The sequence below is a fragment of the Peromyscus eremicus genome, chromosome 9 (assembly GCF_949786415.1).
Source record: "Peromyscus eremicus chromosome 9, PerEre_H2_v1, whole genome shotgun sequence".
Taxonomy (NCBI): domain Eukaryota; kingdom Metazoa; phylum Chordata; class Mammalia; order Rodentia; family Cricetidae; genus Peromyscus; species Peromyscus eremicus.
The window spans coordinates 67892645-68036823 of NC_081425.1; the positions used below are offsets into that span (position 1 = coordinate 67892645).

Below are 144179 nucleotides of genomic sequence, written 5' to 3' on the forward strand. Positions count from 1 at the left end.
ATTCATTCTTATACACGTAGATAAATGTAGTCCTCACCAAAGAAACTTCTCTTTGCAGCTGTTGGAGACCACCACAAAAAAACACAACCAATCAAAAGGCAGAGTTATGGAGCCCAGTGCCAGTGGCTATATCTACAAAACAAACTCCCACATGTAAGACTCAGAGAACATTCTGGAGGGGGGTGAGTGGTGGAAGGAGTATGAAAGCCAGAGGGAGCAGGGATTTTGCTGTGAGACCGTGTCTCCTAGTAACACCAGAGGCTACACCCATAAATTCTCACCAACATGGCTGCCTAAGCATGAGCTGAACAGGGACAATAACAACAGATATGCTAAAGTGGACGGGGGGTGGGGGTGGGGTGGGGGTGGGGGGGTGGTGGTGAAGCCCACAAGGCCCCAAACCTACACAAGGAATTACAGGCAACTAAGAAATGCTGAGAGCGGGAGAAAAAGTCTTCCCCAGGGAAGAGGGCACCAGTGGGTTATAGAATACCAAGCGGCCAGCCCAGAAAACATACATACAAGTAACCTTATACAGACCGAGCAGGTTATATTTACATATGTACATACACATTTGCATGTAACAACAATTCACGAAAAAAGAGGCCATGAATTTGAAAGAGTACAAGGAGAGGCACATGGGAGGGTTTGGAGGGAGGAAAGAGAAAGGGGGAAATAATGGAGTTATATTATAATTTCAGAAATAAAAGACATAACAAAATAAATGTGCAACTATTAAAAAAATAAACTTCTCCCATCTCAAAAAAAAAAAAAAAAAAAGAAAGAAAGAAATGAGTAGGGCATACCCTGATCTAGCAGACGCCAAAAATATTACATTGGAGAAAAAATAGGCTCGTCCACAAATGGTGCTGGAAAAACCGGATGTGCAGATAGGGTTATCTCTCAGATGTAGATCTTCCTCTCAATCTGCACAAAAAAATCATCTCCAATGTATCTAAAACTGTTGGAAGCAAAAATAGGGTAAGTACTTCAATATACAACCATGGACAAAGACTTTTTTTCTGAGTAAGACTCTAGTCACTCAGAAATACGTCAATCACTGCCAAACGGAACCTCATGAAAGTAAAAAGCCCCACAGCAAAGGAAACAGTTGAGGGAAAAGACAGTCTTCAGATGGAAGAAAATATCTGATGGCTGTACATCTGACAGCTGATTAATAGCTAACACACACACACACACAAATTCAAAACTAATCTATAGGAAATCAAACAACCCAATCAATAAATGGACAACAGTTCTCAAAAGGTGAAACACAGACAATAAACTTATAAAAAGTGCTCAACTCACTAGCTATCAGACAAATGAAAATCAGAACCATATTGAGATTTCAGCTCCCGCCAGTCAGAACTGCAGTCATTAAGAAACAGATAAACGCTGGCAGGATGAAGGAAAAAGGAACCATTATACACGGCTGGTGGGAACGTGAACTATTGCACCACCAGGGACTGTGCTGAGAAGTTTCTCAGAAACTAAAAGCAAAGCTACATATGACCTTTGTGGGTATGTGGGGGCCACAGGGACTCTATGGTGTGGCCTTCTTCCATCTTGGCTCAAGGTCAGAGAGTCTGAGCTTGCTTTGCCCTTCAAGGACGAATAACAGGATGTTTTTGCCAAAGACGTGGTTATCAGAATGTCTTGAGAATTAAGGAGGTGTTTGCACTTGTTTGTACTTTGAACCACGATGTCATTGAGAGAGGGAGGTTTTTTGCCCCCCTTGCTTTGGGTATAAAAAAGTCCTGAGAAATAAACTCAGGGTGACTCTGGTATTGACTCAGAGCTCTCCTACTGCTATTTTGTGTCTCTGCCTTTTTCTTTTATGTCTATGTCTCCATTTTCCATATCTATTATTTCTTAATCCTCACTCCTCCATTCAAGACTGTTCGATAGTCAGACAGGACCTGACATAGGTATTTACCTAAAGCACTCCAAGTCAACACATTATAGAGATACTTGCACTTCAATGTTTATTCCAGTACTATCCACAACAGTTAAGTTATGGAACCATCCTAGGTGTCTAACAACAGAGGAGTAAAAAAATACATATATATTTAAAATTTTTTATTTTATTATATATATCTTCATATTTATTTTATATATTTATACTTACATATTTTATATACTATATAAAATACATATACTTATAGATAAATATATATCAAATATACTCATATATAAATATCTATAATATAAATATATTATATACTTACATATAATGTATACTGTAATATAAATATATATTATACTTATATATATTTATATATTTTCAGTCATAAAGAAGAATGAAATTATATCATTTGCAGGAAAATGGATAAAACTAAAGATTATCAGATTAAATTAATTAAGCCACTCTCAAACAAAGATATGTATTCTCTTATTTGTGTTTCTAGATGTTATACATATACAGAAAATCATGTACATATACATGACATGGATGTAGAAGCAAAAATGTGTAGAGAAACATAGGGAATAGGAGGAGAAGAGGAGAAAAGAGGATAGAAAGGTAGTATAGAGAACACACTTAATATACAACATATACTTAGATGAAATGTCCTTCTGTAATATAACACCATGTACATTGAATATACATAATGACCACCTACATGCCACTGTATGTGTGCACACATAAATAAATAGATATAATCTTAAAACTTTGGGAACATTTTTACAAAGATGGAAAAAGAAAGAAAAGAAAGGAAAATGCTAAATCTCCCTGTCCCCGGATCTCACTGTGGAGCCCTGGGCTTTATGAACTCTGTTGAAAGAATTCAGATAAACACATAAAGCATAGCATAGAAGATCATTTGAGTTCATTACAAAGTAAAGTGAGGCACTCTCGAGGACTGAGAATGGAGCAATAGCCGAGGTGACCATTGCCGTTGGGCACACTCAAAGGGTAAGAGCAGAAACTGGCCTAAGGGGCCACTGTGCCGACCTATATTTCATGTAGGCTTTGTAATATTTCTAAAGCTTCTAGAACAGACAGCTTTTCCTCAGAGGCGTTTTTCTTGTACAGATGATTGACAGCTCATTTGGATTGACTCTCAGGGAGGGGAGGGGACAGTGCTATGTCCTTGTTCTTTAGCAGAAAGCTTCATGCTAGATAATTGCATTATGACCTCATAGGCAGTTCAGACTGTCTTGTTCCACCCAGGGCCAGAGATAAGACCTAAACCTTATCCCTTTTGACCAGTGACCAGAGTCCTGCAGTGGCAGTCTCTGATACACAACTAGCTACCACATCAACCCCTTCAAGAGCTAAGACTCTGAAATCACTCAAGAAATGGCCACTTCTGGATGAAACGGGGCATAGAGGGACTTAGGGTGACCACTCTCATTGACTTTCAAGGACAATCAAGGACTCAGGGATATGGGTCAAGTTTCCATAAGGCCATCTGAAGGCAGATCAACTGTAAGCAGAGGACAAAAGGTCTAAAGACCAACAGGACTGAGGCAAGATGAAAAGATAGGAAAGTTATGGTGACATGGGAAGGAAGGCATGGGGGAAAATAGGCCCTTTGTCCCAGGTCTGGTCTACCTTAACTGCTGAGAAACTTCAAATGCTCCTCATAGTCTAGACTGCACACAGGAATGGGCTATGTTTTCCAAAGACATCTTTTGAAAACATAAACTGTGCTTACTTAGGGCCAAAATGATGCATAACGTTACGGTTCTGGCATTCTTGCTCATTCCTCAATCTAAATCACACTCTCCATAAATCTACCTTACCACTCCGTTTACAGAAGAACATTCTTTAACCTTTAACCTTGCTGTAAGTGTCACTCTTTGGGCAATGTGGAAAGTGGGAGGAATTCTCAGCAACCTTTACAGATGTAACTTGAACGTCCCCCAAATCTGTAAATACTCATTGAAAAGACACCTAAGTACAATTCTGCCTTGAGAGGTCCATCCTCTTGTTGGACATGACTTGTTCTTTCCCTGAACATCTCTCTGAGCCTAAGATCTGCGTTTAAAGTGTCTGTTAAAGGCTGGGGAGATGGCTCCGTGAGTAAGAGCACTCACTCATTGTGAAAGCATACCTGAAGAAGAAGCCCACCTGGCTGCATGTGAGCCTGGAACCTCACACTGGAGATGCAGAGGTAGGGGGATCGCTGGGGTGTGAACTACTATCCTAGTTCCAGGGTTAGTGAGAGCTTGTCTCAAGGGAATAAGGTAATTTACCATGGAGCTGGGAAAGCTGGGGTTTGGCTCTTCTGCTTATCCAAGCTTTCTTGAAGGCCAAAGGATGGATCTTGTGGTGTAGCGTTTGTAAATTTGTATGTTTTTCCCTTGGTAGACCTCCTAAATGTTACAAAGTTCAAGACCAACAAAGCCTGGGTTCATCCTTAGCTAGATCTAACTGTCCGGATGATGTTCGTCAAGCAACAAAGTATAAATGAAGTGAATTATATTTGTTTCCCAAGTTCCAATAAAATTACAGTAATATTTACTCAATGATAGGATAAATTATATACTGATTTTTTTTTCTACTTCTTCATTAACCTGTAGCCAAGATACAAAGATTTAGTTGAAGTCATGGAACATCACAAGGATGTTATAAATCTTGGCAATATAAAATACTAATACAACTAAAAATACTAATGAATTGGAAGGCCAGCTAATTAATTAGTCTTTGATAGCGGGCTAGCTAGGAATAGTACCTAAAGGTGACAATAAGAATAGAGAGTCTAGCATGCTGTTTCATGTATTACATTAACAAAGCATAGCCACCGTGTGACATTGGAGGGGTCAAGGAAAGTTCAATCAATTTCCCATATTTCAAAATATACCCATATTATTTCTCAAGATGACAGATCAAGGAACCATCAGGTACATTACTAACAGTAGAAACAATATTTAAAGACAAAATAGTAATCGTAAGAACAGCCCAGTCACAAAGCGTCCCTGGTGATGCTTGTGGGAAATTGAACTAGGAGCAGAGGAGAGCAAAGTTTTGACTTTATCTATATCTATATCTATATTATATCTTCAATAGTGTTTGAATTTTCATTTGTTCAAACACTTAACATTGTTTCAAGCATTAAAAATGTTTATAATGATATAATTGATGGTGTTCTATCATCAGAGAGATCAATAGGAGAGTGATTCAAATAATTTACATTGATTTTATATATTTACTAACATGAAAATATCTCTATAGTATATTTTATTTTAAAAATCCAGATTGAGGCTGAAGAACGGCTCAGTGATTAAGAGCATTTTCTGCTCGTGCATGTAACACATGTGGGTTCAGTTCCCAGCACCCGTATGATGGCTCACAACCACTATAGTTTCTGGCAATCGGACTTCCTCTTCTGACCTCTAGGAAGCACCAGGAATGCGCATGGCCCATATATATGTATATGCAGGTAAAACACTCATATATTTAACACAAGATAAATAAATGTAAAAAAAAAAATTGAAACCCAGAAACATACAAGGCAGAGGTGAAACTATGACAAAAATTCCAGATGTGAGGCTGCAGTTAAGAGCACTAGCTGCTCTTCCAGAGGACCCAGGTTTGATTCCTAGCCGATCTGTTGCCGCCTTCCCTGGCCCGTCACAACGTCCCCACCCCAGCCAGCCTTGGTGTCCAAGCCAGGAGGAGGCGGCAGGAGCAAGCGGCCCCGCTGGCCGTCTGTCCCTTGCTCCTCTTTCGCACCATGCTGGCACTGACGGCCAAAGCTAGAAAAAAGGAGCTCAACTCCAACCACAACGGGGTCGACGAGTCTTCAGAAAAAGAACGGCAAGAAGCAATTGAACACATCAATGAAGTACAAAATGAAATACACAGACTTAATGAACTAGCCAGTGAGGAAATTTTGAAAGCAGAACAAAAATATAACAAACTCCGGCAACTTTTTTTTTTTTTTTTCCAGAAAAGGTCAGAATTGATCTACAAATTTTGGGTAACAACATTTGTCAACCATCCACAAGTGTTCTACACTGCTTGGGGGGGATCGACATTACTTGGCCAGAGTTGAAGTGACAGAATTTTGAAGACATTAAATCAGGTTACAGAATAGATTTTTATTTTGATGAAAATCCTTACTTGGAAAATAAAGTTCTCTCCAAAGAGTTTCATCTGAATGAGAGTGGCGACCCACCTTCAAAGGCCACTGAAATCAAACGGAAATCTGGAAGGATTTGACAAAATGCTCAAGTAGAACGTAGAATAAGGCCAGCAGGTAGAGGCAGCATGAAGAGCCGGAGAGCTGCTTTACCTGGTTCACTGACCATTCTGCAGGTGAGTTAGGAGAGGTCATCAAAGATGGCATTTGGTCAAACGCCTTGCAGTGCTATTTGGTCCCTGATATGGATAACGAAGAAGGAGAGGTGAAAGATGATGATGATGATGATGATGATGATGATGATGATAAAGAGGAAAACTTGGAAGATATTGAGGAAGAAGGGGATGAAGATGGTGAAGAAGATGAAGATGATGATGAAAGGGAGGAAGGGGAGGAGGATGAAGGTGAGGATGACTAACACAGAAGACTGGTGGATTCCAGCCCTCTTTTTTATTTCCTTTTTCTTTTTTAATTTTCTCCAGTCCCTGGGACCAAGTAGCAGTCATCCCCTGCCCCCCAATCCCTCTTGTGCTCAGTCACCCCAGTTTTGTGGTTTCTCTTCTCAACACCATGGTTCTCAACCTGTTTTGGGGGAAACACCTTGAGCAAAATACAACAGGAAAAAAATCTCCACTATTCTGTCCTAAATTCCTTTTTATCCTTTCTTGTCTCAAACTGTGGAGTCAACACTACCATTGTGCTCTGTGGGAAAGAAGAGAAGCCCTCCGGCCCCCTTGGCTCTGCTGGAGGCTGGGGGGTGCCAGGCCCCTGTGTGATAGAATTCTAGCTTTTTTCCTTTCTCTGTATATTGGGCTCAGAGATTATACTGTGTCTCTATGTGAATACAGACAGTTAGCATTTACTAACATGTATCTGCCTACTTTCTCTTGTTTAATTAAAAAAAAAAAAGGAAAAAAGAAAAAAAAAAGGGCCATAGAAGGTCAGCAAGGGTGGGTTTGAGGTGTCTGGTGGGGGTAAGTGGGATGTTCTGTATGCTCTGAATGTGTTGCTCTGATTGGTTAATAAATAAAGTGCTGATTGGCCAATAGTCAGGCAGGAAGTATAGGCGGGACAGAGAGAGAGGAGAATGCTGGGAAGTGGAAAGCTGAGTGAGGGAGATGCTGCCAGCCGCCACCATGAGAAGATGTTAAGATACCAGTAAGCCATGAGCCACGTGGCAACTTATTGATGAATAGAAATGGGTTAATTTAAGATATAAGAACTAGATAGCAAGAAGCCTGAGCCATTAGGCCAAACAGTTTAAATAATATAAGTGTCTGTATGTTTGTTTGAGTCTGAGTGGCTGTGGGACTGGTGGGTGAGAAAGATTTGTCCTGATCGTGGGCCAGGTGGGACCAGGAAAACTTCAGCTACAGGTAGGGGTAAGTGGGCATTGTGACAACACGTCTTCTCCTTTGGCATGTTTAATTGTGATGTTTAACGGACAGCCTTGCAGTTTAAGATGACACTTTTAAGATAAAATTCTCTCCTAATGGGAAAAAAAAATCCAGATGCTTTGGTCAGAGAAATGGCCCAGCAAATACAGGTGCCTGCTGCCAAGGCCAGCGGCCTGAGTTCAAGTCCTGGTACCCACAGGGTGGAAGGAGAGAACCAATTTCTACGTGTAGTTCTCTGATCTCTACACATGCACCATGGCACACTGGCACTCTCTCTCACACATACACCAATACATAAATGTAATTAAAAATACTTTAAAAGATTTTTAAAAATTTTATGCTTATAATTGTTTTGTCTGCATGTATGAGCACCACATGTATGCAGTGCCTTTGGAGGCCAGAAAAGGGCATCAGATCCCCAGGTACTGGAGTTATAGGCAGTTGTAAGCTGTCATGTGGATGCTGGAAACTGAGCCCAGGTCCTCTGCAGGAGCACCAAGTGCTCATAACCACTGAGCAGCCTCTCCAGCATTATTTTTAAAAGTATTTAAAATTCAAACATTTAATAATATTATCCATTTTAAACATCTAGTGGTATACATGCATATGTCCAAGATACATATTCCAAAATATTAGTGATCGTTGCATGTAGGTGGAAAAAAATGCAAGTGGTTTTTAGAATTCTCTTTTACCTTGCCTGGATTTCCTAAAAAAATTTTTTTTTATGAGGAACATAAATTATTTTGTAGTACATAGAAAACAGAAATGTTATTTTAATTTGTTTCCTTATTTAGTTCATTTTACAGCTCTCCCGATTGAACAAGGTCAAAAAGATTCTGTTTGTCATTTTCCAACACCTGAGTCAAATGTGTTTGGTATCAGCCTGGAAAGGGTCGGGTACAGAGATGTTCTTCAGCTCACAGTGATAAGAAGAGCACCGCTTCAGAGCTAAAGGGAGATAAGGAGAACATTGCCCATTTCCTAGTACTGGTGCCATCCATTTCTGAAGACAATGGCAGGTGACTCCCAATCATCAGCTAAATCACACAGCTGGACAACAGAGCTGCAGCCGAGTTTGTCAGCTGGAGGTCGCCTTGTCTGGGACCCTCATGTCAAATCGCTGGGGGAAAGCAAACCCGCTCTTGTTAAATTTCATAACGTCTGAAAGTCAGGGACGTCTCACGCTTGCAAACTTCGATAAGAAAGTTTACATAGACTTCATCACTGCGGCAGATTTAAAAGGTGAGAAAATAAAGGCAACAAAACAGAACGTCCAAAGGTACTGATGCTGCTCTTGGGAAAGTTCCATCCAAGGCAAGCCAGGAAGCCACAGAGAATGTCTCCATTTGAAACATTTTACTTTCATGGAAAAGCTGCTGAAAAAGGCTGAAGTGAATGGGAGGGGGCATTTGGTTTGAGTATGACCAAGATACATTGTATGCATGTATGAGATTGTCAAAGGCTGAAGTGAATGGGAGGGGGCATTTGGTTTGGGTATGACCAAGATACATTGTATGCATGTATGAAATTGTCAAAGAATAAATAGAAATATTCAAAAATAATTTCTTAATTATTCTTAAAACTAAGAATAAACTACAACTATCAAGACAACGTGGTATTAGCACAAAGCAGACTTGGGTCTGTTGAGATGGCTCGGCAGGTAAGGGGTAAACACTGCCTGACTACCTGAGTTCAAATCCCCGCTGCACACGTGGTGGAAAGAGAGAACTCTGACGTCCATACACAAGGCACACGCACAATAAATAACTAAATATAATTTTAAAAATTAAAAAAAGAGACTCTAATGAAATAAAATGAGATTGAAGAGATTTACAACTTCGGATGTCTAGTCAATCAGTTTGATAACGGTGCCAAAGCCATTGAACGGGATGACAGACTGTTATTTAAAGTCTTTTAGACCGGGCTAAGCTAAACGCTTAACACAAATGTCAGTGATCCCAGCATTCAGATATGGTGAGATGCGAGGCAGAGACAGGAGCATTCTGGGATGCTTGAAGGCCAACTTCCAAACAGAGTGGATGGCAAGGACCAACACCCAGGCTTGTCCTCTGACCTCCACATGTGTGCCTCTACTGACATCCACACACTAATGCACACATGCACATGCCTCTACCGACATCCACACACTACTGCACACGTGCACATGCCTCTACTGACATCCACACACTACTGCACACATGCACATGCCTCTACTGACATCCACACACTAATGCACACATGCACATGCCTCTACTGACATCCACACACTAATGCACACATGCACATGCCTCTACTGACATCCACACACTAATGCACACATGCACATGCCTCTACTGACATCCACACACTAATGCACACATGCACATGCCTCTACTGACATCCACACACTAATGCACACATGCACATGCCTCTACTGACATCCACACACTAATGCACACATGCACATGCCTCTACTGACATCCACACACTAATGCACACATGCACATGCCTCTACTGACATCCACACACTAATGCACACATGCACTTGGCAGCAACACTAGTGACAGCAAAGTCTTTAAAACAGTGATGCAAAACAGGATATTCATTCTTTTTAAAAACTGAACTTAGACTCTTTAATTCATACTATCCACCAAAAAAAATAAATAAATAAAAATGCACCAGAGATTTAAAGGTAAGTTCTAAGTTGGCAAATTTTCTAGAATAAAATAGATAAAACCAAAGATTTCTTAGAAATGATACCAAATGTATGATTGGTTGATGTCCCTGGAAGACCTTCTCTTTTCTGAGGGGAGACAGAGGTGGGGTGGATCTGGAGGAAAGGGGTGGTGAGGGGGAGAGACTGGGGGGAGGAGAGAGGCAAAACTGCTGTTGGGATGTAATATATGAGAAAAATAAAAATAAAAAAATGAACAAATTGGATTTTAAAAGAAAAAACATTTTTAAAATTTCAAAATACTACATTAATAATATGAAAATATAAGCCATAGACTAAGGGGAAATATCTGAAACTCACCTACACAGTAAAGAGCTTGTATCTACAAAATATACAGAAAACATTCACGCCAGGCATGCTGGCTCAAATCTGCAATTCCAGCAGTTGGAAGATTGAGGCAGGAGGATTTCTGTGAGTTCTAAACAGCCTGGCTTACATTGTGGGACACTGTCTCAAACACACACACACACACACACACACACACACACACACACACACACTATGATTCAATACAAAGACAACCCAATTTTAATATGACAAAGTATTGACATTTATTTTTGATATATCCAAGCCAACAATAACTTTTAAAGGTGATCACTATCATTAATTATGAGATCCAAATTAAAACAACAGTGAGACACTACTACATGTCCACTAAAAAGGCTATTATCAAGAATACAGATGATACTATTGAAATACTTTGAATATAAAATGAATTGTGTGTGTGTGTGTGTGTGTGTGTGTGTGGTCTATGCACACATATGTGTGCAGGTTTGTATATCTGTCATATTCACAGAACAGAGTCTTGTTCCACCACTTTTGACCTTATCCTTTTGAGACAGGGTCTCTTACTGAACCTAGAGTTAGGCTGGTGGTGAACAAGCCCCAGTAACCTTCCTATCTCTACCCCTCCACAACATAGGTGTTACAGGGAAGTGTAAGCACACCAAGCTTCTTACATGGGTTCTGGGGACTCGAACTCAAGTCTTCATGCTCGTGCAGTCAGTGTTATTACCCACTGAGATATCTCCCCAGCCTGCTAAAATAAATACTTTAAAAACTATTGAAGAGATAGAAGAAATGGAAATCAAAAGACACTAAGAAAGATTAGGCAGTTTTTGAAAGGAGCCAAATAGAACATCTAAAATGGCTAATATTGAAATTAAAGTTTAATGGGGGTAAACAACAGAACGAGCATGGCTCAAAACATAAATTGGTGCCAGGAGGGGTGCAGCTCAGCAGCAGATTGCTTGCTTAGCATCTTTAAAGCCCTGGCTTCACTGCCCAGCAAAACACACACACACACACACACACACACACACACACACACACACATACACACACACACATGGAGAAGAGGGTGGCAGGAGAGGGCTTTAACCCAGATTGTAAGTTAAATACACAAATGTATAAGCAATGAAAAAGAACAAATAACACATACATAGTACATAGTTGGGAATAAGGAAGTCAAATCTATTCTAATAGAAATTTGAAGGTTGGCTGATGATGTGGGTAGCATAGTGGAAGCGGGGAGATCAAGTCATATGGGCATTCTGACACTAAATTCTCTCAGAGCTTGTATTTCACAATACAAGGCATAAAATATTTGTTCTTCAGGTAGAATCTTTTTGGGGAACCTGACTAATTTGAGAGAAATGGCCTGACTATATGGAAAGCAGATAACCCTCAAAGAAAACACAGCCTCTACACGGTCTCTAGAAGAGTTCACAGCCAACAACAGCTGTATGATTTGCCTCCTCATGGCATTTGCAGTTTGCTTTCACACTGAATGGAGCTAACAAGGATGAACAAACAGGACACTGACAGAGGGTGGAGCATGAGTTTGAGAGCTGAACTATGAAAGCCACTGAAACTTCCAACTCATCCTGGATCACTCACTAAGAAGGAATTGGCATGTCCTGACAACACCCATGTAGCCCTAGGGGAGACATGAACATATTCCCTTAGGTTTTATGTAGAAAATACATAGATGTTGATTAAAATAGATAAGAAACAATACTATAAATACATTCATCAAGTACAATGTATGAGGGGGCTGGAAAGATGGCTCTGCAGTTAAGAACATCCTCTTGCAGAGGACTCAGGTTCACACTGTGGGATGTTCTGTATGCTGTGAATGTGTTGCTCTGATTGGTTGATAAATAAAACGCTGATTGGCCAGTAGACAGGCAGGAAGTATAGGCGGGATAAACAGACAATGAGAATTCTGGGAAGGGGAAGGCTGAGTGAGTAGATGCCAGCCTGCCCTTTAGGGAACAGCATGTAACGACACATAGGTAAAGAACACGTGGCAACATATAGATGAACAGAAGTGGGTTGAGTTTAAATGTAAGAGCTAGTCAGTGGTAGGCCTGAGCTAATGGCTGAGCAGTTTTAATTAATATAAGCCTCTGTGTGTTTACTTGGGTCTGAGTGGCTGCGGACCAGGTGGGACACAGGAAAACATTCAGCTACAGGTTCACTTCCCAGAACCCACACGATAACGCACAACTATCTGCAGCGCCAGTGCTGGGGGATCTGACACACTCTTCTGGCCTCTGTGGGCACCAGGCATGCAAGTGATGCACATGCATGCATGTAGGTGAAACATACATACTCATAAAATAAGAAATAATAAATCTTTAAAAAAAAGAATATTAGATATAACCTTGGGATGGTGATGAATGACTACAATCCTAGCACAAGGAAAACAGAGGGTTGCTAGCTGGAAGCCAGCCTGGACTACACAGGAAGTTCAAGGTCAGCTACCTGAAGCCCTGAAATAAGGGCTGATTATGTAGCTCAGTATTAGTATACGCTGAGTTCAATATCTGCCCCTGAAAGAAAAGCATAATCCATATATAAATCCAACAGATAAATAGAAAACATGCACACACCCTAAATGTAACAACAGAAAAATAAACTACCTTGCATGGAGCATGGAACATTCATTAGGTATAAGAATAACGACACTCAGAGAAAAAAGGTCACCAGCTGGGAGACTTTTGGCTTTAACATCAACAAATTTCCCACTATATCACATAGTTTATAGAGCAAGACACCGGTCCTCAGAGCAGTTAAACATTTCCACATGTTTATTGAGAAAAGATCACTGAATTAAATTATGTTTGCATGGCAAAGTTCATGCCAGTCTGATATGTATACTTGTACTCTTTGTGAATTTAATGTAAATATTTAAATGACACTATCTGATGCCAAGTAAGCACTAATCTCAATTTGCAAACTCATGTGTGCGCAAAATTTAATTTCCTAGGTACTTAAAAATCCAGCTTAATTTCCCTAGACACCCTATTAACCTGATAGTAGAAATTAAATTGCAATCAATTTTAAGTTCTCTCCCAGGACACGTTTCATCAGAGTTGTGTTGACATTAGAGCTGTGTTGATGTTCTGAGGGGGTGGGAGAGGCAAAAGAGGCTCCACGCTCCCCGCTCCTGCCCTCTCGCAGCCTTCCAGCCTACCCTAAGTCATCATCAGTTCACAGAGAGAGGGTGCTGGTGTGTCATCCTTGGTCTCAGCAGCGAGGCCCTCAGGGGCTGGAAAGGCTTTCCTCCCTGCTGCTTTCACACCCCTCTGGGGCTGTCTGGCTTCACTGCTTTTTCTCTGTCCTTTTCTGAGCTGCAGAAAGCGCTGACGCTTTTGAAGTTCCCACCGGCCTAGAAACTCAGTACAGCTTTCCTTCTCCATCGATGGCCACTGCCTCCAAGCCTTCTGGACAGCGAACCAAGGGTGTTCCCTGTTCTTAGACCCACAGTGCTGTGTGGGATTCTGTCGCTTCCCCTTCGGACTCAGCCTGGATGTGAGAACCTGCAGAATAAATGCCCCTTCCCTGGGGTTCACCAGCTCCGAAATATCCTCCTTGTCAGTATTCCTTTCCATGCAAAATCTGGGGAATAAATAAACCTTGCCATAGCTCCTCACCACCACCACCCCACCAGCAGCACCAGCACCACCAGCACCACCAGCATCAGCACCGCCACCACTGGATTATAGACCCTATAGCCTAAATAGGTCTAACAGACATTTGTAGAACATTCCACCCATCCAATGCTGAATGTGCATTCTTCTCCATAGCGTTGGATACAGGATAAATCATAATGACAGACTATAGAAGGGCTGGCTCAACAGGTAAGGGTGCTGGTTGTGCTTCCAAGAGAACCAGGATCAATTTCCAGCACCATGGGCACCAACACACATGTGCTGTGCAGACATACATGCAGACTAAACATCCACACACATAAATAATTAAAAGGGGGGGGGCGGGTGGTGGTGGCCCATGCTTTTAATCCCAGCACTTGGGAGGCAGAACAAGGTGGATCTCTGTGAGTTCGAGGCGAGCCTGGGCTACAGAGCGAGATCCAGGACAGCACCAAAGCTTGACAAGCACAGAGAAACCTTGTCTTGGGGAGGAGGATGGAGGGTCAGAGCAACAAGTGAAATAGGAACTTTAAAAAACACAAGATGGCAAAAAAAAAAAAAAAAAAAATGCCGGGCGGTGGTGGCGCACGCCTTTAATCCCAGCACTTGGGAGTTCTGTGAGTTCGAGGCCAGCCTGGGCTACCAAGTGAGTTCCAGGAAAAGGCACAAAGCTACACAGAGAAACCCTGTCTCGAAAAAAACAAAAACAAAAACAAAAACAAAAACAAAAACAAAAAACAAGATGTGGCTGGAGAGATGGTTCAGTGGATGAACACTGGCTGCTATTCCAGAAGCCCTGGGTTCAATTCCTGGCACCCACATGGTGGTTCACATCTGTGACTCCAGGTCCAATGCCTTCTTCTGGCTTTCTTTGACACTTGCCACTGATGTGGTGCACTTACATACATGCAGGCAAAATGTCCACACACATAAAAAAATAAAACAGCACACACAAGATTAATAAAACAATGAGTTGATCCTTTGAAAAGATAAAGTTGCTAACACTTCAGCCAGATTAATGAAGAAAAAGGAGTTTTGAAAGACTCAGATAAAATAACAGATGAAAAAGAAATACAACTAATATGACCCAGGTCCACTAGGGATTTCTCTTTTTTTTTTTCTTTTTAAACTTTATTTGTTTATTTAGTGGGGGGGGGCAGACAATGGCTATTCCACTGAACACAGGTGGAGGCCAGAGGACACTTAGAAGGAAATTTTCTCTTCTTTAGATTGCATCAATACAGACAGCAAATACTTTACCCACTCAGCCAACTTCCAGGCCCCATTTCTGTGAAGAAGTATATGTCAATAACTTGGAATTTAGAAGAGCTGGAAAAAATTGCTGAAACCAGACAGCCTACAATACCCACATCAGGAAGGAACAGAAATCCTAGGTGGACTGATAAGGAATATTGAGACATTCAGTAATAAAAGTCTGTCATCAAAGAAAAGCCAAGGACTATCCAAGAGGTCTACAGAGTCCAGGCACTGTGCTCAGAGTATCAGTGAGAACAATATTCTTCACAGAAACAGAAATAAATATAAAAATTCATATGGAACTGATGCCATCAGGGTGAGGTCATCCAGGGTTGCAGAAACAGCTTTTCATCTGTCGACTTAAAAGTAAAAAGGCAGGAAAAGCAAGGTCTTAGCACTCAGCCATATGTTATTTAAAGCAAATGCACACACACACCACACACAGACACACACACACAGACACACACACATACACACACACACACACACACACACACACACACACACGGTATTTGAAAGTCTCCAGGAACAGTTCCTCCTGGCAGGAAAAAGCCTACCATGTCTTTGCTTTGAGAATGAGAAGAATCAAGATGTTAGCCACCTCAAATGTTTGAGTGAAAAGTCCACTAATCCTCCTAGAGCCTCTTTTCCATAGTAGGGAAAAGTCTGTCTGATGCCTAGTCCTTCAGATCCACAAAAGACCTGAACAGCCTCAGGATGTTTTGAGAACAAATAAGCAAAATGGGAGGAGGGTTCATACCACCTGACTTCAAAATATACCACAAAGCTATAGTAACCAAAACATCATGGTAGTCATAAGAATAAACGTATGGATCAATAAAGCAGGATGGAAAACTCACCAATATGCCAACACACTTATAGCCAATCACATTTTGATGGATGCGCCAAGAACACACTCTGGGGGAAAGAAAAACTCTCCAATAAATGGTGCCAGAAAAATCTCAATATTCCACAGCCAGAATTGGAACTAGACCCTATTGCTCATCACCTTCAAAAATCAAGTAAAAATGAGACTATACATGAGGCTAAAACTATTAAACTATTAGAAGAAAACACAGGGAGGGGAACTTCATGCCATTGATCTGGGTAAAAACTTTTGGGTCAAGACCTCAAAAGAACAGACAACAAAAGCAAAATGATAAGTGGTAATCTCTCTTTGAGGCTGGGCCTCATATGGCCTAAGCTGGCCTTGAACTCATGTGTAGTGGAAGATGACCCTTTCCCTGAATTCCTGTTCCTTCTGTTTCCACCTCTCAGGTTCTGAGAATACAGGTATGCGCCATCATACCTGGTAACAAATCAAACAACAACAACAACAAAAATGCTGCTATATAGCAAAGTAAACTACAGAATGAAGAGATAACCTATGGAAGGAGTTGGAGGTATTTTAAAATTATGCATCTGACAGAGAGTTAACATCCAGAATATAAAAGGCACTAAAATTTCTCAATGGCCAAAAGGAAACAAAAATAAGTATTTCAATTTATAAATGGGCAAAAGACAGGAACAGGCATTTTCCTAAAGAAGATAAGCAAATGACAATAGGTATGAATAAAAATGTTCAACATCACTGTTAACCAGGGAGATGACATCAAAACCAAAGTGAGAAATTATCGAAAAAACAAATCAAAAGCACAGATTTGAAGGGGCCAGAGCAATGGCTCAGCAGTTTAGAGCATGTGTTGCTCTTGCAGAAGACCTGGATTCAACTCTCAGCACCGACATGATGGTTTACAAGCTTTCATAATACCAGTTCCAAAGGACCCAGTACCATTTTCTGGCCTCCTTGGGCACCAAGTACACATCTAGTACACCTACATACATGTAGGCAAAACACTCATACATATAAAATAAAATAAGTAAATTTAAAAAATTTATAAATTGAAAAGAGAGAATGCAACTAAGGGCTGTGAGTAAAGGGGGCTCCCCTACACCACTAATGAGGGTGATAATCAGCTCATCCATTATGGAACACGGTAGAGAGATTCCTCAGAAACCCAAATGAGAATTACTTTATGGTTCTCTAATCTCACTTCTGTGTATATTTTTGTCTTAGTGTTTCCATTGCTGTGACCAAAAGTCACTTGTGGAGGAAAGGATTGACTTCATCTTACAGGTCCAGGGAAGTCAAGGCAGGAACTCAAAGCAGGAACCTGGAGGCAGACACTAACGCAGAGGCCACAGAGGGGTGCTGCTTACTGGTTTGCTCAGCCCGCTTTCTTATAGAACCCAGGGCTCCCAGCCCAGGGGTGGCCCCACCCACAATGGGCTGGGCCCTCTCACATCAATCACTAATTAGGAAAATACCCTACATGAAAATCTTACGGAGGCATTTTCTTAATTTAGAGTCCCTCTTCCCAAATGACTCTAGCTTGTCAAGTTAACATAAAACTAGCCAGCACAATATCCAAAAGAAATGAAATCAGTATAATGAAGAGATAGCTAGACTCCTATGTTTATCACAACTATTCACAGTAGGCAAAAATGTGGAATCAATTTAAATGTCATCAGGGAGTAAGATGTGGTGCGTTCACAGAGTGGAAGATGGCCCGTCTTGTCATTTACAACAACATACATGAGTCTGGAGGATGTTGTCTTTAAAACTAGATCGTACATGTAGGAAATGTTCACTATGAAACCAGTGGTTGAGTATAATTAATTATGCCAATAAAATCCCTGATCTTATGGAAATGGAATGCACATAGAATACTAGTTATCAGTAGCTGCAAAAGCTGGGGGCAGGGAGACTGTACAGCAGGTATGAAGTTGAGACAATGAGTTTTAATGTTCTATTGGACATAGTGTGACTATAACATAGACTTCATAACAATAACATAGGTTTCAAAACAGTAGCGTGACTATAATATAGATACAGTGTAACAACAATACAGATTCCAAAACAGTCAGGAAACAGAATTTCATGTTCTCAGTACACAAAGTTATACATGTTGGACGTGCAAATCACTTGATCATTGCATACTGAATAAGCATATTAAAAAGTAACATCAGGCCGCCCGGCGGTTGCACACATTTTTAATCCCAGCACTCAGGAGGCAGAGGCAGAGGCAGGCAGATCTCTGTGAGTTCGAGGTCAGTCTGGTCTACAAAGCAAGTTCAGATCAGCCAGGACTGTTACACAGAGAAACCCTATCTCAAAAAACAGTAATAACAACAACAACAACAACAAGTAATATCCGGGTCAGTAAGGTGGCACACATTTTGTTCCCTAAAGACTCCCCGAAGCCACCCAGACTGCCATACCATCTGAGATTTCAGTCTAGTAAACTAAGAGTACATACCGAAGGACAACCAACAACTTGGCACACTGACATACATGCAAGCAAAACAAACCATACAGTAAGGTGGCTCAGTGAGTAAGGGCAATTGCCACCAATGTTGATTACATGAACTTGATCCCCCAAACCCACTCAGTGAAAGGAAAGACCTGACTCCCACAAGTTGTCCTCTGACTTCCATGTGCTTACTGTGGTACTCACACATCCACACTCAGATATAGAAAATAAATAAATATGTAAATGTAATAAAAAATTTAAGATCATATCAACTTTTTCATTTCCTTTTTTGTCCCTATCCCTTTGGAGAGAGACTATCTTTTCCCCAGTGGGGTGGGGTTAGGTCAGGACAGGACTGACCAAAACTCTGTTTCCTGTGATGCTTTCTTACATCTCCATAACAAGATGACTACTTAATATTATACAGTTAATTATTTTGGAGGTATGATAGAATTTATTGCCTAAAAAGTTATTCTTTTTGACATTTATGTATATAATCTACTTTGATATTAACTGTTATTCTTCCCTTTTTTTAAAACCCTGGCATGATTGGATAACTAGGTGGCCTGGGAATTGAACCCTAGTCCTCTAGAACATCTGTCAGTGCTCTTAACTGCTGAACCATCTCTCTCTTCTCTAACTATTATTCTTAATCTGAACAAACAACAAAAACTTTTGTTTGAAAACTTGTAAGTAACAGCCAAGAGATGTGAGAGGCAGGTGAGGCTTGTTAGACTAAGTCTCTGAGGATCCCAGGCTCCTTTCCTCCCCCAGACTAGGGAGATAATTAGATCCCATAAGAAAACAAAGCCATCCTGCTTGCCTCCAGCCCCAGATCCAACTCAGGCTAGTTCCATCTCCAATCATGTGCTCCACAGCTAGTCCTTCCAGCCTTACCATGTATGTGACCACATCCCATAATGGCTCCACCCCACAGTGATCCTGGCCTACTCTATCTTTGATCCCATATGCTATAGTCCCACTCCACCTGAGGACCAGTACACCATAAATGTTCCACTTAGTTCCTTCAGCATTGGCTCCTAACCATCACCTCATACCTGTCAGCACACACTTTGTTCCCTAAAGACTCCCCGAAGCCACCCAGACTGCCATACCATCTGAGATTTCAGTCTAGTAAACTAAGAGTACATACCGAAGGACAACCAACAACTTGGCACACTGACATACATGCAAGCAAACCAAACCATACATATAAAAAACAATTAAAAAAACCTTCTGAATGAATGTGAAGAGGGTAGTAATAAAATGACTCAAGTCTAAGAAAACACAAATGGCTGAATGAAATAATGAAGAGAATTTAGGATGGAACTGAATTCAATAAAGAGATAGAAACACTGATGAAACCTAGAACTTAGGTGAAATAATGCTCAGTAAGATTAACTAAAAATATTAGTGGAAAGCTTCATTAGCAGAGAATCACATAGAAGACAGAATGTCTGAGCTTGAAGACAAAAGAGAGGAACCGGATCATTCAATCAAAGAAAATGACACATTTTTAAAAGCACATGAACAGAATGTGCAGGAACTTTGAGGCATCATGAAAAGACCAAATCTGTGAATTATGGGCATTGAAGAAAGAAAATAACCCCAAGTCAAGACATAGTTAATATTCTCAGTATAATTAAAAAACAACATTTCTCAAATCTAGAGAAAGTGCAAAGGTTCACAGAACATCAAATAGACAGAAGCAGAAGAGAAGCTGCTCATGAAATATTACAGTTCAGACACTGGAAGCACAGTCCAAAGAAGGGGGTGGTCACTTTTGACCCAGTACTCAAGGGAAAGATACAAAAAAAGAACTGAGTCATCTACAAAAGCAAGCCAACCAGAATAATGGCTGATTATTTGATGGAAAATTTGAAACTAGAAGAGCTTGAAAAGATTTAGTCCAAGTTCTGAAAGGCCACAACTGCTAGCCCAGGCTATTATACCCAGAAAAACTATCCATTGAGATCAAGGGAGAAATAAAAACTTTCCATGATAAAAATAGATTGAACGAATAGGTGGCCACTAGGCTAGCTCTACAGAGGATAGTAGGAGAAATATTTTGGACTGAAGAAAAATGTGTGCACTCAAGAAGTCACAGGGGAAAAGAAACAGGATCAGGACAATTAATCAAAAGAGATTAAAAAACCACCACAAAAGTTAACAAAATTACAGGAATACACATATTTTCAATAATAACTTTGACTATTAATGGCCTCAATTTACTAATAAAAAGACACAGACTAACAGATTGGATTAGAAAATGGGAACCATCCTCTTGCTGCCTCCAAGATACATACCTCACCACCAAATAGAAATCACCTCAAGGTTGGGAAAAGATATTACAAGTAGATGGAACTAAGAAACAAGCAGGCATGGCTATTCAATTGCCAGACGAAACAGGCTTCAAACTAAAACTAGTCAGAAGGAATAAGGTCACTTCATAGTCATTAAGGGAACAATTCATGGAGAGGATACTACAGTTCCAAACATCCATGCTCCAAACACAGATGCACTCAGTTTAATCTCAACACAGTAATAGTGAGAGATTTCAATACCTTATTTTTAGCAAGTACAGGTCATCCAGACAAAAACCAGATAGAGAAACATTAGTTAGATCACAAATCAAAGGAACATAATAGACATGTCTAAAACATTCCACCAAAACACTAAGGAATACACATTCTCTCAGCAGCTCACAGAACAATAGAACAATCATTATGATACAAAGCAAACCTCAACAAATATAGGGATAGGGAAAAATCAAAGTGACATTCTGTATTCTATCTGAGCATAACTGAACAAAGCTACATATCGATGACAATACAAACTACAGAAAGTACATAAACTCATGAAGACTAAACAGCACACTACTGAATGAAGTGGATCACTGAAGGAATTAAAGAAATAAAAAATTCCTAGGAATGAATGAAAATGAAAACACAACATACCAAGATCTATAGAAGACTATGAAGGTAGCCCTAAGAGGAGAGTTTATAGTCCTAAGGACCTACATTTTTAAAAAAAAGGGGGAGATTTTTATTTGGACCTGCAGGTCATTCTTCAGTGGCAGGTTCCTGAGAACCTTGGAGGCCAGGGAATCAGAAATTAAAAAAGTTGGGGTCAGGAAGTCTTGCATAAGTTCTGTCTTATGTCAGGCAAGTTTATTAAGAAATATAGCATCTTATATACTATTTGCAGCGATAGGATGGGACAGAGTCAGCAGAAAGCTAAGAAATGTTGGTAAAGAGAAAGCAGGATAATTCAGACACAGCTACCTTAGGACGGATAACCATAGCCCAGGGGGAAGAGCTGAGACCTTCAAGGCCCTGGCCTCAGCTCCTGACTGGACCTTGCCAAGTCTGCCCCTGGACAAGGACACAGAACTAGCATTCTCTTTACCATTTCATCAGGGCCTCTGAGAAAGCCTTGGCTTGGCCGTGTTTCTAACAGAGATCTCAACTGGGTATAGTGGAACATAGTTTTAATTTTACTGCTAAGGAGTCAGAGGCGGGCAGATCTCTGTGAATTCAAGGCCAGTTTGGTTTACATAGTATCAGGCCAGCCAGGGATACATAGTAAAAGTCTGTCTCAATAGATAAATAAATAAAAATTGAGATATCAAATAGCTTAATGGTGTGCCCTAAGGCTTTGACAAAACAAGAATAAATCAAACTTCAAGGCTGTAGAAGGAGGGAACTAATTAAGATCAGGATAGAAATCAATGCTATGAGAATTTAAAAGAGAAACAGTAAAAGAATCGATGAGGGCTGGTGAGATGACTGGGTGGGTAAAGGTGTTTGCTGTCAAGCCTGCCAACGTGAGTTAGTCCCTGAGTCCTACATGGTGGATGGAGAGAAACGACTCTTGAAAGTTGGCCTCTGGCCTTTACACATGTGCCATGGCACGTGATTCATAGATACACAAATGAATATAAATACAATAAAAATAGAAAAGAATCAATGAAGTCAATAGTTGGTTTTGTGAGAAGATAAATAGTTATTGATGAAACCTTAGCCAAACTAAACAAAAGAAAGACAGAGAAGACCAGATTAATAAAATTAGAGAAGAAAAGGGAAACAATACAACAAATATCAATGGAATTCGGGAAATCCTAAGAACATACCTTAAAAGCCTTACCCCATCATTAAAATGGAAAATATATTTTAAAAATCTAAGGGATGAGTTTCTAGATAAAACGATCTATCAAAAATTAAACCAAGATGAAATAAACAGGTATATAACCTGCGACATGATTGAAGCAGTAATCAAAACTCTCCCAACTAAAAATACCCAGAACCAGGTGGATTCAATGCAGAATTCTAACAGAATTCCCAGAAAGAACTGATAGCAATATGGCTCAACTTATTACAAAAAATAGGAAAGGAAGAAAGGCTTCCAAACTCTTTTAATGAGACCAGTATTATTCTGATACCAAAACCAGATAAAGACACAACAAAGAAAGAAAATTACAGACAGATGTCCCTGATGAACATAGATATAAAAATTCTCAATAAAACATTTGCAAAAAAATTCAAAATCATTTAAAAAAGTTATTCATCATTATCAAATTGTTTGCATCTCAGAGACACAAGGATGGCTCAATATACATAAATCAATGTAATTCATCACATTTTTCTAAAAGAAGAAAAGCTTAAAGCATGTTCACTCAGATCAGGATCAAAACAAGGATGTCCATTCCTATTTAGTGTTTCCCTTGAAGTCATAGCTAGAGCAATTAAACAATGAAATAAAAGGAATAAAAATAAGAAAATTAATCAAGAATATTTCCATTTGCAGATTTTACACACACACACACACACACACACACACACACACACACACACACCTAAAGATTCCGCAAAAACAAATGCTCAGAGCTGATAAACACCTCTGGCAAAGTGCCAGAATTCAAAACTAACATAAGAATCTGCAGCCTTTTTATGTACCAATGACCAACACACTGACAAAGAAATTATGTAACTAGTCCCATTCACAACAGCTATGTGCACAAAATAAAGAGCTTAGGAGTAAACCTAACCAGGGGATCAGAATTCTTCTACAACGAGAATCTTTATGACACTGAAGAAGGAAATTGAAGAAGACATTGGAAGACGGAAAGACGTCCCCATGCTCGTGAACTGTAAGAATGAGCATTGTGAAAATGGCCACCCCAGCAGAAGTAATCTACAGACTCAAGGCAATCCCCATCAAAATCCTTAGGTCACTCTTCACTAATATTTAAAAAAAACAAAAACCTCAAAATTTATATGGAGATACAAAAGACCAAGGATATTCAAATCAATCTTTTTATTTATTTATTTTTATTAATAAAATTTATTTATTCTATGTATTTTTTACACCATGTATCTTGATTCCATTCACTCCCCATCCCTTTGCATCTGCCCTCCACCCCTCATCATGGAAGCTGCAATGCCACCCAGCAAGTCACACCGAGTACATCTCTACTTGCACGTGTTCATTGCAAAGAATCATTGCTCTGGTTCGAGGCCCCTGGCCTCCACAACATGCTCAGTGCTGGGCCCCCACTAGGACTCTCCCTGGACATCCCACTGGCGTCCTGTGTTGTAGAGATCCTTCGGCTTTGGGTCTCCTGGTCAGGCCCCTTCACATGCTCCAGCAGATCATAGATGGGGTGGATGTTGGGGCAGGCTAAGTCATAACCCTGGATCTGGGCAGGGGCAGCTGTAGGGTTGGTCCAAATCAATTTTGAACAAAAAGAATACTAATGGAGACTTCAACACATCTGATTTCAAGTTGTATTAAAGAGCCATTTTAATAAAAACCTCATGGTACTGGCAGAAAAACAGACACATAGATCAATGGAATAGAAGACCCAGCTGTAAGTCCATACAACTAAAGCTACCACATATTTGACAAAGATGTCAAAAAATAGACATTGGAGAAAGGATAGCATCTTCAACAGGTGGTGCTGGGAAATCTGAATACCAACATGTAGAGCTAGGTCCTTAACTCTCACCTTGCTCAAAATGCAACTCCAAATGAATCTCAACATAAAACCTGATACTTTGAAAATGCTGAGGAAAAAGTAGGGAACATTTTTATACACACAGGTGGAAACTTTCTGAATAGGTCTCTGGTAGCTCAGAAATAAGACCAAGAATCGACAATCAGGGTCATGAAACTAAAAAAAACCTGGACAGCAAAGGAAACTATTAAGAGAGAAGAGAGGCAGCCCACAGAAATGGAGAAGAATTCTGATACCTGTACATCTGATAGGGAATTAATGTCTAGAATATACGAAGAAATCAAGAAATTAAACACCAAGAAAATGAACAATGATTAAAAATGGGACACAGAATTAAACAAAAAGTTATCAAAAGGATAAAAAGAAATGGCTAGGAAATGCCACAAAGTGTTCAACATCCTTATCCGCCAGGGAAATGCAGATGAAAACTATTTTAAGATTCCATCTCAGTCCAGTCAAAGTGGCTGCCATAAGGAATACACATGACAACAATGTTGGTGTGGATGTGAGGAAAGGGAATCCTCATACCCTATTGCCTTTCTCCTTTGGTAGCATGAAGAATACCTTCTAACACCATGAACACTAGTCAGTAGGGGTGAAGTCTCTAGTCAGGCACTAGCGCAACTTCTCTGTATTTGATGAATAAGTATTGTCTTTAGACATAGGGCTTTACTATCAGTTTATGGACAACAACCAAAGCCTTGGCAATAGCCTGAGACATTTGCAGGTTTCCATGGGGCTCCTTTGGTCAATGACTCAACTAAATGAAACCCATTCCTGGCATGGGAGGTTTCACTTCATTGGCATAAGAGGTCTAGTTGGGACATTGTCTCCCCCATTATTTGGTGACTCCATTTAGATTCCTTTCATATGTGTATATATTTTAGGAAGCTTCTTCAGTAGTGGGTTTCCATATGGGCTCTCAAACAGCCTTTAGTGTTAGTTGTCTTTCCCAATATTTCCTCCCTTACCCCTCTCTTCCATGCCCCTATTTAATTCTCCCACTCCTGTCTCCCCCATCTCTCCATAATCATATATTCTATTTCCCCTTTGTTGTAGAATATTATTCTAAGGTGTGTTACTTTTGTTTATGTTGCATTTGTTTATCTCTGTGAAGCTGTATTACCATACCTGTCTAAAACACTTGATGGTCTAATAAAGGACTGAATGGCCAATAGCAAGGCAGAAGAAAGGATAGGCAGGGCTGGCAGGCAGAGATAATATATAGAAGGAGAAATCTGGGAGGAAAAAGAAGTAGCCAGAGAAAGAGGAGGGCTCCAGGGGCCAGCCACCCAGCTACACATCCAGACACGGAGTAAGAAAAAAAAGAAAGGTATACAGGAATAGAAAAGGAAAAGCCCAGAGGCAAAAGATAGACAGGATAATTTAAGTTAAGGAAAGCTGGAAAGAAACAAGCCAAGCTAAGGCCGGGCATTTACAATTAAGAATAAGCCTCTGTGTGATTTATTTGGGATCTGGGTGGCGGGCCCCCCAAAACAGCAAAGAGCAAAAACAACAACACCCCCTTTGTCTTAGTCAGTGTTCTATTGCTGTGAAGAGATATCATGACTTTTATAAAGGAAGACATTTAATTAGGGTATGCTTACAGTTTGAGAGGTTTAGTCCATTTTCATCACGGAGAGAAGCATGGTAGCAAGCATGCAGTCATCATGGTGCAGAGAAGTTGAGAGTTCTACATACAGAGCTGCAGGCAGCAGAAAAGGAGAGAGCCATTGGGTCTGGCTTGGATTTCTGAAATGCCAAAGCCTACCTCCAGTGAGACACTTCCTCCAGCAAGGCTACATCTCCTAATCTCTCTTAAGTAGAACCACTCCCTAATGACCAAGCATTCGAATATTTGAGCCTATGGGGGCCATTCCTATTTAAACCACCACACCTTCTTTAGGGAGATCCTCTCCTCCCCTTTAGTTCTTTACTAAGTACCTAGTCTCTATGGTTATACAGATTGTAGCATGCCTAGTGAAGGCTTAAAAGCTAACATGCATGTACAAGAGAAAACATACAATAATTGTCCAGTCTTTTTGAGTCTGGACTGCCTCACTCAGGATGACTTTTTTTCTAGCTCTATCCATTTATCTGTAAATTTCATATTTTTTAAAATAGGTGAATAATATTCCATTGTATAAATATACTACAATTTCATTATCTTTTCATCATCGATGGACATCTAGGCTGTTTCTGACTTCTGGTTTTTGGCAGGTGGTGATGTCTATGTGCTGAGTTTTAGGGCCTGAATGGAACCACCATCATTGAGTCAATTGTGCTAAGGTCTGAGTGCCTATTACAGTGTAGAAACACAAAAACCCAGGATAGCTAAAAACAACCCTGAATAATAAAAGAACTGCTGGAGATATCACCAACCCCAATTTCAAGTTGTACTACAGAGTTATAGCAATGAAAACAGCATTGTATTGGCATAAAACAGACACGTTGACCAACTGAATCAAACTAAAGACCCAGACATAAGCCCACACACCTGTAGACACCTGATTTTTTTTTTTTTTTTTTTTTTTTTTTTTTACAAATAAGTAAAAAAAAAAATACACACTGGAGAAAAGACATCTTTAACAAGTGGTCCTGGTCAAACTGTATGACTGCCTATAGAAGACCACAGATAGATCCATACTTATCACCCTGTACAAAAATCAACTCCAAATGGATCAAGGACTTCATCATAATCAAATACCTTGACTGGGATAAAAGAGAAAGTGGGGAATAGTCTGGAACTCAATGGCACAGGAAAAGACTTTCTGAACAAGACACCAATAGCACAGGCACTAAGACCAACAATTAATAGGTGGGACCTCATGAAACTGGAAAGCTCCTTTTTTTTCTTATTTGTATCCCCTTGATCCCCAATAGCTGACTTATTGTTCTACTTAAGATTTCAAGTACTCTATTGAATGGGTATGGAGGGAGTGAACATCCTTATCTAGTGCCTGATTTTAGTGGAAAAGCTTTGAGCTTATCTCTGTTTAGACTGATGTTGGCTGTGGGCTTGCTGTAAACTGCTTTTATTATGCTGTGGTTGGTATATCTCTTGTATTCCTAGTCTTTCCAGGGCTTTTATCATGAAAGGATATTAGATTTTTGTAAAAGGTCTTTTCTGCATATAAGGAGATGATTGTATGTTTTTCGTCTTTCATTCTGTTTATGTGGTAGATACATAGGTTGAAACATTCCTGAATCTCAGGGAAGAAGCCAACTTGATCATGATGGATAATTTTTCTAATGTGTTCTTGGATTTAGTTTGCAAGTACTTTATTGAGAAATTTTGCATCTATGTTCATAAAGGATATTGGTCAGTAATTATATTAGTTAAGGTTCACTAGAGAAGTGGTTCTCAGTTGAAGCCTGATCCTAATTAGTCTTAAAGATAAAAACCCGGAGTCAGATATCGAGGGTGAAAGCTGGAAGATCAGAGAAGCAAAGCAGCAAGAGTAAGTCAGGTAAGAGACTTCTTACCTCTAGGAAATCTCAGACCAAATGGACAAGATCCTGTCTCTACGAATTCTCAGACTGAGTGGGGGCAGAGGTCCCATCTCCATCTGCGTTATATTCTTGTCTCCACCTCCCTAGTTCTGGGATTAAAGGCATGACCACCACTGTCTGGCTCTGTTTCTCTTTTAGAGTGGATCAATCTCATGTAGCTCAGGGTGGCCTTGAACTCCTAATCTTCCTGCTTCCTCCTCCCAAGTGCTGGGATTAAAAGTGTGTGCCACCACTGCCTGGCCTCAATGGTTAACTAGTGGCTAGCTCTGCCCTCTGATCTCCAGGCAAGCTTTATTTGTCAGAATACAAACATACACCCAATCTTCTTAACGCTGTTTTTATGCGGTTACTCATGTTGTGGTGACCCCCCCCCCAACCAAAAAAAAATATTTTCTTGCTATTTCATAATTGCAATTTTGCTACCATTATGAATCATAATATAAATGTCTGATATGCAGGATATCTGATGTGACCCTGTGAAAGGGTCATTTGACCCTCAAAGGGGTCATGACACAGAAATTGAGAATCACTGCTCTAGAGGAATAAAGCTGACAGAATGAATATATATGTATATGTATATGTGTATGTATATGTATATATTCATAATCAAGAGCAAGAGCAAGCAGGCAAAGAGCAAATGCTTCCTTCTCCCATGTCCTTTATATAGGCTACCATGAGAGGTTATGGCCCAGATTTAAGGTGGGTCTTCCAACCTTAAAATATCTGGATTTAGGGTGGATCTTCCCACTTTAAATAATTCAATCAAGAAAAATCCCTCACAGGTGTATCTAGCTGCTTGGGATTTATTTAACTGCAGATGTAGTCAAGTTGACAACCAAGACTACCTATCACAAGCCCACTCCTTTTCAACTTGACACCCAATCATGTATCCTTATGTCATGTTTAATTTCTAAATGAAACAATAACCAGGTCGTAATTATGCCTAACTGATATAACTATGCCATGTACAACCACAAACACATGATATATTTTAGAATAGGTGGCAATGTCTATTGAGAGGCATTCTTTTAGTATCTCAAAACTTCAATTGATGTTACATTAAATGACTAAAAATAGAGGAAACACAAGTATTTGCACAAACACATTTTTTTAATTTAAACATTTTTTATTTTACATACCAACCATTGTTCCTCCTCCCTCCCCTTCTCCCATCCCCCTTCCATCCTCCCATCCCACCCCCATTCACTCCTCGTAGGGGGTAAGGCCTCCTTTGGGGAGTCAACAAAGTCTGGCATACCAAGTTGGAGAAGGACCAAGCCCCTCCCTGCTGCATCAAGGCTGAGCAAGGTATCCCACCACAGGGAATGGGCTCCAAAAGGCCAGTTCATGCACCCAGCATAGGTTCTGGTCCCACTGCCAGGGGTTTCACAAACAGATCAAGCCTCACAACTCTCGTCCACGTTCAGAGGGCCTAATTAGATCCGATGCAGGTTCCCCAGCTGTCAGTTTAGAGTCCGTGAGCTCCCACTAGCTCGGATCAGCTGTCTCTGTGGGTTTCCCCATCATGATCTTGACCCTTTGCTCCTATAGTCCCTTCTCCCTCTCTTCAACTGAACTCCAGGAGCTCAGCCCAGTGCTGCACAAACACATTCTTAACAAAATATGTCAGAAACACTCATGTCAATTATAACCCTCATTTCTGCAACTGGTCACATGGCCTTAGCTGGTATTTATAACTACTTTATTCTAATACCCATTATTTATTTCCTCCACCCTCACCAAGCACCTTAGCAGGCTTTGCTTATTTTCCTGGGGGAGTGACCCACACCTTCATTCTTGAAGGGTCTGTGCCCTCTGTCATCCTGCCTGGGTTGGGTTGTTGTAGTTTCCCAATCATAGGACCTGGTAGCACCAAGAGATGCCCCAATGATCTCCTGCACTTTAGACGTAATCTTTCTTACCTCTATTGTAGAGAAGCAATCCAATTTCTCCAACTTCCGTCTGAGTTACTATCCTGTTTTGGTGGACCAACAAAACTCATTAAATAAAGCATTTAATTGGTGCCTTGTTCACATCTTTAGAAGGTTAGTCTATTATTATTATCGTGGGGAACATGGCATCAGTTAGGCATGCATAGTGTTGGAGAAGCCAACTCCTAGTGATAAAACCTCCTTCAACAAGGCCACACCTCTGATCCTTCCCAAAACAGTTCATCCACTAAGCCTGCAAATATATGAGCCTATGGGGGCCATTCTTATTCAAACCACCACATTCTACTTCCTAGCCCCTATAGTCTAGTTCCCATATTATGATGGCTAAGAAAAACTCCATTTTAGATCTGAGGCCAGCCCTGTGAGCAACCTGAGGTTGTTAAGACAATATCAGGAATTCTAGAAATGAAAAAGACCCTGAATGTTCTCTCACGCCTGTGGAAGCCCATGCTCACAAGAATGGTGGCCTTTGCCTTTAAAATCAGCCCTCTTCCTTGAGCTGGGCCTCAATTCCTGTCCACAGGAACTGAGGACAGCTGCAGCACAAAATACAAATTCAGCTGATTATAATTTAAATTGAGTCTGTGGTCTCTTGGTGTTTTTCTCACTCTGTAACAATATCATAATGCAAAATGAATTTAGTCTAACTTGCAAAGTCCCCATAGTCTTTTACAGTCTCTACACCGTTTAAAAATCTAAAGTTCTATGACTCTTCTGAGACTCAAGGTGATATCTCAACTGTAACACCTTGTAAAATAAAAAAGCAGATCACATACTTCCAACATACAATCGCATTACCATTCCAAAGGGGAGGAAAGGGAGCATAGTGAGAAAATACTGGACTAAAGCAAGACTGAAACCCAGCACAACAAAGTCCAAATTCTGCATCACTGTGTCCAATGTCAAAGCCCTCTTCAGATTTCCAACTCCTTTCAGCTTTGTTAACTGTAACACACTTCTCTCTCTCTTGGGACTATTCTACACCTAGTCTGCAGTTCTCCTTGGCAGGTATCCCATGACTCTGGCATCTTAGGGCCTCCAACATAATCCAGAATTTACCTTCATAGCTTCATGCACTGGCCTCTTTCAGTCTCTACGCAGGGACTCCCTACTGCATACCTGGCCTCAGTGGCTTTCCTTAACTATGGAACCCTTCCCTCTATCCTTCTTGACTTTAAACCATGTGTTCAAATCTAACAAGTTATACTGCCTTCTTTGGCTGAAACTTGGTCCCCTCAAAGACTTGCATTTGTAAAGGCTTTGACACCACTTCCTTTATTCCTTTACTGTTAGGCCTTCCTTTAAACTTTTTATCTCCTTGTACACAGGACATGGCCCCAACATTATATTTCCTGGTGCTCCGTTCCTCCTCAAACTGTACATTTCGTATCTCATTTGCCCCACTTGCTCTTTTTCATTATAGATTCGCGTGAGAGTGATCACTAGTAAACACATGACATAGTCAGTACTAGGCTATCTTGAAATCTCCTCAGCCAATGATATTAATCCAAAATTCTTCAATTTAGTCTCAGGTAGATTTTTAGGGTAAGGGTAAAAGCAGTCACTTTCTTTGCCAAAGTCTTAGAAGAATGGTCTCCAATATTCTTCCCCTCTGAAATCTTGAGCTAAGTCACCCTAGTCCACATTTCTCTCCACCCTACTGTCTCCCATGTTCCTACTAGGACAGTCCATTAAGCCTCATTTAAAGAGTTCAACCACTTTTTTAGTTCAAAGTCCCAAATTATTCCATATTCTTCCTCCAAACAAGAACAGCAATACGCTATTCCCTGGTGTCAACTTCTGTCTTAGTTACTGTTATATTACTGTGAAGAGACACCATAACCAAGGCAACTCTATAAAAGAAAATATCTAATTGAGGCCTTGCTTATAGCTTCAGAAGGTTAGTCCATTATCATCATGATGGGGAGTGCAGTGGGATGCAGGCTAGCATGGTGCTGGAAAAGTAGCTGAGAGCTAAATCCTGATCTGCAGGCAGCAGGCAGAGAGAGACAGAGAGAGAGACAGAGAGACAGAGAGACAGAGAGAGACAGAGACAGAGAGACAGAGAGACAGAGAGAGAGACAGAGAGACAGAGAGAGACAGAGAGAGACAGAGACAGAGAGACAGAGAGAGACAGAGAGAGAGACAGAGAGAGAGAGACAGAGAGAGACAGAGAGACACAGAGAGAGAGACAGAGAGAGATGGCATGGGCTTTTGAAACCTCAAAGCTCACCCGTAGAGCAAGTTCTAATTGGTCTTAATAATAAAAACCCGGAGTCAGATATCAGGGTAAATGCTGAAAGATCAGAGAAGTAAAGGAGCAGCCACTAGAGAGACTTCTTACCTCTACTGAATCCTCAGATGGGAAAGGGGTGAGCTCCTGTCTCCTCCTGCCTTATATTACTGTCTCCACCTTCCTAGTTCTGGGATTAAAGGCATGAGCTTCCACCACCTGGCTCTGTTTCTCTTTTAGAGTGGATCAATTTTGTGTAGCTCAGGGTGGCCTTCAACTCATCTTCCTTCTTCCTCCTCCCAAGTCCTGGGATTAAAGGTGTGTGCCACCACTGCCTGGCCTCAGTGGTTAACTAGTGGCTAGCTCTGCCCTCTGATCTCCAGGAGAGCTTTATTTGTTAGAGCACAAACAAAATATCACCACATTCACCCCCCATGATACACCTACTCCAACTATGCCACACCTCCTAATCCTTCCCAAACAGTTCATCAACTGCGGACTAAGCATGCAAATACATGAGCCCATGGGGGCCATTCTTATTGAAATCATCACAGTAATTTTATTTTATTTATTGTTGGATCTTTGTGTGGTTTAGGCATCAGGGTAATAGTGGCCTTGTAAAAAGAATTAGACAATGTTCCTTTAGTTTTTATTTTGTAATAATTTGAGGAGTATTGGTGTTAATAATTCTTTGAAGGTCAGGTAGAATTCTGTGCTGAATCCATCTAGCCCTGGGCTTTTTTTGATTGGGAGACTTTTAGTTACTGCTTATGTTTCACCAGGGGCTATGGGTCTGTTTAAATTGCTTATGTGATCTTGATTTAATTTTGGTGGGTTGTGATTCCACCCATAACTTGTATTCTACAGGCCTGAAAAACCAGGACCAAGGCTTGCTGTTAGCTAAACAATAGCCAGGTCCACTTGGACCACAGTTGTAGAGGCCTCTGAATTGCCCGAGGGCTAAATTCAGGGAACACTTTCTTAGGCAGCCTTGTGTAATCGAGGAGCTCCAGGGCTATCTTCTCAAAGTCATGCCTTCAATAAGTTAAAACTTTTAGAACTGAGGAGATGGATCACTGAGTACAGACACTAACCATGCAAGTCAGGTGATCTGAGTTTGATCCCCAGAAGCCAGCTGGGTGTGGCCACACACATTTGTAATCCCAGCACTCCTATAATGACATAGGAGGCAGAGATGAGAAAATTGTGCAGAAGCTGCAGGAGCAGCTAGACTGGAGTGTTCAGAACAGAAACAGAAACAAGAGACCTTGCCTCAGTGAGGTGGAAAGTGAAAACCAATGCCAAAAGTTGTCCTCTGACCTTCACACACATACATACACATGCATGTCTACTGCTGGGGATGTCTTTCTGTATGCTGTGAATGTGTTGCTCTGATTGATTGATAAATAAAATGCTGATTGGCCAGTAGCCAGGCAGGAAGTATAGTATAGGTGGGATAAGCAGAGAGGAGAATTCTGGGAAGTGGAAGACTGAGTCAGAGATGCTGCCGCCACCACCATGAGAAGTAAGGTGTAAAGATACCGGTAAGCCATGAGCCACATGGCAAGGTATAGATTTATAGAAATGGGTTAATTTAAGATGTAAGATCTAGCTAGGAAGAAGCCTGAGCCATTAGGCCATACAGTTTTAATTAATATAAGCCTCTGTGTGTTTACTTGGGTCCAGGTGGTTGCAGGACTGGCAGGTGAGAGAGATTTGTCCTGACCATGGGCCAGGTGGGACACAGGAAAACCCCAGCTACAGTCTACTCTCTTTCTGTGTACATGCGCATGTACACACACACACACACACACACACACACACACACACACACACACATACACACACACACCACTCTAAAATGGGTAAAACAACCAACCAACAAAAAATTTTAGAACAGAGCTGGGAGATTCTCAAAAGAGTGGCTGTTGCTATTGTTCCTGGCTGCCCACCAGGACTTAATGGTAAGACCTTATTGCTGAAGACAACACACACTTTGTTCATAGCACGTGGAGAAATCAAGTGGATACTGACCAGGAAGCTTCCTCCCTGCTGCTAGCTTTCATAATACTGGAAGGTGCCAGGTAGCCTGCTGGGGGAAAAGTACCCAACAGTCTTACTTAGCTGCTAGTCTTGTGAGCAGAAATGATGGCAAACATGGCAGATATGTTCACGTGTGCAGTAGTGGCCTGAATGTTATGGGGATAACCAACTGCCTTCTGGTTGGATTTAGGTTCCACTCCACAGGAAGAAGCCCAGGCCTGTTAACTGTAAGTCTGGCCAATAGCCCAGCCCATAGTTGGAAAGCTCATAGACCCCAGAGGTGAACCTCCTATTATTATGCTCAATGAATATAGTATCAAACTGTTGTTTTATTTATATATAAATATATATATATCCCCAGACACACAAATTAGTGTGGTTCTCAGACCTCATCAGGGAAGTTTCTTGGTGCAGTGGACTCACTGGGGTGGCCAGGAGAGGACACAAAGGTGGAAGGGGGTACGGGTGGATCTAGGAAGAGTTAAGAGGAGAAATGGGGTGGATATGATGTATATATGAAATTCTCAAAGAAGTAATAAGTTGTTGGTTTTTTTGTTTGTTTCTTTGTCCCAATTAAAACTTCATTGGAAGTTTCTGGGCTTCTTGATCGGAACAAAGTAAACTTTAAGAGTTGAATGAAGTAGGAGGAAAGGGACCTTCCTAGGTCCCTGTTATCACCGATGGTAATGAATCTCAAGGGAAGTATAGCACCATCCAGCAAGAACAGAGAATCTCAGATGAGTTAAGTCTGAGCTATGCATCTTTGCGCATCTCTGAATTTCCATGGAGACCAAAGAGAACTTCTAATACCCGAGGCCTCTTCCCAGTCCTCAGAGACAAAGGGTCTACCATAATTGCTCTACCCCCAAATCTTCTGTGGGCATGATGGGCCTGGAAGATCAAGTCCGGCATGCAAGAGCCAGTCACATGAGTCATCAATTGAGTCATCAAATAGAATCTCTCTAATATAGGAACTGTAGATGGATATTTAACTTTCTTATGAAAATGGTCCAGGAATGACACTTGGGGTCAGGAGCACTAGCAGCCACCTAAGGAGTTTGTAAATCCAGTTGTGGTGAGTTTCCAGAGATAGCTCATTTTGGGGAGGACTGAGGGAGAGAGTATTGCAAAGGAGATGGGAAAACATGAAGGTCTGGTGGTGTGTAAAGTGCAATGGGACAAGACCTGCCTGTGTTTGTGAGTTGCGGAACATCTGGCAGCCCTGGAGCCTCCATCTTATGAAACTCTGGTGATTCCCTGAAGAAGCGTAGTCCTTCAAGCAACATTGCAGACCCAGAGGCTTCCATGAAAAACAGTTAGTCAAGTACTACAGCCATCAGGGAGTGGGGTTACATGCCTGGTGCAATTTTTGGAATGGGGAAAAGTGTCCTTCAGGACTCTGCCTAAACACCTGTTATTGTTTCCAGGTGTCCACTGGCTGACTACAGCACAGCTGCTTCTCTGGTTCTTTCTCACTTCTCAAGTATCTCGACTGGAGTGCAGCCCTGTGACTCACAGTATCTCCAAGGTTTTTCTTATACTTTTCTTTTTAAAATACCTTTTAGATTAAAACAGAAGTATCTCACTCTCCCCCTTTCCTTTCCTCTCTCCAGCTCTTCTCAGTGTCTGTCTTCCAACCTTCACAACCCTCTTCTCAAACTGATAGCTTCCTTCTCTTTGAGTATTATTATTCATACATTTCTAGAATATGTATGTATTTGTATGCACATACATATAAGTACGTGGAAAGGAGATATTTTCACAAGGTTCCACCCCTAGACAAAGAACTGTAGTTAACCATGACTGCTGCAAGGGGGAGAATTAGCATCTCCCAGGAATGACCCCTTATTGGTTTTTCCTATATTTTAAACCATTTGTTTCCTCTTTGTTGGCAAAATGTTCTACCCAACTCTAAACCCAAATAAGCTTACTGTGCCCATTTCTTTTATTTTTGGATTTAGAATATTACACAAACAATTATATAAAAGAAAAGCCACTCATAACCCTCCATTTTTGCACGTCCATTTTCTCTTCTAGTGTCTGGTACTTCTCCATAAAAACACCTATTTTACTCATGTATAGTGTAGTATGTTGTCGTTTCTCAGAGTTAACCTTATCACATCAGTTCCTCCTCTTGTCTGTGACAGAGTTCATTTCCCACACAGAAAGAAGCTTGCCTTGAGCCAGGTGTGAGGGCACACATCTGTATTCCCAGCATTTTAGAGGGTGAGGCAAGAGGACTGCAAAGTTGAGGACAGTCTAAGGACAATATTAACTTATATACGCTAGAAAGAATAATCACTTAAGGTGAAAGATATATTCTCTAAAATTGAGATTGAATTCATGAATAACTCTGGATGGCCATTTATATTACTATTATTTGATTTGATTATTCTGGATGTTATACAAAAGCACTAAACATGATAGAAATGCATCTTCTCCCCTCTACATATCAGTTTCATGTACATGTATTCCTCAAAAAAATAGTAGCCAAATAACTACAAAATGTTTATAATAATGACATTTCATTTTATTAATATATGAGAAGCAAAGGGGTGAAATGCTTAATCTATGAGTGTAGCTATATAAGCCAATCCATAGATGACAAGTAACAATATAGAAAATGCAAGAGTCCATACAAAACAGAGCTGTGGTGCTTGAAACCAGCCTCTAACATATCAGATAAGGGCTGTGCCACAGAGCTCCCCTCCCAGCCCTGCACATCAAAGTCTTCCTAGATTGGGAAAAGTAATCAGTAATTGAGAGCACATCCTGCTCTTGCAGAGGACCTGAGTTCAACTCCCATGTTGAGCAGCTCCAGCTCCAGGGGTTCCAACATCTCTGATTCTGAGGGCACCTGTACTCACATGCACATACATACTCACACACAGACTCAAACATTTATATACAGTTAAAAATATAAAAATAAATCTTCAAATTAAAAAAAATCATCGTGGATGCTGTCTCTGTGGGGATACAGATGAGTCTTTATTTCTCTTACTCTACACTCCTAAACTTTCTATAATGAGCTGTTATTATTATTATTATTATTATTATTATTATTATTGTGTGCCATAGAGCAAGTGTGGCGGTCAGAGGACCACTTTGTGGACGTGGGGCTGTCCTTCCACCTCTGCAGGGGTTCTAGGGATTGAATTATGGTTGTCAGGCTCACATAGCAAGTGCTCTACCCACTGAGTCCTCTCACCAGCCCACAGACAATATCTTTTTATGATTTTTGACATATTTGAAAACAATGTTTCCCCTAAATCCACTATATTTCCTATTACACTACCCTTACATTATTATCCTACTAATTTTGGTCATAAAGGAAGAAATGAAGATAAGCAGCACTATGTAGCTGCTTGCTCTGTGTTCAGCCCAGGACTGTGTATTGGCTATGAATTATCTGCTTAAATCTTAGAAGAAGTTTCCATAGGTACTGTTTTGGTTTTGTTTCTGTTTTTCATATGGATGAAATGAGATTCTTAAGTTGAGGTAACTGGAATTCAAGCGCAGTCACCATCTTTTCTAAAATGCCTTCCGTAGCAAGCTTGGTAAGCTTCCAATCAACGATGGTGATAAGGGTCTTTGATTCACATTTGCAAAGGGAAATGTTTTCGTGGATTTAGGAGGCCTCTTACAACATTTAAGTGAATATGGAAAAAGATACCATCCAATCTAAAATAATGAAAAAATTTCCTAGCAGAAAGAAGATAGGTTACATAAAAAAGATGTTTAAATTTTTTTCTCTAAGTAACTACCCCAAATTTCATAAAATGATGTCAAAGTTTATGATCTGCTCTTGACTCAGTGAGAGATCTTAATCACCAGCCTGAGGAGTGAGAAGGCGAGGAGCCGAAAACACTAAAGGAGCCCTCCAGCTCAAAGTGCAATACTCATTCCTCCCTATTTTCAGCCCTGTATTGTCCCCAGGTGCTCAGAAGTCAGGTCCTGATGCTGAGCGTCATCCATGAGCATCCTCAGCAGAGGTGGGAGGAGCCATGGAGAACAGTACCACTGTCACTGAGTTCATTTTGCTGGGGCTGTCTGATGCCTGTGAGCTGCAGGTGCTCATTTTCCTGGGCTTCCTCTTGACCTACCTCCTCACACTGCTGGGAAACTTCCTCATCATCTTCATCACTCTTGCGGACAGGCGCCTTTACACCCCCATGTACTACTTCCTCCGCAACTTCGCCGTCCTAGAGATCTGGTTCACCTCTGTCATCTTCCCCAAGATGCTAACCAACATCATCACAGGACACAAGACCATCTCCCTACTAGGCTGTTTCCTCCAGGCATTCCTCTATTTCTTCCTGGGCACCACGGAGTTCTTTCTACTGGCAGTGATGTCCTTTGACAGGTACGTGGCCATCTGTAACCCTCTGCGTTATGCCACCATCATGAGCAAAAGAGTCTGTGTCCAGCTTGTGTTTTGCTCATGGATGTCAGGATTACTTCTCATCACGGTTCCCAGTTCCATTTTATTTCAGCAGCCATTCTGCGGCTCCAACATCATTAATCATTTCTTCTGTGACAATTTTCCACTCTTGGAACTAGTATGTGCAGATACAAGCCTGATGGAGTTCCTGGGTTTTGTTATTGCCAACTTCAGCCTCCTGGGCACTCTGGCTGTGACTGCCACATGCTATGGCCACATCCTCTACACCATCCTGCACATCCCCTCAGCCAAGGAGAGGAAGAAAGCCTTCTCAACTTGCTCCTCTCACATCATTGTGGTGTCTCTCTTCTATGGCAGCTGTATCTTTATGTATGTCCGGTCCGGCAAGAGTGGACAGGGGGAGGATCACAACAAGGTGGTGGCATTGCTCAACACTGTAGTGACACCAACACTCAACCCCTTCATCTACACCCTGAGGAACAAGCAGGTGAAGCAGGTGTTTAGGGAGCATGTGAGTAAGCTCCAAAAGCTGAGCCAGACTTGAAGAAAAAACACATTGCCAACTTGCCTGAATCTTTGCTAATGAAACCTGCCCTGGTAGCCGCTGATTTTCTCCATGAGGGCAGTTTTGTGTGATGTGCTCTGATGTACTGCACTTTCTTACTTGTATCATGGCCGTCCATTCTGTCTCATTCAGAGATGACAGAAATTCCAACATACCAGTGCTATGTGTTATGTTTTGATATTTCGGATCCTAGCCTGTATCTGAATTTTATAAATTTCCCTTTCTTAAATGCTGAGAATAAACTTGGTATTTCTTTGCTAGTACTTTTCAAATTTGATAAAAAGTATGCCTGAAGGCTATATTCTTGGATAGACTTCAAAAGTATTATATACGGGAGAATTGACAGAATGGTATAAGTAAATGTGAACTAACTAACTAAATATAATATAGGAAATACTAAGTCGAGGGCTAACAAGTAGATACATGCAACTGGGAAGATGTTGCAGTACATAAAAGGGCCCAGTAGACAATAAAAGTCAACTTTCCCAGCAGGCAAGGTGATGCATGCCTTTGATTCCAGCACTCTGAAGGCAGAGGCAGGCAGATCTCTGTTAATCGGAGGCCAGTTTGGTCTACGTAGTGAGTTTCAGGGCAGCCAGAGCTTCACAGTGAGATCCTGTCTCAATAAAAAAAAAAAAAAAGAAAAAAGAAAAAAAAAGAAAAAAAAAACCAACTTTCTGACAAGAATACACGAAGTAGTTCCAAAGGCTGTGTGAGGTCGAAGGGGGAGAGAGTGCATATGAAAATGCCACAGTGAAACCCATCACTTTGTACACTAACTTAAAAATTAATATAAAAAGAAAATATTTAACTGTGTAATGATATAGTTTTTCAATTGCATCATAAATTATCAAATACTTGGACTAAACCTAACAGACAATGTATAAACGCTTTGCTCAAGAGCTATAACCTGGAGCCTGGAGAGATGACTCAGTGGTTAAGTGTTGGCAGCTCCTCCAGAGCGCTGGACTTCCATTCCTGGCACGATGTTAGGAGGCTCACAACGGCCTGTAAGTCCAGCTCGGGCAAATCTGAGGATTCGGGCCTCTGCAGGTACCACTTAATATTTTCTTCCCCTTTTACATACCAGAAACTGTCAGATCCGGGAACTTTGACTGCCTGATTGACAGCTGTTAAACCCTTCCACCCCAGGTCCCCGGGAAGAGCAACCAATAAGCTCATGTCTCTAGTATTTACCTTTTTTTTTTTAATGTAAGAGATTCATTTATTTTTATTTTATGTGTATGTGTGCTTGCCAGCAAGTATGTATGAGCACCACGTGTGTCCTGTGCCCCTAGAGGCCGGAAGAGGAACCACAACCACAACCCACTAAGCTGTGTTCCCCCCACCCCCACCCCACTAAGCTGCCCCTCAGCCCAAGGGTATATATATTTTTGTCTTATTTGACTGTTTTTCTTTAACATTGGGAATCTGAGAAATAGTGAGCTGCCATATGGGTTCTGGGAACTGAACCTAGGTCTTCTGCAAAAGGGTAAGAGCTTTTAATGACCGAATCATCTCTTCAGGTTCCTATTCCTTTTTAAACTTTTATTTCATTAAATTATTTCTTGTATTTTTTGAGATTATAATATAGTGACATAATTTCCCCTTTCCCTTTCCTTCCTCCAAATTCTCCCATATACCCTTCTCTCTCTCCTTCAAATTCATGACTTCTTTCTGCCGATTGTTATTGCATGCATATATGTATTTTTATATACATATATAGACCCCTTGCCCAATTACATCAGCAGCTTCCCCATGTGGAACCCAACAAGTACCCAGGCCAGGCAGGGAAGGAAGGCAGCTTGGTGACAGTTTGAATGATGGTCCAGAGTTTGTACATTGAAAACATAATCCAATACAAGTATTGAGGTCATGAGGAGCTCCGCACTCAAGGATGGATTCATGCCATTGTTTCAGGAGTCCATTCTTGTAAGAGTTCCTGATAAACAGTAAGTTTTACCAAGTTCCTCTTCCTCTTGCCTGCTGATGCCTCCTGCCGTGTGATAATGCAGCAAGAAGGCGCTCACCAGATGCAGCCTTTTGAACTTGCAGAACTATGAGCTTAATAAATGTCTGTTGACTATATAACACATCTAGCTTGCAGTATTTTGTTATAGTAGCACAAAACAAACCAACACATGATAGCTCATAATTTTACAGAGATTTTCAGCAATATTGTAAGAGCTTCCTTCTTCTCAGAGTCCCAATATGAAAGAAAAACAACCTAACAAGACGAAATTATACATTCTCTTGGGCTGAGGAGACGGCTCAGTTGGTGACATGCTTGCTGTATGAACATGAGGGCCTGAATTTGGATCCCCGGCATCCGCACAAAACATCGTGCTAATACGTGAACCCGTTGGGGGGAGTTTGTTGTATGGACACAGGCGGGTCCTAGCCCAGCCATTCTGTGAACCAATGAGCACCAGGTTCAGTGAAAGAAAAAATGAAGTGGGGAATGGTAGAGGAAGACGCTGACAACTTGCCCCCACACCTACACACATGTGCACACATAGGCACACACATATGCACACACACAACTCAAATAAAAATAAACAGGGCTGTCAAAATGACTCAAGAGGTAAAGGCGATTGCCTCCTCTCACCCGAAGAACTCTGGGACACACGAGGAAGAAGGAGAAAGCTGACGTCCTCTGACCTCTACACGTGCAGTATGGTTCTCTCTCTCTCTCCCTTCTCTCTAAATGAATACATGTAATAAAACTTAATTTAGAATAAATAAATACTGTTGTGTGCCCTATGAAGAAGATTTAAAAGATTAAGTCTGGGCTCAATCTTCAGTACCAGAAAAAAAAAAGTGGCTTAAATATGTCTCCTAAGTAAAACAGTAAGAAATAAATCACGGACAAATCAAACACTGGAAGCCAGAAAAAAATGTCCTTTTAAAAAAGATTATTTATTTATTTATTCATTCATTCATTCATTCATTCATTCATTCATTTATTTATTATACAGCGTTCTGCCTGCATATATCCCTACAGGCCAGAAGAGGGCACCAGATCTCACTACAGATGGTTGTGAACCACCATGTGGTTGCTGGGAATTGAACTTAGGACCCCTGGAAGAGCAGCCGGTGCTCTTAACCTCTGAGTCATCTTTCCAGCCCCCAGAAAAAAAATTTTCTAAACAATCCAAAGAAGAAATTAGAAGGAAAATGGAAAGTACTTACAATTTTGAAAACACTTACTTTGAAGGAAAGCTAAAATATAAGAAACTTGTGAATTGTAACTCAATGAGCAGTTATAAAGAATTCATAGTATTAAATGTTTACATTAGAAACAGGAGAAAGGGGCTGGAGAGATGGCTCAGAGGGTAAGAGTACTGGCTGTTCTTCCAGAGGTCCTGAGTTCAATTCCCAGCATCCACATGGTGGCTCAGAACCATCTGTAATGAGATCTGGTGCCCCCTTCTGGCCTTCAGGGATACACATAGACAGAACACTGTATACACAATAAATAAATAAATCTTAAAAAAAAAAAAAACACAACAGGAGAAAGGTATAAAGTAAGTTATCTAAGTTTTCACTTTAATAAACTAGAATAGGATGAGTAAATTAAGCTCAAAGTGATCAGAAGAAAGGGTATGATGAAGATAAAAACAGAAATTGATAAATAGAAAACACAAAAACAAGAAAAAATTCAATTAGCTTTTAAGTAGTTAAAATTGTCAGGAAAAAAATTAACTATATAAAGTAATCATAAAAAAGGAAAAGAAAACACATCTCCAAGGATTAGCTTCTATGGTACAAGAAGGTGTCCTCTAAAGTAGGGAAGCAACCAGTTGCCCTACCAGCTGTGATGTCTATGGACCACAATGACAACCAGCAGGACATTTATCCCTAAGGGTGTATTAGTGGCGTGTGTACCTTGGCAGTAACCAACAGTTGTCCACTTGGACTACTTTCCTGCTCTCAGCATTCCTTGGTTGACTCTAGTTCTTTGTCTAGGGTTGAGGTCCCATGAGACTCTCCCCTTCCATGTTAGCATGTCTTTTGGTGTCGTCCTTGTTCAGGTCTTTTTTTAGGCAGCCATATTAGTGAGGCTACATCGGAATAGCAAGTTTGAGGCTATGTAATAAGCTGAGGCTAGCCTAGAGCACAGAGTGAGATTCTGTCTCAAAAAACCAAACCAAAGAACAAAAAACAGTATTCAGAAAATCTCTGTTGATTCCTTAATCTTGGTGTTTACTTTCCTGGCTGGTTTGATGCATGCTTATTCCTTATTTTTCCCCTCTCTTGAGACTCGTATTTGGTGGTTTATTGGGTTAGACATGATGGATTCTTTCCTAATTTCATTTTGTTCATCTATTTCCTTTGTTCTGTGCTCTCTGGAGACGGCCTTTCTTTCTCTGAGTGTAGTGTCTTTGGCTATAGCACTGGTTGGTGGTCATGTATCACCTTAATTTGTGCTTGTCTTGAAATTTATTTTTTCCTTTATTGATTGGAAAAGATAACTTTGATGGCCATAGTAAATTTTGGTTGATGGCTATCTATTTTCAGGGCTTTAAACCATAATGTTATGCTTTTGTGGCTTTGGAGGTTTCTGCTCAGAGGTATAATGTTATTCTGGTGGATTTGCTTTGTGAGTTGGCATTTTTCTCTTGCAGCTTTTAATATTGTTTCTCTGCTTTGGGCATCCTTAATATAATGTGTCATGATCAAGCTCTTATTTGGTCAAAACTATTTGAGATTGTAAATGTATACATTATTTTATATACATTTATATATATTATATAATTATAAATGTATCCACCATTCCCATCCCCCAGATTTAGGGAATTTTCTGCTATAATTTTATCTCTTGGGTTTTCTATGAGTTTAGTTTTTTTTTTTTTAATCTCAGATCCTTCTGCCACATGGGTTTGGGGGTTTGGTGTGTTGATTATGTCCCCTAGCTCTTGGATGATGTGGTGCTGCTTGCTGATGTTTTATCGAAATGTAGCTCTTTCTCAGCCTTGTCTTCCATCCCTGACATTACTTCTTCTGATTGTTTTACCTATTGACTTCCAAGGTGACTTAATTTAACTCACAGAGTTTTTCATTTCCAACCTTTCTGTCTGATTTTTCCAAGATCTCCACTCCATGTTGACTCTCTCACCTGTGTGCTGAGTTGGTCTCTTTTCTCTGTTAACCTGCTTGCTTCTTCCCTTTATGGCAGCAGCACTGATCGTTTTAAAGCAAACTTGTGGGCTTAGTTTTCTTGAAACACGGCAGTGCTCTTCCTTTCCAGGTACCTGAGATTACTAAGCTCGTGGTTGTTGTTTTTAGTTGCAATTTATGTTCAATAGCAAATGAATGCAGGTGCCGTGTTTTCTCTGATGTCATAGCTGGGATTATCTTACTATTTCAATGTTGAGTATACTAAATCGGCATACTTGTTAATATTTTACTCTTCATACAATCCTTGCTTCATCAAGAACTTTTAGTTAGTACTATGTGATAGGTCTTGTGGGTGTTCATCCCATTATTATTGAAGCTTTTTTTGGACATCTGACCATTCTATAATAAAAATGGAAAAAAGTTAAATCTACTTTTGTAATTCCAAAGAAGATCTAGGAAAACAACAGAAGTGATGTAAAGAGTTGGTCACGAGAAAGGCACAAGGCCGCTGGAGTCACAGGTAGACAGCCACACACTGCTGTTTCCCTCATGAGCTGCAGATATGCTCAGATATATGGCAGGCATATTTAGCTTAGATAGAACAAGCAGTGTCCTTCTGTAAGAGACAGGAAGCTCTTGATCACCTTAGATCTCTTCTGTCTAGTGTGATGGGAACCAGCTGAGAATGGTGGGTATCCCTTTGATGGAGAGAAGAAATAAGATGTTTCCACAGACGACCCAGGATCCGCTGGACCTCACCAAGTGCGCATCATTAGCTGAGTGGTGCTAGGTCGGGATGCAGATTAATTCTGTCAGCCACGGGTCCACTGGCCTCCACAGGCTTCCTCTAATAGTCTTTGCCTTCCTTCTCAACAAGAGCAGTTCCCTCAGAACTAAGAGCGCAAGGCAGAAAGGGACCCCTTAATTCACACAGCCCAGGTCTTTTTCTTTTGGGGGGAACGAAGAATTCACACCAAGCTGGCACTTAGAAAAGCAGGGGATTTTCTAAGAGAAACCGTCTTTATGCCATTGGTCAGACAAATTTCTGTGATAGTGCAAAGTATCTCATATCCAGAGTCAAACTGAGAATTTTGAGCTAGTGGACAGTTTCCAGAGTGTCAAACATGTAATGCCTAGCAACACAGGCTCTGGATTCCAATCTTAACAGCAACATTCTTTGTGGCTTTGGGATTCAGTGCCTAATGTCTCCATGGCCTGTTTTCCTCATTGGTGGATTGGGGATTTTAAGGATACCTTTCATAGAGTTTCCTTAGATGATAAAATAACATATGTAAAATACCGGAGTGGCACATAGTAAGTGTTCAGTAAATTTTGACATATTATTTAACACAGTTGCATTATGTCTTCTTTGATAAGCCCAATGCCTCTTTTCTTCCAGCAAGCAGCTCAGCTTCCTTATACAAATCACGTGTGATCTCAGGGCTGAAAAGAAGCTCTTTATTCTTGAATTTCTTTAAGTCACCCCCACAAGGGAATTTCTAAGTACTGAGGAGTTCCTGCTTCCATGGACTTATCAAAATATTAAATTGTTACATGAGAGAACTCTGATTTTGATTTTAGGTTCGGTTGGTAGGAGCAGTTGAGGCCTTCAGATCTCTCTTGTGCCTTTGTCTTTTCCCTTGTGACTTTGGGTATATTAGTACTTTTCTGTTGCTGTGATAAAACATGGTGAGACCAAGACAACTTACAGAAGAAAGAGTTTATTTGGGCATATGGCTCCAGAGGAATAAGAGTAGGCGTGGCAGCAAGAACAGGATACTGAGAGCTCACATCCTTTACTGTAAGCACAAAGCAGAGAGAGTAAACCAAGAGTACTTGGAGGCCTTAAGCTCTCAAGGCGACATACTTCCTCCAGCAAGGCCACATCTCCTAATCCTCTCCAAATAGCACTGGCAACCGGGAATCAAATGTTCAAATACATGAGCCTATGAGGGTACAGAGGCTCACTGAGTTCAATACCAGGTAGTCCAGGGAACACTGAAAGATCACAACAGTAATATCTTGGGGGCTAGCGGATGACTCAATGATTAAGAGCACTTGCTGCTCTTATAGATGACCTGAGTTCAGTTCCCAGCACCCACTTGATGGCTCACAACTATCTATAACTCCATTTCTAGGTGGTCTGATGTACTTGTCTAGTCTCCATGGTCACTGTATGCACATGGTACACATACATATATGCAGACAGACAGACAGACATACTGACACAGACACAGGGACAGATTCATAAGACAACCTTCAGGCAGGCACAGATTCAGACCAATTTAGACAGACAGAGGATGGAAACATAGGGACAAAGTAGAGAATTCAAATCTTGACTCACTCTTGGCCAAACAACTCCAAGGGAAGTGTTTTGATTTCTTTCCTTAATGTGACACTGATACATTATTGGTGACTCAGAGTCAATCACTAATGTGTTTAATCCATACAGTGGACAAGCAGCTACATATGGTAGTGGAGAGGGCTTTAAAGAAAGAGTAAGGAAGCCAAAGTATCAGAAGAAGTATACTTAGGTTCTGGCTAGCACCTGAACAAAAGAGACCAAAAAAAAAAAAAAAAAAAAAAAAAAAAAGAAAAGTTGCATCTTTCAGAGAGATGGACAGACCCAGCTGAACCCTGTGGCTTCTCAGTGTGGAGACTGCTCTGGTAGGGCAGGAAATCTGGGAAGGAAAAGTACAGCACCTCATTAAAGGAATAATTATTCTGCCCATCTCTTCGGCATGGCTCAAGGGGAATGTACCTTCTTAGGATGGGCCTGCCTTTCTGAGAGGTAGTCTCTTAGCTAAGTGGTTGACCCTGTCTGTCCTGAATGTTAGCTTTCTACCCAGGCCAGAGTTTCTAGTCTCTTGACCAGAAACTTTCCGTTAATGGGCCTTTATTGCTACTTTAACAAAAACTCTCCCCTCTCTAGAGAGAAGCTGTGTGTGCTCTCTTGTGGCTCATAACCACATTGTGATAACAAGGCCCCAGCCATTTCCAAATCCCTTGGCTGCTAAATGCTTTTGAATTGGAAGTTACTAATCCCTTGGTTATTGGAGACTCTAAGTTTAGCATGGGAAGTTTGCCCTTTTCTCCCAATTGTAGAACAGTAGTAACTTTGGATGAAGTTTAATGAACCTCATTGAATGAGAGAAAGAAAAATGTCAGATGAGACCCTTCTCAGGGCTGAGGGGTTACAGACAAGGCAGAACCATGTGGCTATAATAGACCAAGTGCAGACCATGCTCCAGGAGCTGAAGGGTGATTCCTCCTTTTTTTGGGGGGGAGGGGGAGGGGGAGGTGTCTCTGCCTGCCCTGAACCAGCTCACCCTTCATGCTACTAAAATTTCTCTGTTCTCCTTCATCTCTGGTCACACTAACATACCTCCATCTCAGGGCTTAGGCCCCCTCTCTTTAGATGGAGTTTCTTGTTTCTCTTACCCAGCAAGATGCTCCCTCCTTGTAAATCCTTCTCTTACTGTTGCTTTCTTTTCTCCATAGCAGCACCTGATCTGATTTGCATGTTACTATTTGTTTGTCTTCCTTACCAGAGGGAACATTTGAAGGCAGGGACGTTGACCTATTCGTTTTTCAAAGAATGTGGGAACGATTTCTCCCCCCACCAACTTTGCATGGCAATGCCTACTTTCTATGCTACTACTATTTCCAATAACTGTAAATTTCTATTGACCTGCTTATGAAAAAAAGGGCCTCAGTGATTTGAATTGTTTGTTGACTACCCCTGAGGGGGAACGCTTTTTCATGTGCTCACTTATTGGTCGTTTGTGTATCTTCTTGGATGAGTTACTCATTCATATGCCCTTTACACGATGACAAATACTTATTTTCCTGCCTTCCTCCTTTCTCACTTCTTTCTCATTTGTTCCTTCTTTCTCTCCCATCTCCCTCTCCTCCTTCTTCTCCCCATTCTCTATTCTTTCTTTTTGTCTCTCTCACCCCTCTCTTCCCTCCCCTCTCTGCCTCCTCTCTTTTCTAAGACCTTGCCATGTTGTCCAACATGACCTTTATACATGTCAGTATTGTACCCAGGCCCCATGAATGCTAGGTGAACTAACTGCCACTGAATTCCAACCTTGGCATTTTCTTATTTTTTTTTCCTAGTGGAAACTTTTTTTTTTTACATGAAACAAACAAAACTGCTATGTAAATGTTTATTCTTTTGACCCCAACATTTAGATTAAGGTACAGTGGAGTCCTTGGGTCCCCTGGTGAATTCAGGGAGCAAGACCTAACATTACATCAGTATCTGGAGCAGTTTAATTCCCTTATACCATAAACTGAACCTCCAGCCTACTCAAACCTTTGCTTTGGTTTAACTTTTACACATGAGCTGTCTTTGCTTTTTGCCAGTTTCATTTATTTTTTAATGTGAGAGATTTGATGTTCATTTCTGCCCATAACTGGATCACATCAGACAATAATCTATGCAGCTTTTTTCCTCATGAGTGAAGACTCTTACATTTCCTCTGCAGATCTTTTGAGAGAAAATCTTTTGGGATTGCATGTTTAAGGATACCCTGGGTGGCACACACCTTTAATTCCAGCACTTGAGAGGCAGAGGCAGGAGATCTCTGTGAAGCCAGTTCATTCTACATAGTGAGTTCTAGGGCAGCCAGGGCAATGTAGAGAGACCCTGTCTCAAAAACTAAAACAAAGACAAAAACAAAACAAAACAAAACACTACAGCCCACCTCCAAGACAAAAACCAAAAACAAAGAAAAGAATGCCCTAGGCAAGATGGCTCATAGGTGAGTGTACTTACCACGCAAACTGACAACTTGAGTTGGATCCCTGGAGCACAAGTGAACGCAGAAGGAGAGAACCAACTCCATGGGTGTCCCCGATCGCCACATGCACAACATAGCATGCACACATGCACACACACAATACACACACTGTGTGTGCATACATACACAATGTGCATACACACACACACAATAACAAATACAATTAAAAATAATAACGCTCAGACCACTTGGAGACTCTTAGGTGATTTTTCGTGGAAAATGTTGAAATCTGACTTTCTGAAATCTGCAAAAGCTATGCCTGACATTTTTTTAACACAGTAGTAAGAGAAAGTATCCACAAGTCAAGAATTGACTGGGTGACCTGCTTCTAGCAAGAGACAGTTTGGTGTCTTGGTGTTTTGAGACCTAAGACTCTGCTGTGACTTGCCTTTGATCAGACAGCCATGTGAATTATGAAAGACGCCTCCATGTTCTCTGGTCAGCTTAGTTCTGTGCTCCAACCTAGTTTTACTTTCTTTTTAGAAATGTTTTCACGATGCGTATTATTTAGTGGTAACCATGGGTTTCATTATACATTCCCATACATGTCCACAATGCGTTTTCATCTTGTCCCTCTTCCTGCTGACCCCTCTTGTCCTTCTCCTCCTCCCATTGGCCCCCTTCCTCATTCTACCTGGTCCCCTTCTACTTCCAAGTTTGGTTTTCTTTTCTGTGTGCGACCCACTGAGTTTCATTAGGGATGCTTACAGGAGCACGTGTGTCTTACCAATGGTCACACCACTAGGTTTTAGACCTGAAAAGTATTGTAGTAAAAAAATTATTTACTACAGAGCCATGGGGCAGCTGCCAGCCACAGTCCATTTAAGAAACCACTGATATTACATGCCATTTGTAGTTTTATGTGGAAGAGTTTTCTCCTTCTCTGAAAAGTTTAAGAAGCACATGATACCTAACTAACTTTTGTTTCAAATTCATCAGAGGCCGATAAATCTCCTCATGAGTTGTGAGCCCTGACAAAAACCCTGTTCCTAAGTTGGGCATGGTGGCACACACCTGGAGTGAGTCCTAGCTACTTGGGAGGTTGTGGTATGAGGACAGCTTCAGCTCAGAAGCCTAAGGTCACCCTGGGCCACACAGTGAGGCCACTGGACACTTGATGTTGTCAGCTGTCAGCTGCATATGCTTCTTCTTTTTTTCTTCTCCAAAGTCAGGCTCTTCAAACTGAGAAAATAAAAACATCAATGCAAGCAGCAACCCTGTCCTTGAGTCGTCTCCAGCTGCTGCCTTGTACATTTTGTTCTCACATGTGCTAGCAAGAATGTGGGGCTGCAGAATTACAATGAGTTAGGTCTTGGGACACTCTAAGGTGAAGGGACACCAATCACTAGCAAGACGAAGTCTGTAGACTTTAATCCTTTAGCAAAGCCACCAACCAGGGGTATAGAGTTTTCCTGGGTTGGAGAAAAAACCTCTGTGCACCCAGAACCATGAATGAATCACTAGTGTTGTCTAGGAATGGGTTATTCTCACCAAGGTGCCAGGCAGGCAGACACTGGCTTTTCTCCTCAACCTCAATCAAGAATGACCTTTGGTAGGATAGTGACAGAGACTTAGTTTTGGAGCCTGTCCTGGATCTCACTCTGTAGACCAGGCTGGCCTCGAACTCACAGAGATCCTCCTGGCTCTGCCTCACGAGTGCTAAGATCAAAGGCTTGTGCCGCCACCACCGGGCCTGTGACAAAGACTCTTATGGCATAATAGTACTGAACTTACACTATGAGAAACAGTTGGACATGGTGGAGCACATCTGTATCCCAGCACTTGGGAGGACAAAACAGGAGGATTTAAACTCTAGTCTAGACTGGGCCACACAGCAAGTTAGGCCAGCCTGGGCCATACTGTGAGACCCTGACGCAAAAAGCAAAAACTAGACAAACAAAACCTGACGATAGAGAAGAGGTGGTTTGTACTCAGATAGTTCTCCAGACCTGGATTACAGCTCACCTTCAAACTCTCAGGCGTCCTGCAAGGTAGATCAGGTTCTTGTAGGAGGACAGAGAGGGAAGCGGAAAGACGAGGGGCCTTTCGACCATATCTGCGATGGTGGGATTTAGAACCACCTAGGAGACAAGCATCTGGGCCAGTCTGTGAGGTCATTTCCAAAGAGTTTTAACTCAGGTGGGAGACCCGCGCCCGAATGTGAGTGGTTTCATTTCATGAATTGGGGTCCCAGGCTGAGTAAAAAGGAGAAAATGAGAGGAACAACAGTTTCATCTGCTTCCCCCGACTGTGGATGCAATGACGAACGGCTTCAGATGCCACTGCTGTGTCTTCCCATCATAACGGTCTGTCCCCCCAACCCTCCCCTCCCAACCCCATGAGCCAAACAATCCCTGCTCTCCTCGAACTCCAGTGAGAAGAGTAATTAATATCCCATCCGAGGGAGACTCTGTGTGAACCCAAAGGTCACATGATGTCTGAAGTGACATCACACCGCCCATTGCACACGATTTGGGACACTACATTGGCCACTAGCCATAGAGGGTCCTTTTCTTGGCCTGTGTGCCACACCTGCAGTTTTGCTCTTGAAGCGTAGTGATGTATCAGGGAGCACACACACACACACACACACACACACACACACACACACACACACACACGGATGCATCCACAGAGGCTGGGGCACACACTGGATGCCTTAGAACTGGCATTACAAGTGTTTGTGAGCTTTCTGAGAACTGAACTTGTTCTCTGCAAGATCAGCAAGTGCTGTTAATTATTAAGCCATTTCTCCATCCCATTTATTTTATTTTTATGTGTGTGTGTGTGTGTGTGTGTGTGTGTGTGTGTGTGTGTGTGCACATCCATGTGGGTACACCCGTACAAATGACTGCAGAAGCCAGAGGTGTCATGTCAGATCCACCTGGGAATGGAGTTTCAGGTAGTTGCTGGACATGGGACATGGGTGCTGGGAACTCAACTCAGGTCTCTGGAAGAGCAGCAAGGGCTCTTTAGCCACTAAGCACCTCTCTTCAGTCCCAAGTTTACAATTTCAAAGAGGGGCAGTTGAGTCTCAATGGAGACATACCATAGGAACTTCTAGGTTGGGGAGGTGGAAGGGGCAGGTTTCCGTGTAAGGAACATCTGAGCTGAGACTCAGAGAATGGATGGAAATTGGGGAGCAGGGTTGTGAAGGCCTAGACCTAGGCTGACAGGTACTGACTGGGCAGAGCATAGCACCCAACACCTCATAATTCTCCTGTCGACTGAGGTTTAAACCATCTGTGCTCTGGACTGACTCCTCTTCCATCGTGAGGAGGCTGAGATAGTCTGTGAGAGGCAGTGGTGCATAAGTGGTACCTCTTTGGTTCCGTTCTCTTGTTTGGGGATTGCATGGACTGTTGTGAGGCAGTGGTGTTGTTGGATCAATATTAAACATCGTCATAACCAACAGTTTTTACTCTTCTTTATTAATATAGAAAAGGAGGCCGAGGCAGCTGGACTGGTAGTACAAAGCACCAGGAGTTAATACTATTCTGGTGAAGGGTTGGCTTTATAAAAGAGAAGGAGCAGGAAGGAACTGCCCTGCTTCTGGGGCCAGGCCCAGCCTAGTACCCCAAGCCTTAGAGCAGGACCTGGAATGAGATCCATGGGAGAGGGCTGATGGGTAATTCTGAAGCAGAGTGAGTTGGAGACCATGGTGACAGATGGTAGGCATAGAGGTTCAGGCAGCGAGAAGCACTTTGTGACTGATGAGGACAGAGAACGGCCGGCCGGCTTTAAGCTCCTCAGTGAGCCATGGGCAGGAGCTCTCAGGGGACCTCAGCTCTGGTAGAAAATGCTGCAGATGCTTGTGGACTTCGTGAATGCAGACATGACTCTAAGGTAGAAGGGACTTTCCCCTTCCCCACCAGGAGCCATCTTCGCTCTATACTACACAGGGGGCTTTAGGGCCCAAGGCACAGAAGAGGCTTAGAGCCTCACAGTGGGAGGAAGAACGGGGAGGGTCTCGAGTGTCCCAACTTAGGCAACCAGGATTGAGACACAGGGCAAGGTAATCGTGTGCCCGTATAACAGGTTAGAATATGGAGCAAGGTTAGCTTTAAACCAGCCCCACAGCAGTGGTGTCTGTGTGGAACCTTAGTGAATGAAGCTGGCAATATGTGCGGGAAGGCAGCAGACCTGGGCTGTAGACTCAGTTCTGCTGGAACCCATCACGCAGAGCTGTGTCCCATCCTGCCCTGATCTCTTCCCTCATCGGCCAATAAGGGCTTGGGCTATGACCTCCAACGTCATGGAAGGGACTGTGCAGGTGAACAGGGCTGCTCTTGGTGGGTTAAGTGGGAACGGGGTTTGGATGGCGGCGTGGAGTAATGGAGAAGGAATGTGTTCCTGTATGGAACCTACTCTCAGACACATTCCCAAACTAGAAAGGCTGCTGGGAGCCCTCCTCTGTCAGAGGAAGGGAAGGCCATGCAGGGAGACGGCATGGCTTGTGCAATCTCATAATCAACACCTGGTCACACTTGGCGTGGAGAGAATGGGCGGCACTAGGCAACCCTTTATGCTCTTCCCCAGAGTGGGGAGTTCAAGGCCTCTTGTGGATTCTGCCTCTTGCCCTCAGCATGGGATCAGAAGTGCTCTTTTTCACTGTGGTCTTAGCTTGGGAGCCCGACTCTGCCTGGCTGGCATGTGTTAGTTAGTTGGTGAGGAAAGGACAGAGGTTCTGACTAAGACAGGGAGGTGACGGCAACTCTGGCTTCCTTCCTCCTCTTCCTCTCAGAGCAGCTCAGTCAACCGAGTTACAGATCTCTTCTACCACAGAATTGAAGATGTGCGGCTGGTCGGCATAGACGTGGTGCGATGCACCCTCGATCTCCTGTGGACAGACGACAGTGGTGGCTCAGCTCTGGAGTCGCAGCATTGGGAAGTGGTCTCACCATTTCTTCTCCCTCCCCTAGGGCTTGCTGGCCTGTTCCCTGAGCTCTTCTCAGAAGCAAGACCCTACCTTTTCTCTGGAGGCTGCACATTCCTTAGGGAAGCAATGAATGTCAAAAGGCCATTTTGTTTTAAGGGGACACCCACTGTGCCTTTCCTGCTCCTAAGCCTCGCCCTTGGTCAGCTTGTTTTGTGCAGGACACAGGACCATAGGTGACTCAGTGGGAGCAGGAGGTAGGGGAGACAGAAGTGCGGTAGGAAGTCTTTCACTACAGCCTCTGCAGCTCAGCCTACTACTCATAGCCCTGGTTTAGTAGGGATGATGGGGAGGCTGGAGGTCTGGAACAGACGCATGTGTCTGGCTGCTCTCCGGGAACCTGCCTTTCAGCTGAACTGGACTGCACAGAAGAAGGAAATTGCTAACTATCTTGCAGGAGTTTGGGTGGTGGTGGTGGGGACCCTCCAAGGCCACTGCTCAGTCTCATCTATATATTTCCGTCCTGATTTTGATCACCCTTTGTCACCCAAGACTTTCCCACCCACTGTCCACTGCAACTCCCACTCCTTGGCAAGTCAACCTACCATGTCCCGGACATAGGAATCTGGCCTTTGCATCTTCACTTTTTTCCCCGTGCTGGTATCTATCCAGGTGTTAGCCCCATAGATCATGGTGATGGGCACGTCTTTTCGAATTAAGTGAATTCGCTCCAACATGGGGCGCCGGGCCCAGCCGAAGGACTCCATCATGGCTTTGAATGCCGTTTCCCCACTGACAGAACAAAACAGTGAGGCGATTGACAGCAAGACAAACCCGAAGCAGAAAATGTCAACTTGTTGCATTTCAGAGGCTGGGCTGGACCTTCTGTCTTTACATTCTCCTCATAGCCAGCGCTGGCTCATTAAATATTGACGAGATCAGGAGATGAGTGCCATGCCTCAGGGCATGCTTGTGAAAACCCCCACGACATAGGGAGCTGCCCAGGACACAGTGAGTTTTAATGCAATATATATTTACACATGGACTGGGTGAAGGGACACAGGAACGGGACAGATGCGGCACCTGCCCTGCTTGGAGCTGGCATTGCTGCTTATAGCTTTGGAAGGTGGTGGCTACATAAATAATCCGATGACTATGCTTTAATGAAAATTATGCTTTAACTAAAAATTCCTAAGGATTATGAAAAGGGATTAGAGCTATAGAACATGGGTAAGGGGCTTAGCTGAGGGGATGGAGGGAGAATTCGCTAGAGTGAGCCCTGAAGGGTGAGTGTTACACCAAGAGGGCTGTGCTGAGGACACTCTGGGACCAAGAATGACAGCGCATCAGGCTTTTGAGACTGGGGCTCAGCAGCTGCTGCCAGGGGGCGCACCGCAAATGTGAATTCAATCTCCCTATCGGGTTTGTGTGAGGCTGGGCCGGGAGCTGGCTTTCTGATTAGCTTGCAGCTTTTGTGGGAGGTAGGGAGGTTGAGGACAATGTTCCCTCCTGGGCTCTGCGTGTTCGGAGTAGTTACATTTCTGGTTTCCTTTGCACCCTGGGATGAATTCTGTCTATGTCAGCAGGAGCAGAGGACACCTCCAGGAGACACTGGACCACAGACTCTACAGTCTGTCCGACATGAATTTAAATCGTGTCTCCTTGGAAAGTCGAGTAACCAGGATACACCTTGATTTTCTCATATACGAACCGGCGGGAACTATGTCCACTTTCTTAGGTCAAGATAGACGAAAAGAATGAAGATATGTACAGGGCTCCAAGGTGTAGGTGGAGTGAGGGAGGTACCACTCAAACATTTTCCCTTTGGCCAGAGTTCATGTTTTCCAAAGGACTGATGGGAATTACTGAAAATTTGTCAGCTCCAGTAAAAGAGCTTGGTGTTATAAAACCGAGTGATGTCTGGAGGGAGGAAATGAGAACTGGCCACCTGATGGGCTGATAATGAGCCCATGGGGGTTGGGGGGAGTCAAAGAGCAGGAAGCTGGGGGTGCCCGCTTTGACTGCTGAGGTTCCTATGGCACACTGTTGACCCGGGACCCTGCCAAATGTCAGCTGTAATCCCGTGCAATACTGGCTCGAGACTAATGCTCACTGTTCTGCCGAAAGGACAAGCCTCCCCTTCCTTCCAGCCTTGGGCTCACAGTGACTTGGACAGGCTTGGAAAGAGGTGGCTAGTGTCTATGGCTCCTGCAGGGTCAGGGTGAGGTCTCCACAGGGTGGTGCTACCAATGTGCCCTGCTGGTATCAGTCTCTCACAGGGCCTGACTGTGGGAGAAGATTACTTTCCTGGCTCTGTCCTGGCTGTCAATGCAGCCCAAACTGCCGGTCAGCAAGCTTTCGGAGCTTGCCTCTCAATAGCTAGCGGGGAGGACTTCTCACAGTTCTCAGGACACTTCTATACCTCCAAAAGAGGGGAAGGTTTTTCACACCAAGTCTAAGCCATTTCAAAGTGTATATAATTGAAATAAATACATATTCTTTCTTTGAATGTATTCCAGACATGTATTCTATAGATATATCACGTGGGTGTATACAAGAGGACACATTCTAGGAGTCTCTCTGAAGCAATATTATACGACATACTAAACTGAAAATGAGGAAATTTAGAAATTGAAGATTGTGGATGGGCAAAGGCTTCTCTTTCTCTATTTGCTTTAAAAACAAACAAGCAAACAAAAAAACCACATTTGCCTATAAAATCAAACCAAAAACCAACAACCAATTTTTTTTTTTTAAATCAGTTTTTCAGTTTAAAAAATGCCTTTGAAATGTTTCCCACACTGCTGCTCATCAGGCCAGTTGCTGATCCCTAGGGAAGCCCGGAGGTCTTCCTCTAGAGAGGACAGCTTGTTTAATTAAATCTAGTATCTTCTATACCTGTCCTGACCACCCCCAGGGAGCTCTCTGGAAATGATCAAGCCTGCTGGTGCTTGTGTTCCCCTGCGTCAGGGTTTTGTGGAAGAGGAATAAAGCATCAGATGGTGCAGCTCTTTAAGCCATCCCACGGGGCTGGTCCCGGAGCCGTACTCACCTGGGATTCTGCGCATTGCAGTGGTAGATGTATTCTGAGATGGTATCGTCCTCGAAGAAGTCTGCAAACTTGCGCTTGAAGTCCGGACGGAACCTCTGCACCAGCCCAGGCCCTGGGAGAGGATTGAAGAAACAACAGCGTGATGCTGGGTGTGCCTGCAATTACAATGCTCTGCAGGCAGAGGCAGGAGGATTGTTTCAAGTTCAAGGTCAGCCAGGGGACACAGTAAGACCCTATTTTAAGCCCCTACCAAGGAAAAACAATAACCACTCAAACCCAACCCACAAAAAACCACGGAGCTGCCAGTGTGGGTGTTGGTGGTGGGGAGAGAGAATAAACTCCTGCCTGCTTATGTTTAAACAAACTTAACCAAATTTATCTCTCTAAGGATTTATTTCCTTTATGCATTTAACACGCAATGGCAAAAAGAGCGTAGAAGCCTGCTGGGAAGCAGCAGATGACTTCAAATGTCAGAGTCTGATGGTTGGTCACCAGTGAGTTTAGCGACAGCCTAACATCCCCAAGGAACCAGGTAATTTTCACTTCAGTAAGTCCCAAGACTTTTCCTCTAGGTTCACAAGTTCTGTGAGGGTCTGCAGTTGAGAGAATTTTCATTTATAGTCTGAGTTGTGTTTCCCCATGCCCCCCCTGTATGGGAACCTTGACGGCTTTTTACTCTTCTGAAGGTAGCTGATGAAAGTAGACGAAACTACCATTTTCCAAGCACTCTCTCATTTTCAGGCTGTAACGGAATACATGGAGAGGGGACCTTGACAGCACTGCTGGCCCAGGCTCGGGGCCCTGTGCCTTTCATCGCAGCGCACGTGTAGGCGCTACCCATGCAGGCACACTGTGAGGACTGGGCCTACTGGCCACTTTCTCTGTCCTGGCAGGGGTTTTGCCCGTGAGAGGTGTCTGGGGAGGTAGGTAGTCACAGGCCCTGCCCTCTTCTGACACAATCCTCCATGGCTGTCACGCAGCCACCCAACACAGCGGCTGAAGCCCCGGATGAACCTGGCCAGATCCAAGGCCAGGAAAGGAGAGACTGGTTAGAGGAGGAAGGATGGTAGGGGTCTGCTGGAGCCACCTGGACTCTGAGGTCAGCCCTCTGCCCACCTGCTCCCTCTGGCCCCCGTGTCCCTTGCTTGCTCCCCTTCTTCTAGGACTCCTGGGCTACCTTCTACATCAATGCTCACTTTCCACTCTTTCTGTTTCAGCCACTGTAACAAGCGGCCACTGAATATTTCTATACAAACGTAAGCTATCAGTACAAAACAGGGGCTACCCATCTTTCCAATAAAAGGAATCTGCTTTTTACTTCACCGGTGTAAAAGCTCCTCAAAGGGAAGCATGTGGACAGCGTGAGGTGAGGATGCAGAGCCTCTAACACTGTGGACAGTGTGAGGTGAGGATGCAGAGCCTCTAACACTGTGGACAGCGTGAGGTGAGGATGCAGAGCCTCTAACACTGTGGACAGCGTGAGGTGAGGATGCAGAGCCTCTAACACTACACACTACAGTGTGACCTGCCACTTTCTGTCTCTGTCTCTTTCCTGACAGCTACCCAGTGCTAAGAAATCCAGAACAGAGGGAGATGTGGGGGTTCTCTAGAGCAGCGCCTGGTTCAGAGGGACTTGTCTGTCACTGTGCTGTGTGAGAACCTGAGGTTCAGAGCTCTCCTTGCTATAGGAATGGGACCCAGTGGTGGTTACTGCGCCCGAGTCACTGACAGGTTGTCATACAAGCTCACAGCGGAGAAGCAGAGAAGCCACACATCAAAGCCCCTTCCTTTCTCTGGGATCTGCCAACGCATAAGGCAGCCATTCTGTTCTATCTGCTGATGCTGATGGGGGGAAAACATATCAATCATCTGAAACCTCCACTAACGAGATGCTGTCCTGATTATCAGGTTTAATGCCAGGCTGGGCCTCTGTTTTATGAACAAGTGAGGATGGTAGGACCCCAGGTGCACCAAGGCAAGCTGTGGTGAATGGGGTGGCCTCAGTTTAAAGACAGAGTTCTCCTCCTGAAGGTGACTCACCCCAAGGCCCAGCCACTCGAAGAACAGCCAGTGGATTGGAACGCCCCAGGACAGATGCCACAGCCTTGACCCAGGTTGGAGGTGTACGGATCTCACTGGGGTCAGTTGGTCGTAAGGGAAAGCCCCATGGGTCCACCAGGATAAGGTGTTTAACTCTACATTAACAGAAAAAATAAAGAGAGGATACACTGTATTTGCTTGGAAGTATCAGAGCTCTTAAGTTGCTGGGAAATGAGAGTATTACTGGAAATAAATATTGGAACATGCCTAGTAAGGCATGGAGTCAGCTCATGAGGGAGAAGGGTAGCTTCACATTACCTTTCAGGGTACTTGATAGAGTAAGAAGTGGCCAGGAATCCCCCCAAACTGTGCCCCAGGAGGATCATGGTGGGGATTCCCATGGTCTCCCGCCATGTCTCTATTGAGGTCACAAACTCATCTTCAGCTCCTTCTGGGTCCCTTGGGAAGGTTGGCCTTGAGCTCCGCCCGAAGCCAAGCAGATCAAAGGTATGGAGTGTGCGGCGGGCACTCAGTGAATCCATGTTGAGGATCCAGAGGCCCACACCGCCCCCAAAGCCATGTACCATCACCAGAGGGGTGCGGTCCTTTTGCTCTGGGCTCACAGTCACCGTCCAGATCTTGTTCTGGTTTGGGAGGGAAACATAGCGGGCCAGGAACTTGTTCTGGAGACCTGGGAAGGGAAGAATTCCAGGGTAAACCAACAAGAATGCTTCCTGAGAGCATAGCCATTTTGCCTGGACTACACTCTTCATTTTCTCTCTTCCTAAAGGCATCACCTTAGGAAACCAGCCTGGTCTCCATAGTGAGTTCCAGGACAGCCAGGCCACATAGAAAGACCCTGTCTTAAAAAACGAAAATAAAGCTGGGCAGTGGTGGCACATGCCTTTAATCCCAGCACTCAGGAGGCAGAGTCAGGCGGATCTCTGTGAGTTATTAGAGGCCAGTCTGGTCTACAGAGCGAGACCTAGGACAGGCACCAAAACTACATGGAGAAACCCTGTCTTGAAAAAACTAACCAACCAACCAAACCAACCAACCAACCAACCAAAAAACCAAAAACTAAAAACCAAAACAACAACAACAACAACAACAACAAACCCAAAAAAATACACACACACACACACACACACACACACACACACAAAAAAAAAAACCAAAAATAAAAAACAAATAGAGTAAAAAGGAAAGGAACTGAGGAAGCCCCGAGGAGCATCCAGTGAGCTGCCTTCCTCTATGGTCTTTGCTTCAGTTTTGGCCTCCACGTGCCTGCCTTGGCTTCTAAACTTCATGATGGGTTGTAACCCAAATAAACCTTTCCTCCCCACGTTTGATTCGGTCAATGTTTTATCTCAGGAACAGAAAGTGAAGTCCCCATCCACCTCCAGCCTCCTTAGCCTGGCCTTAGCCTGAATCCTACGTCAGGTTAGGAGGACAAGCCCCTCCCCCAGCCTGTCTTTAGCTCTGATCCAGGCCCTTGGCTTCCACCTGTGATTTGATGTGTAAGTCCTTGACCTTCTCCAGCAAGAATCTTGCTGAGTCCTTTCAGAAAGAACGCCCTGTCCTTGATGTCTTTAGTGATTTCCATTCACGGATCCTGTTCCTTAGCCATAAATCCCCAGTTGTTTTTGTAGTATGGAGAACTGAGGATGGTGCCTTCCCAATGACAACAGCTTCATATGGCCATTCTAAAAGACTTAATAAGTCCCAGAGTCATTTTTCTTTCATATTTAATATGCTAATGAATTCAGATCCAAGGAAAATGTAGACCATTTGGTCTATAGGCAAAAAGAGGGATCATATACTCTTTCTCAAGATGGTGTGCCCAATTCCCTTTTGATCCCTGATGTCATTCAACTCTTGGACTCATTGTTCTTGAATGTACACGTGTTTGGAGATGAACACAGAGAACTGTGGTCTAGCCAGGTGGAGGTGGTGATGGGAGTGGGTTGAGCCACTTATTCCTCTTAGATATTGAGGTGGGGCAGTGTTTTTTTTTTTTTTTTTTTTTTTGCTAGTGTGGCAACAGTCATATGAAAGAGCTTCCTGGGTAAATCAGACTGCATTTGGATGGAGGCTTGAAAGCTGTGGTTCCTTTCAGGCCTTGCAGAGCAGCAGGTTGGATCATGATAGGGTGGGGGGATGGGGAGATATGGCCCCAGGGTCTTGTTTGAACCAAAGGCTATTGCTGTTCATGGGTCACCCTTCTTCAATATTGCTCATGAGATCTGGTCTGTGTGAACTCCAAATGTGGTAACCAGACAGCTGGTAGGCTACACCTGCGTAGAAGGCAGGGAACAGAAAACACAGGATTGCTGACACTCAGGTAGGAAGGTGGTGAATTAGAATGTGCTGAGCTATGTGTTTAGAAGAGAGGGAAAAATGAAGAGATAGGGAAAAGATGAAGGGAGGAGTGAAATATCTGTGTGCAGTAATGCACAGTGGAATGTATAGCGTTTGAGGTGAAGCTGTAGGATGTGGAAGGGGCTACCAGAGGGCTAGGGAGTTGAGGGACCTCTGTCGTGGAATACTGTGTCCTCTGTCTGTCCCTCCCCTCAAACCCACTGATTTTCTTTCCTCTGGCCCATGCACTGCTCATCAGACATCAGTTGGCATGGTGGACTCAGCTTGGGGAAGATCTTCCATCCTTTCTAGACTTTTTGAAGCGGGGAGCAAACTGTCCCCTCTACTTACACTGGAGGATCCTGGCTTCCACATTCTTCAGATGAGACATGGAAGTAGGGCGCCAAGCCGGGAGCCAGCTGCTCAGCCAGCCCTGAGGCCTACAAGACAGAGAAGCACTTGTTGGCCACACTGAGAAGGAAGCACATGTTCTCAGCCTTGCTGACAGCTCCACGAGTTATCGGCGGACAAGGTGTTCCCCAGCCTCAGCAGGCCTGATCTTCATGGCCTTCGGCGTCAGCAATGCCTCAGCAGTCTGATATACTGTTACTCTTCTTGGGCAAATAGCTATTAACAACAATGGCCCTTAACAGACATCAGAAGATCATGTACACAAAACTTGACTTCTTCGCATTTATTATCTTCCTGGAGCTTTACAACTAACTGCCCTTTGTTACTGGTTATCATAATTTATGTTCAAGGAGATTTCAAAAGGAGAGGGAGTGACTTTAATATTTCTACTATTCTTTCCACCCCCAGAACTAGCTGTTCTTTTAGGGTAGGACAGACAAATTCCCACGCCATCTGTTGTCTTCCACCCTTTTGAAAGTCGAGGCTGCTGTTAGCCCCTAATTGTGAAACCCACTAGCTCTGAACTGGGGTAGGCAGGGAGTAGGGGTGTGTTATCCGGGTTCAAGTCCTATGGTCCACCAAGAGACACAAGTTACCTCTGACCTATTTTTCAGGTTGTAAAGTGAGAAGAAAGCTTACCTATGTCCTAGAGTAAAACTGGTAACTCATCCTGCTTTCTCCTTTACACCCAGTGACTAAGCCATCGAGGTTACAAGCCCTAGTTCTGGAGTAAACAGAACTCCTGGATCTGAATCATAGACCTGTCACTGATAAGGAGACTGGCGTTGAGGTCTAGGAATGAAAGGAACCTTGTTGGGTGCCTGCCACAAGTTTAATGGTTCAATCAATTACCGTTTTTATTCTACCTTCCCTATCTTTCATGTTCTTCCTCTGTTTGTGAACTCTGCCTAGGTGAAGGCTGTAGGGTGTTTGCCAGGAGCTGCATCAAGGGCTTGTCAGTATGAGCATGAGAAGACAAGGACACCTTGTGGAGGAACCATCCCAGCTACTCACAGCATACACAGTGGGCACCCTGAGCATCATGGGAAGCACAGATCTTAGATTAGGATGTTTTCTTGGAAATCACATAGTCTAGCCTCTACTTCACAGGTGAGCAATCTGATACCCTGAGAGGTCACCAGCAAGTTAGAAAAAGGGATGCCTCTTCCGTGGATCTTCCAGCCTCAGCTTTTTGAGACCATATCTGAACATTCCTGTATATAACCACATTTCATTTGTTCTGTTTTCTGAAGGGAATGTGATCTAAAGCCAGAAACTAGAGTTCTAATTCCAGCAAGGCCACTTACCAGCAATGAGGCTGTGGCACGTTAGTTTTCTGAGTCAGTTTCTTCAGCCTCAAATGGGAGGTAATTGTATGTACCTCACAAGTTTCTAAAAACTTGTGAGTTAACATCTAAAGCGTATAGAACAATGCTCAGCACCAATAACCCCCAAATCAACATAACTGTCCCTCAGCTGAAGCATTACCTGTATATATTATTACTATTTTTAAGTAGCTACTCTCAACGAAAGTTTGAGGTTTGAAAGAAACCCAGTGTTGCTGTGTGAGTGGTACGCCAATGGCTTTGGTCAGATGAAAGCTGTCAGTCTCAACCAATCGAATCCTAGGGACATCCAGGACCCTTTTAACAGTCTTCCAGAATTCCTTTTTGGATGAAGCACTAGTACCAGGACCACAGATCTTGGCCAGTCTCAAAAGAAAAATTGCCTCTTTGCATTGTAGAGACCATAACAAGTCAGATCATGACACCTGACCCCCACATATCTCTGTAACTGCCCCCAGCAGAGCTCAAGAGAAATGCCGTCCTATAGATAGCAGCATGGTCCACACAGTCCTGGGAGGCAGTGGGGGTGGAAGTGGGGTGGGGTGTCCAGGGAGCTATGTGTACACCTTTGCCTTCCTTCTCTAAAAACCGATCCCGAAAGAGAACGGTGCCCGTCACACTGTGTGCCCATGTTACTGAACAGGCAATGGTGCCTGTCACACTGTGTGCCTGTGCTATTAGGGAGGGAAGAGCTGAGATGGGAAAGTGAGGCAAACTGCACAAAGCCCCTTAACCATAAACTTGGCCTGGCCTGGGTGGTGCCTCATCCTCGTGGGCTAACAGAGCAGTTCTATGGTGGGAGAGAACCTGTTCTAGGTTCTCTGAATTTCTATGGGCACCAGCATCTGCTGCTTTACTTGTAAAACGGAGCTGAATGGCCTGCATCTTTTCTGGCTCTAATGCTGTTTGCCCAGTCTCTGTGGGCATCGTAAATTTTGTCTTAGAAAGCAATACTCTCTTGAGCACTTCCTTCAAGTCCCCCAAGCTATTATTTACTATTGTTACAAAGTTAATTCCTTCTGCCAAAAGGACAACTATTAGGTCAAGGGAAGGCCCTGTTCCGTGAAACCCGTGAAACCCTTGGAGCTGAGTCATTCTCCTACAAGCAACTTTTTCCTGATCTGTTAGACTGTCATCACACCACCCACAGGTGGCATCCAAAACTTGATGCCCTTGGGTAAGCGTAGCCCCCCCCCCCCCCCATCTAACAAACTTAATTCTGAAATCACTGCGGTAAGCATGTGTTTATAGTGATTAAAAATATCATAAATTAGGATAGCAAGCAGAACGTGTCAAGGCGGCCAAGGGCTAAAAGAACTTGCAAGCCAGTTCCGCACTAATCTCAGCGCAGTGGAGACTTCTCTCTCCTTCCCACGCCTCCTTCTTCAGGGCCTTTCAGACCCACGACTCTAGTCCCGGGGCAAGTCTCGACAAACACCCGGCTGCTGCCCCCCACGTCCGAGTCTCTCAAGCCTGCTTTGGGGGCGGGAAGAGCAAGCTTATCCCTCGCACATTACCACCAATCAAACTGCGCTACCAAGGGGCGATCGCGAAGACTAAATGGAAAGTCAGAATCCCCAGGCTGCACACAAGCACATCCCTCAGCGCTCCCCCAGCTCCGCAGCCTCCTCAGAGCACCCCATCCCTCCCTAGAAGCCAACCTGAAAAGGAAAGGCGGGGAAGTCTGAAGCTGTCCGCAACCACAGACAGTCCCCGGATCCTGGCCCGGACAGACAGACAGAAAGAGAAAGAGAAACGGACAGGAGTAACTCACTGCTGCTCCAGATCATCAGCCATAGTAAACAAGCCCTGCCGGGTCGAGCTGAGCCAGCCCATCCCTCCGCCTGACGCCAGAACCAGCTGACCCAGAGAAGTATCGGATAACAAAGGGGGCGGAGCCGGAGGCGGAGCCTAGGCCGATGGTGGGATCCGAGAACCCGCGCCCCTGGCCTGCACCTCGCCTGGGCTGGGACCAGTGGGTGCTTCCTTCTGTCCGCTCCCGCTGGCCTGCGTCCAGGCTGAACGTGAGGGTCTCGCAAAAGTAGTGATCCTCGCATCATCCACCTTTGGGGGACAGCGAGGGAGACAGGTAGTTTAAAACTCCTAGTCCCTCACTGGAATGCCACCAGCCCCGCCTCTACCTCTCCACAAATAAAGAGTGAAGGAACTGCCTTGCCTCTCTCTCGCTCTCTGGAGCTTCCCTCTATGGCTCAGATCCCTGACGCTTCACCTGCCTTTCCTAGTCCATCTGTTGAGGTGGTTTAGATGTCCGTAGAGACGTTATAGGTTGTTCCCTATAAAAGGACCTTGGATATTGTAACCCAAGAAGATTTCCAGATTCCAAAAATACAAAAAACAAAATGCCTAGTTAAATTTGAGTTTGAGACAGAAAGCAATTTGTAAAGACTAAGTATGCTCCACGCAGTATTTGGGACACCCCGTATTTACTGCTCTAAGCAGAGGTATGACATCTGTCAAGATAAGTAAGCATTCCTCTGCTCTGGGGATGTCTGACTCCAACCTAGTTTTCAAGGAAAAAGTAGCTCGATCCTGCTTCCGTTTGGAGGACCTCCCCTCCCACAGGCGGGCCAGGTAAAGGACTAACATGTAAGGCTGGTCATGCTTTATGTATGTGGATGTGGGATGTGACATGACTTATCTCAGAAGCTCTGAGCACATTTCAGGTGGGTTCTGTGGAGGAGCCAAATCTTGAAGCTGGCTGCAGAATTCACTTGAACTGGCAAAGGGGGTGTGACATTCCTGGAGCTACTCCATCTCAGATTATCCACTCCATTAGGTTAAAACCATACTTCAGGAAAGAGAAATTTACAAAAGTACCTTTCTTTTTTTCCTTTTCCTTCCTACCTCTTTCTGTTTTTTTTTGTTTGTTTGTTTGTTTTGTTTGTGTTTTTTCGAGACAGGGTTTCTCTATGTAGTTTTTGGTTCCTGTCTGGCCTCGAACTCACAAAGATCCTCCTGGCTCTGCCTCCTGAGTGCTGGGATTAAAGATGTTCGCCACCACCACCCGGCTCTGAGATTTTATTTATATACACACACACTGTGTGTGTGTGTGTGTGTGTGTGTGTGTGTGTGTGTGTGTGTGTTATGTGTCCCAGGCTGGCCTCCCGGTTGATGTGTATCGGAGGATGACCTCGAACTTCTGATTCTCCTGTTCCTAACTCTGGAGTGCTGGGATTATGGTATGTGCTGCCAGGCATAGTGATTCAGGATGGGGATTGAATCCCAGGGCTTCCTGCTTGCCAGGGAGGCATTTTGTCAGCTGAGCTATGTTCCAAGTCCTAAAGTATTTTTTCTTTGGTCTTCTAGAAGATTCTGAGATTTCTTCTTCCCTAAAACAGTGTTAAATTGATCATTATAAGAGTTGAAAGTTTAAGAGAAGTGGAATTTTCAGAATTTTTCATTCATTCTTTTAGCCAAGCATAGTGGTCCTAAAATTCAGTACCCATAACCTTTGGGAAGCCTGTTAACAACTCAGCCTCCCAATTCCTCAGGTTTAATTCAGCTAGAAAGCTGCAAGTTTTCAGAAGCATTGATGATGCTGGTAGATCCACTAGCTAATTAAAAGCCTGGAGCCCATGGTCAGAAATCTGGACCAAGGTCAAGTTCTTAGTTTTGCCAATTATCCATTTCCTGATCTTGGGCAAATCTTTTTATCAGGTTGCTTCTTCCATTGTATTGTGTCTTGTGGGAATTAGCTAAGCTAACTTAAAGAAACATTTAGCAAACTTACTCTAAAAATGCTACATCTAATGTTCAAAGCCAAACATTATGTTGGCACAAAGAATCCATTGATAAGAAGAAAGGAAATGACCTCCTCTGCTGATCCCAGACTTCCCTAGGAGGGCTCTGGAGAGCTGGCAACTATGTAGTCAGAATTTATAGCAAACTTCCCCCCTTCTACAAAAGGCCTCCATCACTCTACCACATGACTTTATTTTCTTCAGAATACCACTGAAAAGATCCTGTACATTTCTTACTCATGTTTCCCTCCACTAGAGACTAAGTTTCCTGGGGGAATTTTGCTCTGCTTTGCTCTCAGCACCTAGAACAGGTGCGCCAGGGTAAGTGCTTGGCACTTGATAAATGGATGGATGAACCGTTAAGAAAGCAGAAGCATGAATGGTTGACTACAGGACTAAGTGCTGACTAGGGTTTGGGGACTATAATATAAACGACACTAGACAGAAATCCTGAGCTGTTTTCACATTCCACTTTTCCTGATAACCTAGAAAATGTGAGTCCTTTTGAGGCAAGGCTGATCAGGTGGAACTGGAACATTCTAGATTCTAGAATGTATCTCATCACAGTGCAGAGAACATTTGCATTCTGTCTCCACATGTGCCAAGTCAGCTTTAACATAATTTCCCACTATAATAATTGTTTAGAAGGAAGAAATTTGAATATGTGGAAAATGCCATTTACAACTAAAGTTACCCTTAAGGTATCTCCAGAACTGAGATAACTCAGGATTGGGTGGATCTGCTAGAACTAGATACAATGAAATGGACCTTTGGTACCTATCTAGACAAGTTTCTGGAGAGAAAAATGTATTTTTCCCTTTTTATCTTGATGTCAAGACATATGATGTGTACATATGGAAGAATGCACCCTCCTGTCTACATGATTCTGATTTTTAAAAATATAAATGATTCGATGTGCTTTTAAAGTATTGTGTTCTTTAATTTTTAAAGATTACTTTATGTGCATGAGTGTTTTGCTTCATTGTGCACCACAGGCATACTTGCTGCCCAAGGAAGTCGGAAGAAGGTGTCTGATTCTCCTGGAACTGGAGGTATGGATGACTGTTAGCCTCCTTGTTGGTGCTGGGAACCAAACTCAGGTCATCCACAAGAGCAACAAGTGCTCTTAATCACTGAGATCTCAGCAGCCCTATTAATATGTTCTTTAGGAATACAATCTAATTGGTCAACTCCCTCCAAAAGTAGGTGGAGTGGATAAGCTGATATAGCCCAGCCCTGGAGGGAATGAATCATTTCTTCAAATGGGTGCTGCTGACTTTTGAACAAACAAGGTGAGTCTTAAACATTGGGACTGAATAAAACAGCTTCAAAGTCCTCTGTCCAGTCATAGCTGTATGTGGCTTAATTTTTTTTAAAAGGACTCAATTATGTGTGTGTGGAACGGGTGATGAGAAAGGTACACGTGAGAGTGGATGCCCATGTGGGCCAAAACAGCGTGTCAGATTCCCCTAGAGCTGGAGTTACAGGCATTGATGAGCTACCTGACCTGGGTATTGGGAACTGAACTCAGGTCCTCTGTAAGAGCAGCAAGCACTCTTAACTGCTGAGCCACCTACCCTGCCTTTTGGCTTAGTTTTAAATGAACAAAAACCAAATAAATTTTCCTTGGTTACTTCTAGATATATTTTCATTGCTCGGTAGCCACACATGACTAGTTGTTCTCATATTGATGGACACAGGCATTTTCATTAAAGAAAATTCTACTGAACAGGGTAGTGCTGCTTAAGTGTGGTGTTTTCAGATCTCTGTTGTAGGGAGAGCAACAATTCCTACCAATCCTCTTCCATTGGTAAATGCTACTCTCATAATGGAAAATAGGACAAATTCTTTTTTGTTGCCAGAGAAGACAAGATTGAAGCGCTTGTGTGTGTGTGTGTGTGTGTGTGTGTGTGTGTGTGTGTGGTTTTTTTGAGATAAGGTTTCTTTGTGTAGCTCTGGCTGTCCTGGGACTTTGTAGACCAGGTTGGCCTTGAACTCACTGAGATCTGCCTGCCTCTGCCTCCCAAGTGCTGAGATTAAAGGTGTGTGCCACCACACCTAGCAAGACTGAAGCTTTTCTGGGACTCCCCAAAGAGCTGGGTGAGAAGGAAATCAGACAGAAGACCGGAATTGCTACACAGCAGGGATGACTGGATGAAGGGAGACAGGCTCACTGGAGACATTCGCTGCTCAACTAGAACTTGGAGCAGAAAGCACCATGGTGGAGAAAACACACTTTGTGTTGATTGAAATTTGATTCTGTTATAATTTTCTTTTTGAAAAGAAGCTCATGCTGGAGGTATAGCTCAGAGGTCCAGTATTGGCTTAGCATGCTAGATCCCTAGCATCACGAAACAAACAAATAGGTAGATTGCTTTATTTGCTAACTAGAGAACAAGGAAAGAAGGGTCTTGGTCTAATGCAGACCACAGTTTTAAAAGTGGATGGTTACATGCTAGACTAGACAGAAGCAAAGTGAGTCAAGGGCAAAGTAAATACAAAGGGAAAGAATTGAGAGAGCCTCTTCTCCACGGAGAGACTGTCTTTACAAGAGTCTTTTCCTACTCAAACTTAGGACTTGTGTTTGCCTTAGTAGAGAATATAATTTCTTTCTTTCTTTCTTTTTTTTTTTTTTTTTTTTTTTTTTTTTTTGGTTTTTCGAGACAGGGTTTCTCTGTGTAGCTTTGAGCCTTTCCTGGAACTCGCTTTGGAGACCAGGCTGGCCTCGAACTCACAGAGATCCGCCTGCCTCTGCCTCCCGAGTGCTGGGATTAAAGGCGTGCGCCACCACCGCCCGGCTGAGAATATAATTTCTTATTCTAAGAGAAAGGATATAAAATCATGGACTTGGCCCAGTAAGGGCACCCTCTCACCCTGCCGCTCTCCCATATCTTATGTCGTTGATCATCTTAGTTATGAAGCCTCTAAGGTCTTCTCTGATTTCTGATTTAACTTTAAATCCTATTTCATTTGATTTGCAACCCTGGCACCATCTTTTGTATGCCCAAATTATTGGAGCTCTGCAGTATGGGCAACTTTTAATTATTTGGAGAAACAGAGGGAACAGTTCGTATCAGAATAATATTTAATAAGAGCAAATATTTTCTGAACATTTACCATGTATTATGCACTTTGCTAAATGTTTAATGTTTTACATTATCTCATTTAATCCTAGTAAAACATTGCAGTGATCCAGGTATTGTTATTTCCATGTCATAGAAGTGGAAAATGAGACCTAGGTGTTATAGTGGTGCATACCTGTAATTTCAGTACTTGGTAAGCAGAGATAGAAGGATTGCAAATTTGGATCCACTCTAGAATACATAGTAAGTTCCAGGGTAGGCTACATAGAGAAATCTTGTCAAAAAGAAGAGGAAAAACTACCAATTAAACACGAAGTCATCAGACTGAGATTAGATAATTAGTAGTAGGTGGAATCAAAGTTCAAAATCATCTTTATCTGATTTTGGGAACTTGTACTTTTACCTACTACTCAGCACATGAACTTTTACACATACTAATGTTCTAACTCACGCCACTCAAATCCAACAATAGTATGATTTCCTATTGATAAGTTCATACACTGAACACAAAACAATTTTTTTTCTTATTGTTAAGTCAGGTAGCTGAGAAATTTTTTAGTTTACTGTATCAGAAAGGCTTTGTCTCTGAATGGTGGTGCTTGTCTCAATAAGTGATGTTTTGCATTGAGTCTGTCTTCCTAGGGAGTTTCTATGTAGATGTTAATGATGGTAGTTGACACAGACCAAAGGCTGGAAGGAGCTGGAGTGATGGTATAGAAACTTGAGGAATTCATAACTGATGATTAAAGCAGCCCCTTGGCCCATTTGGTGTTAGGCTGAATATCAGAGGAATCTGCTCTTTTACTTGTGATGAGACAGGGAGAAAAGTTCAATTGCAGATGCATGTCATATTACAGGGAATAGGAACCAGTCTGGCTATTCTTCCCCACCCACTCTACCAGTCACACAAGAGCACTGAGGCTAAATTTCTTAAGCAGTGCAGTCTCCTTGGTTGTGAATATGGATTTATCTCTCCTAACAGACTAAGGCTTTCCAAGGACACAGATGATTCGCTGAACCTAGCAAAGTTCTTTATTCATCATAGGATTGTGGTGCTAAATGTTTCCAGGCTAAATTCGAATAACAAGAGACAACAAGGGGATGTTGTTCAGTTGCTGTTTTAGAAATTTTGCTCATTTAGCTAGCTAGGGCAGTTGAAAGTGAGATTTAAACGCTGAGATGAAGTATCTGATTATGTGCGGGTAGTCTTGCAACTGAAAGCTGAGAAATACTGTTTCGAAGGTCTGGTTATTGTGAACTTATAAAGGCAATGCAAACCAGAAGGCGGAGCTTAAGTTTTCTTAAGTTAAAACCTCAAACTTTCGTTTCGTTTCCTATAAAATGATTCGGAGGTCAGGTTGAACCAGATGTGCTCTTGCGAGCCGTTCACCATTGACATGTCGAGATATTACAACAGATTTAAGACATTCAGTTTGGGGCAGATTGCTGCTGATTCTGACTCTGCACTCTACGCACAAGTGACTACCTCCCTTTTTAGACAATGACTGTGTTTGATTAACCCCAATGTTCCTACAACTTAACCACAAGTTATCGGTCCTTGTTGGTACCCAGCAAACGTTTGTCGAATGAATGAATACCTGCTGGCTTAGGTTCTTCGTAGGGCTAGATCCGGCCTTCCAGTTCAGGATCCTGTGGAGGTCAACCCTTACCCGCCAGTGTGAACTGGCGCTTGCCCCGGATAAGCATAGTTCTCTCTGCGGAGGAGCTTGACCTCCTCTAACGATCTGTCATAGTCATCTGCAGCAGAGGTTTTAAGAGAATTAGGGTCCGGCAGGTTGAATCCCTAGACCGCCAGCTTGGTCTCTAACCAGATTCTCAAGTTTGACCACTGAAGACACGGGGATCAAAGAAAGCCGGAACTCTCTGGTAAGCTACGCTGTCCGCGGGAAAACCTTTCCCCTTGTTCCCGTCACAAATCTCGTCGCCAGAGCAACAGTGGGCGTCAACAAACGCAGGGCGGAAATAAGGATTATAGTACACGTCTCCAGCTCAGCGCTAGCCCACACGCAGGCGCATTAACCTACTTCCGGCTGTAGTTCTCAGTCTAGGGATGCAATCTGCGTCTGCGCATTAATCGTGACGCGCCAAGGCCGACCAATACGCCTGCGTGGGCGTGGCTAGGGCCCGCCAGCGCGCACGCGCGAACCACATCCCTGTGGCCGTCTGGTACCCGAAGTGTCCCGCGTTCGTCATGTCGGCGTCGGTGGTGTCCGTCATTTCGCGGTTCCTGGAGGAGTACTTGAGCTCCACTCCCCAGCGGCTGAAGTTGCTGGACGCCTATCTCCTTTATATACTGCTGACCGGGGCGCTGCAGTTCGGCTACTGTCTCCTCGTGGGCACCTTCCCCTTCAACTCGTTCCTCTCCGGCTTCATCTCTTGTGTGGGCAGCTTCATCCTAGCGGGTAATGATTCTGTGTCCTGGTAATAATGTTCCACTTTGGCGCGCAGCTCCGTGCTCACAGTACCCTCTGGTAGTTTGTAGATGGCCGTCGCCTGTGAAGTCATGCATACTTCTTATCTTGGGATCCAGGAAACAGGCTTAGAAATGTTGTCACGTTTCTAATGCCAAACAACTGCCTAGGAGCTGGAACTGAAGATGTAAAGAAACTCTCTTCTGGTGATCCACCGCAATTAATATTGCTCTAAGGGGGAAAAAAAATCCCACTCCATCTTTAATGTTGCTCTAATACAAATTTCAAGTTTTTAGACCTTTAAATGAAAAAGTCGTCCCTGAGCCATTTCAGTCACCTTGGCCTAATCCCTATTCCATCCAGGGGGAGGCAGGAATAGGGATATAAATATTGGTGATTGCTTGTGACCCTATCCAGTGGATGCTGGCTCATTAGTTGCCCCCACTTATTTTTGTGGACGATGTTCCCCTGTTTTTTTCATTATCCTTGAACTCAATTTTTATTCACACAGTTGTGCGTTAGCTTTTCTTTCTGGCTTTCCGCATTTGATAATCTTGTAGACTTCCAGATTTAATGAGGATTGCCTCCACGAATTTCATCTGAAGTCTGACCTCTCTTGCCCCATGGAATTGAGTGAATACTGGGAACAGGTTTGGCTCAGGAATGTTAGCTACCAAGTGTATTATGGTCATCAGTGTTATTAGCTATTGCTTTTTTTCCCTCAGTGAATTAGAGCTGGTTTGGACACAGACAAAATATAGCATTGGACTTGTCTAGACACTTAATGTACAGTGATACCTCCTTAACACAGATCTCACATCACTTGTACACATTCACATTTCGAGCTCAGGCACTCTGGGGATAATTTTACTTTTCAGAACTTAAGTAGGCCTCAGGACATCCGACTTGTGCCCCAGCCAGAGCAAAGTTAGCTTGCTCAGTAGTCACTGTCTTTGGATTTTGGTCCAGTTTCTCGAGGCTGCACCGTAGCTATCAGGATATATTAGCACCATCAGCCAGACCTGACAAACCTCTTCACTTCACGACGATTTTATTAACCAACCAGGAGAAAGAACTTTGCTGAAAACCTTTGATTTTTTTATTTTTATTTTTGCCTCTGGTTATGGAAGTGTAGGAATGGGGTGGGGGTGGGGGCGGCCCCCCCTCCCCGGCTAAAAGTTGATTTGGGGGCGGGGCCCTCGGCTAAAAGTTGATTTTAAAAACGTCTCTGCTGATGCCACCCCATCTTCATGAGCCTCTGCATAACATTGGTTTCCCAGGACTATGTAGAAAAGAACAATCTGCTGAAAAGTTAGGTTGGTGTGAAAAAGCCAGAGTTTGACTTTTTAATTTTCTTTTCTTTCTTTTTTTTCTTTTCTTTCTTTCTTTCTTTCTTTCTTTCTTTTTTTTTTTTTTTTGCAGGTCACTTTTTCTTATGCCAAGTATTGTCTTTTAAAAATATTTCTTTTCAAAAATATTTTTGTGGGTGTCTCTCTCTGTGTGTGTATGTGTGTGTATGTGTGTGTGTGTGTATGTGTGTGTATAGTGTATTGTGAAGTGTCAGTACATGTCTGTGTACATGTGTGTATATGTGGAGGTCAAAGAGCAGCAGCGTTCAGTGGCTAGATTGGACTGTGTGCATGTGTGTGTATATGGTTGGCCAAAGAGCTTGAGGGGGTGTCTTCCTGTGGTGAATTGTCTGTCTCCGTCCCGTTCTCTCCAGACCCACAGTTACAGGTTTTACATGGACGCTGGGCATCTGAACCATCAGGTTCTTATGCTTTGAGGCAGGCACTTTACCAACTGAGATACCTCACCAGCTTCCAGTCTTGTTTTGTGCCTGTTAAGGCTAAAATTGTCAGGTTCCAGTGCGAGCAATATGGCTTGTTATTGAATAGATTGCTTAGCAAAAGAACACTGTTAGTAGTGAGACTAGTGTCAATAGTGAGGTCCTTATTAGTAGTGAGAACATTAGTAATGAGGACATTATTAGTAGTGAGGATATTATTAATAATGGACATTATTAATAGTGAGATCATTATTAGTAGTGAGAACATTATTAGTGAGATTGGTGTTAGTAGTGAGGACATTATTAGTAGTGAGAACATTATTAATAGTGAGATTGGTGTCAGTAGTGAGGTCATTATTAGTAGTGAGGACACTATTAGTAGTGGGGATATTATTAATAATGGACATTATTAATAGTGAAGACATTATTAGTAGTAAGATTGGTGTCAGTAGTGAGGAGATTTCCAAATCTTTTAGGTAATAGGCAATAGAATGAGAGAAAAAAAAGTGGGTTCAAGAAAAAAAGAAAAAGGATTTTTGATAATTCATTGTTGCTGCAGAAAGTTATTATTTGCATATCTTCCCCCCCTCCCCCGTGAACTAAGGGGCATTTTGCCACTGAGCTAAATCCTCAAATCCATCCATCCATCCATCCATCCATCCATCCATCATTCTCCATCCATTCATCATCCATCCATCAGCCATCCACCCATCCATCTATCCACCGACCCAGCCATCGTTTTTTGAGAAAGGGTTTCAGTGTGTAGCCCTGACTGGCTGGAACTATTGATCAGGCTGACCTTGAACTCACAGAGATCCACATACCTCTACTTTCTGAGTGCTGGGATTAAAGATGTGTGCCAGCAGCCTGGCTGCCATGTTTCTTTTGGCAGCATTAAGTTTACTAAATCCGACCTCTTTTGCTAGCCCAGATCATTGCTTGGTAACTTGTTTTAATGAAAAATTTGAAATTTGGATGTTTGGCCTTTGTTCATATTGTTGAGACAGGAAATATTATACCTGCTGAAGTTGTTTTTGTTTGTTTGTGTTTTGATTATTTTTTTAACTTCTGTTTTTTTTTTTTTATTGGAAGATAATGGAGGGGGCATTTTGACTGGTGAAGGGAGGTTCTAGGAAATTATGTTGGAGGATTTTGAAGGACCAAGTGGTGCTGAATGCTGAAGCTTTGGGTGTCAGATCTATTACTGTAGGCGATCATCTGAGAATTAAAAACGATAGCATGGGCTGGTGAGATGTCTCCATGGGTGAAGGTATTTGTCACCAAACCTGAGAACCACTGAGTTTGATCCATGGGACCTGCATGATGGAAGGAGAGAACTGACCTCTGCAAGTTGTCCTCTCATGTCCACATGTGCATACTCACACTAAGTACATCACAAGTGAACAGACCAGCATCCAACAGCAGTGCATGTGTATACTCACACTAACTACATCACAAGTGAAGAGCAAACCAGCATCCAGCAGCAGTGCGTGTGTACACTCACACTAAGTACATCACAAGTGAACAGACCAGCCATCCAGCAGCAGTGCGTGTGTACACTCACACTAAGTATACACAAGTGAACAGACCAGCCATCCAACAGCAGTGCATGTGTACACTCATACTAACTACATCACAAGTGAAGAACAAACCAGACATCCAACAGCAGTGCGTGTGTACGCTCATACTAAGTACATCAAAAGTGAACAAACCAGCCATCCAGCAGCAGTGCGTGTGTACACTCACACTAAGTACATCACAAGTGAACAAACCAGACATCCAACAGCAGTGCGTGTGTACACTCACACTAAGTACATCACAAGTGAACAGACCAGCCATCCAGCAGCAGTTCCTTTTTGGAAGTAAAGGACAGACTTGAAGTTGATGTAATTCGTATGACTTGGAGGAAGATGCTCTTTAGCTTGATTCTCTTTACTCTTTTGACTGGTTATTCCTTTTTTATCTGCGCATTTGCTCTTTGGAAATTGGTTCGTATGTTTTAAATCAGTTTAGAATGCTGCCGTCAAACTTTTAAAAGCCTGATAAGACACAGTGGTGTTTTCTGTCTCCTGGCTGGGTGTGACTTACTCAGGGTCTCAGGAAGGGGCTTGAGGTGACTGGCACTGGGATGAGCTTGTTCAGCAGTATAGTATAGTATAGTATAGTATAGTGTAGTGTAGTGTAGTGTAGTATAGTAGGTTGTTGAAGGACTCCGAGGGAGTAATTTTCCTTTCCCGTTTCCTTCTCTGCAGCTGACTGTTTATCTTACGGTTAGCTCTCACTCGAGGAGGGACATCTGTCGCTTCTAAGTTAACATTCCAGTGTTGGCAGCCTTCTTAGTTTCCTTTTTTTACCTAACTGAAATCTGCTCATTTCAAGTACTATTTAGGGAGGGGAAGTGGGAAATAGTTAAGTCTCTCCTTAAAATAAGTACGCCTAAAAATAAGTCTTACTAGGCCAGCAGCACTCCACCACCTCGCCTCATCTGTAGTCTGTGAAATCACTGTTTCAAGTCACTTTACAACTTTGGTCCTTCTGTTCTCAAACTTAGGAAACAGTTTTGCCTTTTGAAAAAAGTAAGGGTTTGGGAGCTGGAGAGATGGCTTAGTAGGTTAGCGTGCTCCAGGCATGAAGAGCAGCTCTCCTGCACCATGTCAAAAGCCGGACATGACTACATGTGCCTGTCACCCCAGTGCTGGGGGCAGGACAGAATCGGGAGGATTGCTGAGTCTTGTCTGCTGCCAGCTCAGGTTCAGTGAGAGACCCTGTCTCAAAGGATGTCTCAAAGGGTGAGAGAGAGAGAGAGAGAGAGCGCAAGAGCGAGCGAGAGCGAGCGAGAGAGAGCGCATGCAGGACACCCAGTGGCCTCTGGCCTCTGAAAGTATACACATACAGGCATGTGCATCTGCACACATGCACATATACCACACGAACATACCACATTCATACACTTAACAGCGCGCGCGCGCGCACACACACACACACACACACACACACACACACACACAGAATAAATTGAAAACATTTACAAAATAAAGTTTTAGTGCTCCCAGTTAAGAAATCTGAAAGGAGTTTGAATTTGAGAGACAACACCTAGAGTGTTTTTTGTCTTAAGGGAGCCATTGGCTTATGTGGACTGGGGTCTGGCTACTTTAGGAGATTGGGAGTTTGCCAATTCATGGCTCACTGTCCTGTTTCTAAGTGCTCTATCTATCCATCACTACTTTTTTATCAGGCTGCTTCCTGGCTGCGCAGTCTCTGGTCTCTCGTTTAGCTTGATTTGACTTGTGAGCCTCATTGTGTTGTTTACCCACATTTGTCTGTGGCTCCCAAAGCAGAGTTTTTGTTTTGCTTGTGTTTTCATGACACATAGACTCTTTTGGGAGCTGGCCTCATGGGTCCCCCTCTTCATCTCTATCTGTTCTGGATGCTCCAGTGTTAGTGAGTTACACGCCGCCCCATGAGCACTGATGTCAGACTCTGGTACCTTTATTTGACCGTCTTCAGAACTTCCTTCACATCTTACATCTCTCAGTTCACACGCTTCCTCCCTGTGGAGAGCCTTTCCTGACTCTTGCGGCAGACCCAGGCCTCTTGTGTCCTTGCTTCGCTCTGTGTATGTGGGGAGTGGGGCTAAGGAAGGAGAGAGATGGGGCTTTTCCCTGGGCTGCATTTCTTGTGCTTGTCTGCCCTCTGGGAGGCAAGGGCAGATGCTTTCACGTCTGCATCCTGTTAAACTGTGACATGTGTCTTAACTTAGGGAACACCGAGTACTATTTGCCAGGCTCTCTGCTATCAGCTGTGAGGGACACAGATGCGGTCCCTACTCTTACTGTGGAAATGGTACTGGTGAGGATGGGAGCCTGGTGGGCTCCCCGGCCCTTGCAGTGGTCCTGCAGTGTGTGCCTAGTACGTTCACTTTCCTGAAGTGTACTTTGTAACTTCTCACACTTGCCTCCGTTTCTTTTCCTGTATTCACAGTTGATCTTGTCTTTTAGTTTTTCACTAACAGTGAAAGTAGCCAGGAGCCCCTTCATCTTCCACTGAATCGCAGCAGCCAGCCTGCTCCTCTGCCTGTGCTGTCCACGGCTTCCCACTGTGGACATGTCCCTCTCAGGCAGCCGCCGCCGCCTCCTGCCCTGAGTCCGAGGGCTCATCTCTTGTTGGCTGAGCGACTTCTGCAGTTATCCTTCACTCAGCGTTGTGGACTTTCTCTCTATTGATCATTCTTTTAGACGTGCTCTAACGTTGTCTAATTTGAAGAAGTTGAACCAGGCATGGTGGTACATATTTTAATCTTAGTGCTCGGGAGGCTGAGGCAGGAGGATCTCTGAATTTGAGGCCAGCCTGGTTTACGTAGTGAGCTTTAGGCCAACCAAGGCCATGTATAAAACAACCAAGACCCTGTCTTAAACAACAAACAAAAATCCCATTTGACCCCAGGCGCTCCTAGCAATCCTCTATTTCTTCTCCGTTATTGTAACACTTCTTCAAAGAATAGTCACTGTTTCTGCCTTTCCCCCACTTACTCCTCAGTGCTCCCCTGGTGGTCTGTCCCCACCACTTCCAACTGTCTTGCCATGTTGCCAGATGGAGCAGTCATGTGCCTCACCTTACCTCACTGCTCAGTGTTTAGCATTTAGCTCAGTTGGTTCATTCTTTCTGAGTGAAACACTTGCTTCTCCACACTCTTGTGGCTGTCTCCTCCTTACTCCTTGTCACCTACTGTCTTTTCCTCCCTGCTCTGCTGGGTGTTTCATTTTCCATTTCTTTCCATAGGCGAATTTAAGTTCCATCTGTATGCGTACAGTTACCATGTTATTTATGTTTTTAGTTTGGGCCTGTCCTCTGAGTTTCACATTAGTAAATCCAGTTCCTGACTTCATTTCTCTTCTTGATGTCTGTCTTGTCTCAAGTTTATATATCTCAAAGAGAACCTTCCCTGCCCAGCCATCTACTTCTTCACCCGCAGGTACAGTGTCAACCTTGGGGTGGACTGTTCAGCCAGATATTTAGGAGGTCTCTCTGATCCCAGAATTTCTCTTGACTCCCACATCCATTTCACCAGCAAGCTTTTGTTGTCTCCAGAATATAGAAGTCTCTGTGTCTTTCATATCTGCTGATTTTTACCTCCCTAACCCTGAACTCTTCAGTACCTAAGTCAATCATCTCTAGTCCTACAAACCATTCTTCACATTGCAGTTCTAACTTTAAAGAATGTGAGTCTTTTATGTCACGCACTACATGGACCCTGCAGCGCCGTTACTTTGCCCTTTAAGTTCAGACTCTTCTGGCCTCTGACATCTGGTGTTTCTGACTTGTTAGTCTAGACATGTCAAAACTGCTTTTACTGTCTTGATTGCTCTGTCCTGGATCTTTACATGGATGGCTTCAAACATGGGCATTAGTAGCATTTTAAAAGATGGCTTTCTAGTCTCCCTATCCTGCTCCATTTTCTTCACAATGTGTACCCTGCCCAGAATTTTCTTGTTTGTTTGCTGACTTGTCCCTGGAAACACTTGGTTTGTCTCCACAGACTGTAAGTTCCTTGGGAGCCAGAATCCTGTCTGTCTGGCTCTGTGCCACATTCCCAGCATCCAGAATGATACTTGATAAATATTTTGCTGAACAAACGAGTATTTAAGGATGATGAAATAGAACTGCTGAAAGGGAACAGGCTGCCTCAGGAGGAGTCGATTTCCATCTTTGGAAGTGCTCAGGGAGACGCTGAAGGCTCATTTCTGGAGCAAGCATGTTTTAAGCAAGCATGTTTCTTTCCCTTTCTTGTGTCCAGAGCAGCTGGGGAATGTGGCGTGTTTATGAGTAACAGGTTCTGGAGGGGTTGTAGTTCTCAGGGGGCAGCTTATCTAACCCTGGACATGCTAAGTGTCCTTTAGAAAACTTCCCAGGTTCTTCTTGGAGGCTCCTTCCAGCACACCCATCTCCCTCGGACAGTGTCCTGCTTACTTTCTATTGCTGTGGTCAACGCTATGACCAATAGGGATGTGGGGAGGAACGGGCTTATTTGGTTTACATGTTACAGCTCGTCATCAAGAGAAAGCAAAACAGGAACATGGAGGTAGAGACTGAAGCAAAGACCATGGAGGAATGCTGCTTACTGGCTTGCTCTCCATGGCTTGCTCACCTTGTTTCCTTATACAACCCAGGACCTGGGAGTAGCGTTGCCTACAGTGGGCTGACAGTGGGCTGGGCCCTCCCATGTCAATCATCAATTAAGAAAGTACTAGAGAGACGGCTCAGCAGTTAAGAGCACTGATTGCTTTCCAGAGGACCCAGGTTCAATTCCTAGCATCCACATGGCTATTCACAGCTGTCTGTAACTCCACTTCTAGAGGGTCTGACATGCTCTTCTAGCTGACTAGGGCACCAGGCACACAAATGGTGCACAGACATACATGCAGACAGAACACCTGATAAATAAAATAAAATGAAATACATTTTTTTTTAAAAAGGAAAGAAAATGCCCCCAAAACATGCCCATAGGCTATTCTGGTGGAGGCAATTTCCCAGCTGAGGTTCTCTTCTCACAGCCAGCTCTAGTTTATGTCGTGTTGGCAAAAAAACCTCTACTGGAATAGGCATTTTATGCATCAAATGGGATGTTGGGAAGGGTAGAGAGATGGTTAAGCAGTTAAGAGCACTGGCTGCTCTTCTAGAGGACCCAGGTTCAATTTCCAGCACCTGTATGTGGCTTATAACCATTCATGTGACTCCAGTTCTGGGGGATCTAATGCTGTCTACTAACCTCCTTGGGCACCAGGCAGACACGTGAGCACCCATACACATAGAGTAAAGATTTTTTTCGAAAATGGGTTTTTGGTCTTGACTTCTGAGGTACGTTGAATGCTTTGGGGTTGATTTGTGCACTACAGAATTTGAGTTATTCTGGTCATTTTAGGATTGGCATCAGCCCATGGCTGTATCTATCTTCACAGAGCTTTTCTCTTGTTCCCTTACAGTTATAACAAACACTACCTCATTTTCTATCCCATTGCTGTTCATAGTTCTGTATCTTTTTCTCTAGAGTTTTTGTTAGATTCCAAGCAAGTAATCGAATATTTATATATAAACTAAAGATATAAGCATAATAATTACATATGAAAGTTAAAGTTGTAGAAGAGCAGATGGGGCCCGAGGCAGAGCAGTTGCTGCAGAAGCATGAAGGCTTGTGTTAGGGTCCCAGCACTCCTGGGAAAAGATGAGCAGGTCTGCAGCCCAAGCTGGGAGAGAGGAAAGACAGGCAGAGCCTTAAAGCTCATTGGCCAGAAAACCCAGGTGAATCCATGAGTTTCAGCTTCAGTGAGAAATCCTGCCTCAAAAGATAAAGTGGGTGGGCTGGAGGGATGGCTCTGTGGTTAAGCTCACTTCCTGCTCTTCCAGGGGATCTCAGTTTGGTTCTCAGGACCTACATCCAGGACTCACAGCTGTCTGTAACTTCAGCTCCAGGGAATCCAGTGCCCTCTTCTGGCTTCCAGGAACACCCGTATACACAGGTCGTACAGAGACAGCACACACACACACACACACACACACACACGATAAAAATAAATATTAAAAAAAAATTAGGTGGGGTGTGAATGAGGAAGACTCCTGAATTTAATCGCTGGTCTCCACACATGTATGTGTGCACCTACCCTAACACACATGCATACATGAACATACAACACCACAGACACATGCAAAAAGAGACCTGGAATGAGTCATTGCTTTTGGCTTCTTTTCATTCAGTAAAAGTGGATAGCTTTATTGTCAGTTTGTAGAGAATTTACCTCATTCTGAATAATTGCATAGGATTTCATTGCAGGTCTGTAGTATAAGTATTCCCTTTGATGATATTTGGAGTATTTCCTTTTTTCTTTCAAATTTACAAACACATTATGTTTTGTAAGACACATTCATCAGTCAAAAGATAAAAACATTTTAAATATTAAGTAGTATTGCTAGTTGTTTTCCCCAAAAGGTGGTTTAACTGACCTTTCATGGCAAGGTTTTAAGTGGTTCCCTTATTCCAGTCAGTGTCCTTCAAGATCAGTGCACTTCCGTGGTGTTTCTGTGCCTAGAGTGATGGAAACTGTTGCTATGGTGATGAACTCTGGGGCACTAGTCTGATCATCCTCTCCTTTGAGTGGATTCTTCTTTGTTAATGCTGGGGTGGCTGCTAGCCTGAAGCAGGTGTGCTTATTTATCGCAGCAATAAAGGTATTGAGCAGATAAGACCCCTGGAGCTTCTTTTCATGTCTGGGTGATTGGCTGCTGCCTGGTTAGAGACTTCAGGGATACAGTGTGGCAGGAAAGATCACTGTCAGGAGTCCTGTGTGTTAGATCTTCTGCTGTTTTTGAGATGGATAAGCAGCCACTAGAACTTTATCAAAGGTACTTATCTACAGTACGAGGTCTGTATTTCTAATCTCTGCAGTGTATTATGCATGCATCTTGTAGAAAAAGTTTAGTATTTCATAGGGTTGTCATTCAGCTCAACTTTTGTTACTACTGTATCTATAGCCCCGTGTAGATATAATTAGACATCTTTAAATCACTAGATTAAGAGAGTTCTTAGGGCTGGGGGAGATATGTTAGTGAATAAGCTTAGTTTTAGCATAACTCTGAGATGTCATTTTTCCCCTTTATTTTTCCTTTAATAAATAATAGTTAATATTGCAAAAGTGAGCCAGGCAGTGGTGGTACATGCCTTTAATCCCAGCACTCGAGAGGCAGAGAGTTCAAGGCCAGCCTGGGCTATAAAGCGAGTTCCAGGACAGCCAAGGCTACACAAAAAAACTCTGTCTTGAAAAAACAAAAACAAACAAAAAACAAAAAAAATGTAAAAATATATAATTTGATATATTTTCTATTTAGTTTTTGCAGTTTTATTTATTGTATGTATGTATGCATGCTTATCAGGCTTGTTGGCAAATGCCTTCAACAGTAAGCTATCTCACAGCCCTGATTTTAGTTTTAGTTTCTTGAGACAGTTGTCTTATATAGCTCAGGTTTACCTTGAACTTGCTGTGGAGTGGAGGGTGACGTTGAGTGGATCCCATTCTCCATCTGCCTCGGAAGTGCTGGAGTTATGGATGTGCCGAACCATTACCTAGCTTGGGATGAGTTTTTAAATTCTCTGATTTAACTACCTCCTAGATCAAGAGAGAGAATATTGTCATACCATACAGGGTTCCTCTCTGTCCATGAAAGATGAAAACCACTGTCTTGACTTACTTTGCCTAGTTTGTTTATTTGTTGTTACTTTGCTTTTTTGAGACGGAGTTTTAACTATGTAGCCCAGACTTGTGGCAGTTCTCCCTCCCCTAACCCTTCCAAGTTCTGGGGTTACAGATGTGTGCCACCACACCTGGCTGTTTTGTCTAGTTTTAAGGTTCTGTATGTATGGAATCATCTAGCATGTACTCTGTATGTCTGGATTGTGGTGCCTAACATATCACGAAATTCGTTCAGCTTGTATCCAGCAGATGTTCCTTTTCACTGCCATACAGTATTTCTTTGTTTGCATGCACTATAATTTACTCTCTGTGCTGTGAATAGACACTGAATGTTTCTAGCTTGGTGCACACCGTAGGCATCATTCCTGTGCATGCCTCTTGGGTGTATGTGTTAGAGGAGAATTTTCATCGTGGGATGTAGTTGTATATTCATTAGAAATCGTTTGTTTTATACTTCTAGATAGTGACTTTTGTGTTTTGTTTCTTACGCAGTTTGCCTGAGAATACAGATCAACCCCCAGAACAAGGCGGATTTCCAAGGCATCTCTCCAGAGCGAGCCTTTGCTGATTTCCTCTTTGCCAGCACCATCCTGCACCTTGTCGTCATGAACTTTGTTGGCTGAACTGCTCCCGTTTCCTTCAATGTGGAGTTGGAGACTGGCAGAATGTAAGTGATGATCACAGCCCGTGTCCCGTTGTCTTGATTTTAGCAGTGAAATTAGGTGGGGCTGGTTCTGCTGCAAGTGGATGAGTTCCCATAGTGCTGTGAGATGTTTGCAGAATTTCCTGGGGGCCCAAAGTTGGTTTTATTTAGCATGACCATCAGCCTGTTGTTCTCAACAGTCATATTCTTCGTGTCTGCAGATCATTAAGGTACAGAATATGAGTGTTTGCCTGAACTTAATACAATGAATTTTACTAGTAACTTACGAAAGAAATTAACTCAAAACTTAAAACTTTTATTTTTGTTGTTTTAGACAGGGTTTCTTTATGTAGCCCAGGCCAATCTCAAACTTACAAGCCTCCTGCCTCAGCATCCTGCCTGCTGGGATTACAGGTGGGCAACCAAAGATTTTTGAAGAACGATAAATTGCAGAGTTTGCTTTTGGATTTGTTCTTGAAGTTTTTTTTTCCAATTTTGATTGTTATTGATGTTAAATGTAGCCATTGTTACCTGATAGGCATTCAGAGTAGTGTGAATGAGTGATAGTTGGTACTCACTAACGTTGTGTCCCAAACTTAAATGATAAAGTTGATTAACTTGGGAGAAGATTTGGAACCAGACCATTAGCATTTGGTTCTTTTGCTACATTTTTTGTTGGGCACTGAAGCCATTCCTGCCCCCCAAACAGACTTTACAGAATTCTGATAGAGAAACAGAAATGGGCCTAGATCCCTCTTGTAGAACTGAAAGCCTTCTCTGCCCTCCCTCCCTTCATAGGTTGTATGACCTCCTCTCCACCCGCTCCTCTTGTCTTAGTTACTTTCCTGTTGCTGTGATAAGACAGCATGACAAGGGAACTTGTAGAAGAAAGTGGTGTTCATGGTTGCGGAGGGTTGGAGTCCATGACTGTAGTGGTAGGGATCATGGCAGCAGCAGGCAGACAGGGTACTGGAGCAGTAGCTGAGAGCTTGTATCTTGAGCCACAAGCATGAAGCAGAGAGCTAACTGGGAATGGTGTGAGCTTTTGAACCTCAAAGCCCACTCTCAGGGACACACCTCCTCTAACAAGGCCACACCTCCTAATCCTTCTCGAACAGTTCCACCTACTGGATGGAAGCGTTCACACATACGGGCCTGTGACCATTCTCATTCAAACCAGCACCGCTCTGAAGCAGAGTCTTCAAGCTGTAATAAGTACATGGATTTTTTTTTCCATACACGTATCAGTATTGTTCCTTTGATGTGAGAAAACGAGCCGGAAGTGTCCAGTAACTTCCCCAGTCGCAGTTATGTGGTTATGGAGTAGCCTCTGTCTGCTGATGCTTTGGCCTAGTGCTTGTGCAACTCACTGAGGAGTGTCTGTGCGCTTTCCTTTGTCTTTGTGCCATAGCGTTAACACTGTTGTTTCTAGGTGGTAGGAGAAGAGAACCTGAGAAAATAACCTTTTGGGGAAAAGATTTTAGGACCAACCTCTTTACGTCACTACATGGAAACCTGTGTTTTTGTACCGAAAGCATCAGAACTCACACAAGAAGCACCAGAGTGACACATGGCAGAGTACATGCAGTGATGTGACAGTCACTGCATTTCATTTTCTAGCAGGAACTAGTCATTCCCTTGTAATGGCAGTAAATTCACCTTCAGAACAATTGTTTTTTCAGGTAAAACTTTGATTTTAGGGAGTGGTAACTTGTTGGGATGCTTTAGTCCCTGAAAACATTTGAGAACCACTTTATCCTAACCATCCTAATACAGTTTCAGTCCTCGGAGACCTGACCTGCTCTCCATCCTTCCCTCATCCCTAGTCAATCAGTGCCTGTTACTGGAATACAAAGGAAAGGAAAATGCCTTTAAAAGTGAACAGTCGAGACCTAAATCTCAAAAAGTGTGAACAAAAACAAAAGAAACAAGCTGGGTGGTGGTGGTGCATGCCTTTAATCCCTGCACTTGGGAGGCAGAGCCAGGCAGATCTCTGTGAGCTTGAGGCCAGCCTGGTCTACACAGCAGGATCCAGGAAAGGTACCAAAACTACACTGAGAAACCCTATCTCGAAAAAACCAAAAAAACACAAAACAAAACAAAACAAAAGAAACGAAGCTGGTGTCATCATAGTTGGGGTTTCTGTTGCTGTGAAGAGACACCATGACCACAGTAGCTCTTACAAAGGAAAACATTTAATTAGGACTGGCTTATAATTTCGGAGGTTTAGTCATTATTATCATGGCAGTGTGCAGGCAGACATGGTGCTGGAGAAGAAGCTGAGTGTGAGCAGCAAGACCTGGTTTGAGCTTCTGAGATCTCAAAGCCCACCCCCCAGTGACACACTTTCTACAAGGCCACACCTAATAGTGCCACTCCCTGTGAGCCTGTGGGGGGCATTTTCTTTCAAACCACCACACTGGGATTGTATTTCATTTGGTAGTGTAGTTCAGTACCAGCATTCCACAAACCAGACATAGTGATACATGCCTGTCATCCCAGCGCTTAGGAGGCTAAGGCAGGAGGATTAGAAATTCAAGTTCATCCTAGCTGCATTCGAGTTGGAGGTCAGCCTGAACTACAGGGACCCTGTCTTAGGTAAGGTAAAGACCTATAAACATATAGTTAGAACATAATGTGATTAGAGTGTTTCCAGAGATCAGACAAAATGCTGTGAGACTGAGAAAGGGGTGAGTGTGCCTGGGAGAAGTAGCTGATGAGAGGATCACAGCTCTTACCAGTTACCAGTTGACGTTTCCATTGGATGCCTTGAGTGTAGCTAGAAAATGGAGCCTCTGATGTGGACCGCCTCTGATGTGGACGAATACTAGGTGTGAGTCTTCGGCCTTCTGGAGAGATGTTGAAACAGCTGTGTCTTCTGATTGCCTCACTAGATTTGTGAAGGTGTTTTCTAGATGAGTTACAGTGTGTATTTAGGAAGGGACAGAACACATTTCAAGGGTGTTCTCAAGGCTCAGAAAGGTAGCAGATCATGGAAAATTATTTCTGGTGCTGTCATGATTGGGGGAGGACTTGGCTCCCAAGAACTCAGTATTTCAGAATTATGACAAGACAGACAGAAAGCAGGCTCAGCAGAACCCGTGTAGTGCAGATCATAGTCACAGCCCAGGGCCGCCTGCTCAGCTGGGAATCGTGGGCTCAGAGTATGCAGAATCTTCCAACCCCAGATTGCAGTGTTCAGTCACTGTGGAGAGCATAGCCTCATAGGAGAGGTGGGAAATGCTCTTCTCTGGGGGATGGCCCAGCACATTGTCCAGAGATCTTTCACTGACATACACTACCCTGCTCCACACATCCATTTGTCCCATCTATATATGGTTTTAATTTAGCTTACGATGCCAAACATGTTAAACATAGTTTCCAAGTGAGGTCTCAGTAGTTACAGTAACTGGCAAGGTAGGATAACAATGTAAAACGAAAACAAAACAACCACTCCATGCTCTGAGAAAACACTTATGAGCACTATAGGAGTGACTTCCTTATTCCTAGGAGATGAAGTGTGGGGTACAAGCAACACATTTTTGAGCTAGATTCTCATGTTGCTGCCTAACATTCTTATTTTCCAGTTGAGAGTTGCACATTTAAATCTATAATGTAACTGATTTTTAATTAATTTGAAGGTGACATTCAGCCAGCAAGAAAGGGCAGATCAGAGAAAATGGCATTGAGCTGTAAAAATGAGTATGGTTCAGGGGAGCTGGGCAGGAGCAGATGGAGTCCCCCTGGATGTTGTTGTGAGTGTTTGTGCATTGCCATTTATTTTCCAATAGCCCCAGAAAGATGACCTCGCCATTCCCGTTTGTAGGTCAGGTACTGAGAGATCCAGAGAGCCTTGTGAGAAATCTTTTGTTGGTTTTGGCTTTAGACAGGTCCCTTATATTCCAAGGTCACTTCAAACACGTATGTACTGAAGGATGACCTTGTACTCCTGATCCTCCGCCCTCTGCCTCCCACATGCTGGGATTACAAGTATAAGCATTTCCCTGACCCAATTTCAGATTCCCTTTTTAATTTTTATTTTTAATTATGTAGATGTGTGTATGTATGTGTGGGTTTGTGCCCGTTAGTATCAACCCCTGCTCACTTACCCACCCGAGTCCATTTAGTGCTGCCTACACCCCCATGGGAGTGGAACCATCTGCTGCAGCCTGGGTTACCCACCAGCCTAGATGTTACCCTCTAAGCTCTGCTGCCACCTAGTGGATGCACGCTTCCTTTGCTGAGGGTATTACAAAGCATGGGAGTTGTATTCTGGTGGAACAACAAAAGCTAGTTCCTTTCCAGCCATAGGAGGGTAGCAGAGGGTTGATGTAAACCACCGGGGGTTGCTTTACATCCTGGCCAGCAGTGGGCAGTGTTGAGCTAGGAGTCCTCTGCACCACCCCAGGGGTGTGCTCACAGGGTTTCCCCCTCCTGTCACCTGCCTTTCTTCTGGACCCTTTATTGCCTCCAGCAGTGACCTCCTGCTGGCAACAACCTTTAATTTTGTAGTTGATGAGTGAGTCCTGTAACCTTTTCTCAGTACCTTAGCCTCTCCGGGCTGGAGGTGAGGTTAATTCTATACGATTAGTCCTAATAGCTAAAAACATTGATTGACTTTTAATTGGTGGCTGAATTCTTCTGGTTGGTCTTTTAGGTAGAGAGAGAGTCAGATGTAGTTAGATTTATGTGTGTGCATGTGTGTGCGTGTGTGTGTGTGTCTGGATGTATGCGTGTGTGTGTGTGTCTGTGTGGATGTATGTATGTGTGTGTGTGTCTGTGTCTGTGCATGTGTGTGTGTGTGTCTGTGGATGTGGATGTGTGCATATGTGTGCATGTGGGTGTGTGTGTGTCTGTGGATGTGTGCATATGTGGGGGTGTGTCTGTGTCTGGATATGTGCATGTGTGGGGGTGTGTGTCTGTGGATGTATGCATGTGTGTATGTGTGTGTGTGTGTGTCTGTGGATGTGGATGTGTGCATGTGGGTGTGTGTGTCTGTGGATGTGGATGTGTGCATGGGTGTGGGTGTCTGGATGTGTGCATGTGTGAGGGTGTGTGTCTGTGGATGTGGATGTGTGCATGTGTGAAGATGTGTGTCTGTGGATGTGGATGTGTGCATGTGGGGTGTGTGTGTCTGTGGATGTGGATGTGTGCATGTGTGTGGGGGTGTGTCTGTGGATGTGGATGTGTGCATGTGTGGGGGTGTGTGTCTGTGGATGTGGATGTGTGCATGTGTGGGTGTGTGTGGCTGTGTGTATGTGTGCATGTGTGGGGGTGTGTGTCTGTGGATGTGTGCATGTGTGGGTGTGTGTGTCTGTGTCTGTGGATGTGAATGTGTGTGCATGTGTGGGTGTGTGTGTCTGTGTCTGTGGATGTGGATGTGTGTGCATGTGTGGGTGTGGGTGTCTGTGTCTGTGGATGTGGATGTGTGTGCATGTGTGGGGGTGTGTGTCTGTGGATGTGTGCATGTGTGGGGCGTGTGTGTGTCTGTGGATGTGGATGTGTGCATGTGTGTGTGTGTCTGTGTCTGTGGATGTGTGCAGCCGTGGCACGTGGTTAGAGGACAGCCTATAGGAGCTGTTCCTCTCTTTCCACCACATGGGCCCTGGGGCTGGAACTCAGGTTTGGGCTTAGCAGGTGTCTTTACCCACTGATCCATCTCATCGGCCCTATTTTTAAATTATTTTAAATTTATTTTCAGTTTTGTTTGAGACAGTCTTGCTCTGTGGCCAAGGCTACCCTTGAACTCATGATCTGCTCCTTGCCTCCTGGGTGTGGGACTACAGGAGGTCACTGCTGTACCCGGCTCATGCGGATCCATGCTAAGACTTCTGTCCCTGTCCTCATCCCCTGGTCCCGCTGGAGACGGCGACTCCAGCCCTAAGTCACTGTCCGCACTGGGCTGCACAGGACCTGCTCCCTGGACTCTCGGGTCCACAGTGCACACCTCGCACATCCTACGTTTGTCACGTTGCTTTAAAATTGTCCACTCTTGCTCCTTCCCTGCCCTGCTCCCAGGTTCCTGAGAAGGGGACCTTAAGGCTGATGACAGGCCTCAGTTTCCCTGCCTGTGCAGTGAGGGGCTTGCTTGGCCTTCATCACAGTTTCTTTCCGCTGTTACTTTTCATTAATGTTGTTTATGATGGCCACTGTGTTTTGTGGACTCCATTTGGGCTCTCCCTCTTTCTGTCTCTCTCTCTGTCTCTCTCTGTCTCTCTCTCTCTCCACTTGTTGCTTTTTATTCATATTCCCACTGTCTGGTCACTGAAGGTGGAACATTAAAGTAGGATTGTTCAAAATAAAACGTCCAATGTTACAGAACCGACCATCTACAAGACGTTCTCTTGCTACCACAGTCCCACATTTTTAGGCTTCATGTGTCTTCCTTATGCACCTTTACATCAGTGCATATAGTTTTCTTGCCTGCCCTGTGGTAGGGAGACAGAGAGCCGCGCTTCCGCGTTATACCCAAGGAAACAGCCTTGGCGAATTTCAGTTGACTTTAGTCCTTGGTACTAAGTGACTGGGTGGGCACGCCGTAGTGGACGGTGACTGGGTGGGCACGCCGTAGTGGACGGTGACTGGGTGGGCACGCCGTAGTGGACAGTGACTGGGTGGGCACGCCGTAGTGGACGGTGACTGGGTGGGCACGCCGTAGTGGACGGTGACTGGGTGGGCACGCCATAGTGGACGCTTGGAGCCACTATGTTTTCATGAACACTATGTTTCTCTGTTTTCAAGAACGTTTAAATAATAATTATATCTACCATAATATATGATATATATTGTTATAATATATTACATATATGATGTGTATATTTACTTATATATAACAATATATTCCATATATGGTATATATACATGTATGGTATGTGTATTTCCTGTTAGGTGTGTTTGTTAAAATATTACACTTGCTTTCTTTTTTAAATGGGAAAATTGAAGAGACGTTCATAAGAAGAGATAAACACAGAACCTTAGGTGTTTCTGCAAAGTCAGGCATCGTTACTGTGGTACAGGAAAGCTGTACGGAAATTCGGACTGGGAGACTTGACTTCATCCAGTCAGGGCTGACCCTACACTGGCATCTTGTTCTGGGTCTGCACTACCCACAGCAGTAGCCACTAGTCAGTGATTGATGTTGGTTGATGGATATCTGAAAAGGGACTTACCAAGGAACTAAATTTTAATATCTTCTGTTTTATTTTTTTAGACAGACTTTTCTGAATCCTTGGCTACCCTTGAACTCAATATATAGCCAAGGAAGACCTTGAACTTCTGATCCTGTCTCCACTTCCCAACTGGGATTATAGACAGGTGCCACTGTGCCTGATTTCATGAATGAAACCCAGGGTTTCATGCATGCCACATAAACACTCAGCCAACTGAACTATATCCCCAGTGCAACCCATAATTTCACCTACTTTTAACTGAATTTCAATAAATCTGTGTAGGTCCAGACTACTCGGTTGGAGAGCAGAGCTCTGGATAAACTTTCCAAGCTATCAAGTTCTAGTTTGTCATTTCTAAAATGAGAGGACTAGCCTATTTATTGATTTTTGGAGTGTCCTTCATTTTTAGAAGTTACGGTCTGGGCCTTGTAACATGAGAGTGATTCAGACTGAACTCTGCTCTTGGGAGTTTTGCACAGTGGTCTTTGATTTATATCACCCCCATTAAAATTCTGTTTTAATTGGGTGATCAGAATCCAAGGAAAGATGGACTTGGTGGCAGCTGTCCAGATAGTGTCCGAGTAGAGAGCGTGCTGGGAGGGGTTCATCCCCAGGAGGGGCTCATCCCCAGGAGGGGCTCATCCCCAGGAGGGGCTCATCCCGGAGGGGCTCATCCCCAGGAGGGGCTCATCCCCAGGAGGGGTTCATCCCGGAGGGGCTCATCCCCAGGAGGGGCTCATCCCCAGGAGGGGCTCATCCCCAGGAGGGGCTCATCCCCAGGAGGGGCTCATCCCCAGGAGGGGTTCATCCCGGAGGGGCTCATCCCCAGGAGGGGCTCATCCCCAGGAGGGGTTCATCCCGGAGGGGCTCATCCCCAGGAGGGGCTCATCCCGGAGGGGCTCATCCCGGAGGGGTTCATCCCCAGGAGGGGCTCATCCCCAGGAGGGGCTCATCCCGGAGGGGCTCATCCCCAGGAGGGGCTCATCCCCAGGAGGGGCTCATCCCCAGGAGGGGTTCATCCCGGAGGGGCTCATCCCGGAGGGGCTCATCCCCAGGAGGGGCTCATCCCGGAGGGGCTCATCCCCAGGAGGGGCTCATCCCGGAGGGGCTCAGCCCGGGTCACCATTTTCACCTCTGTAGACAGTGCTCTTCATCATCCCTGTATCTCACCAGCAGGTCAGCCTGGGCAGATGGTACAGTTTGCTGCCTGAGTGAAAGATGGAATCTCCCGCTGCCTTTCTCAGTTGGTGTCTTCCATTTTGTGTGTCTCACTATCGGGGAGGTTTTGATAGCCTTTGCTCTGCTTAACAATTGAACGCGCTCTTCTGAGTTGTCCACTGGGCCCAGTTGTACTGAGCTAACATTTAGAAATCCTGAGGCCCCTGTTGTTTGAATACTCGCTAAGTACATCTCCTCTGGAAAAGGAGGGAATTGGGTTTTCTGGAACCTACTGCAAAGACACTTTATTTCCTGAGCCCTCTTCCCTCTCCGTGGACTGGCCTGAGTGTCGTAGGTTCAAGTGTTGTAGTATCAGAAGTCCACCCAACCCACGCATCAGCCCAGCCACCTCTGCAGGCATTTCCCATTTACCCAAAGTAACTTTCTTTAAGGAAACACGAAATCACTTCTTCTAAAGACCCTGACCCTTGGTGAGTTTTTGAGAAGTCTTACCTTCTGTCTTGAGGCTGTCGTCCAATTGGACGTGAGTGCTTGTGAGGAATCTGAGGGCAGGAAGGTGAGGGCTGATGCAGATGAGGATTGCTAAGTTGGAGGCCCGCCGTTTTTGGTGAGCTTGGAATTTAGGTGTGAGCATTGTCTTGAAGATATTACTCTCACAGTGCTTGTGAGAGCAGTCGGCCGCCTTCTGGTGGTTGTAGTCTGGCTGCAGTATTGTCTGTTGCTCGGGAGTGAGGAGGGCCGCAGCTGTCCAGAGTGCCGATGGAAGGATTTGGGACGGGACATTTTACCTTCCTGCTTCTGTCTTTCAGGTTCACTCTTGGACGTGCCCTGGATAAGAATTCTTGCGATGACAGCTTGTTGAACACTGATTCTTCAGATTGTGCTTAGCTGTGACTGACTGGGTATGAGACTGCCGTCCAGAGAACTCCCTTTGCCCTGTCAGACCCGCTTCCCAGTGCGGTCTGTTAACCCGAAATCTGCCTTCCCCGAAGTGTAACCCTTACTCTCCAAATTAAACAAAGTTTCTCTGCTGCTCCTCGCTGTGCCTCTGACTGCCATTTTTCCTTTCCACACTCGTGTGAAGATCGTTTCCCTTCAGCCCGGGTGCTCACAAGCTCCTCTGTGTTAACTCGCAACTGTGAACCTTCACTTTTGTCTTCACTAAGTGGCTGTCATTGAGGTCAGTGACAAAAGACAGTGCTGACAACCTGGAAAATGGCAGTCCTCTGTCCTTTGCCGGATCGGGCAGTCCTCTACTAATCCGTTGTTGTCTGGAACTGTACCACCAAGCACTTTGTCAGAAACTGAACTGGGTGTGTGTGTGTGCTTTCACGGTACATCTGTTTCCACATGCTTCTGGGGAAGAGTGAAATGTGTCTCTCAGGCGGTATAAGCCGGGTGCCAAGTACGTGCGTGTGTGTTCAAGAGTGTGTGTGTACACATGAGAGAGACTGTGACTGTGTGACTGTGTCTTTGATGCCAGGTAAGTATCTATGTGTTGTGTGTGTGTGACTGTGTGTATGAGAGAATGTGTCCCTATGGTGTGTGACTGTGTCTGTCTGTCTGTCTGTGGTGTGTGACTGTGGCATGTGCATGTGTGTGTTGATTTGCATCTCGTGTTTTCCAAAGCTCCCCGCAAGTCTCTCATTCCCCGTGCACTTGTCTTCAGAGGTCCCAGTTCTCATTAAGGAGGTGAAGAAATGAAGCTCAGATTTGTGCTTGAGATCACGGGTCTTACTAAAATCCGAGACAACAAAAGAGCTCATTAAGGACAAAGCTTGCTTAGAATATAAGTCTGGTGGCTGAAGTCTAGGCATTGGGTATCAAGTGAGCTCTGCGTCCATCTCGGGAGCCTCAAGTTGGCCAAATATGGAAACAGCTCTGTTGAGCTCCACGGTAGCTGCTTACCAGATGAGCTGTGCTGCTGAGGTCCCCCAGTGGGCTGCACACTAGCATAGCCTGGGAACTCAGCTCCATTGGCTGGGTCCCACTGGATCCAGTCAGTCTTTGGGGGTCTGACTATAGTTACCTAGGTGACTTGAAGGTGCGGCCAGGTTAGGAGGGTTGCTGTTCATGGGTACTCACTCGTTATTAGTGCTGACATCACTCAGGAGCTATTTGGAAAGGAAACTCCCAGGCCTTACCCCCAAGCACTGAAGCAAAGCTTTGTGTTTTAACAAGGTCCCAGGTGATTGGTGTGCACATAGAAGCTTGAGATGCACCGGTCTGGAGCAGTGATTTCCAGCTTTGGGTGTATCTTGAAATTACTTGGGGGCTTGACGAAGCTGGCCTCCATTCTTTATTAGCCCGCTGCTTAACTAGACATACAAGATTGAGAGTGGTTCTACACAGGGCTGGCAAGCTTTTTAGGAACGGCTGCGTTCAATATAACGACCAAGACTGGCAGTGGTTCTGTAGGCCAGGGCTTACCACCATGGGGAGAAATTCTCGGCGACTTGAGAGGTCCAGTGTGCTTGACACTCATGCACAGACATCATGTAGCTTTACCAGGAGAGCCGGATGATTTTTAGTTCGGTTTAGTTTGATAAATAGGTATTTCAAATAAGAAAAGTCTTCAGATTTCAAGAAAACGAGTCAGCTGGGAATGAGTAATAACTTTGTCTTTAATACGCATGCAGGCTTGCATTTCTCACAATGATTTATAGCCACATGGGATAGGTACTGGGTTCCCAAGTATCAGATTTGCTTTTGTCTCAGGGGTTGTGGTTTTCCCAAGTTAGCCTTGACGGCGACACACCTGGTGTGTGTGTCTCCTGTTTACGACAGTACAAAGCTCTGCAGCTTACTTTTGGAGTTCAAATTGGAAAATGCACTATTGGTTACAAAGTTGCTGTGGGCAAATTAGCTTGCTCTGTGGGTCTCAATTCCGTATGCACAGGAAGGTTGGCAGTGGGTCACTCCTTTGTTAGGGAAATGCCCTGTTCCTCCTTCCCCACAGCTCCTCATTCTGCGGGTTTTGTTTTGCTGACTCAGGTCAGAGCAGGTGCATTGAGTCCCATTGTGTGGACGGAGGGATGTCCTGCTGTTTCCTGCTGCTTCTAGCTCACAGCACTGTGGGCTGGTTTATTGTTCATTTCCTGTGTTCTTTCTGTAGGGCTGCAGGCCATTCACCACAACCACTGTACATTGTCCTTTGCTCTCCGCGGCGGCGAGAGGAAGCACAGCCCTTTGCACCTTCTGCCTACACACTTCCTGTCTCCACCACATGGAAATGTCTCCCCTGTTTCCCCTCAGAGCAGCCTATACCCTTTGCTCTTTGATCACGTCCTGTACTCTGGGGCTACAAAACACTTTCGTTATGACGGATGGAAAATACTTGGGGGAGTTAGAGAGATGTGTTCCCTGGTTTGGGAGTCTCGGCAAGCTAGCCTCAGCTAGTTTCCAGCACCTGGGAGCTTTACATGCTCACTGTGATCCTGGTGGGTTGTGGCTCTGGGCTCTGGAAGTCTAGACTATTGGAGTTCCCTGTGACTTTAAGGTTTCTGTTGGTATGATAAAACACCATGACCAAAACAGACAAACAAACAAACAAACAAACAAACAACAACTTGGCAAGGAAAGGGTTATGTCAGTTTACAGCTTGTAGTCCATCAGTCGGGGCAGGAGCTGATGCCGAGGCCAGGGAGGGTGCTGCCTACTGGCTTGCTCCTGTGCCTTGCTCAGCCTGCTTTCTTACAGAGCAGGACCAACCCAGGGTGGTGCCACCTACAATGGGTTGGACTTCCCCCTCATCAATTTTAATTAAGAAAATGCCCCACAGGCTTGCCCGCTGGCCAAACTGAAGGGGGCATTTTCTCAATTGAGGTCCTCGCTTCCCAGATGACTCTAGAATGGATCAAATTGACATAAAAACTAGGCAGTACAAGACTATGGCTGATTTTTTTTTTTTGTTTTTTTTGGTTTTTTTTGGTTTTTCGAGACAGGGTTTCTCTGTGTAGCTTTGGTGCCTGTCCTGGATCTTGCTCTGTAGCCCAGGCTGGCCTCGAACTCACAGAGATCCGCCTGGCTCTGCCTCCCGAGTGCTGGGATTAAAGGCATGCGATACCACCGCCCGGCTATGGCTGATTTTTAAAAGATCAACATAAAAACGAGTTTTCCCTGGGTGTGTGTGATCATCCTTTTCCTTGAACATGGACTTTAGTGAAAAAGAAAAAACAAACAAACAAAAAAACCAAAACAACAGAAGAAATCCTATGTCAGATCAGACAAAAATATTTTACTTGCTTAATTTGAATTTACAGATCTGAGTGCACACAGAACTCTTTGGCATAACGCGGGCCGCCCAGTGTTGCGGATAAGCTGGCATGATCCGAAGTGTTGAACTGAGCCTGTGTTCCGCCACACACTGTTTTTTGAACCTTCGTGAGCCCTCTGCCTCTAAAATCCTGTCAATAATTAATGAGGCACTGGGCTCTGCTCAGTAGGCACGGGGCAATAAAGATAAGAACCAGCCTTGCTGTCTAGGGGTGAGGGAGCCAACACGGAGCCCGTGTGTGTCTGGCGTGGTATTAAGTGCCCGTGCCCATCTGCTGTGTAAGTTCCATGACCCCATGAGGTCCTAGAATCCCATGAGGATGGTAGTTTCATTTTTCTGAATGGAGAAATGGAGTCTTGGTTTGCCAGTGTTAGGATGTGAATCTTATTTCTTTCTGACTCAAAGCATTTCCATTAGGCTTTGGATGAGCATGGGGGTGAGCACTTCATGTCCCTGCTCTACAAATACATCAGTTCTCATGGAAATGAACAGAGCTGCTGAGAACTCTGACGCCATGCTTTTCTCCCTCAGTGGCATATCCAGCCTATGGGCTCTTGCCAAGCACCTTGCTTGCCAGTGGGAGCAGAGGTCTCATCAGGAGACCTGTTCTGGCCTCTGTGTGTGTGTGTGTGTGTGTGTGTGTGTGTGTGTGTGTGTGTGTGTGTGTCTGTATAAACAGCTTGCAGAATTGGTTTTCTTACACGATTTAGGGTGGAAATCAGGTCATCAGGCTTGGAGACGAGCACACTTATGCCCTGTGCCATCTTGACAGCCATATTTTTTGTTTTTAATTTTTAAAAACAATTTTAAAGATTTTGTTATAAATTAAAAAATTAAAATATTGCATCATTTTCCCCTTTCCCTTTTCTCCCTCCATCCCCTCCCATGTACCCCATCCTTCTGGCCTCTTTTTCTTTAATTGTTGACATACATGTGTGTATATATATATATATACACACACACACGTGTGTGAATATGTATATGTATATGTACATGTACATGTATACGTATACGTATATGATTCCAGGACTGACCACTGGTATTGGACAGCCAATGGAGGCTCTTTCCTGGGGAAGCCTAGTCCCCCTCTCAGTGTTCCTTAGTTACCCGTCATTCTTTGTCAAGGGTGGGGCCTGTGTGGTTTCCTCCCTCTGTTAGCATGTTTATTTGTTAGCATGTTTATTTTTTAATAATTTATTTTTACTTCATGCACATTTGTATTTTGTCTGTGTAAAGGTATTAGATCCCCTGAAACTGGAGGTACAGGCAGTTAGGGGCTGCCATGTGGGTGCTGGGAATTGAACCCGGGTCCTCTGGAAGAACAGCCAGTGCTCTTAACCACTGAGCCATCTCTCCAGCCCCTATTGTGTCATTCTTGTTCAGCTCTTGTTTGGGCAGCCGTTGATGACACTTTACAGTGTATTACATTTCTAGGAAAGCAGGCTGTTCTCTGGTTCTGGACATCTTCCCCCTCTTCTCAGATGTCCTCTGAGCCTCAGGTGTAGGAGTTGTATTGTAGGTGGATCGGCTGGTGCTGGGCGCCCCATGATCGCTGTTCTCTGCGTTTTCATGGTGCGGTTTGCTTTCTGTATGTATGCATGCATGTCTGCGGGTGTGTGAGAGGACATCTTGTGCATGTGTGCATGCATGTCTGCGGGTGTGTGAGAGGACATCTTGTGTATGTGTGCATGCATGTCTGCGGGTGTGTGAGAGGACATCTTGTGTATGCATGCATGCATGCATGTCTGCGGGTGTGTGAGAGGACATCTTGTGCATGTGTGCATGCATGCATGTCTGCGGGTGTGTGAGAGGACATCTTGTGTATGCATGCGTACATGCATGTCTGCGGGTGTGTGAGAGGACATCTTGTGTATGCATGCATGCATGTCTGCGGGTGTGTGAGAGGACATCTTGTGTATGTATCCATGCGTGCATGTCTGTGGGTGTGTGAGAGGACATCTTGTGTATGTATGCATGCGTGCATGCATGTCTGTGGGTGTGTGAGAGGTCATCTTGTGTATGTATGTGTGTGTGCATGTCTATGGGTGTGTGAGAGGACATCTTGTGTATGTATGCATGCATGCATGTCTGTGGGTGTGTGAGAGGACATCTTGTGTATGCATGTGTGCATGTCTGTGGGTGTGTGAGAGGACATCTTGTGTATGTATGCATGCGTGCATGCATGTCTGTGGGTGTGTGAGAGGACATCTTATGTATGTATGTGTGTGTGCATGTCTGTGGGTGTGTGAGAGGACATCTTTTGTGTATGTATGCGTGCATGCATGTCTGCGGGTGTGTGAGAGGACATCTTGTGTATGCATGCGTGCATGTCTGTGGGTGTGTGAGAGGACATCTTGTGTATGCATGCGTGCATGTCTGTGGGTGTGTGAGAGGACATCTTGTGTATGCATGCATGCATGCATGTCTGTGGGTGTGTGAGAGGACATCTTGTGTATGCATGCATGCGTGCATGTCTGTGGGTGTGTGAGAGGACATCTTGTGTATGTATGCATGCGTGCATGCATGTCTGCGGGTGTGTGAGAGGACATCTTGTGTATGCATGCGTGCATGCATGTCTGCGGGTGTGTGAGAGGACATCTTGGCAGGAGCTGGTTCTTTCCTTCCACCATGTAGGTACTGGGGTCAAACTCAGGTCACCAGGGTTGACAATAGGTGCCTTTGTACAGAGCCGTCTTGCCAGCTTGTCTTTTGTTTTGTCCTTATCACTGAACTTTTGACCCACAGGACTGGCAAGATGGCTCAGTGAGTAAAGACCTGTGCAATCCTAGTGACCTGAGATTGACCCCTAGAGTCCACGGAAAAGTAGAGAACTGGCTCCACTGAAATTGTCCTCTGACCCTCACTTGTGTACCACGGCCACCCCCCACCACGGCCACCTCCACCACGGCCACCCTCCCACCATGACCACCCTCCACCATGACCACCCTCCCACCATGACCACCCCCCACCACGGCCACCCTCCCACCATGACACACCCTCCCACCATGGCCACCCTCCCACCATGACACACCTTCCCCACCATGGCCACCCTCCCCACCACGGCCACCCTCCCACCACGGCCACCCTCCCCACCACGGCCACCCTCCCCACCACGGCCACCCTCCCACCATGACACACCCTCCCCACCATGGCCACCCTCCCACCATGACACACCTTCCCCACCATGGCCACCCTCCCCACCATGGCCACCCTCCCACCATGACACACCTTCTCCACCACGGCCACCCTCCCCACCACGGCCACCCTCCCACCACGGCCACCCTCCCCCCATGGCCGCCCTCCCCCCATGGCCACCCCCCCCATGGCCGCCCTCCCCCCATGACCACTGTCCCACCATGACACACCCTCCCACCATGACCACCCTCCACCATGACCACCCTCCCCACCACGGCCACCCTCCCACCATGACCACCCTCCCCACCATGACCACCCTCCCACCATGACCACCCTCCACCATGACCACCCTCCCACCATGACCACCCTCCCCAACATAACCACCCTCCCCACCATGACACACCCTCCCCACCATGGCCACCCTCTGTCATGAGACTAGTACAGTTCGTACGTGAGAAGAATATTGCCTCAGCAGGTGAACCATGTCCACCCATGCTCACTGGAGTGAACAGGGCTCTGCTTTGGCATTCTAATCTAATCCTAAAGAGGAACCAAGTAGGTCCCACAGTCACCGAGGAGTCACTGCAGCGGAGTACCAGGAGCTGGTCTGGTGGAGGCCCTGCCTGTAGGGTGGCTGCACCGGCACTGAGACGTCATGTCCGCTGTGTTTGGTGGGAAGCCCAGACATCAGGGCGGGCCCACCGTGGCCTCATGTAAGCCGGGTCGTACGCTTCCTAACCTGTAAAAGGGGCAGTGCCTATTGTGAAGGTCACAGGAGGTGCCACTCGCTTTGGTGTTGAGCAGGCACAGGCTGTTGTAAATAGGGATTCCAGACAAGGATGCTGCCGCCGGCTGGTGTCACCTGGTGCATCATTACAATAACTTAACTTGGGTCAGCAAGGAGAAGGAAGGACGTCCTGGAGTGGATAAAAATAGTGTCCTTGCAGTCTTCACGGACAGCAGTCTTTCAGGCTTACCTTAGTTCCTGCCCAGGCTGACCATGAGACAGGCCAGTTGCTCCCGCTCCCTAAACCACACTCTCCACTCTCTGAAGTGCTGCCAGCTCCATCTTGGACTTGTATGTGTGCGCTTCCTCTATCTAACGTTTCCTTTTGTCTTGGTTGATAATTTTCATGGGGGTGTTTGAGAGGAAGGGTGGAACCGGGCAGTCCACAGTGGATTTCAGGAGGGCTTTGGAACCGTGATGCCGAGGCCTCTGGATGGGGCGTATGTTCACATGCCCAAAGCAAACACACCCTGGGCTCCTCTCTCAAAGGCGGGAAGCCCTTCGGGGTGACGTGGGGGCATCCTGGCCCGAGGAGAAAACCTGTCTGTGGGAGGCACTTTGACACACCATGTCCTGCTGGTTCAAGGAGTCCTCCAATCAGGGAAGTCCCGGGGGTGCCAGAAAGGAGGAAAGAAACGTGTCTCCTCGAGGGTGATACAGTGAGAGGCGTCAGGGAGGCCATGGAGTACCGTGGGGCGCCGTGGTCCTGAAATTTCTCCATCCTGACATCCCGGAAGCTGGAAGCTGGAAGCTGGAAGCCACGGAAGGAGTAATAAATGTTCATGACAGTGAGCAGCTGCTGGGGTCACGGTAATGGGAGAAGAGTGGCCATCTGCTAAGTGGGGGCCTGGTGAGCCCCAAGTATACCTGGGCATTGGCGTTTTAAAGCAGCAGTCTGCTTTAATCTCAGCATGGGGGAGCATGGATGCATCTGACCAAACACAGGCAATCTTGCATGCAGGATTGTGGTCCATCCTTCTGCTCATCTGACATCCCACTGCTTTACATCTGCCTGGGGATTCCAGTTCACTAAGCATCAGCATTCCCATGAGCTCCTCCAGTCCCTTCAACAACATTGAGAAGTAGGTGGGCATGCGCTTTTGTCTCCAAGTGAATGAAAAATTGAGACAGAGAAAAGTTAAAAGCCCTAGGAAAGGTTGGGGAGGGACAGTGATGCTCACAGATCAACCCCTGCTGTGTCTGACCCCTGCCCGCATAAGATATTAACAGAAGCCATGAAATTCCAGCCACTGACATCTCTCACACTCACATACTGCCTGGACTGTTGAGTTTATACACACAAATGCAGTAAACTCGGGTTTTTCCAGCTTGATGCGTTTTGACAGGCATCTGTCCCTATGTACCCACCATCCAGATTCCAGGGCAGCAGCCCCGAATTCCAAACCTGTGTGCTCCGTTCCCACCAATCCTTCCCCTCTAGACACCAGCACGTGAGTGCCTGTCATGGGCTATCCCTTTGACCTGTCCTTCAACTTCATCTGTATGGAGTCACAGAAACCTGAAACCCGGCACAGCATCTGCTACCTGACAGGTATCCTGTGTGAAGAAAGCCTTGGTTCCCAAACTACCTAAGAGAGAATGTTGGTACAAAGTGGGAAACTGAGGCTGTGGCCTTACAGATTACGAGGAGTGGAGCCATGGACCCTGGGCCAGCCAGGTTCCCATATTCCATCTGCTGTGCCCTCCTGGCTTCCAGCAGGCTGGCATCTCTCTGGGTTCCTTTTGAAGGTGGGTCTCATAAACCTGGGCAGGCAGTGCCCCCTGCTGCCTGAGGACCTGACCCTGACTCTGCGCCGAGTAACAGGATCACACAAGTCTGGAGTCCGGTGCAGTCAGTGGCTGGCACAGCGCAGGAGCTTGTGAAATAGAAGTCACCTGCCCTTTTTATTTTCCCTTGGAAAGAGTTTTTCCTAGGCTGTGGTTTTCCTTATCCAGAAAAAAATAGACCAAGGGAGAAGCAGCCTTTTTTGGTGGAGTACTGCTGCCCCCTTGTGGGTATCTTGGGACACTACAACAGACTGGGACCCCCAAGACGGAAGGTTTTCAGGTCTCAGGATCTGTGGCTCCCTTGGACCCTGAAAAACAGATGTCCACCAGGGCTGTGACAGTTGAGGCTCAGTCTGGAGTGGGAACGAGAAAGTATGGGGCTTCTCGTGGAAGGTATCGTTTGGGGAAGCAGCCTTAGGAGTGGGTGTGGGCAGATGCAGCTTCGTATCCTGTCCAGCGCAAGGTGGGCTGGACATAGGCTTTCTCCCTTGCACTAAGTACACAGAATGGTCTAATTTGGGGGCAACAGGGGTCAGGGGAGGGGGACTTCTGGGGAGTGGAGCAGCAGCGCCTCCCCAGCCGGTTGTTGGGCATGGGTGTTAGCACCAGGGCCCGCGAGCCCCGGGCCTGCGGGCCCCTCCCCTGCGGGCCCCTCCCCTGCGGGCCCCTCCCCTGCCGGCCCCTCCCCTGCCGGCCCCTCCCCTGCCGGCCCCTCCCCGTGTGCCTGGTGGCCTTCTTTTCTGCACCTGTGGCTGGGCTGCGGTCTAACGGCCCAGCCTACCTCTTCTGGGCACGTGGCCTGGAGAGATGCTATCTCTGACTCTGTATTTTTAACTCTTCTTTCCAGAGGATGTGGCTTCTGCGGGAGAGCTTCAAAGGGTGCCCTGTTTGCCCCTGTCAGCAACCGTGACGTCACGGAAATGGGAGGAGGCTATTCAGCCCCAAACACCTGGAGGGAAGTGGGCAACTCTTTCCATTTCCTGTTCTACTTTTGGCTATCGATTCAGTATCTGACCAGCTTACCACTTCAGGGTGCAGCTGTCTGGGTGATTCTTGGAGAAGATCCTGTGCCTTACATGTCTGGGTGAAGAGAGGCTCGAAGCTGGCTGTGTAGCTCATGTGGCCTTTACACAAAGCAGGGGCTGGTGGTCCTTCAGACTGCCCCAGCAGAGGCGTTAGCAAGGGTCACGGTCCTTGACAGGTCTCTCACACTCACTCAGGAAGAATCCCTTGGAGAACCGGCCCTAGCTATGTGTGGGCAGAGGCAGCCTTCACTTCCTGTCCAGGGCAGGGTGGGCTGGACAGAGCCTTTCCCCCCTTGTACTAAGGAAGCCAAAAGCCCTTCTTCCAACATGCTGCTTGAGGGAAGTAGGTTCGAGGGGATTAGTGTGTCTCACAGGAAAAACCGAAGTGGACATCAAGGGACCTTTGGCCCTGGGTGTCAGTGGTCGTGTATAACCAGAGCTGAGGCTATTAGAAGCCCGTGTTTCCTAGTAAGTGTCCTCCAGGATTCAGGGGGTTGACCACTGCTTGCCCTCACGGCGGCCCTCATCAACAGGCCAGCACTCCAGTTTTCGTTATTGATAGTTTTTGCCAGGTTACTCTATTCCTTCAGGAGCTGAAACGGTGGCTCCCCTGGCCACTTCCTCCGTTGATGTCATCTTTCTTCCCTCTGGAGCCCATTCCCCTCCCCAGTGACTAATGGTGTGGGGCCTCACTGGTTCATCCGCTGGTGTCTGTTGGTGCCGGTGCCCAGCACGAGGACATACTGATGAGCACGGTCCTCCTCCCATCCCAAGGAACACACGCAGCCCAGCACACTTCCCCGCCAAGATGTCACTTGATAAGCGGTGTGAGGGTTTCACGTGAGATTTGGGAGTTGAACTTTATGGTGTACCCGGAACCAAAATGAGACCAAACAAACCTTGAAGCTTCAGATGGCTGCCTGAGTGGTCACAGCTGGATGCTCCATAGCCCATGCCTGTCCAGCCTGCCTGTTTCCTGCCTGCCTGAACTGTGGCCCCAGCTGCACTCAGGAGGCGACTATCTGGGGGAAGTTTCAAAACACCTTCCACAGTTCTGGCCTTGGGACGTGAGGGGTCCATTTTTCTGCCACCTGAGCTGGTCTACATAAAGCCCTTGAGGGAACAGGGCGTTTGTCTGGACTCTGGACTCGAGAGGCATCCATTTTACAACTGGCCCTGGCAAGGTGTTTTCTGGGGATGGGTGCCTTCCCCCTGTGAGTTGGTCCAGGCTGGTTAAGATGCAGCGGCAGCCTTGTGACTGTTATGTGACCCTGTCTCTTCGTCATGACTTCAGGTTTCCGCAGTAGCCCCTTCCTTCTAGACTAAGCAGTGGTCAGCCTAGAACCCGCCACGAAGGAGTCTCTGCCTGTTCGTAACACTTGTTCAGCCCCTGTGGAGACTTAGCCCCAGCTGTGAGGGGATGTTCCTGTTTTGATTGGATGGACATTTCTCTGGGGGTGAAGGTGACCTTCATCTCTTGGTGGCCTCCTGCCTGCCTGGGCCTTGTCACAGCCTAGGGTGGGTTGGGCCTGGAAGGAGGAAGCCTTACTCCTGGGGGTGTGGCTGGATCTTCAGCCCCTGCCACAGCACCTCACTATGGTCCTCGGGTAACCTTAGGGTTCTAGTGACTTTTAGAAGTTGCTGTCTAATGGCTCTGGGCTAGTGTGGTTCAACAGAGGCCTGGGCCTCTTACAGGTCTAGAGGAGGGGTCTGTCTGTCTTTGGCCTCTATACTGTCTTCCAGGCTTCTTACTCTGCCCCATGCCCACAAGGTCCCCTTCAGCTTCTGCATAACCATAGCCAATTTTCAGGAGCATGCCTACTTCCCCAACCACCCACACTTCCTTTGCCTTTTTTTTTTTTTTTTTTTTTTTTTTGTAGAACAAAGTGAATTACCACTTTAGGAGGGAAAAAAAAGACAAACTAATTTGCCCTGAGTTTTTAATGGTTGATAAAGGCTTGCTCTACTAACCTTCCCAGGGGCATTTTCATTTAATACAGGGAAGAGAATGGTTTAATTAAAAGAAATTCCCAGCAGTAGTTCTCTGGCATGGTGCCAGACAGATGAGGAGGGGCTTGGGGAGGAGGCCTCGGATCCCCTCCTCCCATGTGTGAGGGTGGCCCTGTCATGGTGGTGTCTCCCAAGGCCTTTCCCTTCAGTGATCTTAAAAGGCTTCTGTGTCGGCGAGAGATGAGACTGCTTAGAAGTAATGGGATTCGGTGGTCACTCTAACCAGGGGCAGCCAGGAGACGGGACATGGGTTTTTGCCGTGGGTAGCCTCTGGTCCCACCTGACACTTCATATAGATGGTGACCCAGAAGCTCACAGAAGGGAGGGGCATGCCTAGTTCACCCGCTAAAGCTGGTAGCCCCATCTCTAGGAGAAGCAGCAGCCTGGGTTACGGCTGGGAGGATTTGCGTATTTCTGGCTCGCATGGTCGTGGACCCCAGGGGGAACCGGGCAAGGATTGGGTGGTGGTGGGGGGAGTCCTTAGTAAGTACTCCTTTTTGGTCTGGAACAGGCAGTTGTTCACTGGTCTCTCAAGTGTATTCCCATCAGAATCCCCACCCTTGGGGAGAGGAGACCCATGGAAGAGACTGGGCAGAGAGAGGTGTGTTGGGAGGCCCCAGGGACTCCCGCTACTGCTGGAGGTGAGAGTTTAGGACATCTACTTGGACAAGTCGCAGCCATAGGTTTATAGGGTAAAACACAGTTTCAGCGACAAGTCAATCTGAGTGTGAAAGCAAAAAAAATGTGTCCCCGGAGGGCAGGAGCCAGTGGGTGACAACGTTGGGGATACTTGTCATTCTTGTCCGGTAAGTTTCAGCTACAAGTTAGGACACCCCTCCCCCGGGGTGCGGGCCTGTTTTGAGTGGCTCTGAGGTGTGGGGTGAGCGGGGACACACACAATTGTAAAAGGAGCTCCCTGGCCCTTGGCACAGCTTGCTTAGTGGAATTTTTAAAAGGCTGGACTGCGTGGTATCCGCGGACTTCGGTTTCTCTCTGCCCAGCTGGTGATAAGCAGCGTGAAAATGCCCCCACCAAACCCAGTCAAATAGGATCACAGTTTCTGCTCTTTCTGAGTCATCTTTAATGAAGTCATGGGCAGCAGAACGTTATACAATGTGGCTCAGACACACACGGTAGCAGGGAAGGTCTAGACAATGAGGTCATCTTTTCTACACCTTGAGGAAAGGGTAATGTGGAGTTCTTTATGGGTGCTTTAAAACAAAAACAAAAACATGTTCTTTACAACATTCTCCAGGAGCTGCGGTCCAAGAGATTCTACTGGGGATCTGTCATGGGATGGGGTGGGGTGGTGGGGAAGTGGGGGCTGGGGGGTCTTCATATCCAGGAGAAGTCGCAGCCCCTGCCTTTCCTGTGAATGGCCAGCAGCAGTGGTTACAGTAGCTTTTAGCAGCTGTTCAGCAATCTCCATCACAAACTCAGGAGATCCAGTCGGCGGCGGGGGGATTGTGAGCCAGTCAGACCGAGAGCCTTCTTTATGGGGTGGGAGGGCTCCTTTTTGCTTGAAGAGGGAGGGGGGGGTGATGAAGAGGAAGGAGCTTGGGAGTTCAGCCTCTTTCCGTCTTGCCGACCTGGAGTGAGGAAGAGCAGAGGTCAGGCTTGGTATTGACCACCAGGACTCAGGGATGGGATGGGGATGACTTTGTTTGGGGCTGTGCCAGGTGACTGGGGGCCTTGTCAGGGTGCAAGCACATGATGACTGGAGCCAGGCTTAGGGGGTAACCAATGTAGTGTCTTCCAGCATCGAGCTGAGAGAGCTTGCTAGGAGCAAGAACCCAGGAAAGGGGGTTCCACTCTGAGAGGTGGGGCCAGAGGCACGTGGTCCATATGCATCAGAGTTGGACTTTCTCTCCTCCTCTACTCACTGGCTATGTAGCTCTTGACATGACCTGGCCCCACTGCCTTTCATTTCTAAATAAGGACAATCAGAGCTGTTCCACGTCTATCTGAGGAGAGGCGTAGCTAAGCCGAGGATTCCAAAAGGAGTGTGTTCTGTTAACCACGCTTCAGGCTACTATTACAGCGGCAACTTGTAACAGGAAGTAATAGAAGAGGCCTGAGGGTCCAGTCTTTATTTAAAAAGTTTGCTTTATTTAAAGCAAATTCCCATGGGAGGTGGTTTGCTCTCAGGCCTGGGTTTTAGCCGGAACCCCCATCCCCTAAGCCTTCTCCAAGCTTTGACGACTTCTCACCTCAACTGGACCACAGCCGCAGCGTCATGAGCAGGTTGAATCCGGCCACTTTCAGGAGTAGGATGCGGAGTCCCATCACTGACAGGTTTTGAAAGTTTAGGTTCATATCTGTAAAACCAAGAGGTCATAGCCGTTAGGGGTGTGTGCACGAGAGGTCTGTACAGCAAGGCACCATGGACTTTCTCAAGAGCTGGTTAGGTTGGGTGTGGGCAACTTCAACTCCCGGATCCATTTCTTTTAGCTTTTGTGCACACCCCAGGGCAAGGGTATTTGTGTACTCCTCCAGGGCGAGAACATTGTGTTTTAAGACAAAAACCACCCAAAGGACTTAGGTCATATACTATTCTGAGGCCCTGCAGGCTCTGACATGGGGTTGGGGTAGGTGCTCAGGACATGTCTTCTCAACCCTGTGGGCCTGGGCCCCTCAGTGAAACCACAGTAGTGATGACTCAGTTAGGAGGTTGCACTGGGACAAGGCCTTTGCCTGAGGCCGTGTGAGTTCTAGGCCTTTCTAGAAAGGAGCTTCTAGAGGGACAGTGTCCTCAGAGTGACGTGGTTAGTGCAGGGCTGCTCTGAAAGGACTCACAAACTCCACAGCTGCTTTCTTTAGCTGTCCTTACAGAGGGTCTGTGACAGAGGCCTGGGAGTGCCTCACTGGCTGAGTGAGCCCGAAGGCACATCTTGCTTAGTACGGAGAATGGAAAATGAAGTTAACGGATCCAAGACAGAGCGTGGGCAGCTGGGACTAGGTTTGGAAGTGCCGCTCCCGCCCCCAGTTCCACCCCTTCTCCTCCCCTGTGCACTTATGGGCTCATTGCTTCCTCCTGCATCATGCGAAATTGGGCAGCTCCTTCTCTTACCTGTTTCAAAGCTTTTCTCTATCAACTTGGCATCACAGGGAATGTCTAGAAAGAAAAACAAAGGCATTTTCTTAGAGTCTAAACCATGTGGCTTTTCTGTGATTCTTTGGGAGAGAACTGGGGGGACACAGTGCCCAGGGGCATCCAATGGTGCGAAGGTCCCGATAGGACCAATACCCCGACTTCTGGGCACCCTTTCATTCTTTCAGCAAAGGCTTGCTGTGCAGAGTATATGCTGTATGACATGGACCACAAAGTCAAAATAGTCCCTGGACTCAGGCAGGTTTCAGTCCAGAGACCAGTGAAGGCAGTGAGACATTCACAGTGACTAGGGCCGTATATTTCCATGTATTCCAGGAAGTTCTGAATCCCACTTTTTCCCTTTGTTATCTCCTACTGAGTATCTAGTTCCACTGACTCAGACGCTCTGTCTCCTTCCTTGACACCTCATTGCCTTTTCTTCTGTGTGTGGTTCTGTCCTTGAAGCCCAAGTGGTGTTGGCCACTGGAGTCCCTACCAGCACCCGGTAGGGACTCTATCATCGCTCTCCTGCATTCTCTTTCTTCTGCTGGACCTACAATCCACCCTCCATGCAGCAATCAGCCTTATATTTTATTTTATTGAATTGTTTTTGGAGACAGAGTCTCAGGTAGTCCAGGCTGGCCTTGAACTTGCTGTGTAGGGGAAGGCGACTTTGAATTTATGATCCTCTTACCTCCACTTATGATCTGGCCCTATTTACATCTTCCAACTCATTTCCTGCAGCTTTCCCTTGTTCTCAGCATTCTCCTTTCTTGGGCTTTGACAGGGTCCTCTCTGGCCTAGGCACGGCTGGTCCCTTCTTAACCTTTGAGTTGTGGTGTGGTAGCATTTCCTCAGGGCCCTTCTCTGAGGTGGTTCTTTCCTCACCTCTAAGTTAATGCATGTATTAATTACAGCCTGACGTAATTTACATGTCCCTCTGCTGAGAGATGGTCTCCTTGATTAGAATGGTGCTCCCTAGGGGCAGCCTCCTCCCCTGACTCCTGACATCACTCCAGCATCTGAGACTCGGTACCCTCACACTCTTGGCAGACAGAGAAATCAGGGCAGGCAGCTGGGGAGGGCAGGAAGGGCATGGAAACTGGGCCTGCGAGCTCAGAGAGGGCAAGTGGCTCAAACCAAGACAGGAAGGTGTGAGAAGTCAATGCCAGGCCGATGCCCTGTATCATGTTCTCTGGTCTGCTGGAGGGCCAGAGCATTTGTGGCCTGCTGGGACAGGGCTCAGTACTCCTTAGTAAAACAGGATGTGGATTCTGACGACAGCTGATGAGTACATGACCCAAAGCAGCTTTTAGACACCACAGACATGAGCTGGGCCTCTCCCGAAGCAAGGAGACGGCGTTGGGCAGCACTCACCTGAACTGGGGTAGGAGGCGTTCTCCTTGAAGGCGTCTTTACAGTTGAAACCATTTTGGTCGCTCCAGGCAATTGCTCCGTTGCTCTTGGAATCCATAGACCTCATGTCCAGCACAGTCTTGTCAGAGATGAACACTTCAGACGCCATGTCCTTTGACACATTGATTTGAGAATCGAAGTCGGTGAATAGGCAGATGCTGCTGTTCTTGGACTTAGGATCTCTCAGCTGGTATACTGCTGGTTTTGGGTCCTGGATGTCTGTGGGCCAAGAGGACTGATGTTAGAATGATCTTTTTTTTTTTTTTTTTTTTTTTTTTAAACTTTTTGTGTCCTAACCTAGGCCAGAACTCAGTGACAGGCAAGGGCAGAGCTCTCTGGGTTAGCTGGTATTGTTTGGAGGCTTTATACCAGAAGTGACATCTTAGAAACCAGCTGTTCATGATGGACTGGGGCTTAGGGACAGGCACAAGTCATGAGTCCTGGCCAAGATCTCAAGCTCTCGGTATGTAGTCACTTTCCACGAGGTCCAGTCTGGCATTCTGGAAAACCAGAAAGGTGGGGCCACTAAACCAGCTCGTCATTCTTCGACTTAACGGCGTCTTCAAAACCTCAGGAAGTCTAGTCAACACATTTGCTCTGGCAGGACGCAAACAAGCTTAGAAGAAAGGACCCAGGGGACCAAGCTATCCCTCTGGAGTGCTGTCCCCCAAGTAAGCTGGACACTGGCGGGAAATGCAGGCCTGTGCTATTTAGACATTAAGTTGGAAAAAGTCTATCACATCACCAGGCGATTTCTCTCTCACTGATAAATGTTTTGAGTAACAAACCAAAATACCCACATCCAAGTCCTGACTCTGTAATTTACTCCCAATGGCCTTGATTAGGTCAACGGGCTGGCTGAAGTCTAAGAACTTTCACGTATAAAATGGAGATGCTCCTTCACCCACCTTTCCAACCAGGCTGTTCTGAGAAAAATGAATATTTCTCCAAGTCAAATGAACCTAATCAACCACACAGCACTGAACAAGTGTGCCAGGGTTTCACCATGAAAATGTACTACTGAGCAAACCAATCACACTGTCTCCTTATTCCAGGAAGCGGGGAGCTACTGGAGGCCTCTCCTCAGTGCCGAGACAATTCTTGACTTTTTCTGAGGGATTTTGTTTTGAATGTGACTCTCGCTGACTAGTTTCCCTACCCCTTCCACCTTCAGAGGAGGAAGCGGAGGCTGGCCAGAAGGATTTAACACAACAGACCACCTAGAGAGTTTTCAGCAGGGCTGGGACCAGAACGCCCTGTCCTGTGCTCCCCTCTCCCACAGCTCTTCACTATGCATGGAAGTTTTTCAGATCTGGGTGATGCTCTCTGCTCACTGAGACAACCAGGGTGGCCTTGGCGATGCAGCCTTCCTGCTGGATCCTGAACCAAAGACATCAGGTGCCGGCATAGCTCCAGGATGCTGAGTTAAGACAGAGCTGCCTGGAGCCTGGTGCTGCCCGTGGAGCAGCAGAGCTGGGTGGGCGCCATGGTCAGACATGGAGCTTTGGCCCTTTCAGACAGAGAAGGCTGCCGGACAGGAGCTTCCTAGTTTTTAGGCCCTTTCTTTTTCGGCTCCACAGATATCTACAGCCACCTTACCTTTCCCCCTGAAAATCAAAAACAAATCACCTTTAATGGGAGGTCTTTGGGGTTCTGTCTCTCAGAGCCCTGTGGTGAGAGACATCCTATTCCTACCTCATAAGAAAAACACATTTTACCACTGAATGGCATCAGAGGTCACTTTAGCAGGACCGGATCAATTTTTCAACTGTAAGTTCAGCTGTTCTGGATCCTAACCTGTCATCACAATTCAAAACGAATACAGAAGGCCATGTCTGAATGTATTAGCCTGCAGGTCCCCAGGGGCACTGTGGTGATGGAAAACGCCCCCGCCACTGAATCTGTGCCCTGTAGTTATGCACTGGGAACTCAGAAATGAGAGTTAGTGACATGGATGTGGGCCCCATTCAGGTTTGGACTGCGTCAGGAAACTGCCACAGGCTTTTCAGGAAAGATGGCCAATCTATCTGCATAGCCCTCCTAATGCCTCCTTACAGAGAAACGCGTGGTTGCCTTCCTCGGAGGCTGGGGTGACTCCCCCCTCCCCCAGTCCCATGAAGACGGAGAGGGGAGTCCCTGGCCACCCATGGAAAGAACTGATCCCTCTCATCTCACACCAGACTGCATTCTAAATTGGATTCTCAGTTTTCTTGTGGCTGGCCCTGGCCCCAATTTCTGTATTCTCTGGAAGGTTCTGGTCTGTCTTTCTATCTTCCTGTCTTTCTTCCCTTCCTTCCTCTCTCTCTCTCTCTCTCTCTCTCTCTCTCTCTCTCTCTCTCTCTCTTTCTTTCTTTTTATTTTATTTCTTTTACACAGGGTTTCTCTGTGTAGCCCTGGTTGTCCTGGAACTAGCTCTGTAGACCAGATTGGCCTCAAACTCACAGATATCCACCTGCCTCTGCCTTCTAAGTGCTGGGATTAAAAGTTACTGCCTGGCTAGTATCTCTTTTTTTGGTTTGTTCTTTTAGTCCCTTTTTATTATCAGATTTGCCTACACAGGCCAAAAGGCTTGTGCCTTGTTTATTCCAAGAGCAGATCTTTTTTCTTGTTTCCCTCTGCTGGAATTCTGCCTCCCTCCTCCCCGTACAGATCTTATCAATCAGTCGAGGCTCAACAAATCTTTTCCAGCACAGAAAAGAGCCTCTCTCTAGGGCACCTTCTACCAGGGCTTGAACCCATCTGAGCTTTTTTATCCCCACCACCAGTTGTCGACACTGAAAGAGTTCGTTAGGTTGCTAAATGTACAGTGTTCTCAAGCTTTGGCTAGTTTTTATGCTGTTTGGGGACAGGTCAGACATCTATCTTAGGCTTTTTTATTCTCAGCCTAACATTATCTAGAGTGATAGCTACTTAGAAGGCATTTAAAAGTGTCCGCTGAGTGAGTAAAGTCATATTTTAATGAGTTTGACCTAGAGAAACACAGATATTTAAGATTGATCGTGGTGCCTTTCCCCCTTTGCAGACCTCTGTAAAACAATTAGTATAATACCCCCAATAAGCCTCACCCTGCCATAGTAACAATGGCCATCTCCAGGAAAAGGATTAATGACACTGACCTACAGGGTTGCCCATGGTACCACTTGGGATGACTCACCGGATAGTACCGCCACTCGGGTTCCTTTCCCGAATGTTAATTTACCTCCTAGTCCTCCAGTGTTCACACTGCAGGTAACGCCTTTACAGAAGCTCGGGAGACCAACCTAGTCCATAGACAGAAGATACTCTGGTCCCCCACAGCATGGACAGTCATAGTCTGAAGACTTAGCCCTTCTGCTGTCTGGTACTGCAATTCTGTCTCTGCTCTGAGTAGTCCTTTCCTACCATCCAGTTCTACTGTAATTTCCATAAATTCAGTAGAACTCAGGAGATCAAAGCTCCCTGCTCAGAGCAGCGGTACCTTGGATCCTCCAGTTGAAGGATCTAGATTATCACCCACCTCATGATTGCCAAGGGGTCAATGTGAGGATAACATTTCCCTAGTATTTAGTGCTGGGTGGGATGGGTTCTTTCTAGAATCATTTAAGATCCTGCAGAAGAAAACACCCGTGTCTTGGACAGAGAGGAAGAGGAAGGACTTGTGCATTCTATCCTTGCCTCATTCTCCATATTTGGAGGATTGCTTAATTTGGTTCCTGCTCCAAAGATTAGTTTGGGGCTAGAGCTGAATTCCCACTACGGGTAAGGTCTCTGAAGAAGCCTTTGTGATACCACTCTGTTAGAGCCCATTGGGGTCTCAGGACACTACCCTAAACTGTCCTGAAGTTCTTGGCTTCTTACAACTTCTTTTTACCAAGGAAGCTGTTGCCCTCTCTTTTTACAATAGTAAAAATTTAGTATGGCAAGGCCATGATAATAGTACTAAGGATGTATTAGACACCCAGTGAAGGGTTTCTTGTTATGTGCAGGCAACTTCTCACATTCTGATGTGGTGTTATCAGTTTGTTGCTGAAGGTGGAAACAGTGTTAAATACAACTGGAGAAGGTGGGGCCGAGTTTACCCCAGCTCCGTCATCCTCGTCCATCTAATGCTCTATCCTTATTCTAGCATGCAGGACACTGGCCATTCACAGGGCTCAGTCATTTTCACCCTTGGGCGAGGGTTCTGGGACTCAACTCAGTTCTGAGAAAAGCCTCTGTGAACTGCCATCCTGTTACCACACTCATTAGCTAATCCAGGAGTTTAACTACCTGCAGCAATAAAAGAGAATTTGTGTTTGCCATTAACCCGTCTCTTCCTCCCCAAGGGCACTTAGCTAATTTTCTGAATGTTCAGGTTATCTGGTGCTGATCTTATCAGCTTCGCTTGAAAGCACAGAGTATCTGCAATTCTTTTAATTTTTTTCCCTATAAATTATTCTGTTCAGATTTTCATATTCACTTTGGCCCCTCTCTGACTTCAGTAGGAGTACTGGGAACACTTTCGGCCACCACAAAAGCCTGTGGAAATAAGAAATGATGTTTTGTGCACCCCAAGTTTGCTAGAGATTACACTAACAGGTCATCAGGCCTTCTTACTCTGGTTGTTGGCATGGTCATACTCACGTGGGCGCACAGCCAGTCTGGTCCCTGATCCGAAGGTCAGCTTATTGAAGCCACCAGATAACACACAGTAGAAGGGTGCTTTACAAGAACTCTAACCTGGGCTGGACCAGCCTGGATGGGGCACTTGCCTCCTGCCTCAGTTTACCAGTCTCCCTCAAGTCAGCCTTCCTTCGATGAAAGAGAAGTCTCACCACTGATAATTTCCCTCAGGAATAGTCTCATAGACCTTTCCGTCAGCCACCCTGGAGCCGGTGAGGCTTTCCTGAAAGGTAGGTACCCATTCTGGCTTCTACAATACAACTGAAGACGTAAGAGGCAACTTGGAAGAATGTGAGGAGCCATGGATTAGTTGCAACATGATTTTTAAAGTACGCACTGTTTTCTTTTCTGACAGGGCCTTGCTCTGTAGCCCGAGGCTGGCCTTGAACTCATGAACCTCCTGCCTCAATTTCTTGAGTGCTGGGACTACGGATGTGTGCCATCGTGCCTGGTAGGAAATGCATCTTTTTTTTTTTTTTTTTTTTTTTGGTTTTTTGAGACAGGGTTTCTCTGTGTAGCTTTGTGCCTTTCCTGGGACTCACTTGGTAGCCCAGGCTGGCCTCAAACTCACAGAGATCCGCCTGCCTCTGCCTCCCGAGTGCTGGGATTAAAGGCGTGCGCCACCACCGCCCGGCAGGAAATGCATCTTAAGGGAAGACATTGGCAAGGCAGGATCGGGTGTAGGAGGGCCTCCCTAAGAGATGGCTGTCATTCCTGAGCATGCGCACAGACGGCTGTCATTCCTGAGCATGCGCACAGACGGCAGTCATCCCGGCAGATCCACAAGGGCACTGCCTAGCGAGGAAGCCGGGAGGAAGTGCTGCCTCTTCTTGGGGAGTTCCACGATAAGGTCTGGCCATATGGGGTACAAACCCTAAAGTCTGAGAACAGTGTAGACAAGCCCGAGCTCTCAGTGAGGATGCCACACAGCCTCCGTCCTTCTAAATGTGTGTGAAAAAAAAAAGAATCCGAAGCCCAGGAAGTATAGAAAGTGTGTAATGTATTCTAGTTCTGAAGACTGATAACGCACACCAGCATTTTAAAGTCTGTGTGTTCTTACAATAAAGTAAGCCAGTGCGTCTCAAGCTTACTTTTTAAGGTTATTGTTACTATTCACTAGTATCTCGTGTGTGTGTGTGTGTGTGTGTGTGTGTGTGTGTGTGTGTATTTCGGTCTTTGGGTCTGCCTTCTCTAGCTATAGGACATTAAACTTCCATTCTAAATGCTAGTCTAGTTTTCCCCGTTAGGTTCTCTCTGCTCTGAATCCGCTTGTTCTCCTATTCACTCCTGCGGCCACAATTAGGGGCCTCGCTGGGGCTAATTGTTTCTTTCTAATCATTACGAAACAGCTTCATTTCCTTCCCACAATTGCACCTAGGCAGCCGAGCTGCACCTGCTTGTGCCCCCTCCAGCAGACCCAGCCTCGGGGATCTGCACACACAGACAGGATGGCATCTTCCCAACAGGTTTACCTGCCAGGAACAATGTCAGCTTGAAAGGCTTTTCCAAACATACATTCTCAAGCCTCCTTCCACAGTTTCCTGCACATTTCAAAGACGAGTCTAATCCCAGTGGGAGCATTTCCTCAGTGTCCCTTTTTTCTCTGTGGTCCCTCAGATGGACACACAGACATCACATCTTTATCATCACACCTCTTCTTTTTTTTTTTTTTCCTGCTAAAACCCATTTGTCCTGCGCTCTCATTACAGACATTTTTATCCTTTTGCCTCTAAACTCTGGCTCTCCAGAAAGATGGTGGGCTTTCTAATCTAGGAAAACTGACCCTTGGCAGGGAAGAGGCCCCTTGATAAAGCATGAGAGCAAACACACACACAGGAGGAGGAGGAGCCTTCCCTGGAGAGATGGGAAGCTCCCCCACCAGCATAGGGAATCTGGCCTCTTGGGCATTCTAAAATTCTACTCTCTGCTGCACTATATTCCATGTGGGTGGCTCTATAATCTCCCTGTTTTAAAGGCCAAACAATTTTCTCTGTTGGAGAATTCTTACTAATGCCAAAACCAACATGTTTTAAACAGTGATTTTCTCTCCATCTAGCAGGCACTTTTGAAAAAGTTTTTTTTTTGTGTGTGTGTATTTGTGTGTGTGTGTGTGTGTGTGTGTGTGTGTGTGTGTGTGTGCCATTGGGACACATGTGAAAGCCAAAGGACAATTAATTTCAGAGATTACCTCTCATTTTCTACCATGTGGGTTCCAGGGATTGAACTCAGGTCACAGAATCAGGGGGCAAGCACCCCAGCCCACTGAATCACCCTGTTGGCCCAGGAGGCATTCCCCACTCTTAATAGTCATTTGTTTGGTGATGCCTACATCCCAGGCATTGTGCTGAGTGAAAGAACAAAGCTCTGTCCTCGGCGAGATTATGGCAGGAGGATGAATGTAAAGAGGAGGCACTCTGGATAAGAGGTTGGCCCTGCCTTCCTTTGTATTCACTGCAACCCTTTTGGGCCTCCCTAGAATCTGGGTAACCCTGGACCATAACTGTCTGTTTAAACTTGAGATCCTGGAGGTAGAGACCCTGCATTTCCTTGTCTTCTCTCCCTCCCTTCCTCTCATCTAACATAACAGTTGCGACACTAGAGCTGTTTAATAAATGGCTATCGCATGGGTCAACCCTCCAAATAGTCTCTTTTCAATGCAGTCCTAGTATTTATATTCTTTTGTTATGTCTATTTAACTTCTGTAGGGTCTAATTTTCCAAATTTTGTATTGTTTTTGGCATTATGTAGGCCTTATGTTCCTCTTCATCTCTGAGCTGAGTATGGAGTTTCTGAAGAGTGTGTCCAAAGTTCACTATCTTTGGGGAGTTTAATCCATCATCTTTTATGAAACTCAATGATAAGAAAAGTAAAAATAAATCTTTTGTTACACTTAGTCACAATTTCCTCTCTGATAAAGATCTAGAAACCACAAAAGAGGCTATCCCTGTAATGATGGAAAGGTTAATTCCCCTTGGCGACTATCTTAGAAAATATATCATTAAGCCAATGGCTGGGAATCTAGAATCCAAATCAACCAAATCTTATGAGGAAACACACAAAATTAGTTCAGGAACTACTGGTTCATCATCTAAGAAAGCAGAAGGGCTTCCTAAGGCCAGGCACTTACTTGCATACACTTGGAGTCTTGTTCCACTCCCCCAAGTGAGCTGGCCTGCTACCTGTGCCCCCACCCTGGTACAGCACAGTACAAATACCTGCCCTCCGACTAGGTAGTTGCCCATGACCACTCAGAGCCTCTTAGGGAACAAAACATTTATGTGGCCCACTTCATGGTTTTAATATTAATTCCTCTTTCTTTGTAGGTTAATACCCAATGAACAGTTTCATCTCCTAAAGTTTCTGTTTCCTTCTCTTACATACCTGCATCTTGCTAATACAAGTATGACTGTACTTATGCCTCCGGAAATGCCGAGTCGCTATGCCATGGCTACCATGGCCAGAGGATTAAGATGTACAAAGGTTGGACCAAACCTCCTCACCTGGGGAAGGAAAAATGTACACCCAGGTGGCCTTTGAGGTACGGGGTCTTCCTTCACACAGTACATGTGGTATGGTGGCAGCTGGGCAGTGGTATGATTAATAATAAATAATAATAAATTAATAGTCAAGTAGATTTAACTCAACCTTAGTTCTGTTTTTCTGAGCCCTGTGATCTTGGGCCACTTGCTTACCCCAAGTCTTTGTTTCCATATCTATAAAATGGGTCTAATATCAATTACCTATTATCACTAGGATGGATGAACGCACAGCTCTAAGAAGGACATAGCCCACTCACTGGCATGCCAGGCATGTTGTAAGCAGAACTAATAATAATACATTATTATAACTCCCTGCATGCTTTACATGGAGAAAGGGGTGAGGCTTCTTGTAGCCAAAGGAGACCCATTTTTGTCCAGGATTCCTTAGCAGCCAGGCTGGGAATCTGTGGTCTACGAGAAAAGATGTCATTGAATGGACAGGAGATGGTGAGTGTCTCAGACACAGAGGGGGCAGTAGGGTAGACTCTGTGCTTGCCAAGAAGAAAAGGTCTTCGGAAACCTGACAAGAGGAAAATCTCTTCTCTAAATTTGGATATCTGTCCTTTGAAGCAGAACCCTTAATCCATTATTCAGCCCGGCCTCATTAGACCTGACATGCCGACAGTTACTCAACTCAGTAAAGGACTCCGTTAATGAGTGCAGACCACTCCACTCCCTCACCGTAGGACGTCCTTCCCTGACTCAATCCGTTCACAACGATTCCCCAAGGATCCTTTCTGCAGTACTCACACGGATGAACAAGGAGGCTGGTCCCTCTCCCAAACATAAGCTGGTAGTTTCCTCCCGAGGCACACAGTGAGGAGATCCTTTGATGAAACCCATCTCCTGGGACCTCCTCCCTTTGCTATTGGGCCTGTTGTGCTGGGGCAGCGATCCAGGGAAACACCGACCATACCCCTAGGTTTGTCAGAGAGCCCTGAGTCCTGGTGCCTAGTGGGATGGGAGGGTACCAAGAATGGGTATTGGAGAGTTCCTCATCCTACAACCCTGTTACACTGAAAACCTATCACTCTCTTGTGAGCACAGAAGGAATATCCTAATACCACCACTATCAACCACCTTGTCTGTGGGGCAGACAGTCTGGTCTGATTCCATTTCTATTTTTCCAGATACCAGGGACTTCTAAAAGTGCTCTGAGACAGAGACCCCAGGGGATTTTAGAGCACTTGTGCTGAAGCACCCCTAAACTTCAGGCAGCGTCTCTTCCCTCTGCTCTGGTCTTCCTGTACTCTGATGTTTTCCATCCCTAGCCTTCTCACCATGTGAGCCCTAGGCAGTTGATTTCTGCAAAACCTTGTCTGAGCAGACTCCAGGCCCGATTAAGGCCCTTCGTGTGACTTGGGCTTTTATCCCATCCTCTTTTCAGCCTGGAGATAGGCACCCAAGGCCATCTGATTTTTCTTTATTTCCAGTGACCTTGATTCAAGCAGGCCCTTGGGTCTATGAAATCCTACATCAGCAGAGAAGAAAGTTGCAACTTTTGAAAGACACGAGGAAACAGATCTCATGCTGCTTACTTTAGAGACGGGAAAGCTCACCGCAGCCACAGCCTAGGCTTCAGTCCGAAGCTGAGGTGGCCACTCCAGCCATCTTTGGCCCTGGCATGCTGCTGCCTCCGTACTGACCTCCTCCTGTGGTTGACAGTTGTTACTGAAGAGCTGTGTGGCTCCACTGAGCTCAGGGTGAGAGGAAGGGGCTTCACAGTACCCTGCATTGACCAGGACCCCAAGCTGTCTCAGCCACAGTAGCAAGCTGTCCCCAAGATCCCTTCAAGCCCTAATTTCTGTGATCAACTGTTCACTGTGAAAGCAAGCAAGGAATGGTGGGGGGAAGCTTTATAAAGAAAATGGGAGCTGCCGGAAAGAGAGGGTCGGAGAAAGCAAGTCTAGTTGAAGCTTAGGGCCATCTAGAACCTTGTTTGTGATATATCACAGATGGATGGTGTGCGCACTCCACTGCCCCAGAGTCAGGAGAAGGAGGTGGCCAGCACAATGGTAAGGAGAGATGAGGGGAGCCGTAGCAAAGGGCTATTCTCAGAAGAGGTTCCTTCGCTCACTTACTTGGTATCACCACCACGTGGGTTCCCTTCCCCAAAGTTAGCCTGGTGTTTCCATAGGCCCACTCCGAGAAAGGGCTTCACAAAAACAACCAAGTCTGGGCTCTGCCCTCTCATGGAGGACACACACACCCTTCACAGTGACTCTGCAGCAGAGACCCAGCAACAGGAGATCTTGAGGTGTTTCCTGCAATGGCTGTTATGAAGACTCAAAGGAGCCCTTGTAATGAGAGCAAACAGCGCCAGCCCTCAGTTGCTACCCACGGCCTCCATTTCCCTCATCACAACCACCAACGATCATCACTTTTTTTCCTCATCTGGGGAAAAAAAAGAGTCTTTATAAAACTCTGTGAAACACTTTGCTTCCTCTGTGGGCCTGCAGGGTGTGAGAGTTTCTAAAGATCCGTGGGAGTAGGCAACCATTTTCTCACCCTTATCTGCTCCACTTGTGTGGAAGGTCCTGCTTTCTTGTGGATAGATGCAAAAAATTATTTTTCATTTTGCCAGGAAGAGCAGAACCAAGAGTACATCCAGCCTGCTGAACTGGGGCACATGCTAAGAACACGCCAGGGCATGATTCAGAGCTGCCGTGCTCTCTCTGGGCCTGAGCGAGAGCCATGGGTGACTCACACTTGACTCATTCCTGTCTCTGTCCTCACTTCACTCTAGGACATTGATTGCTGACAGGCTTTTTTTGTCCTCCAAAAGTCAGACATCTCAGTACAGAACAGACTTGATTCCCTCCTCAGAACTGTGGATACGATTGTCTGTCTCCTGCCAAGGTGTTTAAAGTGTCCACTGCTATCCCTGCCCACATCCACCCCAATTCGCTAATACGATTGAGGGTTTTCTCTTTTACTTATTTTTATTTACTTATTTTTGAGACAGGGTGTCACTATGGAGTTCTGGATAGCCTAGAACTCATTATATAGAAAAAGCTGGCTTTGAGCTCAGAGAGCTCAGCCTGCCTCAGCCTCTCAAGCATTGAGATCAAAGGTATGTGCCACCACACCCCAAGACTGAAGTTCCTGAGATCAGAGATCACTTCTTAGCTTTCTTCTTTGTTTTGAAATCAACCGTGATCCCTGGTTTGTTTGTGACACTCAATAATCATTTACTAAGTTGAACTGGCTTTTATGGAACATTGTTATTGGGGCAAAGAGGCCAGTTTGGAAAGAAGTTAAAAGCTAAGTACACTCTGAACTGCAAAATCTAAGTGCTTAGGCAAGGGAAAAACCAAGAAAGCATTTCTGAGAGATAATAAGGAGACTGCGTACACCAAGGCACCGAGTTCCATGTTGATTTTGAGCAGAGAGATGGGAGCTGTATGAGCAAATAAGAAATCTCTTGATGGAAACAAATGCCACCCCTGGCAGTAGCTTGACAGTGATTCCTTTTAAAGGGTCAAAAGAATAATATAGCAGGAGCATGTACTCTAAGTCAGTAGCGTCGCTGTGATCAGAAACAAGACAGTCACAACAAGGATCATTTACACACCGGTACAACAGCTGCAAATTTAAAAAAGCAAACCGAGTGGTACTTTCCACCACTCACCAGGGCTCTCTGTGGCAGAGATCCATACAAGGTGGCACCTGCAGCCAGGCCTGGGATTCCAAGGGCATACTCAGGTTTGTTAGTAAGTGTTCCAGGGTCGTGTACACACACCAAAGCGGCGTGGGGCATATCATTTTAACCTTCATTTTCCTAAGACTATTGGAAGATGAAAAGAAATAAGGCAGAACCCAACAGAAGATCTGCTTGGTATACAGCAGGCTTCATAAAAGTTCTCAGTAGTATTCGGTCTGAAAAGCCATTCATACAATTAGGGTTTCCTTTCTAGATAGGACCTATAGCAATTTTCTCTATTGCCACTTCCCATTTATTATATTATTATATGCTGTTTCCAGGTATGGTACTCATGGATACTATATGTAATATAATACTATTGTCTACTCATTTTCTTATTTAAACACCACACAAAGCCAAGGGTAACTCCTTATCTCCCCTCAAAAGACAAAGAAAGAAATGAGTGAAAACAGATGTTCTTCCTTCTATAATATAAATGGAGTTACTCATTGAACTCACTTGGATCAACCAGCAGTCTTGTTCCCGTCCCGAAGATAAGTTTGAAGCCTGTATTGCTCACAGTGATTTGTCCTGTGACAAATTGGTCTATTTCCCTCACTTGCCACTTTCACAAGACAGCTGGGCACAGACAGGCCTGGGAAGCCCATGATCAGTCTCTAATAAAATGCTTTGTATGTTTTCTGTTCATGAATGAATCTTGCACTCAACCTACAAGATGGTCATTCACTCAACAGTGGTCACAGAATATGGCCCCAGAACCAGGCTAGCTTGCATTAATTTTTTTTTTTATGATATTGGATGATTAAAGCAACCCTTCTGAGTCTGACCTGCCTTTTAGGAAGAAAATAAGTTCTGAATTAGATGATTTCCAAAATAACAGCTAAGTGGTCTATGATCTAGTAATATCCCAAGTGCCTTATCCTGTAACTCACAAACAGCCAGGCACTTGCAGCAGCTCACCTGTGGCTGCTCTGCCTGGGAAGACACAAGGAACAGTGAGGGGAGGGGAGGGAGTCAGCAGGAGGAGAGTCTGTCATTTCCCTCTCCCTTCTCCCTACCCGAGTAAATGATCCGAACAGCGCAATGCTCTGTTGTGTCACGGAAAAGAGAAGAGAATCCTTTAGAATGGGGGCATCTAGCTCAAGACTTTCTGAATCTCAGCTTAGGGCAACATCCAAGGATGGAAAAGCTACACTCCATGTATTTCCTTCCTCTCTGTGATTGGCACTATCTCTCGTTTGTAAGTGAACCGTGACAGAGCCTGTGACAACATGAAGTAGAAAGACCAGGGCTTTGAGATCAGGCAGGTTGACCAGGTTTGAATTTAGGTCTTTCAGATAACTAGCCACAGAATTTGGGGCAATCACTCCTCTTAGCCTCGTTTCCCCGCCCCCATAAGATAGAGAATAAGAATACTGTCCCTTACCTTAGAGAGCTCTACAATCAATATTATATCTAAGACTATACTCACACATCACAGACACTGATACCACAGTTATTATCTTTTCCCTTGATGATGATGATGGTGATGATGATGATGGTGGTGGTGGTGGTGGTGGTGGTGTGTGTGTGTGTGTGTGTGTGGTTGTGTGTGTGTGTCTCTGTGTGTGTGTGTGTGTGTGTTCCGGGTATTGATTTCTCACCGTCACGCTTGTGTATGAAGTTTTTTACCTGCTGAGGCATCTCATGGGCCAGTTATTATTATTAATATGCTGAGTTAGATTATTGATTAGCAAGTTTATTCATTAAGGTTACATAATACCTCCCCCTCAGAATTTGCCTCTGAAATATTCCCAAATCCACACTCTTGAATTGGATGAGCTCTAGGTTCACAAAGGCAGGGGCTTCTGAACCACAGATGTCTACACTCCTCTTCTACTGGGAGTGTCTGAGGCTCAAGGAGAGGTGATGATTTGTTCAGTATTGCACAGTAAGTTGATGCCAAATCAAATTTAGCTTCTTGTCTAAAATTGGCATCCCTGGGGTCCTTAGTCTATACCTCACTGACTCTTTGAGGACAATGGTTTGTGTAATGGGGTACTTAGTCTCTGGAGTGAATTTGGCTTGGCTTATTTGGGGCATAGGCGAAAGAACCTTGAACCTCCTCAATGGCAGTGGAAGCATAAACGGTCTATTAGATAGTGGCCATGTCATTTTCTGCTCTTCCAGCGGCCTCTGTCCATTCAACTCCACTTAGCAAAATCCTCAGGTGAAAACTCTAATGTTAGGAAGAGCTTCTGTCAGCCTCAATTCTTGGGAAAAGCCTTAATGGAACGTTGAATTCCACCTCAGAGAAAGTATGCTCAAATCAGTCTTAAATACTATCCAGAGATTATAATCTTAATACTTTAGAACTTGATTATAACTAATTAAAAATAAAATACACTGACAAAATCACATCTTGTCACTGTTCACTGTCCCGTGTATTTACTGAACACTCTGTAGTTAGTACAGCACCCCACACTTACTCAGGTCCACTCTTAGCTGGGTTCCCCTTCCGAAGGTCAGTGTGTTTACTCCTCCCAGCTCCCACAGTGTCTGAGGCCTCACAGTAAACAGTTTTCTGTCACCTCTCTCTTCACTTACACCAATGACATGGAAAACACTTGAGATTTAACATAAATCTCAGATTTGACTTATCATAGGAAGAAAAAGTTCTCACTTCACAACCTCAAATGGAGCAAATTTAGAGTATTGGTGGAAAGGGACAAGAAAGGCTATTTGAGTCCAAGTCCCAGTTCCAGTTCCAGTTCAAGAGAGAGAGAGAGAGAGAGAGAGAGAGAGAGAGAGAGAGAGAGAGATTGATTCTTCAAGGCAAGAAGGCTGCTGTGAGTTACATTTCTAGTCGGCAGCAGAGAATAGAGTGTGGATCTTTTTGATTCTCAGTCTAATATCCCCCTTTCCCTACATCCTTGAATGCTCTGTGCTATTTGATTCATTTCCTCCTTCCCTTTGGCCTGGGAATTCTGGTGTCTCTGGCTGCTCAATTTCAATTAAACAAATATTTGTCAAATTTGTAAAAGAACCGTATTAGATATTGCAAGGGATGTGAAGAACCTTTGCTTTCATGATCTTTCACTTTTAACAATGGCTATTCTTAGTGATGAGTTTCTATAGCTCTACATGCTACAGACTAAGATTTACTGTACAGCTAAATTTGCCGTACAGAAGGCAAGAGGACTACGAAGGATGTCCTAGGGAAGGAGCACACAGTCCAGGCTTTTCACAGGAAGCTAGGTTATTTCTGGAGAAACTACCTGATTATCTAGGGCCTTAGTCTGCACTCCATCCTATTCTAGTGACTTAGCTCTACTATTACTTACAGCTCATCTCTTACTTTCGTGTTCAAACGAAGAGCCCAGGAAGGTACGGCCTTCAGTCCACACATTGTCAACCGATAGAACAAGGATGCTGCGGTCCATGAGACACAGCAGGAATGTGCAGAGACCTTAGCCCAGACAAAAGGACACAAAGCAAAGATGTGAGCAGCATTTACCTGGAGAGACTAGAAGCATGGTGCCCTTTCCAAAAGTGAGTTTGCCGTATCCTGAATTCACACTGTAGCAAACCCCTACACAAAAATGGCCTGCAGCGTAGGGCTTTTCAACTTGCGATACAGTTTGGAAGGAGAAAGAAAGTTCATCATTTATGGAGAACATATGATATGCCAAGAGGCTTAACAATCTCCACACATTACATCACCTCACTAGGACTGTGACCTTGGACATTATTATCCTGTTTAATAAATGAGGAGAGGGTGACCTAAGGCTAAGCAGGCTACACTACCAGCATCGCCAACAGACATTCAAATATTTGCATCTACACGGTATTTTAGCAGAGGGCTCAAATCTCGGAAGATTCCTCTTCATCATTCCTTCATCATTCATCACACACACACACACACACACACACACACACACACACACACACACTCTGGTTTTTGCTAGAACTAGTGGGACTCTAGCAACAGTGACTCAACCCCCCCCCCCCCCCCAGTTTGTCCTTCATTACAGAGCCATTCTTTGGAACATAAAGGCGTTTTACCCTCAGCCTTCCCATTATTCCTTTCCTACGCCACTTACCAGGGTTGACCAGCAATCTAGTTCCACTCCCAAAGGCCAGTTTATAGCCTCCACTCTTTCCACAGTGCTTCTTAGCCAGTCAAAAACACCCAGGAGCACACACACCCAGACTCACAGCCGTAGCTTTTCATCTACAAACAGGCTGCATCTTAGCTTTCTTTTACACCCCACAAAGCACACAGGTCATTTAACTCAAACCTAGGGCATTTGTGGTACCCAATTTAACAATGAAGTTGCTTTCTGCCCATGTCTCTGGATCTATCCCCCCCAAACTCCCAATTTTCAACTCTATTTATCTAACAGATATATCTAACTCTTCTCTCATCTCCACAATAGTTGTTTTTAGATTATTGCCACAGTGTCTCCCTAACTTTAACGTCAATCAATTGGCAACTTCATGAAGTAGTGTTCGGATCACTATAAGTAAAGGCTCCTCCACTCCAGTCAACTTATCCTGTAAGCTAGGGGCTTACTCAAGTCACATTCTGCCTTCAAAGTCCAGTGACCCCTGATTATATAACATGATGCTTCACACTTGCTAAAAACAAACAAACACCAGTTCTCTGCTTTGGCTTTGTGAATCTGATGTTCAACATTTGGCCCACAGGCAACTCTTAGCTTTCTTTCCTATTAGAAAAGGACGTGGGCGGAACAACACTATTAAATGTTAAGGGATGCATGAGGGATCCTATAAACATTTTTGCTCAAATCTCCCGAAAATGACCAAGAAAGAGAAGTTCTATTACATCCCATTATGTGCTCCAAATGCTACCACCTCAGAGAAGACCATATGAGGGAGAAGGAACGATCCAGACACTGGACTCACTTGGGATGACTTGGAGTTTTGTCCCAGTTCCAAAGCTCTGGTAAGTCCCAGAATTCACACTGTCAGGGAGGTCTTTACAAAATGGTTCCTTTGCCTTGCCATTTGCTTCCGAGTAGCTTTTAACTCACTATGCTTCCATGAAAGAGAGTGTTTTTAACCAGTGCCCATGGCAATGGATCCACATGAAAACAGCCTCTTTACTAAGAATGTATATGGTCTCTTCATCTTAAAAGAGTTCTACTGCCTGACCCAGCTTTTAGGTTTTTTTTTGTTCTATAGACACATATTTTATATGTGGGTAGCACTTCAGAATCTATGAAACATTTTCACATACATTAATTTACCTTTATAATAACTCAGGAGGTATTATTAAATACTCCCAGATAAAACTGGTCCAGTGCACTAGTCAAATCAGATTTAGAGGACCTGGATGTGTTCAGTTAAGTTGCCCTTTCTTTAGGATCAGCTCTCTGAGCTAGTATTTCTAGGGATCCTTCATGACTTATTTTGTTCACAGCCAGTTCTGTGCCCTTATTTTAACAGTTTTCCTATGCAAGCGTGTACTTGTCTGCATGAACCATTAATTCTTTGACACTTGTACCTCACAAATACTGCAGCAGATTCAGTGGGCCTCAGCTGCCACATTAGGCTTCTCTTCAGTGATGTCTTGTCCCACTCCCCAAAATGAGTATGTTGTAAATCGTGGTCCTGTGCTGTCTGACAATAATGCCCAATCTGCTGTGATCATAGATTAATGTGATCAGCATACAGCTATCCTCCCTCATGGGAGCTCTGCTGGGGATTCCCCCTTTTGATTACTGGAATAAAGGCTAAGCCATGGAATTAAACCCATGAAAGCCTCTTTTCAGGGCTCAATAACAGTGGTACCATAGATGTAACAGAAAGCCTGAGAGGGTACCAGCTGATAATTCTCCAGCCAATTCTGAAGCAGACTGCTTTTAAAAAGATTTGTAAAATTTCACTAAGTAGGTTTTTTTTTTCTAGTCAAAGGCTGTCACTTCTAATCCCCATTGTAACCTAGGAACTGGTACCTGTATATACTTTCATTTTGCCAGTGTTTAGCAAATTGCATACATCCCTCTAGTAATTTTTCTTTTTATCATTTTAAGCTATTAAAAAGTTATGAACACATAGTTAGACATGGGATGGAGGACTGCCTCCATTAATAATATTTAGTTGCTTTCCTCATTAAACCCTAATCCTACTTAGATGATAAGAAGGCATGTAGTCATCTGTGTTATATATGCTATATGATAAATACAAGCATTATCATCAGTAGCTATCAGGTACTTACTGGGACTGACTGATACCATAGTTCCTTTTCCAAACATCAATGTTCCACCTCCTTGGTAGGCACAGTGAAACGTGGCCCTGCAAATTCCTCATTTGCTTACTCATTCAAACTCAATGAGTATATAACTATACACAACAGAAATCATACGCTGTCCTTGCTGTTGGCAGTTGGGTGGCTGGCTCTTGATTCACACAGTAACTTAACACTAGACACAGAGGGAACAACGAAAACTATCCACTCTCCCATGGAACAGTAACATCTAGGAGTGGGAAACAATAAACAAACATGTAGATTTATGAGGTCCAGTGATGGAAACGGCATGCATTAAAGTCAGGCTGGGTAACAGGATAGAGGGCAACCAGGCAACAGTGTGTTTGATGGCATGTTAGACTGGAGAGGCAGAAAATTTCTCTCTGAAGATAAGGTGGACTTAATCATCACCTTCATTGACAGACAGCAAACGAAGGGCAGAAAGATCAAAGCCTGTCTCCGAATTACAGTGTGTCAGTGAGGGACGTTTACATCATACCTCTTTCTGCTGATGTCCTAGATGTGAATATCACCAAAAGCTGCTTTCTAAGAAAAAGATAAAAAACGGACAGATGGGCTAGGGAGATAATTCAGTCAATAAACTGCTTGCCACAAAAGCACGAGGACCTGAGTTGCAGGCCTAGAACTCACAAAAAAGACAGGTGTAGTTGTGTGAGTGTGTAATCTAGCACCAGGAATGTGCAGGCTCTTGGGGTTCTCTGGCAATCTAGACTTGCTTAATCAGTGAGAGACTTTGTCTCAAAGACCAGCGTAGATGACCCCCAGGGACAACATCCCTGACCTCTGGCTTCCGGATGAATGTGTGCACACATGCATGCACAGCCGCATGCGTGAGAGACTGGGACTCTAACTCAGCAACTGAAAGATGTGACCTTGGCTATTTAGGGCATTACAGTTATTAGATGGTGCCAAGTGGAAGAGAAGGTGGCATTTCAGAGTAGCTTTTTTCTCTGATTAGGATTGGGTTGGCTGCTGGGCATAGGAAGTATCTTCCATTCTGCTTCTCTGTTATGCTTGCAAACAGTTTAAACTATGGCCTGCTTTTCTAGTCAGAATGGGGAAGGCAGAGAGAGCACCCTGTTTCCTGTGAAACATGGATGAATGGAGACATTCGATACCCCGCTTACATGTCCAAAAGGCTTAACACTTGTCTCAACAGTAAATCCAATTCAGATTCCATAGAAATACTTACTAAGATCCACCTTTAACATGGTCCCCCTTCCAAATATCAGCTTCTGGACACCTGAAGATGCCACAGTGATCTCCTCCACCACAAAAACCAAATAGTGCTTGAGCACAAAAACTTCCAGGGTTCTTTTGCTTTGCTGAGATATAATCCTATACTAAGCACATATTTTGTTAAATTCAAGAAAAACAGTAAGTAAACTCTCATGCCATTTCAAATGGAAGGAAACCCTAGGAATCACTTAGTACATGCTCCTAACTGCATATTTCTCTACAAAGTGATTGCAGGTTTTTGAAGATCTCCAGAGGCCTTGGTCACTAATTCTTATGATTTTTTCCTCACAAAAGAAAAGCTCACCTTATTTCCAAATTCTGGCCTTTCTCAGCCATAGCTAAAGTCCATCAAACTTGTTCACTTTTAAGCTCACCCTCAAATGGAATTTTGCATAAAAATATAACTTGAAAATCACTAATCGTCTGCCGGACCATACATTCCAAGGATATTTCACAAACATTATCTCAGCTCAGTCGTGGAGTCCTCTGGGGTAGGCAGAGCTGGAATCATGAAGTCCATGTTACAGATGGACCAAAGCTTAGAGATCTCAGTGGACCTCATGGAGGCATGGTTATCAATAGGATGGGCTGGGTTTGCTGTCGTCTGGCTTCTAATTGAATGCCTTCATAATTATGTTGTGCACGTTCATATATTGATCCTGGCATCTTGCCTCTCAAGTATTGTTTCTTATTCCCTCTTCCAATCTAATAAAAAGTCTCCCCCGCCCCAAGAAAATAAATAAAACGAAACCCCTTCTAGCCTGACTCCTTTTCAAAGCACACTGTCCTTTTAATCCTCATACACGTTCTATGAGCCAGGAGATAAGGGTTACCAATATTTCAGTTACGATAATTGGGAAAAATGAGAGCCAGAGGAGATAAATCAGAATGATAGTTACAGAGGCTACAGCTGGTTACAGACGGCACTATATTGAACCTTAGGAAATGTGGGCCCTTGCCCTGCCGTTGTGAAAGTGTTTGAATCACATAACCACTCCTAACAGACAGAATCACCTTTGCTGCCTTTCTCTGCTTCTTGGAACTGTGAGATAGGCTTATTTTAGAAAACCTGATCCCAGGATACATCAAGCTAGCAATACCCTTTATCTGCCCTGAATTCATCTATCCATTTGCCCACACTTATATAAGAGAAATACTGAACATTTTAAAGCCAAGCTTAATACAGATTAATTTGGGTCAAACTATCACACTTCATTTAAAAATGGATGACCAGGCTTCTCTTTCAAGTTTGGGAGCAGAGCTGTGGTTCAGGTCCAAACACTCACCCGGCTTGACTAGCACCCTGGTTCCTTTTCCAAACGTTAGCTTGTTCCCTGCACTGTAGTCACACAGTGATCTGAGGCCCAGCAAAAACACAGGGACCAAGGAAATCACACTCAGCAGATACTCGGCAAAGGACATTCCCTATGCTTGAAGAGATGGAGGGCTTTCAACTTTCAGGGTAAACCTGTCTTCTCCATCGTATGCACCTTATACAGAGATGAAACGGCTCTAAGTGTGCACACATTGAAATCTGACCTGTTTACATATCTGATTGTTTCTCAGCTTTGGTCATTCAGACCTTCATATTCAGGGGTGACAGGTCTGAATCATAGCCTCATCCAGGAGCCTTTCGGACTATGTTTAGCACATGAAGGAACCAGGAACGCTGGAACATTCAGAGTCAGGCTGTTATTCATCTAGAATGGAAATGCCAAACCTGTTGGACGATGCACTTCCTAACTGAGTGTCTCCTTATCATTTGGTGCCCACGGAAGAGGGAGGCTTTAGTCCTGGGTCTACTGTGCACTGTGACCCAGCTTTACTCCCTTTCCTTAAAGTTTAGATCCAAAGAAGGTGGTAAGCGAGCATCTTGGGGAATGTACACACTGTCACTCAGAGGTCATTCTCCACAAACAGTAGTCAGTGGGGCCTCTACAGGGAGACAGCCAAGAATCACAGGACCCAGGAAAAGCCAACCTTGTAAATCTGTGCTTCAGTTTGGCTTGCCTGTGCTGGTTGTGGGCTTCAGCCTTTTTCAAATGTTGGTCATGGTCATGGTCCAGAGCAGGTGTTTGGGGGTCCTTCAAACCCTTCCAGCACAACTGCTCTCCTATTCTCCCTGTGGCAGAAACCACTATTCTCCTCTCATGGGCTCCTAACAGGGACTTTAGGATGTCTTGGCCCTTCTCTCTGCCTTATCACACCAGACTGCCTGGGAGGTGATGATGGAAAGAAGCATTCCTATTTCCTTGGTTTTTTGAGAATAATGGAATTCATTTGTCTCCATTTTAAATTTCTCTACAGTAATGTGTCCCTGGAGTAGAAAGGAGCCCACTCACCAGGCAGGACAGTCAGCTGAGTTCCCGTTCCGAAGTATAGCTTCCCTAAGGATGAACCTCTGTCTACACAGTGCTTGTCCCCTTTACACAAACCTGCTCCTAGTGATCCCCATCCTCTCCCCCTGGCTTCCATCCCTTCTAAGCAGCCCCAAGTCTTCCCCCTCCCCCCCCAGCAGCCAGCAGCCTGAGGTAGACAGTCAGTCTCAGAGGCTGCATCTTAAGGGACAAATGATCTGTGGTAACAATAATCTTTCCGCCTTCAGAGTCCTCTCCTATCAGAAAGCAATTACACAGCCTTTTGAGAGTGTTTAAATTGGAAGGACCTTCGCTCCCCTGGTCCTATTTCCCAGTCTAAAAGGCTGCTCAGTTGCTGGGACTGACATTATGCTTGGATCCTATTCCAAAGCTGAACTTGTGGAAACTTGGACAGATCAGATCTGTCCTCTGCAAAATCACCTCACTTCCCTCATTCAACCTCTGGTCCTCCTTCGGGGCACTTTCTCTCTCTTTCTTTTTCATCTCTAGTACCTCTTCTTTCCCCACTTACTGCATCGAGAAATCATACTTCATTATCTTTTAAGTGTAAAAATCTCTGTAGGCTTCAGCTTGTGAACAATTTGATGGCCCATTTCTTGGCTATCAAACTAATAAAAATAGAAGAAAGAGGTTTAGCTCACCCTTTTTTCTTCTATGCTAGAGTCATAGGGGTCTTAGCATTTGGAGTTGATGGATGTCAGAGCTGATCGAGTCCAACATCTAAAATGTCACAGAAATCCCTTCCACAAGGTCCTGTGCATTGGCTCTGAGGGCCCAGAGTGAAGATCCTTCTCAGGGATAGCTCCAGACTTCATAGAGTAGCCTGCCTGCCCACAGCGGCTCCACCTATTCAGAAGCTTCCGTGGAAAGCTGGGACACGTTTTCATCTACTGCTTTTGATGTTGCCTTTGGTATTAACCCGTCCCTCATCTCCATAACAGTTCTTCAAATATTGGAAAAAGCCATCTTCTAAGATTCTTAGCGTGGCCTTTCTGTTTCTACCTGACTTTTTGAGGACTTCAGAATCCTTGACAAATGCATCACGGTAGAGGCTTCCCTAAGAAGGACGTCCGTCTGCCAAGGAAGGAGTGGTGAGGCAGAAAGAGAGGCAGAAAAGCTAGGGTTCTAACCCAGAGGGAGAATGCACTTTGAATTTATTTATTGGTCATTAACCTTACTTTCCATGTATCCGCCATTTTGTTTCAAAGCATTCTGGATTTTTCCCTGTCACTTACTGTTCTGACAGCCACTGCTATTCCTGCCCCAACACGAGCTTGTAGTTATCAGAACCACAGGCTACTTCATCCTGCACAAACCTCAGCAAGACCCTGGTTATGAGAGTTAGCTGTGGGGACACGCAGGCCTGCTCGCTGATCTAGCTTGGCCCCCTATTTCCTCTGTAACATCTGGTAACTATTTCAACTCTACCCTTGAAAGTGGGATAATGTCTGCCCCTGAGGGGCCTCAAGGGGGTGAAATGAGAAAACGTGGAAGAGGCATTTACCCAGGGTTTTGTATACAGCAAAGGTTCAGTAAATGTTAGTTATGGGATCTTTTATGAATGCATATAATATGCCATATCTGCTTTATGAAATCCTAGGTACTCAGAGGTACTTTAAATTATATCCAATTTTTAATTAGTAAAAATAGTAGTTTTCCTTACATTGGGAATTTTCCTCATGAAGGAGATCAGAAATACACTTGTCTGTTTCAGAATGTTTTCAGAGTGGAATCATGGGATTTGTTTACTATATTTTATACCTGTTCAAGAGATGTAGAGACAAGGAGCTCTAAAATACAACACTGGGCGAGGACCCAAAATAAAAAGAATTCAGAGCAAATATAGACCGAGAGGAGGAATTTACTCTCGTCGGAGGGTAACTATAACTTACTTGGTTTTACACTGAGTTCGGTGCCAGATCCGAAGTAAAATGCATTGAGATTATACACACAATGTTTAGCACTATTACAAAAAGTCCTCTTCTTCACAGAGAGGTTCATTATGAAAATGGGACTAACCAGGTTATGTGGAAACCAAATGAAGCCCACCCGTTCTTGGCGGTTCTATAGAGAAGTCAAGAGCAGTGAGGAATGAGCAGAGAAGACACATTCATTATCAGAGACAGGCAAGATAAGGGCAACTGATTTTCTCCAGTGTTTATCGATTTCTTCTCTCTACTTTTCTGCTTGGGTGCTTTCTTATGTCCTCTGTGCTCTATGCACACACTATTTGAAACAAGGATGCTGTGAGTAAATGCTCTTTACTCCTTGCCTTCCTAATTATAAGCGAAAATTCCTCTCAGGTGGACTTGACTATGAGGAAAATCCTTATTCTGCCTCTAGATCCAGGGCTAGCTGATGCCTCTCTTTTAACCCCGGATCCGGATCTGGATAGTTCTTGGCAACTGGCCCTGAACTTCTCTTCAGGACATCCTGAGCCATGCAAGCTAGCCTGGGGGGATTCTGCAGATGTGGCCTAACAAGATCACACCATCTTGTCTGACAGAATACGTACTTTATACAACCAACCGTGTCTTGACATCCACACTGACGGTCCCCTTCTACCTCCACAGAAAAACTCTACCTTTCAGTTCATTTTTGCTTTCTACTTGCAGATTTCCTTCAGGAAAAAAGAAACAAAGAAAAAAGAGGCTGCAGTGTTGACTGTCATTTGTAAGTCTAGATGAAACGTTATTTATGGGCAAAATATTTTGCTGACAATTTCAAGAGAAAGGAAACCTCAGTGCCAACAGTTGCACACCCACGCTGTTTGAATTTAAACAGATCTCAACAAATGAACACAGTTATGAGAAATAAAGTCGAGGTGACTTCGGTCTAAGCCAAGTAATTATAATATTTATGCGGCTTTGAAGGGCAAGGGGCTTACTTGCTCTGACTTGTAAAGGTGATAAGCACTCTGTTACAGGAATGCTTTGCTGGTAGGGCAGCTGAGAACTATAGAAAACGGAGCTTAATTTAAATATCTTAAACAGGCACCGCTGTGTTTAAGGACTTGTATAGCACAAGCTGGAATTTCTAAGCTAGACATGTAGCTACCTAGCTTGGTGAAGCTGTTAAGACTTAGATAGTTCGGGGGAAATCCATCTTGTAGCATTTGGTTTGGTTCTAGTGGAAATACAGGGAGAGTTGGAGCTCCACTTATAGTCTGTAGGCATGGGTCAGCAGGTTTCCTGGGACTGCCTGGCTTCTGCTCCACTCACCTCTGTGGAATCCTGGTCAAACTTCTCTTTCTCTACATGGTCTTTGATGACCGACTCTCTTCTATTTTACCTTGCCCAGGATGCACGACTGGGTGGCCCTTTCTCTTTCTCAACCCCCGGCTCTCAAGATAATTTATACACAGTTGTTTCCTAATCAGTTGGTGTAAATAGGAATTAACCGTAGTGGCCTACCAGGTATAACTGTCAGGTGGGTTCCAGATCCAAAGGTCAGTTGCCAGCTGCCACTAGAAGTTGCACTGTGATTTGCCCAAACACAAAAACCTCAGCAGAGGGGGCAGAGTACAGTGTGGAGTTGGAAGTTCCTTCCGAAGAAGGCCTGCATCCTTCAATCTAGGCTCAGCTTGGAGTAACCAAATCACTTATCTACAAACTCTAAATGAGTCCTTCTTTGTCTTTCTAATTATTAACTAGAAATTCCATAGGAATTAGATTTCTTTAGGGGAATCTTTGACTTCCTTTTTTTTTTAACCACAGAGTTCTGAGCATCAAATAAATATGTGTTTCTAAACTCTATACAGTAAATGCTCTTTGATTTTAGATGTCAAACCAGCATGGAGATTTTCCCATTTTTAAAGAAGTTCACAGAACAGAGAAAATCTCCCCTGTGGGTACCGGTAAGACATGCTTCCAGAAAATTACCCTAATTCTTACATCCTCAGCCTGGGCTTGGAGAACCTGAATGTGGTGGCCATGGAGCTGGCATCAAGTCAGTTTTCATAGTGAAATACACTTTGTTAAGATCAAGTTACAAGAAAATTGCTACTCTTTAATCTCCATTTTAGGCATTTTATTCCTCATTCCCATATCCATGTTGATTTTTATCTGCTGATGGCCTTTAAAACTTTAACAAAGTCACCTTGGACATTTCCTAAGGTAGTAAGAATAGTATAGAAGGACCGTACCCAGGAGAGAAGCGAGGGGACCCTTGTCTAGCAGAGGGTTCCGTGAGACCATCCTCACACTAGCGCTGATTCCTGCTGGGTCTCTGGCATTAGCGTGAACTTGACAGACGCAAGATCGTCTGTCAGATGAATCCTGTGGACTTCTCAGAATTCAAGCCCCAGACTTAAGGTCTAGACCCAGCTCAGCCAGAGCATGGTTGTACCATGATGTGCCTTCTCTGGGCTCGATTTTCTTATAAGTGGTGACAGTCCGAAAGGATGATTTCAGAGTCTCTGTTCAGCGAGTCTGTTATATGGACTTTTGGCCCAATGTTCCTGACACAGGAAGTGTCCTTCAGTACTCATGCATACATTTTATTTTTCAATGTAACTTTTCAGACTTTGACAGAGACTCAACCCTTCCTGTGGTCAGTGATATTTATTTACAAAAGACCCATTCTAAACACGGATGTAACCTCGAAGTGAAGAGCACCTCAGAGAGCTCATTAAGGAATTAGAAATCTTGTCACTGATTACTGCACAAATCCAGAGCTATGATCCCAGCCAAAGCCCAAGGCAATCGGTCATGTATCCTTAGTCCCAATACATATATTCTGGGAGCAATTCCCAGAGACATTCCTCCACGGCTCATTTTGCACTAAGCTGCCAGATCCTAACCAAGGAGACTTCCGGCCTCCTCTCTGACACTCATTCTCCCTCAGTAGACATTCTTTATGTAGTGTATAATTGAGTCAAAATCAGCCCTTAATCCGTAGACATTGCTTAATCCCAGGATATAATTTTATACTTACTGGGCTTGATAGATAACTTGGTTCCCTGTCCAAAGATAAGCTTTCCCTGGTTATAATTCACACTGTGTTACACACCCTGTCAAAAACACGTCCAATCTGCCTGAACACATTTCTAATCCTCCACCCCCAAATCCGCAGCCGGTTGCTCCCACACCACGGCATGAATCATGGCAACGTTTCTTACTGTAACTTCTTAGGAGGGAGAGTAGGAGTACTCACACACAGGAGTCTGATAGACAATAACGAGAAGTCTTATTTATCAAAAAACATTTCTATTTAATGCCAAAATGGTGTCTCATTTTTGCTTAATGGCTCTGGATATTGTTGTTTGGGGGGAATGGCTTCCACCCCAATGTGTTTCTCAAAGGCTTACTTGGAAATGGATGACACACAAAGGCTTAGATGAAGGGATGCCGAGGCTCCATGGACTTGGGCTTACCTGGGGTAACCCTAACCTGGGTTCCTGTTCCAAACTGCAGTTTCCCCACACCGGTAGTTGTCACACTGTGACAGACACTTCTACAAAATGGCTTCCCCAGAGGAGACAGCTGCTAAATGAAGACAAACTGCTCGTGGGCAAACAGTCTTGCTACAAAATGAGGGAACTGCATGATGGGAGATACAAGCATTTTTCTCTTCTCTTTTAATTTCTCTTCTTTCAAGACATTGAGGATGATGTGTGCCAAGAGGCATGCTTTCTGAGCAGGACAGCCAGAGAGAGGAATCGTGGGGTTAATAAAGCCTGCACTACGTCCAGACTCTGTGATGATGGAAACCCTCGCTTCTGAGAGCTTATCTGATCCCAGACCCCTTCCTCGGTGCCGCTGGAGGGCAGCCACAGCGGGTCAGGTCTCAACTCTTTGAAAGAGCCTGTGGTTTGGATTCTGGAGTCCAGTGGAAAACCTGGGTCAGTGACTGTTCTGTCCTTGTTGGAACAATGCCAACTACTGAACTCTCTTTGTCTCAGTTTTTAAATCTGCCAAGTGGGGCTAACGATACTTGGAGTATCCTGCCACCCAGGCAAGACTCTGCCCTGAGACAGTGTATTTACTGGAAGTCTGGCAGCGTGGACAGACCCCAGGGCTGGGTTCTTGGTGAAGTCCTTGTGCTATTCTTCCCCCTTCCCCCCTTGCCTCCTCCACGGACAAAGAAGGTGATGAGATATTGGGCCTTTGTCTGTCCGCCCATGTATGTACCTTTGATTCAAGGAGGCCCCCTGCCCCTGGGAAATAAATAGATTGTCCTTTTGGAGATAATCTGACTCAGCGCATAATTCAAATTATTTGCCACTTACTTGTAGGCTTCACAAGCAGCCTTGTCCCTGTCCCAAAGACAGAGGAGACACTCTGTCCTTCTGCACAGTGCTTGTCTCAGCATCAAAAACCAGCTCAGGTTTCTCCCCCACGAAGCACCCCAGAGAAGGAACCTCTAATGAAATTCCTCCTGTGTTAGCCACAGCCTGAATCCCCCCACCTCCGATAAGCAAACTCCTTCCTACTCTCTCCTCATGGGCTTGTCCTGCAGCCCCTCCTGAGGTCACAGTGGACGTCTGGCCTCAGGTGCCTGCAGCTTGTCCCCATGCCAGCACTGTGTTCATTGTGTCTTCTCACTTAGGGGTACTTACAGGGAAACACAGATAATCTGGTGCCGAGACCGAAGGTCAGTCCCCGGTTGTAGTTATTGCCACAGTGTTTCTGTACTCAGCAAAAACTCAATAGAGCTTCCTCTCTGCACCCCCCAGGGCGTCTCAAAACCACAAATGACTCAGGACCCAGAACCTGTAGTTCTGGCTTTAGAATAAAAAAGCCATCCCATTTGTCTGTTGAGTCTTGAGAACAAAGGGAGTTTGGGAACCCAGCAGGCAACGGTTCTAAAACCTAGCCCAGGAAGCCGTGGATGTGTCCCCAAGGCTGGAGCTCTGCATTAATCAGTCTTGTGTCTTCAGAGAGGGACTCTAGAGGCTGCAGGAAGCTTAAAGAGGTTCTCTCATTCCTCCAAACGCCTGCAGGCAGGGCTGCACTTCACTCACCCCTGATAGGAGGTGTCTATCTCCTTTCAAAAATCCTCCAGAGAAAGCTCTCTGGCAGTGACTCCTGACAGCTCATTTTCACTGTTCAAAAACCTATTAAGAAGGTTGTTTTTTTACCACTAATGTTACTCTCTTCTTGCAGTATCAGCTGCATCTTATGCTCTGGGTCCTGGCCAGGCTGGAGAGCAAAGCCCCTCAGTCTTGTCTAATATGTCCTTTCTCAGATGTAGAAATGAGACTATGCCCACCTGGCCCTCACCAGCTTCCCCCTGAAACAAACGGTCCTCATTCACATCTGTGGACTTTGCTGAGTCCCCATCTCCAGGCTTGAGAGCTTTGTCAGGGACAAAAGAGTTTCAGGAACCAAATTTCTAATGTGCGTCACCACCCAGGAGAGCGGGACAGTTTGGAACAGGCCATCCTTCCTCTAAAGTCTCCCCTGTTTTATGTCATGTGGAAGCCCCTTTTGGGAAAGAGGCTCCACGTGTCTTGGAGGAAGTTGTGCTGGGGTCAGGTCAGTGGGTAGCCCTGAGAGCCTGGGGATGCAGCTCTGCAGGAACCTCGCTCCTGCCTCTGATACTGCAATAGGTTTTTTTTTTTTTTATTGAAACGAGTCAGGGTTCTTTCTATGTTCACTTTCAAATCCTAGGTGAAGAATTTCATAGAGCAGGCTGACACTCTCCACACCCCCTTCTATTCCATCTCTGCTCCTGATGCATGACAGAGCCTCGACAGAAGAGCCCAAAGGGTGAGGCCGGATCTCTAGCATGCATCAGAGGTGACGTTTGTCATTATTATTAATGGCTGGGGCTTAATGATCGCTCCCTGTGTTCTGGGCACTACGCTAAATATGTGAGCTATATTATTTCATTTGATCTTCACAATAATTCATCCGGGTAGATGTATTTTTATCTTCATATTATGGATGGAAAAGCAGAAGCTCAGAGAGATTAGGTAACTCACCCCAGATTACTCAGCCGGTTAAGGAGTGGAACATGGATTTGAATTCAGATTTTTTTTTTTTGATCTCCAAAGCTCATGCTATATTGACCAGCCCATCATTGCTTTATCTTAAAATGTCTCTAGGGGACATAGGACATTTCACGGGAGTCTTAGAACTGGACTCAGTGCTGAACCTCATGTTCCATGGAAGATACATATTTTCCTTAATGCAGATGTACAGAGTCCTCCTGGTTCTTTTCAGTTGTTTAAATTGTAGCAGGGGGTCAGAATTAAATGCAAGAAAGTACTCTCTGGCAGCGAGGGCTGCTAGATTTTGGAACTGATTACCCAGAGAAGCCTGAGGATTTTTCTGCTCTTGACCATTAGACAGAACCAAAGTGCATCCCACACACCCAGGGAGCCTGCCAGGAAGTCTAGTCAAAAGTGGTGGGGTACTGGATTCCCTAGAGCTCCCTCCTAATGTCCTCATTGGCTTAAAAATTGTTTATATCTTTATTCTCTAACCCCCGCCCTACTCCTACCTCATTTTAAAGCAGGGAAGAGAAACAGCTCTTTTTTTTTGGCCCGAGGAAAGAACATTAATAAGAGCCCAAGCAGATGCATAAGATTAAAGTATTTTTCAAACTAATGATTTGATTGATTTCCCCTAAAGGCCCAGGCTAAGAAGAAGGCAACTTACTCGGCTTCACCGTGAGCGTGGTCCCATCCCCAAAGGTTAATTTGGCTGCATTGGTGTTACACACTGCTCAGTGCTTTTGCAATAACCTTGACTGGAGCTTCTAAGAAGGCAGGTGGAGTGGGGGGGGGGGTGGCAAGCAGGAAAACAAAACCTGAAATGACTGCCCATGGCCAAAACAATCTCCGTGTAATTAGGTTAGAGCGTGGGAGGAATACTGATCACCAGCCCCTTCCCGGCTCCACTCTATCTGCCATCATTTTCCTTGAGAGAAAGAGTCTTGGAGAGAACTCCTCCTGGGAAATTCACAGAGTGGCTACTGCCTGTCTCCTGGGGCTGAGTCTAGCTACTCCCACAGGCCTTTTGTCCATTTTCATGCAGTTCTTGCCTCCCCCGCCTGCTCACTTCCCCTGCACCTTCCCCCTCCCAGTGGTTCACATATTTTCTCAGGGAGAGACTACATGGATATTAAAAGCCCCGGTACAATGCCTCAGGGAACATGCACATTAATAACCTTGTTTTCCAACTGGTATCCCAAACCACACAACACAAACCAAGCAACGAAAACACCACCTGTGTTTGGACAGCCTCTGCCTGATGGAGGGTGGGTTTCTTTCAGAAAATAATTAGCCAGCAAGAGGGACTTACTTGGGATGAGGGAGAGTTTGGTGCCTTTCCCAAAAGTGAGCTGGTTACTCCCAGTGCCTCGTAGACACAGTATTTCCTTTCTTTGTAAAAACTCCACAGAGGCTGAGAGAATCAAACTCCACAGCATAGGAGCACAGGGAACTGATATTGAGGGAAAAGGCCATGGTACATATCGTCTTTATCCTTACTTGGAAGTGTTGACATTAAGTACATTTTATGTGTTCTTAGGAAAAGTAAAATTTGTTACTAACTAGAAATTAAATAGAAATCCACAATGTATTTAAAAATCATGCCTTGGCCCCAGGCAATCCTTTCTGTACTTCTCTAGGTTAAGGGGTCTCAGGTTCTCTGTCCAAGTCTTTGGACTCCTGGGGACAGAGGAGGGAACTCTTCTAGAATGTGTGGTCAGGGGAAGCTAGGGGTGTGAGACACAGTACAGAGTCGGGTCCTGGTCCGCGCTTGCCCATGGCGCTCTGGCTGGAGTTTGATTTATATAGTATGATTGCTGCGTCTTCCTGCTTAACCCTAGTGACTTAGCTCCTAACAGACTCGACCTCTCTCTCGTGGTTACCGTATATACCCCTGAACTACACCCCCAACCCCTAACAGATCTTTGTGGGGGTGGGCAATTGCATTCCTAAGAGCACTGGAGAATCACTGGAGGTCAGAGCCATTGTTGAATAAGGTTAGAGCTGGCTAGGCACTTTTAACCATAGAAAGTCTTGCTTCCTTTCCTAAGACAAGCTCCCCACTTCCTGGATTCCCACGGTGACCATCTTCCTACTCACCCCCCCCCCCCCCCCCCCCAGCCCCAGTGCCTGGCCCAGTGTTTTTCTTGGGCCTTTCTTCTTGTTAATCATTTTTTCCTGGTAGAATCATCCAGCAATCTCTCCCATTTAACCATAGCTTTTATTTTCCTTCGGAGTCCTTATCTCTAACCCTTATAAATGACAATATAATAAAAACATGTCTGGCTTTGTCTGTCTACCGTGACTATAGAGTTTCCATAGATGGAGCTGTGACCCAGCAAGGCGTTTCTGAGCTCCCTGAGAATGTCCAGCCCATTGTTAGCCTGAGAAAAATATCCCAAAGGAAGTCCTGGTCCTGGCCTTCTGATGAGCACTTTGCTGTGTCTGAATATATCACAGACATAAAAAGGAGTGGCCACATCTCCAAAAAGGAGGAAATGATTGGAGAAGTGATAGGGAGTGAAAAGACTCCTCGTGGGGTGTTACACTTGGCCAGCAGCTCATCTCTGTTGTCTCCAGCATCAAAGTGGCTCTCAAAGAAGTTGTGTCCTGCCCATCCCTGGAACAAGGGACATGAGGGAGCATGGAGACCGAGCCAGGATATCAGCAAAAGCCAAACACAAAAAGTAGACCTTTTATAAAGGCTGGGGGAGAGATGGTGGGAGTCATTAAAAAACAAAACAAAACAAAACAGTGATTATTTTTTAGTTGGAGCCAAAAATCACACTGAATGCACAGTCAGCTGGGACAAGTTGGGGGTAGGGTGGAGTGGGGTGGGGAGACTTGAAAATGGGCTCTAGACAAAGTTTCTTGATTTTCCTTTCCTCCTCATCCCAGGTCAACAATGAAAAAGATCTTGGCATTAGGTGGAAGTCTGGGAGCAGTTTCTTCTGTGGTAGAGGTAGAGGATGTGGTGTTTGGCTGAGCTGGGGAGTGCCCTGGACCTGAGGGCTGCCCCATGTCTCAGAGTGTAAGAAACACACAACACTCAACACACCTTCAGCTCAGTGGGAGAGAATGTCAGAACGTCAGAAAACGGAACGGTACTTACTAGGGAGAACATGAAGACGAGTCCCTTTTCCAAAGATGATTTTGTAACCGTTTGAGTCACACTGTGATTGGGACCATACCGAAAACGTCTAGTGACAGTTTTGGGGAAAGATACATATTCACTGATGGATATTTCACCTTCGTGGGACTTAACAGACTGCACATTGCCTCTTCTGCTGTAATAAACAGTCCTCGTTATCTATTGGGCCGTCACTCTCTGGGTCTCCTCGTTTATTTTGCCTGAATTTTATGCTGCTTGCTGACCTCATTTGACACCGAGAGGGAATTACAAAAGCAGCAACCCAACAAACTCCTTAGGATATCAAACACAATTCTGTTATCGCGGGCAAAGGATACCTGGCAGGCAGCCACCAAGCTAGACACCCTCTCTCCAGAGCCTAAACCAGGGTGTGGACAGGAAGGGGCAGCTTGGGTCTCACAGCTGGAGGTCTGCCTGAAAAGGAGCTGCCTGGCAGATCTCTCACCTCACATTCAGCACTGAGATGTAAGCCTGGGAACAAGCCACAGCACCAGACTCTGAAGACACTCTCCTTGAGTCAAGCAAATGTCTGCTGTACCCAGTATAGCCTTCCCTAGCTGGGGACCTTGGAGACTACTCATTTTGGCTCAGAGGGGTTCCTAGTTTTGGGGAAATGTATGTAGTAGCCCATGGATATTCTCTCACTTCCAAGAGATGCTCCTCAACTCCGAAAAGACCCCTGCTTGACCCTCAAAGAACAAGTTTCATTGTCTCCTCCTCGTCCACCTGACCCCACAGATGCGCCTCATCACAGTCATTGAAAGAGCTTGGCATGAGATAGTTAAACTATCAGCTCTGAAACAAAATTAGGGAGCCAGCAACCCACTTCTGTCTCTCAGCATTTCCCCCAGCAGAGCCCTAGGAGATAGACTACCCTAGTTAAAATCTCTTTGGTTGCTCACTCTAGAGTCACAGTCATAACCTATTGTAGGCTTTTAACAACCTGGCCAGTCAGTTTGATAACACCTGCCTCTTAATATTTATTGTCTGACATTTGTGTGGGTCTTAGCTCCTAAAATAGCAATGTGGAGAAAATTGACACCCTAGGAGCACCCCCAGGAATGCCAGGCTCCTGAAAGCCATT

At 44.8% G+C, this 144179-nt stretch overlaps 4 protein-coding genes, 1 long non-coding RNA gene and 1 pseudogene across 7 annotated transcripts in view; 4 read left to right on the forward strand and 2 right to left on the reverse strand.

Moving 5' to 3' along the window:
- The first annotated feature begins 5681 nt into the window (after positions 1 to 5681).
- On the forward strand, positions 5682 to 6507 carry LOC131920016 (protein SET-like; annotated as a pseudogene).
- A 31962-nt stretch (positions 6508 to 38469) lies between these two features.
- Positions 38470 to 39411, forward strand: LOC131920017 (olfactory receptor 6E1). The gene has a single exon (XM_059274440.1). It carries the CDS (start codon positions 38470 to 38472, stop codon positions 39409 to 39411), a length of 942 nt encoding a protein of 313 aa, XP_059130423.1.
- A 13360-nt stretch (positions 39412 to 52771) lies between these two features.
- Positions 52772 to 72290, reverse strand: Abhd4 (abhydrolase domain containing 4, N-acyl phospholipase B). 3 transcript variants are annotated; one of them, XM_059273657.1, is made up of 7 exons: positions 71890 to 72290; positions 62042 to 62130; positions 59648 to 60020; positions 59330 to 59484; positions 57290 to 57401; positions 54843 to 55029; positions 52772 to 54201 (listed from the first exon to the last, which is right to left on the reverse strand). In XM_059273657.1, the coding sequence occupies exons 2-7, from the start codon at positions 62079 to 62081 to the stop codon at positions 54112 to 54114; spliced, it is 957 nt and encodes a 318-aa protein (XP_059129640.1). In that variant the 5' UTR covers positions 62082 to 62130; positions 71890 to 72290; the 3' UTR covers positions 52772 to 54111. The 3 variants fall into 3 exon arrangements, with proteins under 3 accessions (XP_059129640.1, XP_059129639.1, XP_059129641.1); XM_059273656.1 differs by lacking the exon at positions 71890 to 72290 and adding an exon at positions 65222 to 65326; XM_059273658.1 differs by lacking the exon at positions 71890 to 72290 and adding an exon at positions 65109 to 65131.
- Positions 67787 to 68497, forward strand: LOC131919444 (uncharacterized). The gene is made up of 3 exons (XR_009381251.1): positions 67787 to 67909; positions 68204 to 68260; positions 68412 to 68497. It is a non-coding gene; the product is annotated as an uncharacterized LOC131919444 (long non-coding RNA).
- Positions 72291 to 72348: 58 nt separating the features above from the next.
- On the forward strand, positions 72349 to 93781 carry Dad1 (defender against cell death 1). Its single transcript, XM_059273659.1, has 3 exons — positions 72349 to 72714; positions 84244 to 84418; positions 93552 to 93781. The coding sequence occupies exons 1-2, from the start codon at positions 72504 to 72506 to the stop codon at positions 84372 to 84374; spliced, it is 342 nt and encodes a 113-aa protein (XP_059129642.1). The 5' UTR covers positions 72349 to 72503; the 3' UTR covers positions 84375 to 84418; positions 93552 to 93781.
- A 13316-nt stretch (positions 93782 to 107097) lies between these two features.
- Positions 107098 to 144179, reverse strand: part of LOC131919447 (T cell receptor alpha chain MC.7.G5-like) — a 653930-nt gene continuing 616848 nt past the window's right edge. The window contains exons 4-8 of the mRNA XM_059273660.1: positions 128338 to 128388; positions 110232 to 110489; positions 108834 to 108878; positions 107974 to 108081; positions 107098 to 107352 (exon numbers count right to left, since the gene is read on the reverse strand). Of these exons, the coding sequence (XP_059129643.1) occupies positions 107975 to 108081; positions 108834 to 108878; positions 110232 to 110489; positions 128338 to 128388 (461 nt within the window). The 3' untranslated portion in view covers positions 107098 to 107352; position 107974. The remainder of the gene's footprint in view (positions 107353 to 107973; positions 108082 to 108833; positions 108879 to 110231; positions 110490 to 128337; positions 128389 to 144179) is intronic.

Excerpts from the sequence above, each read along its gene's own strand:
- Abhd4 (XM_059273656.1), bottom strand. The coding sequence starts at position 65,283 with ATGGGCTGGCTCAGCTCGACCCGGCAGGGCTTGTTTACTATGGCTGAT. Across the intron at positions 62,131-65,221 it reads GCTGATGATCTGGAGCAGCA|GCCTCAGGGCTGGCTGAGCA; the intron begins GTGAGTTACTCC and ends TCTGTCTTGTAG. Across the intron at positions 57,402-59,329 it reads TCGAGTGGCTGGGCCTTGGG|GGCCTGGGCTGGTGCAGAGG; the intron begins GTGAGTCACCTT and ends ATCCTCTCCCAG.
- Dad1 (XM_059273659.1), top strand. The coding sequence starts at position 72,504 with ATGTCGGCGTCGGTGGTGTCCGTCATTTCGCGGTTCCTGGAGGAGTAC. Across the intron at positions 72,715-84,243 it reads GGGCAGCTTCATCCTAGCGG|TTTGCCTGAGAATACAGATC; the intron begins GTAATGATTCTG and ends TTTCTTACGCAG.
- LOC131920017 (XM_059274440.1), top strand. The coding sequence starts at position 38,470 with ATGGAGAACAGTACCACTGTCACTGAGTTCATTTTGCTGGGGCTGTCT.